The sequence below is a fragment of the Erythrolamprus reginae genome, chromosome 7 (genome assembly GCF_031021105.1).
Source record: "Erythrolamprus reginae isolate rEryReg1 chromosome 7, rEryReg1.hap1, whole genome shotgun sequence".
Lineage (NCBI taxonomy): Eukaryota > Metazoa > Chordata > Lepidosauria > Squamata > Dipsadidae > Erythrolamprus > Erythrolamprus reginae.
Window position 1 is genome coordinate 60,881,538 of NC_091956.1, and position 144,179 is coordinate 61,025,716.

Genomic DNA, 144,179 nt, shown 5'->3' on the forward strand with positions numbered 1-144,179 from the left:
TCTGGAACCAACTCCCCCCAGAGAGTAGAACTGCCCCTACTCTTCCTGCCTTCCGTAAACTCCTTAAAACCCACCTTTGTCGTCAGGCATGGGGGAACTGAAACACCTCCCCCGGGCATGTACAATTTATGCATGGTATGTTTGTGTGTGTGCTTGTTAGTAAATGGGGTTCTTTTTTTAAAACTTTTAAAAAATATTTTAAATTTATTTGGATTTGTTACGATTGTTATATTTTGCTGTGAGCCGCCCCGAGTCCGCGGAGAGGGGCAGCATATCTAAATAATAATAAATAAATAAATAAATAGTGCATAATTTTTATTAGAATTTTTAAACAAATAATAGTTGAAGCTGTCGCGGCTTGTGAGTGATTAAAGTCCGTTAAGACCTTAACCCCGCGGAGGCGATAGATAGAATCCTAGTCATTTGTTCAAAACAAGATTTCTTTATTATAAAAACAGAAAATAAAACATGTCTCGAGGGACAACATAATAAATACGTCTTCACATGATGGAGGATAGAAAAAGAGAATGGAGAACAATGAAGAAGAAGGAAGTGATATGAGATTTGGCAGGATATTACATCATAATAGGAGGATCTTAGTAAGGCACACACAGTTAACTCTTTCATTACTGAATGTCTCTGGGGCTGGCAATTTTCAGCATGACAGAAGCAATAGAATAGGATAAAATGGAACTGAAGTTTTTATTGACCAAATATGATTGGACACACAAGGAATTTGTCTTGGTATTTTTTTTTATATATATTTATTTATTTATATATTTATTTACTAACTTAATTAAATAATTAATTAATTATATGCCACCCAACTCCTGAAGGACTCTGGGTAACATACAACAGGAAAAAAAAGACATTGAGAAGACAATATAAACCAATTTAAAACCCCTTAAAAATCATACATATTGTTTGGGGCTGGATTGTTTGTATGTGTCATTGATCAAGGGCACCAGGCCTGCCCACAAAGCCAGGTCTTTAAGGCTTTCTGGAAGGCCAGTAGAGTTACGGCAGTCTGGATCTCTGGTAGTAGCTGGTTCCAGAGAGCTGGTGCGGCCACAGAGAAGGCCCTCCCCTGCAGCCCTGCCAATCGACACTGCTTAGACCAACTCTGTGGGCCCTTATTGGCTGCTGGGAGCTGTGCGGCAGAAGGCTCTCCCAAATATAGCCTGGCCCTAAGCCATGTGGGGCCTTATAGATAATAATCAACACCTTGAATTGCATCCAGAGGCTGATTGGAAGCCAGTGCAGCTCATGGAGAGTTGGTGTGAAAGCTTGCGTGGCTACATTCTGGGTTAATTGTAGGCTCTGAACACTTTTCAAGGGTAGTCCCATGTAGAGCATGTTGCAATAGTCCAACCACGAGGTGATAAGGGCATGAGTGACCGTGAGAAGAGTCTCCTGATCCAAATAGGATCGCAATTGGTGGACCGAGAAAACCTGTTCAAAGGCTACAGCTGGCTACAGCTCAGAGATGTTATTCTAGTCTTAGCTGAGAATCCAGGAGGACACCCAAACTGCAAACCTGTTCTGAGAGGGGCAACCTTTCCGCTCCCAGAACCAAGGATGGAAAGTTGGTATAGTCCTTTGGAGACAATATCCATAGCCACTGAAACTTGCAAGGGTTAAGCTTGAGCGTGTTAACTCCCATCCAGACCCTCACAGCTCTGGGCACTGGTACATCACCATTTCACTGAACTGACACGGGGTAGAGATGTACAACTGGGTGAACGGAAGAAGAAGACACTTTCATTAAAGTGAAATCAACCAAAATGGTGATTCTCTCCCAGATAAGTGAATGTTTCTATTTGCATGATCTACTGTTTTTTAATCAGCAGAAACCAGCTCAGAGATAAGAAATTGTTCCTAAGCAGACAGATTGCTAATTAAAGAGATTTATAATGTTCCCTCGATTTTTGTGGGGGATGAGTTCCGAGACCACCCGTGAAAGTCGAATTTCCACGAAGTAGAGATGCAGAAGTAAATACACTATTTTTGGCTACGAACAGTATCACAAGCCTTCCCTTAACACTTTAACCCCCTAAATTGCAATTTCCCATTCCCTTTGCAACCATTTAGATTATTACTCACCATGTTTATTTATTAAAGTTTATTTAAAAAATATTTATTAAATGCGGATGAAAGTTTGGAGATGACATATGACATCATCGAGCGGGGGAAAACATGGTATAGGGAAAAAACCGTGAATTGTTTTTTAATTAATATTTTTGAAAAAATGTGGTATAGACTTTTCGCCAAGTTCGCACCCGCGAAAATCGAGGGAACACTGCATAACCTTGTATTTGGTTTGAAAGAGCTTAAAGCATTTTTCTCTGTACCGGAACTGTAATTTATGAAGATTGAAGTGGAAGAAATAAAAGGAGTGTTATTTGTTTGAAAATTACCAGGCTGTGAAACTCTTATTATTAACAGTCAACTGATTCTAGCCTGATTCAGAGCACTATGGAACTGGTTCCTGGGGCCTAAAAGGTTGGGGGCTGCTGCCTTAGCTGGTAAGACACAGTTCCAATAAGTAATAGATGCAATGGAGCAATCCTAAAACAACTGGAACATCACTTGAATATCATTGTCATTGGCAAAATCACTGTCAGTCAATTGCAAAAAGCAACTGTACAGTACTTGGAACAGCTTATATCTAGTGCCTAGCTAAATGTCTATGGAGATTCTCAGTCATCCAGGTCATGGTTATGCCAAAGGTGCTTTCTTCAAGAGACAACTGGGCTTTCTTATTTTTCTTTGAAGACATTTCGCTTCTCATCAAGAAGCTTCTACAGCTCTCTTTCCAAGTCCTTACTGAAAACATGTTGCATAAATCATATGTTAATTAAAAGCAAGGAATAAAACTACACAAAATTTTGAATTCATTAGTAGAAAAGAAAAGGAAGTAGGAGGAGTTACTTCCTTTTCTCATATTTTATATATCTTTTAATATATAAATTACCCTAGGATCCTGTGTAGCTTTATAAGTACTATACAAATTTTTAAATAAATATTTTATTTATTTATTTTTATTTATTTATTTTGTCCAATACAAATTGAAAGTTAAGGAGAATAAAAACGTGTAGTAATAAATATCAGGGAAGGGATAGAAGAAGAGATATGAGAATAGACTACATCAATGAAGAGTAGAGGAAGGATATATGGATAGGAGAAAAGATATATAAAATATAGGAGAGACAATTGGACAGGGGATGGAATGCACACTAGTGCACTTATGCTCGCCCCTTACTGACCTCTAAGGAACCTGGAGAAGTCAACTGTGGAAAGTCTAAGGGAAAAATGTTGGGGGTTGACACCACGGAGTCTGGTAATGAGTTCCACACTTCAACAACTCGATTGCTAAAGTTATATTTTTTACCGTCAAGTTTGGAACGGTTAATATTAAGTTTGAACCTGTTGCGTGCTTTTGTGCTATTGCGGTTGAAGCTGAAGTAGTTGTTGACAGGCAGGATATTGCAGCATATGATCTTGTGGGCAATACTTAGATCATGTTTAAGGCATCGTAGTTCTAAGCTTTCTAGATCCAGGATTGTAAGTCTATTTTCGTAGGGTATTCTGCTTTGAGTGGTGGAGTGAAGGGCTCTTCTGGTGAAGTATCGTTGGACCTTTTCTAAGGTGTTGATGTCTGAAATTCGGTGTGGGTTCCAGACAGGTGAGCTGTATTCGAGGATGGGTCTGGCAAAAATTTTGTAAGCCCTGGTGAGTAGTGTAGTATATTCACCTTTGATGCCTCAAGGAAACTTTCCTCCATTTTTTGTCCACTCAGTGCTGCCAACTGACTGGCTTATCATGAAACAACAATGAGGCCCTTGCCAATCCAATATTCAGAATATATTGCAATTTCTCATGAAGACTATTTTTCACCTAATATATTTTATGTTGGTTAATGAATTTCAAAGCAACATCAGAAAATCTAGCTAGGTGGTCACTAAAAATTGATGCAAGCTTGATAGTGTCATTACCAATCAGTGACAAATAGAATAAATTTGACTACTTCCGATGCCCATCACCTAAAGAAATTTACCTAACTGAATTGGACTGGTATGATCTGTAATCTGTGCAAGATTGATCAACCGATATAATTTACCTATTCAAAAATCACTAAGATCAATTGCTAACGATTTTAAGATAGGAATTCTGAAAGAAACATAGAAACATAAAAGATTGACGACAGAAAAAGACCTCCATCTAGTCCGCCCTTATACTATTTCCTGTATTTTATCTTAGGATGCATATGTTTATCCCAGGCATGTTTAAATTCAGTTACTGTGGATTTACCACAGTAGGTTTGTTGGACGTTTGTTCCAAGCATCTACTACTCTTTCAGTAAAATAATATTTTCTCACTTTGCTTGATATCCACAGTTTAGCAATGAAAAACATCTAAATCAGATGTTCATTCCTTGCTAATTTTTAAACATTTTTCTGTATGTTATAGTGTTAATTTGGACGCTTCTAACTTTTTTTCCTAAAGCCTAATAAACATAAGCAGCTCTATGTCAACTAGCATTGAAATTCTTTAGGAAGTAGTCAGCTGAACAAAATATTGTTTAATTAATAATTGTGTTTTTAAAGTGGATTATTGCAGCAGGTTCCTTATTCTTTTTTTGTTCATTTTCTTAGTCAATAAATGTTTTTATTTACTTTACATATATGTGCCTATTCTAAGATACATGTACATTTCTGTAATCAAGATAACATTATGTCTTATATGAAAATATATTTTGTTTTCCCATTCAATTATAATTGATATGGTTTCCTGAATAACTTCATTTCTTTTTAAGACTTGATTCTTCTAAATAGCTAATGACTAGGAAATTCAACATTTTATTTTACCAAATAATAAAAAAACAATCGATATTTACTTCCTTCAGTTTTGGAAAAGAGATAAAAGCAGACACTATTTGTTATTATCATTTACGTATTTTACGGCAAAGACCCATTTCCTTAGTTCATGAACTTTTAGATTTGAGTCAACATTGAACTGAGAACATATGGTCTTCCAGATGTTGTCCTGCAGCTTTTTCAGACCCAGTCAACATAATCCAAATATCACCTGGATGCTATATGCGTGGAATAATGGAAAATGAGTATAACAATACTGGTAAAATGAATAAAATGACAATAAATCTCCTTTGTAGAAGAACTGCCAGTTCATTTCTAAGATGCATGAAGAAAATAAGAAATATGAACAAATTTCTCTGGAAAGTGAAGATCGGCTTAAAATTAGGGACATCTGGTAATTTAAGATAAAGTTAGCAGTCCCCAAAGAGCTGTTTTCTTACTTCCCTGAAAATGCCAAACAGAAAGTAATCTCCCATCATATGTCCAGTTCTAGGTCAAAGAGATTTATATAACCTTGCCTTTGACATGATTAGTCTCAGCTGGCAGCCTGCAGAATTAAATTAACCCCATATGGACCAAACAGATTAACATGATTTTTAATAAACTGCATTTTTAGCTTAAACAGTACATTTTTGTGGCGTCCATTATTGTTATTGCTGAAACTCTAAGATGATGAATTGCTTTCAATATGAATTTTAGATCATTATGCTGCTGTCAATATGTAATTAAATGATACTTTTTTCAAAAATAAGTCTGAAAAACAGATAGATTTTGAGTATATAGCAACCTATAGAGCATGCTCCCAAAATTCCTAGAAATTTTTCAACACATCTGGAGAGCAGCTTCAAGAAAGATGCAACATAGATTACCCAAAGTTTTGATTTAACTTAGTTTTTAGTTTTAATCATAGCTGACAAAATAGAACTAGACTTGACTATCTAATGGTCACCTGGACTTTTGAAGCTCAAATGTAATAGAGCTATTATGCACAAATATATGTGGAAAATCCTTCATTGAATTTCTAAGAAAATATGCTTAATAATGATGCATACTTTACCAATCTTAGTAGGGAAATTATATCATAATTATAGAAAAAAATCATTGAGGTCACCCAGCATCACTAGAGGATAAACTAGATTTGAAATAGAATCTCATTTACAGATTTGTTTTTTATTTTTATTTATTTATTTTGTCCAATACACAATGAGGGTTTTCATGGGTATATATCTACCGTGTTTCCCCGAAAGTAAGACAGTGTCTTACTTTCTTTTTACCCCCAAAAGCCCCACTACGTCTTACTTTCGGGGTATGTCTTACATTGGAAAAAAATTGAAAGGGTCCTTTCAGTGGCGCAGCAGCGAGGAGGCGAAGATTGGGGTTTCCCCTTTGCGTGGGCGGCGGGGAAGACCCAGGGAAGGTTTCTTCGGCCGCCCAGCAGCTGATCTGCTCGGCAGCGCGGCAGCAGCCCTGGCGGCGGTTCCCTCGGCAGCGCGGTGGCAGGGAGAGGCTTGCGGCCGCCGAGCAGGTGGGAGAGCTCGGCGGCAAGGCACAAAGGATTTCCCTCAGTGCACGCGTGGAGCCGCAGACGCGTGTCGGGGAAGCGTGTGTCTGGAGGGGAGGAGCTGCTCTGCGCAGTTGGGCAGCCCCACCTGCCTGCCGGAAAGGAGGCGGACGAAGGAGGGCGCAGCTCCGGCCGCTCGCCTCGGAGCCGGTCGGCCTCGCTGGCCGCTTGCAGCCGAGCCTCGGCAGGACTCAGTTGCTGGGACGAGCGCCTTCGCTGCAAGCCACCGGCCGCTCGGCTCGCTTCGGACCAGCGCCGTCCCGCGCTGCCGAAGGAACCGCCGCCAGGGCTGCTGCCGCGCTGCCGAGCAGATCAGCTGCTGGGCGGCCAAAGAAACCTTCCCTGGGTCTTCCCAACGTCATCGGGCTCCCCCCCCCCGGCAATACCTCCGTGTTTCCCCGAAAGTAAGACATATGTCTTACTTTTGGGGTACGGCTTATATTAGCCGACCCCCCTGAAACCCCCGATATGTCTTACAATCGGGGGTGTCTTACTATTGGGGAAACAGGGTATATACACATAGTAAAATACATGATGAAGGTTATAGAGGAGATACTCATAGTAAAATATATCTAAGAAATAATAGAAAAGAAGATATAGTAATAGAACATATCAATGAAAGAATAGAAGAAGAGATATAGGAATAGAAGAAAGGTATAGGAGATATAGGAGAGCAATAGGACAGGGGACGGAAGGCTCTCTAGTGCACTTGTACTCGCCCCTTACTGACCTCTTAGGAATCTGGATAGGTCAACCGTAGATAATCTAAGGGTAAATCTTTGGATGGATGAATTACTGTAACTGAAAATCAAAGATTGGTGAAGGAAAGGTAAGATTTGGAAGACAAGTAGTTAGACTAAAACAAAGAGTATGGAAAAGAATTGGATGCTGGTAGTGCAACGATTATTTGGATGGGAGCGCCAGAAAAGAGGGAGAAATTGATTTTTAGTTTGTTTATATAATAGATTCTACATCTCAGTCTATGCATTTTTGACTAATGTGTAAAAAATAGTCTAAATATCTCTCTGGATGAAGAATGTTTCAAAGGAAGGGAAAGGGCAGTAGAAAAATCACATTTGTGTGAATATCTCTGTCCCATGGGTGAGAGGCAGGGAAAAGAGTAGAAACCAAGCCCAATGTATGAGACAACCTAAGAGGAAGAATTTCAAGAGCCAGACCATAGTGAACTTTACAGGGCAAAAGGCCTTTAAATGTATACATGTATGCAAGTGTGTGAATGTGTGTCTCGGGGAGGAAGCAGTGGTGGGTTCCAAATAATTTTGCCAGTGGTTCACTTGTGCATGCATGCAACACTTCTGCACATCACAGAAGGCTTCTGAGCATGTGCAGAAGCATCCCAAATGGGTGGGCGAAGCCTCCCACTGCTGGCGCTACCAGTTCAAACTCGGAGAAACCCATTGCTGGGAGGGAGGGTAATCTTATAGATAAGACTGACAGAATAGAGGCTGACTGCTTTCAGCTGGCTACTAGGACTGCAAATAGACAATGGGTAGTTCTGGAGATACCAAAAAACCAAGACTGAAAGTAGCCAGGAAAGTGGCAGGTATGATGATTAGAGAGCGGGGTGAAAGATTGCTGTAGTGAAGGAAGAGGAAATAGATAATAAGCTGTTGCATGAAAGGCAATATTGAATTTGATTCGTCATTTCATTCATTCATTCATTCATTCATTCATCCATTCATTCGGATTTCTAGGTCACCCTTCTCCTATGCATTCAGGGTGACTTACATAAGAAAATCAGTACAATACAAAATCTGAGAAACCCAATATAATAAAACCCAACACAGTAAAAAACCTAGTCTAAAACCCCGCATAATTAAAAAGCTCCTGACTAACCTTCATTCATAATTATTCATTCATTCTGTCAGCTGGAGCATGAAGGCAATGCTTAATGGGCCCAAGTCTGCCAACAGAGATGTGTTTTTAGTGCCTTACAAAAAGCCAGAAGGGTAGGGGTGGCCCGAATTCCTGGGGGAGTTGGTTGCAAAGGGTTGGAGCCCCCAGCCTTGACCCAATGTTCTATTTACTGAAGACCTTAGACTCAAGTTTGATTTTCTTGAATGCAGATCTATATGCAATGAAAATTTCATAATTTATTATAGTGTGCTGAAGGAGAGAGCTGGCTTGCATATGTCACTGAAATTTAGTTGGATAAAGGTCAAGGGTTTCTGCTTTCTGTAATCTGCCAAAATTTGTTTCAGGAGTGGCAATCATATTCTGTTAGAATTTGGTGATGATCAAAATTGTTGCTCATCTGCAGGTGACATGATGAGAACTCCTATATGTGAAGATGAGATCTAAAAGCAAGCTGGAATTTTTGGTGCTTTGTCAAGAACAAAGATGAAACACCAAGAAAGTTTCTGTACAAACAGTAAGTGCATATTGCTGGAATTCTGTTTGTTTGTTTGTTTGTTCCTAACTAACTATATTTCTTCCAAACTAATTCATCACATTTTTCAAATATCACATCAGGACATTCATCTTGTTCCTCCCCAGCCTTGGGCTGAAATCTAAAGTTATGAATATCTGAGCATAGTGATGACACCTAACCCTAAATAAATTAATAAGCTTTCCTAGTGATTTCATGTAGATGTTATCCCATGTGGTCATCCCAATGTTCAAAGTCTTGAACTGTACACCTACAATAATAGCAATGGTATTTTTCACTCAGAAAGGAAGAGAAGTACTGCAAAACCTCAACTTTTGCAGATGGTTTAAAAGGATGCCATTATTAATGGTCAAACTACAGCCAAGAAATCTAGGAAAACCAGGGGAAGAACACACCCACACCCACATCCTGCTCGAGGTTGTCTGCAACAATAGTTAAGGTAAGTTTCCATCTTGTTTAAGAATTCCATATTGAAGGATTATCTGAATAACAATTGCCATTATTGTACGATGCATTTATTATTAGGTGTCAAGATTATTTATTTAATTTGAATACTCAAGATCTTTATAAATTAATTGGCTAGTAGTATAACAAAGCAAAGTAAATATATCTGGGAATGTAGTTGTGGAATCCTTTGGGTGAAATGTGGTCAAGATTTATGCTTCATGTATACAGATGTGCCAGTTACATAGATATAACTTCTCTAAAGGTGAGCTATGTTATTTAGATTTTCTTTCTAAAAGCTAGAAATCTATGGCATAGTTAATGACTGGTGAATGATCAACTCTTTTTTTGCAAATGTCTTGTTTTAATATTAAAGTTTTTATTTTCCTTTTTTCAAAAAATTCAGCAAAAATGGATTTAGGGAAGGTACCACGAAGGTACAAAAAGCTGTATTTGAAATATCTCACTTGCTGTCATTTCCCCTACTCTGAATAGGCCAAAGTTTAGTTTAGGTCAAAAGAAAATTGCTGATCTGGAAATAATAGCACATTCCGGAAAAGCCTCATCACACAGCTGTTCTCTATTATTGCAAAAAGGAAACAAAACAAACATTGCAAAACTATGTTAAATTAGTTTCATGTCAGTTCCTAGTATTACTGTATCTAATAATAAATTAATAAGCACAGTAAATAAATTAATAAAGCACATTAACCTCAGCGCAATCGACTTTTGTCTCAACATACTGTACATCTCATAAACAACCCCAAAAGCAGAACAACCAATTTCAACTTTAAGAAGGCCAACTATGACAACATAGACTCTGACCTCTCATCTCTTGATTGGAACACAATATTCTCCAGCTGTATCACTATAGATGACTATTACAATATATTTCTGCTCGAGATCCAAAGAGTCATAAAATTACATACACCAAAACCAAGAGAAATAAATTACCCATAAAAATAAGTAAGCTACAATCCAAAAAAAATAGGCTATGTTGCAAACTTTAAAAACCACTATAAAAATTTATGTGATCAAATAAAGACTGAATGTACCAACTATCACATCAAACAAGAAGAAAACCTCCTATGCACGAAATCTACTCATCTACTCGTCATATAAACTTTTTGAGATACAAACCCGGGGTTTAAGATTTTTTTGCCTCTTCTTCCAAACTATTTTCACCTTACAAACCCAAGCCGCCGCCACTGGGATGCCCTGCCTCTGGACTTGTGTTGCCAGCGAAGCGCCTGTTTTTACACTGCTGGGATTCCCCTGAGGCTCCTCTCATGGGAAACACCGCCTCCGAGGTCCGTGTTTTTGCGATGCTGCAGGGGAATCCCAGCAGTGCAAAAACGGGCACTTCACTGGCAACAGAAGTCCAGAGGTGGGGTTTTCCAGCGAGGGGAGCCTCAGCGAAATCGCAGCATCACAAAAATACAGAAGTCCGAAGGTGGGGTTCCGAGGACTTCTGTGTTTTTGCAATGGAATCCAGGAAGTGATCACCTTGGCGTCCTTAGCAACCTGCCAGTGTACGTGATGTCAAAGCTCCATCCCCGGAATCTCTTTGTGGGATTCCCCAGCTCCTTTTGTGCCTCCCTCCCAGCCTCCCAAACTGCTGACAGCTCCCCAGTGTTCGCCTTCCTCCGCCGCCACCGGCGTCCAGCTCCCCCTCCTCTTCTCAGCAGATGACAGTCGGGCGGTGGCTTTCGTGGTGTTCAGCACGAACGCCAAACTAAAGAACAATTTTTTTAAAAAAATCGGGTTTGGGTCCGGCATGCTGAACACCACAAAATTCTGTACGGACCCAAATTGTGCGGGTTTGGTTCGCCCAACACTATTTGTGACAATTAAGTGAAAAATGTTTAATGAGCTATCTTTGAAATAGGCTTCTGATGAATAAAACTGACTTTGATATGCTGCTCATTGGGGAGATGAATCTGGATTAGGTCATATTTGACAGGATTACACAGTAAACTCTTACTTTCCAAGACATTGATATTTCTGAAGGTCATGATTTAAATAGAAGTCATTGTTTTTCAAGTCTCCTAGGAATGTACATGCTACACAATGCATTTTCAATGCTATTTTTTTTTAAAAAAAACCTAACTGTCTCTGAATTCTTTAGTATCCTATTTACTGCTTTCTGCAAGGATTGGGATTTAACATTTGGATAGCTAAGAGGAACATAATGTTTTCATTTATGACTGAGGCAATGGTTAAAGGAATGTTTGATTCCTAATGGAATGCAGATCTAGCAGGACAAAGCAAATCAGAATATTACCAAACTGACATGAGCAACTCCTATCAAAAGGAAAATATGGTTATCTCTTCAAATAATTTTCTTCCGTACAACCTAGAAATATTCAAGATTTCTAGCTTCCATTTAAATTCATTTAAAGGAAGCGAGAAAGAGCTGAAAGTCACTGGATATATGTATATTGCCAAAAACAATTTGAATACTATTCAACTTAAAAGGCAATTGACAAAAGTAAAGCTTTATTTTACTAAACATGTAAAGAAAATAAAAAACTAGCATGAGAATGTCCATCAGCTTGGTCTGTATATTTAATGAAATAACATTACCCAGTTCTATAATTAATATATAGAATCTTTTATTGTGAAATTTCTATTGCTTCTATTACCTATACTGTATTTAGGGGGAAAGTTTATTATGATCTGGGGGGAAATATCATTAATGAAGAGAGGATGCTACTGCTTGAGCAGCAAGGCAGCAGAGCTGAAACTCCACAACTAGATATTTCTATCTATTCTATTGTGTTGCTAAAAGCTTGTAAATTACTCTATAACAGTTATGTCTAAAGAGGAGGGTATAAATGCCTCAAACAAAGTAATAATGAAAGAAAAAAGAAAAGGAAAATGAGATGAAACTGTTAATGGTGAGTATTCTGAGCAGAGACAGGTTACAAGCAGTGTGCCACAAGGGTCTGTTCTGGGTCCTATTCTTTTTAATATGTTTATGAGTGACATAGGGGAAGGTTTGGTAGGGAAGGTTTGCCTATTTTCCGATGACTCTAAAGTGTGCAATAGGGTTGATATTCCTGGAGGCATCTGTAATATGGTAAATGATTTAGCTTTACTAGATAAATGGTCAAAGCAATGGAAACTGAAGTTTAATGTTTCCAAATGTAAAATAATGCACTTGGGGAATCCTCAATCTGAGTATTGTATTGGCAGTTCTGTGTTAGCAAAAACTTCAGAAGAGAAGGATTTAGGGGTAATGATTTCTGACAGTCTCAAAATGGGTGAACAGTGCAGTCAGGTGGTAGGGAAAGCAAGTAGGATGCTTGGCTGCATAGCTAGAGGTATAACAAGCAGGAAGAGGGATCCTGCTATAAAGAGTGCTGGTGAGACCACTTTTGGAATACTGTGTTCAGTTTTGGAGACCTCACCTACAAAAAGATATTGACAAAATTGAACGGGTCCAAAGGCGGGCTACAAGAATGGTGGAAGGTCTTAAGCATAAAACGTATCAGGAAAGACTTAATGAACTCAATCTGTATATTTTGGAGGACAGAAGGAAAAGGGGGGGACATGATCGAAACATTTAAATATGTTAAAGGGTTAAATAAGGTCGAGGAGGGAAGTGTTTTTAATAGGAAAGTGAACACAAGAAAAAGGGGACACAATCTGAAGTTAGTTGGGGGAAAGATCAAAAGCAACATGAGAAAATATTATTTTACTGAAAGTGTAGTAGATCCTTGGAACAAACTTCCAGCAGATGTGGTTGGTAAATCCACAGTAACTGAATTTAAACATGCCTGGGATAAACATATATCCATCCTAAGATAAAATACAGAAAATAGTATAAGGGCAGACTAGATGGTCATGAGGTCTTTTTCTGCCGTCAGACTTCTATGTTTCTATGTTTCAAAATTCATACTATTAAAATGTGTACAGCAAGTCTGCCTTTTCCAGGAAAGACTTCAGAAATGCTTTCCTCAGAATGTGGCTTTCCACAGCATTGAGCATTGATTGGAATCTATATAGTTTGGGTGGTAGAAGAATCAAGTCAATAAACAATATTCTTTAAATCTTGGCAATTAATATTATTCAACAAAGACTCACTCTATCTGATCACTTAGAACAGGCAGATTCAATAAGCAAGCATTCTGTCCCAAAGTCACTTAAGAACCTAGTGGCAATGAAATTAATAGTAATATCAATATCAATATCAATGACAATGACAATGACAATGACAATAACAATTTATTAAATTTATATGCCGACCCTCTCTGCAGACTCGGGGCAGCTCACAACAAGAAAGTAACAATATAAAAATGTAACAAATCTAATATTTAAAAAAACATCTAAAAAACCCATCATTAAAAAACCATACAGCACAAGCATACCATGCATAAACTATATAAGCCTGGGAGAGGTATCTCAACTCCCCCATGCCTCGCGATACTGGTGGGTCTTAAGCAATTTACGAAAGACAAGGAGGGTGGGGACAGTTCTGAACTCTGGGGGCAGTTGATTCCAGAGGGCCAGGGCTGCCCCAGAGAAAGCTCTTCCCCTGAGTCCCACCAGACAACATTGTTTAGTCAACAGGACCCAGAGAAGGCCAACTCTGTGGAACCTTATCGGCCGCTGGGATTTGTGCAGCAGAAAGCAGTTCCAGAGGTATTCTGGTCTGATGCCATGTAGGGCTTTATAGGTCATTACCAACACTTTGAATTGCGTCCGGAAACTAATCGGCAGCCAGTGCAATTACTTTTATCTTTTGTACTGTCATCATGAATTTGGAATTGAAATTAATCTTAATGCAGGAAATGTAAAAATATAATTACAGTGTCAAAGTAGCTAGTTATGGGTAAAAGCATTGCAGTTGCCTCCAGCACTAGATGATATTTCTGGCCAAAGAAAGCCACATGTAGAATGCGTTGCATTAATGTTTCAGAAAAAGTGGTTAGAAAATATGGAAGGCTTACAAATGGCACATAATTGTTATTATTAAGAAAAACTTACTTGAACAGTATGCTATGCCTATGAGTTCTGAATACCATAGATTGTCAAAGGTAGAATTAGAAACGCATTGCAAACAACTTCTTTGTAATGTGATTACTGTTCCCTTTGTTCATCTACCACGTAATTTTTAACATTTGTAATTCCAAATGATCTAAGTGGAGAGAGAATTCCAACTGGGAAAATTTCAACCCAATCTCAATCAGTCTAAAATGGAAGCAATAACTAGTGATGGGCGAACCCAATGGTGTTCGGGTTCAGCAAGTTCGGACAAACTTTATGCAAAATTCGTCCGAACCCGAACCCGAACCCGAACGGGGAATCCCACCAAGAGATTCCGGGGGCGGAGCTTTGACGTCACGTATACCAGCAGGTTGCTAAGGACGCCAAGGTGATCACTTCCTGGATTCCATGGAATCCAGGAAGTGATCACCTTGGCGTCCTTAGCAACCTGCCGGTGATGTCAAGACTCCGCCCCTGGAATCTCTTTGTGGGAGGGATTCCCCAGCTCCTTCAAAGGGAGGTCTTCACGTAAAAATAAACATCATTATTTTTACGTGAAAGGACACCACAGCGGCACTGCAAGCAAAGGGTGGTTCTTTCACGTAAAAATAAACATGTTTATTTTTACGTGAAAGGACCGCCCTTTGCTTGCAGCACTTCTCCTAGTAGGACACTACATTATCTTTCTTACAGTTTGCTTGTATGGTTTAAAGAACATAAGTAATTTCTTAAACTCATGTTCTTTTGCCCTTTAAACTTCCCCTCCATTGGGGAAAATGTACAATTGCTTTGGGATGGTTTTCTTTAAAGGAGTGAACGGGAAAAGGAAGGTAAAAATATTGGCTCTTGTCATCCTTGACATACCTGAAGGTGCCTGGAGAAAGAAAGCATCATGTGTTTAAACCCTGAGCTAGGAATATTAATGCTGATGAGATAGACAAGATATTGACTCCAAACATTGGAAAGACCTCCCAAATAGCACGGTGGACTTTGTGATAAACTGACAAATAGTTTAGCTACAAGGTATGTAAATATTTGCTGCTCAAAGTGATGTCACACCAATTACAGTGTTCACAAATAAAAAGCTGTTCCAACAAAATGATGTTCGCTTCCTCTCCCATTCTCCATTTCCACCACATCAAATTGGCTTCCTCTGATCTTGCATAAATAGAAAATATCAGGAGGGAATCTTTTGCTAGACAGCCTATAATTCTGATTCTGTATAGATATTTTGTTTGCCTTCTATTTTTTTAATGTCTTGATGACAGTATCTTATGTCATTCACTTCTGTCCTATTTTTTCTTTAAGGTTGCCTTAACTCCCACGCCCATCAGAAATTAGTAACATTCATTAAATGATCAGCTAATGAGGTAGTATTAGATCCATCTTTTAAGCTCATTGCTTCTTTTTTTCTTACAGATCGTATCTATTTTTATGTATTGAATATCTAAGCCCAGCTAAAGTGAAACTGGCTGAATCTAAAGTTAGATGGCCCTAACTGGAGGGAAACTTAGAATGTTCATATTTGGGCTGGCTTTTTCTAGTATAATGCCGAGCCGGTGACTTACCACTGGCAGGATTTGCGGCAGTGCCGGGGAAATGTGGTCCCCGGTGTAGCCGCCATTTTGTTGGGCCAGGATCTCACGATATTTCGCGAGATCCTGGCCAGGCCTGGCATCGGCGCAGGCCGATGATGTTGCCGGGGGCGTGGCCTGCCAGCCCTTTTTAAAGGGCTGTGCTGGCTTGGGGCCTCCTTTTCGCCCCAGGCAACGAGCAGGCGAACATCCACCCGCCCTCCCTATCTTTCAGTGTGCTACATTTATCGCCCTTAGGGGGCCGAATAGGATTTTTTTGCGGTCTCAGCATTTTACCTGGGACCGTTTTTTCACCTATTTCACACTGCAGTGTGGGATGGATGGTTAGGGGGTGTTTCGTTATTGATTAGTTCAAATTGGCTTACCTTTGGTGATTGGGTTGGCAGGTTAGGGGTGGAAATTGGGAGGTGGTTAGCAACTGTGTGTTCTCCATTGGGCATCTTTGGGGATGATTAGCAGACTCTCTCCAAGGGCTCATGGTGGCATTAAACCGGCCTGAGCAATTGGGGAGAGGTTGCCTCTGGGTCTCGCCCATTTCAATTGCCTTTCAGGGATTGGACGGCGAGACCTCCCATATGCATTGCATGGCTGGGATCCAGGTGGGGGCGTGGTCCCCTTCACCTGGATCGGCACAGAGCTATGCCCATAGTTGCCCAGGAAGTTTATTACGTCATTTCCGCCCCAAATGTTCTTAGTTGACCTCTGCGGGTCCCATTTTAGGTTTTGAATTAAATCCAGCTCTGTGTCCGCATTGTTACTCCGCTTCTGCTGCAATGAATGGTTAAGGCCCTGTGGGCCCAGAATATAAATTACAGTGATTTTCCTGTTGTTCCTCAGCTCAGTTTGAGTCAATAAATGCTATTGTATCTATGCTGGTCTGTTCTTGCCTATTGCAGCTCCGAGTCTTCGGAGAGGGGCGGCATACAAATCTAATAAATAATAATAATAATAATAATAATAATAATAATAATAATAATAATATCTATCCAAATCCACAAACTTTAGTTATTAACTTCAATCTAAATTTGAATTTCAGATAAAATGGAAACACTATTTTTAATATATATTTATTATGTTTTATCAACAGGAATAAAATGCAAAACTAAGAAAACAAAAAACAAAAAAACTGTATAAAAAAAGAATAAAAATGACCCAAACACCAAATAAGGAAAAACACCATTGACTGAATGAAATCTTCCATACATTAAGGAAAGGAGGAAGAAAGGTGTGGCAAGGGTTGATTTACATGGCAGAAATAAAGTTGGTGTTTCAAAGCAATAATGATGTGACATGACTAGGTTTTATATATAATAATTTAATTTGCTATGACTCATTAGCACATGTTTTTTCGTTAAGAACTTTGAATCAAGGGGATTCTATCAGGAAGTGGTATTTTAATAAGGAAAAGTGGCATTTACCAGATATCTGTGTACCAAAGATCTGTGTTACTCAATTTAGCAAATATCTACAGCTATTCAACTTTTTTCATTTACTGTTTTACTTCATTTCATTTATTTCATTTATTGGATTTATATGCCGCCCCTCTCCGAAAACTCGGGGCGGCAAAGAATGAAAGTTAGCTAAAAGATTACTTAAGTTAAAAAAATTACCGTACTCCTTTTATGAAGCATTGAATGATTGATTTTAATAGGAATGCATCCATATATTGCTTCCCTCTCTCCCATCTGGAATTATAATATAATATTTTGAGATGTTACCATGGCTATCTACCAACAAGTAATGTATTTCATTGTCTTTCTGCTGTCTGATCTGTTTTGCATTTGGAATGGTTGGAGTGATGACTCTGTGACATCTGAATCATACTTGTTGAATACATTGTGTTTTCACAAACCTCTTCTTTGAACCATACTAAAGAAAGAAAAATAAGTATAATCATGTTCTGGAAACTGTTGCATTATATGGGAAAGTTATGTTGCATATGTGGGAAAATAAAACCATACCTGCATGTTTTAAATGTGCTATACAAAATTTTAATGCTGAAAATAGCAAATAGACTTAATATTTTACCTAGCAGTGACCCAGGAAAGCCAGGCATTAGTGTAATGACATTTTCCCCCCAAACATGAATGGGATGATAGAACCTCAGTTACGTTGGCCTGAAATTTGAATCTGCACCTTGCAGGTAGGCATATTTGGAATTGTAAATGCCCCATTTACTGTCACAAATAAACTGCTCTATGTAAAGTTAGCTATTTTCAAATGTCTGCAATAGCCAGCATGACACACCCCTTTCCAGAAAACTGGTGGGAATGTATTCTACCATCACTTTTCAACCAATTACAATACAATGATGACCAGAACAATCTAGAACTGAACAGTGGTGGTAGACTTTAAGAGAAACCCTTCCACCCTTCCACCTCTCACAATACTAGACAACACAGTATCAACAGTAGAGACCTTCAAATTTCTAGGTTCTATCGTATCTCAAGACCCAAAATGGTCACCTAACATCAAAAACATCATCAAAAAAGCACAACAAAGAATGTTCTTTCTGCGCCAGCTCAGGAAGCTCAAACTGCCCAAGGAGCTGCTGATACAGTTCTACAGAGAAATCATTGAGTCTGTCATCTGCACCTCTATAACTGTCTGGTTTGGTGCTGCAACCCAACAGGACCGACACAGACTTCAGAGGATAATCAGAATTGCAGAAAAAACAATTGCTGCCAACCTGCCTTCCATTGAGGACCTGTATACTGCACGAGTCAAAAAGAGGGCGGGTAAAATATTTACTGACCCCTCACATCCTGGACACAAATTGTTTCAACTCCTACCCTCAAAACGTCGCTACAGAGCACTGCACACCAAGACAACTAGACACAAGAACAGTTTTCCCCCGAACGCCATTACTCTACTAAACAAATAATTCCCTCAACACAGTCAGACGTTCTACTAAATCTGCACTTCTATTCTACTAGTTTTTCTCATCATTCCTTTCACCCATTTCCTCCCATGTTGACTGTATGACTGTAACTTGTTGCTTATATCCTAAGATTTTTATTAATATTGCTTCTTCATTGCTTATTTGACACCTATGACAATCATTAAGTGTTGTACCACATGATTCTTGACAAATGTATCCTTTTCTTTTATGTACATTGAGAGCATATGCACCAAGACAAATTTCTTGTGTGTCCAATCACACTTGGCCAATAAAAATTCTGTTCTATTCTATTCTATTCTATTCTTTGTTTATGTGTGATTTGGCTTTAGCTTCATTTTCTGGACAAATATATACACTTGAAAACAAAACATTGGATGTGACAACTTTTATTTATTTATTTTATTTATTTATTAGATTTGTATGCCGCCCCTCTCCGTAGATTCAAGGTGGCTCACAACAACAATAAAACAATTCAAGACATTACTCTTTCCAATTCATGAAATCACTGTAAATAAATCGTGTAAAGGATTAAGCCTCCTCCTCCCAATTGCAGGACAATTCTCAAAAACTGAATTGAACAGGAATAAACTTAATATGATCAAAGAATTATGAAAAGAAAGATGAAATTCAAAAATGGTCTACAACTAGTCCACGGTGGTAAGCATTGCAGGGTGGGTATAATGGGATAGAGCAGGAGAAACACAACCCAATGTAGTCTTATGAATGAAAGAGTTGGGTCATAGATAGTTGGCAAATGTTCTATTCCAAGCCCTTTCTTAGTGGTCATGTGATCTACAGCAAAAAAAATGCTTGTAAATACATGCAGAAATACACATTGTTACAAACCAGACCCAGAGATACTCAACATAGTTGGAGCCATTTTAAATAGGCATTTCTCTCTCTCCCATATCGACCATGGAATCCTTCTGCACCGACTGGAGGGGTTGGGAGTGGGAGGCACGGTTTTATGGTGGTTCACCTCCTACCTTTCTGGTTGACTGCAGTCAGTGTTAGCAGGGGGGCAGAGGTCGACTCCTAGGTCCCTTCATTGCAGGGGGGGAGGAGTCGGTACTCCTAGGTCCCAAACTGCAGGGGGGGGAGGAGTCGGTCCTCCTAGGTCCCAAACTGCAGGGGGGGAGGAGTCGGTCCCTAGGTCCTCCTAGGTCCCAAACTGCAGGGGGGGAGGAGTTTAATATCTACATGAAACCGGTGGGTGAGATCATCTAAGGGCACAGGGTGAGTTACCATCAGTATGCTGATGATACTCAGCTATATATTTCGACCTCGTGTCCACTCAGTGAAGCAGTGGAAGTGATGTGCTGGTGTCTGGAGGCTGTTAGGGTTTGGATGGGTGTTAACAGACTCAACCCCGACAAGATGGAGTGGGCCTCCCAAGGACATGTCACTATCCACCCATTACTTGGGGGGGAATTCTGATCTCCTGAGCATCATCTTCGATCCACAGCTAACTTTGGACCATCATCTTGTGGCTGTGGTGAGGGGTGTATTTGCCCAGGTTCACCTGGTGCACCAGTTGTGGCCCTATTTTGACAGGGAGTCTCTGTTCACAGTTGCTCATGTCCTTATCACTTTGAGGTTTGACTATTGCAATGGGGCTACCTCTGAAGAGTGTTCAGAAACTTCAAATCGTGCAAAATGCAGCCACAAGAGCAGTCATGGGCCTCCCTAGGCATACCCATATTTCTTCCACATTGCGCAGACTGCATTGGTTACCAATTGGTTTCCGGACACAATTCAAAGTGTTGGTAATGACCTATAAAGCCTTACATGGCATTGGGCCAGATTACATGCGGGACCACCTTCTATTGTATGAGTCCTAGTGACTGATTAGGTCCCACAGAGTTGGCGTACTCCAGTTTCTGTCAGCCAAAAAATGTCACTCGGGGGCCTTCTCTGTGGGGACCCTGGCCCTCTGGAATCCACTCCCCCTGGAGATTCACACTGCCCCCACCCTCCTTGCCTTCCATAAGAGTCTTAAGACTCACCTATGTGGCCAGGCTTGGGGCAATTAGGTCTCAGTCCCCTGGCCAATGAAATGAGATATACGCTGTATGATTGAACTGGTATGATTATTTTTAAATGTTGGATTTTTAGATTGTAATTTTAAATTTAATTAGATTTGTCGTCGTACTGTATTGTTATATGCTGTTAGCTGCCCCAAGTCCTCAGAGGCATACAAATCTAATAAATAAATAAATAACAGTGACATATTTTGTTATCAAGAAGAAATGCAAACTGCTCCTAAGGTTATTGTTGATAAACGTCCATCAGGAGATGGGCAGCTTATAAATCCAATAAAATAAAATATAATGTCTTGCATGTTTTGCTTGTCTTTTCATTATTTTCAACACAATAGAATGTTGAAAACAAATTATGCTAAAGAGGTCAGATTTTCTCTACAAACAAGAATAGAATAGGACTGAAAACTTTATGGTTACCTCTGCAAAGAGATTAGTGATAATCATATTAACCACAGGCTATATTAACTTGATGAATCATATTGTCTTGCTGTATTTCAAAAAGACAATGGCTATTTGTGCACAGCACACATGTGGCAGCCAGGGTAATAGATTGTAAAAGAAGGACTATGTTAGGAAAAAAATATTTATCTTACCAAGATTGATATTTAAAAAGAAATATTGAGTTATTATTACTAAGTGTAGTATATTGAGTCCCAAAAGGTAGATGGGGAGTGTGGGACAGAGAGAGAGAGAGAGAGAGAGAATCCCACTATGCATCATTTTGAGAGAATTAGTTGTCTGTGGGAAAGTTAGTTTGGGAGTGGCTTGGAATATTGCCAATTGTTTCATTTTAAGCTCCCCTCTTCCTTCCCTTTCATGTTTCACAGACCAGAACTATTATTAAAGAGTTGGAAAGAATCCAGAAACCATGCCCTGCATGCTTTATCTACCTTATTTTTATGAGTGCCTGTGGGATCCATGTGGAGTCCAAATATCCAAATGTGGTGTTGGAAACGGATACTTTGTTTTGCAGGAAAATTTGTATTTTTCTCTTCAAAAGTTGGGTGTAAGGATTTTGGTGGGCATCAAGGAAGGTAATTGTGCATTCGCTGACACTGGCTCAAGTGAGGAAAGGGTAGAAACAGAAACTAAAACATATCAGGTCCATGAACAGCAATGTCACATGCCAGCCTTCCCAATAGAATTATTTTTTGGCCAAGTGTGATTGGGCACAAAAGGAATTTGTCTTGGTGCATATGCTCTCAGTGTACATAAAAGAAAAGGATACATTTGTCAAGAATCATGTGGTACAACACTTAATGATTGTCATAGGGGTCAAATAAGCAATGAAGAAACAATCAATATTAATAAAAATCTTAGGATACAAGTAACAAGTTACAGTCATACAGTCCTGCGTGGGATTTAGTGTTCTCCATATTTCGGAGTACTATAATTCCCAGAATTTCATGGCTTCAATATATCAGGGGCAATGGAACAGAAGTAATTCAACTGGGAAAAACTGTGTGATTTTTAACAACAGGTTCACATGTGTTCTTTCAAGGTAACATGTTTTTTCAAGGTATTAATCCCAAAGATTAATAAACATTTTATTTATGATTTTCTCTACCTGGAAATTCACAATCTGACTAATGAATAGTGTCTTATAAACTAAAGGCTTAAACTAAGAGAAAAATAGCAGAAGTTTCCTTGAAAAAAAGGTGGAGTTAATTTGCTTTACCAATTTGCTAAGTCAGGTTATTCTGCCCTATTTGCTTAGAATACTTACATACTGATACAAGTCATTACTTGAGCCTATGAAGCAGAAATATCCCCCAACATTATCATAGCACATCATAAAAATATGAGCTTTTCTGTTGTTTTTCATTTCTAACATTATTAGAAACATAGAAACATAGAAGACTGACGGCAGAAAAAGACCTCATGGTCCATCTTATACTATTTCCTGTATTTTATCTTAGGTGGATGGATGTATACACCAGGCATGTTTAAATTCAGTTACTGCGGATTTACCAACCACGTCTGCTGGAAGTTTTTTGCAAGAATCTACTACTCTTTCAGTAAAATAATCTTTTCTCACATTGCTTCTGATCTTTCCCCCAACTAACTTTAGATTGTGCCCCCTTGTTCTTGTGTTCACTTTCCTATTAAAAACACTTCCCTCCTGAACCTTATTTAACCCATTAACATATTTAAATGTTTCGATCATGTTCCTCCTTTGCCTTCTGTCCTCCAGACTATACAGATTAAGTTCACTAAGCCTTTCCTGATACGTTTTATGCTTAAGACCTTCAACCATTTTTGTAGCCTATCTTTGGACCCGTTCAATTTTGTCAATATCTTTTTGTAGGTGAGGTCTCCAGAACTGAACACAGTATTTCAAATGTGGTCTCATCAGCGCTTTATACAGTGGGATCACAATCTCCCTCTTCCTGCTTGTTATACCTCTAGCTACCGCCTGACCATACTGTTCACCCATTTTGAGACTGTCAGAAATCACTATCCTTAAATCTTTCTCTTCTGAAATTTTTGCTAACATAGAACTTCCAATACAATACTCAGATTGAGGATTCCTTTTCCCCATGTGCATTATTTTACATTTGGAAACATTAAACTGCAATTTCCATTGCTTTGACCACTTATCTAGTAAAGCTAAATCATTTGCCACATTACAGATGCCTCCAGGAATATCAGATAGATAATTATATTATCTAATAATATAATATTAGATTTGGCAGATTTGTTTTTCTTTTCATAATAGCATCTTATGATCTTATGATTACCTTCCACCAAAAAGTAAAGGATTCTCTGTCCAGTCATGTCTGATACTCTGTTGCAGTGTTCCTGTTTGTTTCCGGGCTGGGGGATCCAGTCTGAAGACGTTTTTGTGGTCATGTGGCCAAAATGACTATTTGCCAAAGATATATGGAACACTGTTACTTTCACACCAAAGTGGTATCTATTTATCTACTCACATTTGCACACTTTTCAACTGCTAGGTGTCAAGATCTTCCATTATATTGTTAATATTCCAGACCTCATATTTTATCTGTATTTTGTGCTGCTCTTTGCTTGAGCTTTGGTACCATCTTAGCAAAGTAAAGACTAGGCTTTAATCTGAAATCAATTTTCTTTGGATATTTGATATATCATTTCCTTCTAATCATAGATTTATTATTCATAAATCCTAGCATAGCTTAAGAAGAATGATCAAAGGCACCATTGCAATAATGATAGAAGGGAATATTTGCATTTAAAGTGAGCATATAGGCCAGTAGTTGGAATGAAAACTCCATTTTTTGAAAAGATAATGCATTGTCTAGTCAAATATTTATTGATGGTGCCTACTACAATGAGACCTCTTTTTTGTGCATGCCTCAGCATGTCTGATGCTTTAATTAATGCTATTTTATTTCAACACAGAGCTCTCCAAGTTCAAGATAAACCAATATATGAAGCCAAAGAAGATATAAAGGAGTCAGCACTTAAAAGTGATGTTCTCCAGAAGGCACAAAATATGTAAAGTTTTAAATGTAAAACATTCAACCATATATACCTTCAGTTCATTGCTCAACCTTTACTTCCCCGTTTCTCCTTTCCTAAAGCCTTAAGGGTAATAAAATTGATGAAACTACTTCCGAGAGATGTTTATTGTATTTGGTACTAGTTGGTGCACGTTCATCTGTTCCTACCTTCTCTTTTCAATCAAATATATCACTTCGGTGCCAGGCTCACTCAGCTCCTACAAATGAATAAATAACACCACCAAGAGTTGGGATTTATGCTGATGGAGCAATACTTCCTCTCTTTAAACGTGGTGGGTGTGGGAATTGGCCAGCAGAAGCAGTGCAGTGATGTGACATTATCCTTGGAAAGTGAATGGCTGTTTTCTGGAAAAGCAGACTGGGTTCTTGCTAAAATAAAGATTTTATTTATTTATTTATTTATTTTATTTATTTATTACTTAGATTTGTATGCCGCCCCTCTCCGAAGACTCGGGGCGGCTCACAACACGTAGAAACAAATCATAAATAATCTGACAATTTAAAATATCAAAGATTTAAAAAAGACCCCATATACTAACAGACATACACACAAGCATACCATACATAAATTAGACATGCCCAGGGGAAGATGTTTCAGTTCCCCCATGCCTGACGGCAAAGGTGGGTTTTAAGGAGTTTACGGAAGGCAGGAAGAGTAGGGGCAGTTCTAATCTCCGGGGGGAGTTGGTTCCAGAGGGCCGGTGCCGCCACAGAGAAGGCTCTTCCCCTGGGGCCCGCCAACCGACATTGTTTAGTTGACGGGACCCGGAGAAGGCCCACTCTGTGGGACCTAATCGGTCGCTGGGATTCGTGCGGCAGGAGGCGGTCTCGGAGATATTCTGGTCCAATGCCATGAAGGGCTTTAAAGGTCATAACCAACACTTTGAATTGTGACCGGAAACTGATCAGCAGCCAATGCAGACTGTGGAGTGATGGTGAAACATGGGCATACCTGGGTAAGCCCATGACTGCTCTTGCAGCTGCATTCTGCACGATCTGAAGTTTCCGAACACTTTTCAAAGGTAGCCCCATGTAGAGATGGTATGCCTGTAACTGCAATGGGTGCAAGGCTTTGATAAGGGTAAAATCTAAGCTATTTTCTCAGATTTTAATCTTATTCCTTTAACCAGACACATATTAATAGAAGCTGTTAAGAGCCTTAAAAACATTTTCATCTGGAAGAAATAGAATTGAGAACTTAACATGTTGCAATTATAAATTAGAAAGTGGGAGATATTTTGGGAATAAACTTTAAGAACACCATGGAAAGGTTGGATATATGAGCAAATTCTCTATTGGCTCTACATGCAGTATGTCCAGTTTTCTTTACTATTATTTTGACTACTTAAAATTGAATAAAAATATGAGACTCTACTGCATGGTAGAAATAGTTAGTTTACATATCCTTTCCCCACTTTTTCCAGTCCTTTCTTATGCATAGTTTATTTGTATAGTACAATACAAGCTTTAGCATGAACAGGCGGTAAAGAGGTGAATAATGATACTCTTGAATTATGTGCCGTGTTTTCTAGTTTCACAGGAACTAGAAAACATGGCACATAACTGGCAGTTGACAGTTATTCTGCAATCTATGAACCTTAATTTTTGAGGCTAAAAGGATCTTCACCAAGGAATATGCACACCATGCTTTAATTTCACCCACATAGGTTAAATTCTATGTATAGCAATCAATTGTTAATAGTACTAAATGTAATTTTGAAAAGTCAGATCTTTAGTAAGTTGGCTTGAATGGCACAAATATAAATTCTTATAGACAGATAAATACTAGTCCAGATGCAAAAAAAGGCCTATTCTGCTACTAGGAATATCTCAGCTACCATATATTCCATGACCCCCTGGGGGGGAATTACTGATCCCCTCAGAGAGGGTCTGCAACTTGGGTGTCCTCCTCGATCCACAGCTTACATTAGAGAACCATCTTTCAGCTGTGACGAGGGGGGCTTTTGCCCAGGTTCGCTTGGTGCACCAGTTGCGGCGCCCTATCTGGACTGGGAGTCACTGCTCACAGTCACTCATGCCCTCATCACCTCAAGGTTTGACTACTGTAATGCTCTCTACATGGGCTACCTTTGAAGAGCGTTCGGAAACTTCTGATCGTGCAGAATGCAGCTGCGAAAGCAATCATGGGCTTTCCTAAATATGCCCATGTTTCACCAACACTCCGCAGTCTGCATTGGTTGCCGATCAGTTTCCGGTCACAATTCAAAGTGTTGGTTATGACCTATAAAGCCCTTTATGGCATCGGACCAGAATATCTCTGAGACTGCCTTCTGCCGCACAAATCCCAGCGACCAGTTAGGTCCCACAGAGTTGGCCTTCTCCGTGTCCCGTCAACTAAAGCTGGTTCCAACCCTCTGGAACCAGCTCCCCCCAGAGATTAGGATTACCTCCACCCTCCTTGCCTTTCGTAAACTTCTTAAAAGCCACCTCTGCCCTCAGGCATGGGGGAACTGAGATATCTTCCCTAGGCCTATACAGTTTATGTATGGTATGTTGTATGTATGTTTTTTAAATTATGGATTTTAGTTTTTAAACATTAGATTTGTATTGTACATCTAAGAGGGGCGGCATACAAATTTAATTAAATAATAATAATAATAATAATAATAATAATAATAATAATAATAATTACTGTTGCTGTCATTCTGTTGCAGATTTCTAGGAGGTGGGGAAGTATAATGCCATATCATAGAAACATAGAAACATAGAAGTCTGACGGCAGAAAAAGACCTCATGGTCCATCTAGTCTGCCCTTATACTATTTTCTGTATTTTATCTTAGGATGGATATATGTTTATCCCAGGCATGTTTAAATTCAGTTACTGTGGATTTATCTACCACGTCTGCTGGAAGTTTGTTCCAAGGATCTACTACTCTTTCAGTAAAATAATATTTTCTCATGTTGCTTTTGATCTTTCCCCCAACTAACTTCAGATCGTGTCCCCTTGTTCTTGTGTTCACTTTCCTATTAAAAACACTTCCCTCCTGGACCTTATTTAACCCTTTAATATATTTAAATGTTTCAATCATGTCCCCCCTTTTCCTTCTGTCCTCCAGACTATACAGATTGAGTTCATTAAGTCTTTCCTGATACGTTTTATGCTTAAGACCTTCCACCATTCTTGTAGCCCATCTTTGGACCCGTTCAATTTTGTCAATATCTTTTTGTAGGTGAGGTCTCCAGAACTGAACACAGTATTCCAAATGTGGTCTCACCAGCACTCTATATAGCGGGATCATAATCTCCCTCTTCCTGCTTGTTATACCTCTAGCTATGCAGCCAAGCATCCTACTTGCCTTCCCTACCGCCTGACTGCACTGTTCACCCATTTTGAGACTGTCATCCTGCTTCATTTTTGTTACACCCGAGTCTCTTAAATCTGCCCATGATCAATGTAATTGACTTTGGTTCATTACATTAAATAGGGTCAATGAGGCTGATTTGGGAAAATGTTTCCAGATTCCTCTGTGGAAGATCTCTGTCAATTTCCTAATCTGTGTATGTTGAGTTTGTAGGAACATCATCAGCCATGTCTTACAATCAGGTAGCCAAACCTATTTGTTTCCTATTGCACTCTAAAGCTCAAGTGCAACCTTCAGGAAGTGGACACGTATAACATCTGGCATGTCAGCTTCCCCAAATATGGCATTTATCTGTAGATAGTCACCCTGGCTTAATTCAGACATTTAATAAACAATTTCCTGGTGAAAACTGCACATAATTTTAAAGCTTGGGCCTGCATAAATAAATACACCAGTCTCTTTTCATATAAACACAAAGTGAGATGAGAGAGCCAGGTCACTCTCTGAACTTCCATTCTTATGTGAGCATGCTGTCAACAATCAAGCTGTATAAACAAAGGTCTGTATGTGCCTTTGCAAAAAAAAAAAATGTGTCTCTTCCGTCAGGTTCACTTCAGCAAGGGTGGAGTAGAACTGGAAACGTCTGCCTCTTGCAAGACGAAATCTGGAGGAAAGCCAAATTCCACTGGTCCTACTGCTTCGGGGTGGAAAGAGTTGTAAACCAGCAATTAGTAATCCTGCTGCTAAGAGGAAAGATTGCTGGGAAGTATAAATAGGGTCACTGTTTATGCACAAGTTAAACTAGGAAGTGATCTGATTATATTGCTGCCAAAAAAGGCATAAGGAGGAAAGAACTTGTCTTGTAAGACTCCTTGGGAAGAATCACAGGACCTTTCTGGTACGGTGGAATGTTGTTTGATTGATTGATTCCATCTGTTATGAGAAATGTATGCACACGTGAGTTTAAGTGTAAGCATAATAATCTGGACTATATCACTTAAACCCATAATTGGACAGACTATGTTACATTATTTACTAAATTCTCCCTAATCCTTAAAAAAAAAGAGTATATCCTAAACATAATAAAAAATTTAATTGAGCGTATTATGGAAAGTGAATTTTTTATATCCAAAGGTTATTCAAAAATATGATCTATAATGTGCTGTGGAGTGCTATGAATAATTTGTAGGAGAGTTTGAATTCAGTCCTTTGTAAGGATTCCATCAATACTGTATACACAAACTGTGCCTGCTAGGCAATTGGTAGTACTTGCTCATATTTCAATAAAGATAGCTTATAAAGTTTTTCCCTTGCACTGGTTAAACACTGCCTTTTGTATCAGTTGCAATTTCTAGATAGTTTTCAAGGGTAATTCCATATATGGTTCGTTGAAATAGTAACAATGGATGAACAGAAATTCTTTGATTCAATCCTACAAATATCAAGTAGCTGCGTGTGTTTAGACTGCTATATTTATTATTTATTTAGAACATTTATATAGTTGCCCATCTTTCAACAAACTGAGGGTGGCTCCCAAGCAAAGATTAAAAGATGTAGAAAATCATATTGAGTTTGTTTGTTTGTTTGTTCGTTCATTCATTCATTCATTCATTCATTCATTCATTCATTCATTTATTTATTTATTTATTTATTTATTTATATGCCGCCCCTCTCCACAGATTCGGGGCGGCTAACAACAATGATAAAAAACAACATGTAACAATGCAATTTAATAAAACAACTAAAAACCCTTATTATAAAAACCAAACATACACACAAACATACCATACATAACTTGTAATGGCCTAGGGGAAGGAATATCCTAACTCCCCCATGCCTGGCGACAAAGGTGGGTCTTGAGTAATTTGCGAAAGACAAGGAGGGTGGGAGCCGTTCTAATCTCTGGGGGGAGTTGATTCCAGAGGGCCGGGGCCGCCACAGAGAAGGCTCTTCCCCTGGGGCTCGCCAAACAACATTGTTTGGTCGACGGGACCCGGAGAAGGCCAACTCTGTGGGACCTTATCAGCCGCTGGGATTCGTGCGGTAGAAGGCAGTTCCGGATGTCTTCTGGCCCAATAAAATAATCAATTAAAATGATAAATACCAACAACAAAAACCTGGAAACAAATAAAATTTATAATGTGCAAGTATCTAATCTCCTCTCAGAGGAGAAGGGGAAAAGCCAGGTCTTCAAAGCCTTGTAGAATGGAGACCTGCCCAATATTCGAAGGCCGGAATGGTCTTGGAATAATCCAATCTTTGACTTGTCCCTTTAAGGATGGTTTGCAATTTGGAAAGTCTTCCTGGATTAACATTTCCTGCTCAATGAGCAGGAACATCTTTGGCTAGGAAGTTTTATGCAGGCTCCATGTAGTATACAGTACTAGTTATACTGTTTCTTGGATCAGGAGGCCTTTCAGACTCATTCCCTAGCCTTCTGGAATTAGTAAGTCTTAAATTGCATGCAGGAATTGGTTCCCATAGTTCTATGAACTAGAACAATGACAATACTCAAGGTTTGGCTTGTATTGTTGCCTATGAGTTTGGCTCAATTACATGGATGCATAGTATTTTAAGGTGTGCTTTCCAAATATAAATATATATTGATATTTTCTGACTGTTAATCATGCACATAGTAATATGTGGCCACACAGTCATTCAACTATTCAAAAATTGGCCAGCTTTTTAAAAATAGTATATATTTAATGGAATGCAAAATCTTGTATCTTGGGAACATCTATCACCTCTGGCATTGGCAAGAAAATCTGTTACATAAACTATTATATAATAATGAAACAAATATGTAAGGGATAAAAGAAAACTTCATTGACTGCACCAAAGAGCCTATGTTTATATTCAATTGTTTCTACATCAGCTACATCAGCTCATAAGTGTACTAGCTCAAAAGGGTGGTTCTACTCAATAATGAGCAAAGGGTCTGAATATTTATGACCATGTGATATTTCAGTTTTTCTTTTTTAATTTGCAAAAATATCTACATTTCTGTTTTTTTACTGTCAAGATGGGGTGGTGAGTGTACATTAATGAGAAATAAAATGAACTTTTTTGCTTTTACCAAATGGCTGTACTGAAACAGAGTGAAAAATTTAAAGGGGTCTGAATATTTTCCGTACTCACTATATGTTCTGTCGAGCTCTGGTAGAATCCTCCCGAAAATGCACAGTTACAATTTCAGACACACACACGTTTGAAAATTCAAAACAATGTTCTTTATACCGAAAATGCAAATAAACGAAGCACACTTTTTGTAGAGAAAAGAGCACTCGCCTCCAAACAAACTGGTAATTTGTACAAGTTCCTTATCAGTTCTGTGATACTTAGCTTGCAGCTGTGAGGCAATTCACAGTCCTTCTTCTTTCACAAAGTGAAACACACTTTGCTCTGGTTTAGTTTCAATGCAGGGAAAAATCAGCACACAAAGGTCAAAGTCAGCAAGACAGGCACGAAACACAACGATCAGATAATCCTCCACAATGGGCAAACCCACAGGCTGTTATTTATAGCAGCCTCACTAATGACCACAGCCCCACCCAACCACAGGTGGCCTCATTTTCTTTGATAATAATCTCTCAGTTGTTGCTGCCTATGCATCGCTCTCCGCATGCGTGGCTGTATCATTAACTCTTGTTCTGAATCCAAGGAGGAGCTAGATAATTGATCTCCTTAAGAGCTGTCTGCCACACTCTCCTCCTCCCTGTCATTCATGTCTTCTTGGTCAGAGGAGCCTTCACTAGCAGATTCCACCGGGAGCAAAACAGGCCTGCAGCATGTGGATGTCTCCCCCACATCCACAATCCTTGGGGCAGGAGCTGGGCCAGAGCTAACCACAACACTATACAACCCTGATACCGGAGGTTTCTATTTCATAGAGAAGTATCATTGTTTTTATTGCACTTTATGTGTTGACAAGGCATATTCATTAGGTAAAAGTAAAGTTTTCCCTATCATTCATGTTCAACTCTAGGCCTGTATATCAGACTTCAAGCCTCCATGATCTTTTGTCACCGTCTCTTGGAGTTTCGTTATTGTTTCCTGTATTATTTGAAGGGTTGATTGCATCGTTTGAAGGGTCAAATTGGTTTCCATGGGTAGCATTTCTTCTATTGTTTTCTGGGATCCCAATGAAGTTACTGTCCCCATCTGGATAGCTATCACTTTTCCCCCATCTCTAACGGTGTATATTTCTAAAAGCATCTTATATAATAAATTCATAATCCAAACACTAAATTGTATCTAAAAACAAAAGAAAGACTAACTCAATCCAAAATAAAATAGAAAGAAAAGAGAAAAGAAAAAGAAGAACAATAATTCAGAATATAATGTTTTTCAGTTTCTAATATTCTAATATTGCTTTTGACCCCATTAAGTGTTGTACCTCATGATTCTTGAAAAATCTATATTTTATTTTATTTAAAAGAAAATGTAATCTTTATTGAAGATAAATAGGGGAGGGGATACATAAAGCAAAAGGAGTATGTGAATATTAGTACAATGTATATGAATTTAGAATATACAGTTATAAAACAAAATACACGCTTACATAAGGAAAGAAAATAAGGAAGAAAAGTTAAAGAGAGAGAAAGAAAAAGAGAGAAAGGGGGAGGGAAAGAGAAGAGGAAAAATTAAAAATTAAAAAGAAGAAAGAAGAGATAAATTCATCTGTAAATTTATCAAATGTCATAAATAGCGTCAACTTATCTGTTGACCCAATTACAGCTTTTAAGATCTTTACTATCAAAATAGATGAAAGTTGAAGATTTCTAAACTTGAGTTAGAGTTTTTAAGTTTTGTCGTTTTGGATTTGTTCATCCTTTTATCAGTGATTCATAATATTATTTTATAAGTTTGGGGGGGCAGTTATTGACCCCCTCAGAGAGGGTCCGCAACTTGGGCATCCTCCTCGATCCACAGCTGACATTAGAGCACCATCTTTCGGCTGTGGCAAGGGAGGGCGTTTGCCCAGGTTCACCTGGTGCGCCAGTTGCGGTCCTATTTGGAAAGGGAGTCACTGCTCACAGTCATTCATGCCGTCATCACCTTGAGGTTCAACTACTGCAACGCTCTCTACATGCGGCTACCTTTGAAAAGTGTTCAGAAACTTCATATCGTGCAGAATGCTGCCGCGAGAGCAATCATGCCCATGTCTCACGAACACTCCTACATGGCATCAGACCAGAATACCTTCGGGACCACCTTCTGCCGCACAAATCCCAGCGACTAATTAGGTCCCACAGAGTTGGCATTCTCCAGGTCCCGTCGATAAAACAATGTTATCTGGCAGGACCCAGGGGGATAGCCTTCTCTGTGGCAGCCCCCACCCTCTGCAATCAATTCACCCTGTAGATTAGGACTGCTCTCACCCTCCTTGTCTTTCATAAACTTTAAAAAACCCACCTATATCGCCAGGCCTGGGTAAACTTATCGTATCTTATTTATTTATTAGATTTGTATGCCGCTGCTCTCTGGAGACTTGGAGTGGCTCACAACATAAAACAATACAAATCCAATGATTAAAACAATTTAAAATCCTTAATATAAAAAGCAATCATACATCATAAAAAGCAAACCATACATAAAACAGAAAACGGTCCAGGGGAATCAATTTCCCCATGCCTGACGACAGAGGTGGGTTTTAAGGAGTTTGCAAAAGGTAAGGAGGGTGGGGGCAATCCTAATCTCCAGCGAAGTTGATTCCAGAGGGTCAGGGATGCCACAGAGAAGGCTCTTCCCCTGGGTCCCGCCAGATGACATTGTTTTGTCGACGGGACCTGGAGAAGGCCAACTCTGTGGGACCTAACTGGTCGCTGTGATTCATATGGCAGAAGACGGTCTCGGAGATATTCTGGTCCGATGCCATGAAGGGCTTTATAGGTCATCATAACCAACACTTTGAATTGTGACCGGAAACTGATCAGCAACCAATGCAGACTGTGGAGTATTGGTGTAACATGGGCATACCTGGGGAAGCCCATGATTGCTCTCACAGTTGCATTCTGCACGATCTGTAGTTTCTGAACCCACTTCAAAGGTAGCCCCATGTAGAGAGCATTACAATATTCGAACCTCGAGGTGATGAGGGCATGAGTGACTGTGAACAGTGACTCCCGGTCCAGGTGGGGCCACAACTGGTGCACCAGGCGAACCTGGGCAAACGCCCCTTCGCCAGAGCTGAAAGATGGTTCTCTAATGTAAGCTGTGTGTCGAGGAGGACGCCGAAATTGTGGACCCTCTCTGAGGGGGGTCTGACATTCCCCTAGCTGTTCCATTTTATGTATGGTTGGTTTGGATTGTATGACTGTTTTTTTATAAGGGTTTATAAAATTATTTTTAATATTGTATTTGTATCTCATGTATTACTTGTTGTGAGCCACTCTGAGTCATAATAATAATAATAATAATAATAATAATAATAATAATAATACCTTTGCCAAATGAAGTTCAAACATATTGAATGAAAAGCACTAGAATTTTCCTTTTCAAAAATACCAACTGTTAAAACCAACCGTCTGATTTGCAAATAAAAAGGAAGTACACCCATTTTAGTTGAATTTTAGACATATACAATCAAGCATTTTTACATACAAAATGAATCTTGACATGGAAGTTGGCACAATCAAAAAAGCCTATAACATTTGCAGGTATCCAAAACAAACTACCATGGAATTCTCACTCCCCATTATTTAGATTAGAATTATATTTACAGTATACTATCTTTTACATTATTTTTTTAAAAAAGAACAATGAGACCAATTTAGTTAGCTGAATGAAAAGTCTATGATTTTATTGAAGAGACAGAACCAAAACAAATAATTATAAAAATGAGACATATTTTTCTTCCACAAAACAAATACTATAAGCCTATGAATTCCAACAGTAGATTTAAAGCACATATAAAATAATTCAAGAATAATTATGTCTGAGAGGTACCATTGAATCTAATAAAACTTTAATTTTTTACATTTCCAGGTCCCTGATTAATTTGTTTTCATTTTTGGTATTTCCACATTCTAGTAAAATTTTACTATTTTCTGTTATATCGAAATAGCAATATTATATTTCTTTTATACATATATCTAATTGACTGATTTCATAATTAAATGAGTGTAATGAGTTTAAAGATCTGAAAATTATATTTGACAGCGTATAGAAAGTCAGTAATTATAAATTAAAAATAAATGGCAAAAAAAAACTTAAGCAAAGATTAATGCATGTTATGATAGAATTTACACTAAGAATGGGAGAATAGATAAAGATACGATTGTATATTATTTTATGCGAACGTCAGTAATGCTTCATCAAATTTTAGTTGATTATTTATGAATTTATATTCTGTAACTTCTGAATTGAGGGTCAAGCTGTTAGTTGAGGATGAAGTCTATGAAAAATATTTCTAATGCTGAAGAATTTTATGGGTTTTAATTTCTAGTTATCTATCTATTCTGAACTTAAAATACAAATATGCTAATTGGAAAACAATTTTTGCAGCTCAAAATTTTGCAGCTCAGTGCATGGAAATGCACCATGAAGCATATTTTAGGTTAAAACTTGTATTAAAAGGGTAACAGTAAAGGTTCCCCCGTCCAGTATTTATTTATTTATTTATTTATTCATTCATTCATTCATTCATTCATTCATTCATTTATTTACAGCAATAAAAAAGAAGTCGGATATAAGCTCTAAAAAACTAACCCCAATAAAACCCATTTATATAAAAATCAATCAAATCTTATGCATGCACACTAAGGGGAAGTGGTCATCTTTGTTTCTTTGCCAAAAGAGCCAACATTGTCCGAAGACACTTTGGACACTTGTGGCCAGTGCGACTATACACTGAGATGCACAAAATGTTCTCATCTTTCTACTGAAGTGGTATCTATTTATCCACTCGCACTTTCATGCTTTCAAACTTGTAGGTGGGAAAATAATGGGAAGTCATCCCACTGGATAGAATTTGAGTTTTGAACCCAGGCTGTCAGCTTTCCAGCTCACAAACTCAGTGTCCTTAACCGCTGAACCAGCCAAACAAAAACTAAAAGAGAATAATGAGAAATAGATAGATTTGGATTTCAGAGAGTAAAGATCTGTAAGGCATCTCTTTGAAGAAACTGGAATACATTCGCTCACATGGAAGGAAATTATATTATCTGGATATATATCCATATGTCAATATTGTTGCAGCCTCTGAATTGTATTTAGAGGAAACTTCTTAAATTAATTGGGCAAACATTTTTAATGATTGGGTAGATATGAACTTCCTTCTCTCCTTCCTTCCTTCCTTCCTTCCTTCCTTCCTTCCTTCCTTCCTTCCTTCCTTCCTTCCTCCCTCCCTCCCTCCCTCCCTCCCTCCCTTCCTTCTTTTTTCTTCCTTCCTTCCTTCCTCCCTCCCTTCCTTCCTTCGTTCCTTAAAATGAAGAAAGAAGAACAGAAATGGAAACCTTTGTGGACCGATATGTGAAAATGCTGCAAGTGGACCTTCGATGTAATATATTTGTACAAACAAAAGGAAAAAAAATGATTCCATCTCAAACCCAAATTTTATGTTTTGCTCATCTGAAAAATCACTGCTGCAGAAAAGAAGAGGTGTGGGAAGAAGCTATTTCCCTATACTGCCTGTGTTTTTAATGCCTAGGGATATTAGTCCACACTCTTTTCAAGTTTGCTAATGCATTGCATATTGGAATGTAATATTGATGGTTATTTATGTCCTGAAACTCTCACCTCGTCTTCTGAAATATGTATCAAACATCTGGAATCCATATGAAACATTTACTTATTTAGTTTAATGAAAGTCTTATCATATCTGTCTGAACAAGTCAGCGGATCAGAAATAATAATTTGGTAATTCTAAGAAAAGGATAAGTAATCAATATTCTCTAACAAAACAAAATTATCATTCGAGCCATCTGATTTTTCAAGCATTATTTTGACCCATGTTAACAATAATGTTAATGGAGAATCTATAGGCTTACTTACACCCAGTCAATTCCTGGATTTTGAAGGCTATTAAATTTAGTATAGTAACATGAACCAAATGACATTAGGAATCCAATGGATAATTGTATACCCTAACAAAAAATAAATATTTTCCCTTCCGTTACAACTTTCTTCTCAGCTTCAGAAGCCTTTAGAAGGCCAATGTAGTGAAGCATAAAAAGCATAGAAATAGCAGAATCAAATTAAAAGAAACAATTAGGTTGTTAAAAATTTTAGAAAGAAATCTAGTACGAAAGTATTCTATTGTGTTTATTTTCCTCCTACACAGAACTTTAAATCTTCTTTCAAAATGTATTTGTTTAGTCATAATTTTAAATTGATGTGAATATCAAAATGTCAGATAAGAACATAAGAAGAGCCTTGCTGAATCAGGCCAACGCCCATCGAGTCCAGCATTCTGTGTCACACAGTGGCCCACCAATTGTCCATGGGCATCTTGAGCAGAAAGAGAAGGCAAGACTCTCCCTTTCCCCTGACCCCCAACAAATGGTACTCAAGGGAATCCTGACTGCCTCAACCAACATAGAGGCAGCACATGGATATCCATTTCAATAACCACCGATACACTTGGCATCCATGAATCTGTCTAATCTTGCCATGATGCTATCAAGGCTGATAGCTGTCACAACCTCTTCTGGAAGTGTATTCCATAAACCAACTGGGTGAAGAAATATTTCCCTTGATTTGTCCTCACTTTCTTACCTATGAGCTTTAGGGAGTGCCCCCTTGTCCTAGTATTGTGTGATAGAGAAAATAATTATTCTCTATCCACCTTTTCTATTCCATGCATGATTTTATACACTTCGATCAAGTCACCCCTTAAACGCCGTCTTTCAAGGCTGAAGAGACCAAGGCATTGCAACCTGGTATCATAAGGGAGGTGCTCCATTTCCTTTATCATTCTTGTTGCCCTTTTTTGCACCTTTTCCAGTTCCATTATATCCTTCTTGAGGAGCGGTGACCAGAACTGTACACAAGATGTTTAAAGACATTATACAAAATCATTTCAAATGAATTGCCAGAGTAGCCAGGATAGACATAAATGTAATAATAATAAAATAAACAATACCTAAATAAAATAAAATAATAAAAATAATAATAATAAAAATGACAAAGTTGATGATAGAACAATGGTTAATAGCAGCATTGCAATACAAATGAACAGCTTAAGGAGATGATGGAAAGGGAGGGAAAGAAGGCCAAGGAGGCAAAGACGAAATAATGTACCTACTGGACAAAAATGAGATTCATGTCAAACTATATTACTGTAAATGAAATAGAAAAGATACTAGTATTGACAGTAATTGAAACAAAGAAAATGACAACAGAAAAATAGCTTTGCTGTTGGCCATGGTCTACCTAAGCATCTCTAAAATCCTCATTCTCCCCCATGACATATTTATTTGTTTGTTTGTTTATTTATTTATTTATTTATCCAATACACAAATACATATGGAAGAGAATAGTCATGAAGTAATATATATATAAAGATAATATGAAGAATAGAGGAGAAGATATATGAAAGGAAGAAAATATATATGATATATGAGATAAAGGAAAGACAATTGGACAGGGGATGAAAGGCACACTAGTGCACTTATGTACGCCCCTTACTGGCCTCTTAGGAACCTGGAGAGGTCAATCATGGATAGTCTAAGGGAGAAATGTTGGGGGTTAGGGGTTGACACTATTGAGTCCGGTAATGAGTTCCACGCTTCGACAACTCGATTGTTAAAGTCATATTATTTACATTCAAGTTTGGAGCAGTTAATATTAAGTTTGAATCTGTTGCGTGCTCTTGTGTTGTTGTGGTTGAAGCTGAAGTAGTCATTGACTGGTAGGGCATTGCAGCATATGATCTTGTGGGCAATACTTAAATCATGTTTTAGGCGCCGTAGTTCTAAGCTATCTAGGCCCAGGATTGTTAGTCTATTTTCGTAGGGTATTCTGTTTCGAGTGGAAGAGTGAAGGGCTCTTCTGGTGAAATATCTTTGGACGTTTTCAAGGGTGTTGATGTCCGAGATGTGGTATGGGTTCCAGACAGATGAGCTGTTCAAAAAGTAAACTACTCATGCAGAGGAAGCCTAAAAGGCCATTAATTTTGTTATATAGAGACATACGTAGCACAAATATGCATGGCTATCACTGATTAATCAATCAGTGATAGCCATGGCAGCAGGGAAAAATAAGCCAGTGTCAGTGACCAGCTAACTTGCTGGGTCTCTTAAAATACAGAGCCCAGCAGCCTGCTGCCTAGTTCAGTGATTTTCAACCTTTTTTGAGCCGCGGCACATTTTTTACATTTACAAAACGATGGGGCACATTGAGGGGGGGGGGGGCTAAAAAAAGTTTGGACAAAAAAATTCTCTCTTTTCCTCCCTTTCGCTCTATTTCTCTCTCCCTCTTTCTCTCCCTTCCTCTTTTTTTCTCTCTTCCTTCTTTCCTCCTTTTTGCTCTCTTTCTCCCTCCCTCCCTCCCTCTATGTCTTTCTCTCTCCCACCTTCCCTCCCTCTCTCTCTCTTGCTTTCTTTCTCTCTTGCTCTTTCTTTCTTTCTTTCTTTCTTTCTTTCTCTCTTCTTTTTCTCTCTTGCTTTCTTTCTCTCTATTTCTCTCTTTCTTTCTTTCTTTCTTTCTTGCTCTCTCTCTTGCTTTCTTTCTCTCTTGTTCTTTCTCTTGCTTTCTTTCTCTCTCTCTCTTTCTTTCTTTCTTGCTCCCTCTCTTGCTTTTTTCTCTCTCGTTCTCTTTCTCTCTTGCTTGCTTTCTCTCTCTTGCTTGCTTTCTCTCTCGTTCTCTTTCTCTCTTGCTTGCTTTCTCTCTCTTGCTTTCTCTCTCATTCTCTTTCTCTCTTTCTCTTTCTTTCTTTCACTTGTTTTCTTTCTCTCTCTGAGCTTCGCGGCACACGTGACCATGTCTTGCGGCACACTAGTGTGCCACGGCACACTGGTTGAAAAACACTGGCCTAGTTCATTCTACTTGCGGCTAGCAATAAAGGTGCTGAAATTCTTTTTGCCTTCTGCCTCTTCTTGCTGTGCCTCTATCTGAGAAACTTGATTTAAACCAGGTTCCAATTACCCCAATTAAAAATCAAATTGCCCCACTGTGAGCATAGGCCCCATGTTGGGGACTACTGCTCTATAGTGATAAGACGTGTATTAGGTTTAGTTGCAAAGTGAAGTCAGCAGTGAAGCAAAAGTAGGTTATGGGAATTAGCTTTCCTTTCCCTATGTGTGTCCTTTCTTATATTCTTTATTACTGTCCAATGTTAGAGAAGTGGCTTGTATATTAAAAAAGAAAACATCATGGGAAAAAAGCACATCTTTTCTAAAATGTGCATATAATAGTTCAACAATTATTCATAATGGTATATGAAGAATAAAAAAGATTATAATACTGCTATAAAGAATTACCATAGCACTGTTTGATTTAAGACCCTGTTCAGTCTTCCATTAGGGCATTTAAAACTTCCTTTCCATTCTTGCCTTTTGGCTAAGATCAAGTATGTGTGGAGGTTCTCCCCCCCCCCCCCATGTGCTTTATCATGAAAGCAGACTCAGACATGATAATAGTCTTATACAGAACCTTTCCAGAGAATGGCATTTTAAATAGAGTTTTGCTTCATGGGCATCCTATTTAAGATTCATGTATTCAACCCATCTTGTAGAAATTCACCTTGGTTTTCATAGAGAATTCAATTTATTTGGGACAAATCATAATTGTCGTACTTTAGTTATTTAATTGCTTTTTATTCTTTATGAGATAAAAGCCATAATTTTTTAGATTGCCAGTAAGTAGCTCTTCTTTGAGTAGTTTGTGATAAAAAACTATGATATACATTTGTCTTCTTTTTAGATTTGGTTCAATTCAGAGTTGTCTCCAATTACGACATATTATTATTATTATTATTATTATTATTATTATTATTATTATTATTATTTAGATTTGTATGCCTCCCCTCTCCGCAGACTTGGGGCGGCTCACAACAGAAATAAAACAATATACAATAAACAAATCTAATATTTAAAAATATCTAAAACCCCATTATTTTTAAAAAAACAGACAACATAAGCATACCATACATAAAACTATATAGCCTGGGGGAGATGTCTCAATTCCCCCATGCCTGATGGCAGAGGTGGATTTTAAGGAGTTTCATTTCATTTCATATTTCATTTATTATATTTGTATGCCACCCCTCTCCGCAGATTTGGGGCGGCTCACACCCTCCTTGCGAAAGACAAGTAGGGTGGGGGCAATCCTAATCTCCAGGGGGAGCTGGTTCTAGAGGGTCGGGACTGCCACAGAGAAGGCTCTTCCCCTGGGTCCCGCCAGATGACATTGCTTAGTCGACGGGACCCGGAGAACGCCAACTCTGTGAGACCTAACCAGTCGCTGGGATTCGTGTGGCAGCAGGCGGTCATGCCTTCTCATATGTCTGAAATATCTAATTTTAGCTTAATTATTAATATTTATTAGTGAACAGTCTATATTTGTTTCATTTAGAGTGAATGATTTAGTCTTATGACCAAAAAACACCACCACAACAACAAAAACCACCAATTCTATTATCCTCACATTTTATGCTCTTATTTTTTGGGGGGAGGGGCAGGTGAGCCTATTCCCATCCAAACAGCAGCCTGCAACCACCAGCATTAGATATGATGATAGTATCCTAGTTTTGTTTTTCAGTGTGCAAAATTCAACTTCATTTCTTTAAATTATTCTTTTTAAATGTAAATCAGGATGGATCAAAGAGCTTGGTGTAAATCAAGGGACATTCCCATAGGCATGCTGTTACCATAGACATCAGGTTGCCTACTTCTGACCTACCTATATGGATACAAAAGACAACTCTGATTTGAGGATTTACAAAAATCATAAACCTGGAATGGGTTGTGTAGGGTGGATGGAATTTTGAAGAGAAGTACAGTGTTCCCTTGATTTTCGCGGGGGATGCGTTCCGAGACCGCCCGCAAAAGTCAAATTTCCGCGAAGTAGAGATGCAGAAGTAAATACACTATTTTTGGCTATGAACAGTATCACAACCCTTTCCTTAACACTTTAAACCCCTAAACTGCAATTTTTCATTCCCTTAGCAATCATTTAGATTATTACTCACCATGTTTATTTATTAAAGTTTATTTTAAAAAAAATTATTAAAGGTGGACGAAAGTTTGGCGATGACGTATGACGTCATCGGGTGGGAAAAACCGTGGTACAGGGGGAAAACAGCAAAGTATTTTCTAATTAATATTTTTGAAAAACCGTGGTATAGCCGTTTCTCGAAGTTCGAACCCGCGAAAATCGAGGGACCACTGTACACTGAAATATTTCATTTCAGCTGTGTCTAAGGGGCTGTTTTTATTTGCATCATACAAAATCCTAGATTTTGTTTTCAGTTTATGAAAGAGGGGGAAAGATCAAAAGCAACATGAGAAAATATTATTTTACTGAAAGAGTAGTAGATCCTTGGAACAAACTTCCTGCAGACGTGGTTGGTAAATCCACAGTAACTGAATTTAAACATGCCTGGGATAAACATATATCCATCCTAAGATAAAATACAGAAAATAGTATAAGGGCAGACTAGATGGACCATGAGGTCTTTTTCTGCCGTCAGACTTCTATGTTTCTATGTTTCTATGTAACTTGCTAAATATTTTACCACCCCCCTCTATGTGGTCAGCATGGTTGTTCTTTTTGGAACAGATCTATGGCATCCATTCAAGAGGGGAAGGAATAGCTTTTGCAGTAACCATGATCTGGCAATGAGAGAGCCCAGAACAGATGCCCAGAATGAATCTGTCAGTTCTGTTTTATTCAACAGTAACGAATCAGAATCTGAAATTCATTTACATTCTAAGAAGGAAATCAAACCACTCTGAGAAAGTAGCTTGCGTGCTGCTTGTTATTATTGGAATAAATACTTAAGTATTATTCGGGATGAATAATTTATATTGTGAATTATTGTGGTTGGTTACACAGTCAACCAGTTGTTTAGACTGGATTTGTCATTTCATACACCTATTGAATCCCTCCCAAGGCAAATGTTATTTGATGGGGTTAAACGTATCGTCACAAACATCAAACTGATCCAAAGCTTAGAACTACGATGCCTAAAACACGATCTAAGTATTGCCTACAAAATCATATGCTGCAACGTCCTGCCTGTCAATGACTACTTCAGCTTCAACCGCAACAACACAAGAGCACGCAACAAATTCAAACTTAACATTAATCGCTCCAAGCTTGACTGTAAAAAATATGACTTTAGCAATCGAGTTGTCGAAGCATGGAACTCATTACCGGACTCAGTAGTGTCAACCCATAACCCCCAACATTTCTCCCTTAGACTATCCACGATTGACCTCTCCAGGTTCCTAAGAGGTCAGTAAGGGGCATACATAAGTGCACTAGCCTGCCTTTCGTTCCCTGTCCAATTGTCTCTCCTTATCTCATATATCATATATCTTTTCTTCCTTTCATATATCTTCTCCTCTACTTTTATATCTTTTCTTTACATATAATACTTCGTGTCTATCCTCTTCAATATGTATTGTGTATTGGACAAAATAAAATTAACCTTGATGTTCAGTTCAAGAAAACTCCCTAATCTTATGTTCCTGGGTCTATTTGACCCGGACTGCAAATTGATCATTTTAGGTACTTATATTTGGTCTTTTTGAAAGCTTTTTTCACCTGGAAACAAGTTTGAACATTTCTGCACACAATGGAATGAACTGAACTGAAAATTGAACTGAAAAAATTAATCCTTATTGGTTTATTTTGCACATAAATGTGCCTCCCTCCCCCATGTTTGTGGATTTTTTTTAGGTTTATAAGGCCGGGGGGGGTGGCCCTTTTGTGGCAAAAATAAACCAATAAGAATCATTTTTTTCAGTTCATTTCTATTTTTCTTATGTTCAGGATTTTTCAATTTAGTATATCAAAACTTTTGGGGGAATATTCCTTAGAGATTTGTAGCCTAAAAAAAGTATAAATTGAAAAAAAAATTCAGAAAACATGGGGGGAGGGGCTTTTTGATAAAAATAAAAATATAAGCCTCAATTTTTTCAGTTCAATTTTCATATCATTATGTTCATAAATGTTCAAACTAGTTTTCCAGTTGAAAAAGTTTTCTAAAAGATCAAATTCAAGTACCTAAAAAAAAATTCTTTTTGGTCCGGTCATATACGAACAGAAACAGACTCGAAGTGATGATTTTTTTTTGCCCAGAAAAGAATTAGCCACCACCCCAAAAATATTGTTTTGATGATCAGCAATGTTAAATTGAGTAAATGAATGCATAAGATATTAAAAATATTTCGGATTTGAAGCTTGCGTAAATATAAAGTGAAAATGTTTGCAAGCAGCCAAGGGGGGGGAGCTTATATGATTGTAAACAACCAATAAGAAACATTTCTTTCAGTTCATTTATATTTTTCTTATATTCAGAAATGTTCAAACTACCAATCCCACACCAACTTTAGTAAAATTGAACACATTTTGCAAGCAAAACTATCTATAAATTGAAAAATATTTCACAAAACCGGGGGGGCACGCATTCTATCAGCAAAATAAACCAATAAGAATTACTTTTTTCATTTCAATTTTCATATCATTGTGTGCAGAAATGTTCGGACTACTTTCCAAGTGAAAAAAGTATTCAAATTGACCAAACATAAGCACTTCACATGAAGAGTATTCGGTCCGGGTCAGGGTGACCGGGGAACACAACTAGTGTGACTTTTTGTTTTTCAGCAAGAAAGAAACCCCCCACCCCCCAAAAAAAATTCTCATAGAGAGAACCCCTGAAATGATGAAAAGTCATTAAATTTCAAGTTTCAGATATGCAGGGAAAATTTTTTACAGGGACTCAAACTTGGCTTCGAGTCACATACGACCCGAACTGAACAGCAAGGTTAAATAAATAAACGAACGAACGAACGAACGAACGAACGAACGAATGAATAAATAAATAAATAAATAAATAAACCTTTTTCTGAGGGTGATTCTGTCAATTCCAATGGTGTTCAAGTGATGTTCCAGGTGATTTGAGATTGCTTTCGAGCTGTTTAACTCTTACTATTATTTGCTTTTTTCTATTCCATTCCATTCCATCCCATCCCATCCTATCCCATTCCATTCCATTCCATTCTATCATATCCTATCCTATCCCATTCCATTCCATTCTATCCTATCCTATCCTATGCCATTCCATTCCATTCCATTCAATCCTATCCTATCCTATCCTATCCCATTCCATTCCATTTTATCCTATCCTATCCCATTCCATTCCATTCCATCCTATCCTATCCTATCCCATTCTATTCCACTCCATTCTATCCTATCCTATCCCATTCCATTCCATTCCATTCCATTCCATAACATCCCATCCCATCCCATCCCATCCCATCCCATCCTATCCTATCCCATTCCATTCCATTCCATTACATCCGATCCTATCCCATCCTATCCTATCCTATCCTATCCTATCCTATCCTATCCTATCCTATCCCATTCCATTCCATAACATTCCATCCCATCCCATCCCATCCCATCCTATCCCATACCATTCCATTCCATCCCATCCTATCCCATTCCATAACATCCCACCCCACCCCATCCCATCCTATCCTATCCTATCCTATCCCATTCCATTCCATTCCATTCCATTACATCCCATCCTATCCCATCCTATCCTATCCTATCCCATTCCATTCCATAACATTCCATCCCATCCCATCCCATCCTATCCTATCCCATTCCATCCCATCCTATCCTATCCCATTCCATAACATTCCATTCCATTCCATCCCATCCCATCCCATCCTATCCTATCCTATCCCATTCCATTCCATTCCATTCCATAACATTCCACTCCATTCCATTGTCTCTAGATATTGTAGTGTCTGCTAGACTTTGCCTTGAGATGTCTTTATTCTATTCTATATTTGGTTTTACTTATAGGCCAGTTTTAATTTCTTCAGCAATCAATAAGTTCCATGATACACTAACGTCAGCGCATCATCTTCATTGTCTTTCAGATATTCTTCCAATTTCATCTTTCAGATATTCTTACATCTTCTTTTTCAATTGTATGGATGATGATGATGATGATGATAATGATGGGGATGATGAGGAAAAATAATTTAATATAACTGAAGAGCGATACTTCAGATTCAGAAAGAAAATCATAAAACCTGTAATACATGCATGTTTTTTGGAGAAAAAGACACAGAACCCAACTTGGGTGAATCTGTAGAGAAAAGAAATGCAAAGTTTTAAATTTCTTTTTTTTAAATTATTTTTTATTAATTTTTAACAAGTTTATATGCACACAACATAAAACAGTGCATAGTGAAATGTGCCCACCACCCAGACACACACACACACCCCACCACCAAATCGAGGGTGTTTCTTATATAATCCACTTGACCCAAGAGCAATATATCTATTTACATATTACAGTGGAACCCCGACATAAGAGCTGCTCTACTTAAGAGCAACTCGAGATAAGAGCTGGGAGGGGAGAGATATTTTTGTTCTACTTACAAGCCCAAATTCGAGATACAAGCGCCAAGGAGCTGTCTCCTGAAGCCAAACGCTAACTTCCGCGTTCGGCTTCAGGAGACAGCTGCGAAGCGGCGCGCGTGTTTTAAAAGGTTGCAGCCGGCCTGGGGGGCTCGGGGGGGGGGGGTGCTTGCAGCTTTCTTTCTTGCTCTTTTTCTTTCTCTCTTTTACCTTCCCTTCCTCTATTTCTTCTTTTCTTTCTCCTTCCCACCTTCTTCCCTCCCTCCCTCCTTTCACTCATTCCTCTCTTACACTCCCCTTTCATAAGTTTCCTTGCTTCCTTCCTCTGTTCCTGTCCCTTCCCTCTTTCCTTCCTTCCTTCCCACCCTCCGTCCATTCATTCACCCATTCCTCTCTTGATCGCTTAAAGCCGGTCCCTGGTGCAAAAAGGGTTGGGGACCTCTGTCCTACAGGATTGGGTGGCAGAGAAGTTGAACATATGTAAATTTAAAAGTTTAAGAAAGTTTACAAGTTAAGTGAAAGAAACTTCATTATTCATTTATATGTACATGTACATTTCTTCATTAAAAACATGTCTTTCTGCATAATTTAGACTAACTTTGTGAGTTTTTTGAGGGCTGGAACCAATTAAAATTATTTACATTAATTCCTATGGGGAAAAGTCGTTCGAGATAAGAGCTGCTCGACTTAAGAGCCCAGGTCCGGAACGAATTAAACTCGTATCTCGAGGTACCACTGTATAGAGTGATTCCAATTTATTTCTTGTAGCTTGGTCTCAGATTCTGCTCATCATATATCGTCTTATCTTGTCCCACCGTCCTATCAGTTGTCCCAATTCAGTTTCATTATCTGAATTTATCCTTTTATCCATAATTTCAAATTGAATATTTATTTATTTATTTATTTATTGGATTTGTATGCCGCCCTATCCAGAGACTCAGGGCGGCTAACAGCAACAATAAAGCAGTGTACAATAGTAGTCTGATGTTAGAAATAATTAAAAGCCCATTAATATATATATATAAAAAACCCAAACATACATACATACATACTATGCATAGAATTGTAAAGGCCTAGGGGGAAGAGGGTCTCAATTCCCCCATGCCTGACGGCAGAGGTGGGTTTTAAGCAGCTTACGAAAGGCAAGGAGGGTGGGGGCAATTCTAATCTTTGGGGGAGTTGGTTCCAGAGGGCCAGGGCCGCCACAGAGAAGGCTCTTCCCCTGGGTCCCGCCAAGCGACATTCTTTACTTGACGGGACCCGGAGAAGATCCACTCTGTGGGACCTAACTGGTCGCTGGGATTCGTGCAGCAGAAGGCGGTCCCTGAGATAATATGGTCTACCATGTACCTATACCAATTTTGCATTGTCCATTTTGTCGCATCCTTTCAACCCAAAACTATTACTGCCTGAGCGCTTTCTATTGCTGCTTTTTTATTTCTCTAAATTCTCCCATTGCATTACTTTTAACTAGTACTGCCATTTCCTTAGTGATTGTCCATTGTATATTTAGCATTCTATTGATATCCTTTAAAAACTTCTTTAATAGAAAAAATGCTAGCTTTGGATGAGAAAATAATGGAGGGAAAGAATTTTATATTCATTAATTTACTATACAAAACATAATCAGAAATAGAAAGAATATTTTTCTGTCCATAGTTCATAGAACAAAGATAAAGTTATATGAATATATCATCTAGCTTTCCAGTGAGTGTGCATTTTTACCTGTGTTTTAGGGAAGGGTGAATGGGAATTGAGTTTGATTATAATTCTGTAATTCCTTTTTAATGCTATCATTCTCTAGTTTGTTCCTTATTAGAAAATTGTAAGGGAATCTAGTCTTTGCTGATGCTAAAGAAAGGGTACAATTATACATTACACTCAGTTTCTTTTCTCTGTGTTTTGTGTCTGGTGACAATTTGTAAAATTATTGTTTTAGTTTGATGGCTGACTGGCTGATTATAGGTCTACTTACTATGTGTTTTACATGATGATGGCAAACTGCCTTTTTCCCCCAGCCTAAGTTACAGCCCTGGGATTCCCATTCAAAAGCCAAATACTTACGAATATCCTTCATTTTAATAGTGCAATGCCCGTTGTGAATTATACACTATAGATATGTCCCCTCACTCAAACCTAACAATTGAATTTTGAAGAAAATGGCAACCATTATACAGTATGTCCCATTTTTTTTCTTGCTTTGGGTATTTTAAAGTTGGCTTATTGCCATTCAAGGAATACCATAGTCTTCTGAACATCAAGTCATGCTGTCAAGAATTGTTGTACACCTTTAAACTTCCACTCTTCTAAAGTACCTCTTTAGAAAGTTGCCTGGCAATGTTGAATTTAATTAGAAGAAGATGAGATACCTAGATGACAAAATCAGATGTCAAGGTTGGGAGGATTGATGAACACCGGAAGTAATTAATTTGGAACTAATAATTTTGGGGGGCAATTATATTTGTTTTACTAATTCGATACTGTTTTTATTGTAATATGAAGGTATTTTGAAATATATTGAAAATGTTTGTATGGAGGGAAAAAAATTACCACCCACCCACCCACCCAAAAAACATGGTTTCTGCAAAGGCAAATCATGTCTTACTAACTTGTTAGAATTCTTCGAGGGTGTAAATAAACACAGAGATAAAGGGGACCCATTTGATATTGTGTATCTTGATTTTCAAAAGGCTTTTGACAAAGTCCCTCACCAAAGGCTCCTAAAAAAGCTCTTCAGTCACATAAACGTGTTCATTTTTACGTGAAAGGACCACCCCTTGCTTGCAGCGCCGCTGCGGCGTCCTTTTTCGTAAAAATAACAATGTTTATTTTTACGTGAAGACCTCCCTTTGAAGGAGCTGGGGAATCCCTCCCATGAAGAGATTCTGGGGGCGGAGCCTTGACGTCACCGGCAGGTTGCTAAGGGCGCCAAGGTGATCACTTCCTGGATTCCATGGAATCCAGGAAGTGATCACCTTGGTATCCTTAGCAACATGTCAGTGACGTCAAAGCTCCGAATGCTGAATGCAACCCCAAACTTTGCCCGAAGTTTCAAAAAATTTTGGGTTCGTGTTCGGCATACCGAACACCGCAAAATTCAGTATGGACCTGAATTGTGCAGGTTCGGTTCGCCCATCACTAATTACCATCACAGTAGTCCCATGATAATTTGGGTGCTTGGCAACCAGCATGTATTTATGATATTGCAGCATCCTGGAGTAATGTGATCACCATTTGCAACCTTCCTAGCTGGCCTCCAAGTCAATGGGGGAAAACCAGATTTGCTTAATGACCATATGATTTACTTAACTGCAGTGTTTAGTTTACCAACTATGAGAAAATAGATCCGAAAACTGAGCATATCTCACTCAACAGGCTTAGCAACTAAAATTCTGGTCCTAACTCAAGGACCACCCTATTAACCAAATAAACAAATACATTAGTTTTGAAAAGCTGTTTTTAGCGTACACTTAGCCAGAATTTTGTACTCTATTTCAAGACAGTTCCGTTTAACATGTACAGTATAGAACAAATAGCTATTTTTAACTCAGGGGTCATCTGACATGTAAATCAGTAAAAATTTATCCACATAAATTTCAGCATATTTGTTGATATAATTCTTCCATCACTTTGTAAAAAATAGCTATAGTCTGTTCATTCTGAAAAAAAAATGTAACATTATATATTATAGGCTCACATAATATGCCTCTTGGCATCAGGTTCTCTCAGTTATCCCAGACTAAAGTCACTTTCTTGCTTCATCTTAGTATGTAAAAAAAGGAATTCTGCCCTGTTTGACAACACATATGCAATATATCAGGTTAATAAATATTCTATATTTTATAAATATTCTATACATACAAAATAAACATCTATGAAAGAAAAATAGTCAGTTCTGGAATTATTTGGGGTAGATAAAGCACACAATGTATTTTTTATTTTGGTTTTCATTTCCATTAGTTATTGGATATACTGTAACCTCTCTGTATAGAAAGAAGTGGTGTTTTAAGCTTAATTTGCATCTATCATCAAAGAGGTCCCTTTTCCCATTAGCTATGTCCCATTTTTTTCTTCACTTCTTCCATTTAATTGCCAATGAGTCAGTGAAATGAATTTAAGGCAATCTTCCTTTAGTAATAAATCAGTTTTGCTGTTTTTTCACTAGTTTTGGAGGCCTTGGGAAATAAATCCTTTTAAACTAAATTTGCCACAACTCAAGTTCAAGGTTTCTTACCAATATTGGCATTTTAAATTTTCACCATAAATAGCATACATAAGCTAAAAAGGCGATAGAAAAAAATATGGCATACATATGGTTTTATAGGAATGTATTGTAATAATAAAACTAAAAGACTAAATTCAGTTTTAGCATAATAAGTTCAATTCAAAGGGTTGGTTATGACCTTTAAAGCCCTTCATGGCATTGGACCAGGGTACCTCCGGAACCACTTGCTACCGCACAAATCCCAGCGACCGATAAGGTCCCACAGAGTTGGCCTTCTCCGGGTCCCGTCGACTAAACAATGTCGTTTGGCGGGCCCCAGGGGAAGAGCCTTCTCTGTGGCGTCCCTGGCCCTCTGGAATCAACTCCCCCGGAGATTAGAACTGCCCCCACCTTTCTTGTCTTTCGTAAATTACTCAAGACCCACCTTTACTGCCAGGCATGGGGGAGTCGAGACACCTTCCCCCAGGCTTTTTATATTTATGTTTGGTATGTATGTGTTGTTTGGTTTTTTAAATATGATAGGGTTTTTATATGTTTCTTTTTAATATTAGATTTGTTCCGCCATAATATTGCCTTTACTATTGTTGTGAGCCGCCCCGAGTCTCCGGAGAGGGGCGACATACAAATCTAATAAATAATAATATTAATAATAATAATAATAATAATAATAATAATAATAATAATAATAATAATAATAATTTTAGCATAATAACTATAATTAAAAATATACCAAAAATTTAAAGTGCAAGTATTGATGTATTAATTCATTTGTAATTTATTTATAGTGATGTATTAAGTTGCATTAATGCATTACTTGAAAAGATGTACAGAAAATGTTCCTTTTTTCAGCGTTAAAATTAATGGATTAATTTGAGATTACATGATTAAAAATGAGAAAAGAAAATTACTCAGTGGCAGATAAAATAATTCACATGTAGAAAGACTGGATTTAACTTTATCAGATTGCAAATATTTTATTTATTTATTTATTTATTTATTATTTAGATTTGTATGCCGCCCCTCTCCGCAGACTCGGGGCGGCTCACAACAAAGTGAAAACAATTTACAACAAATCTAAACTACTGCTTAAAAACATTTAAATTACTGCTTAAAAATAAAATAACTGTTTTATTTTCATTTAAAATAACTAAAATTTCAATGAAAAAAACCACCTTTCATTTGGAATCCTAAAGAGATGTTTTTGCAGTTAGCAGTACCTAAATAGTCCCATATTAAATACACCCTATAAAAAAAAAAATACACACACGTGCTTAAAATATATGTGTAACTATACATGAGGAGCTCATCTAAGTTCTTTATTATTAGGGAGATTGCGCCATCTACTGTGTTACAGATTGCAGATATATGATGTTGTTCCCCCCCCCCCTTCTGTTAAGAGAAGTTTTATCTTAACACAGAGAGAAACAAGACATCATATCTCTCCAGTCTACAAAACAGTCCTTTCAACAGTTCCAAAAAGGCTCCACACCCATTTGCACCACTTAGGTGACCCTGATGACATAGGTAAATCTCCAGGAGACCTTAACAACTCTCTAAAAGAATGCAAATGACCAGCTTTTTGCAAGGACTATAAATCTGTCTATTCCCCACCCTCCAGTCAGACCTGAAGAAGCTTCTTGGCTGAGAAGTGAAATGTTTTCAAAGAAAAAGCATCTTTGGGGTATTCATTTGGTTTTAAATCATGTGTATCTAGTATTGGAAAAATTAACATTTAAGAAATCAATACCTAAGAAATATAATAATAGGAAAAGTGTACAGAAGTCACAATCCTTTCAGTAACTGTTGCACTGAATAAGGTTATCAACATGACCTTATTATGGGTTTTCATATCCTTTAGAATTATAGAACGGAATCACAACCTTCAATCATAATGATTACCTCCCCCCCCAGCTGAAAACTTTATGTAATAAACTTTTGCAATAAGTTTATGTAATATAAACTTTTGCAATATTGTATTGGCAGTTCTGTGTTAGTAAAAACTTCAGAAGAAAAGGATTTAGGGGTAGTGATTTCTGACAGTCTCAAAATGGGTAAACAGTGCAGTCAGGCAGTAGGGAAAGCAAGTAGGATGCTTGGCTGCATAGCTAGAGGTATAACAAGCAGGAAGAGAGAGATTATGATCCCGCTATACAGTGTGCTGGTGAGACCACATTTGGAATACTGTGTTCAGTTCTGGAGACCTCACCTACAAAAAGATGTTGACAAAATTGAAAGGGTCCAAAGACGGGCTACAAGAATGGTGGAAGGTCTTAAGCATAAAAAGTATCAGGAAAGGCTTAATGAACTCAATCTGTATAATCTGGAGGACAGAAGGAAAAGGGGGGACATGATCGAAACATTTAAATATGTTAAAGGGTTAAATAAGGTCCAGGAGGGAAGTGTTTTTAATAGGAAAGTGAACACAAGAACAAGGGGACGCAATCTGAAGTTAGTTGAGGGAAAGATCAAAAGCAACGTGAGAAAATATTATTTTACTGAAAGAGTAGTAGATCCTTGGAACAAACTTCCAGCAGACGTGGTGGATAAATCCACAGTAACTGAATTTAAACATGCCTGGGATAAACATATATCCATCCTAAAATAGATTACAGAAAATAGTATAAGGGCAGACTAGATCAGTGTTTTTCAACCAGTGTGCCGTGGCACACTAGTGTGCCGCGAGACATGGTCAGGTGTGCCGCGAAGCTCAGAGAGAGAGGAAGAAAACAAGAGAGAGAGAAAGAAAGAAAGAGAGAGAAGAGAGAGAAAGAGCAAGAGAGAGAGAAAGCAAGCAAGAGAGAGAGAAAGAAAACAAGAGAGAAAGCAAGCAAGAGAAAGCAAGCAAGAGAGAGAGAAAGAGAACAAGAGAGAAAGAAAGCAAGAGAAAGAGCAAGAGAGAGAGAGAAAGAGAGGGAGGGAAGGTGGGAGAGAGAAAGACATAGAGGAAAGTAGGGAGGGAGAGAGAAAGAGAGCAAAAAAGAGGAAAGAAGGAAGAGAGAAAGAAAGAGGGATGGAGAGAGAAAAAAAAGAGGGAGAGAAAGTGGGAGAGAGAAATAGAGCGAAAGGGAGGAAGAGAGAGAATTTTTTTGTTCAAACTTTTTTTAGCGCCCCCCCCCCTTCAATGTGCCCCATGGTTTTGTAAATGTAAAAAATGTGCCGCGGCTCAAAAAAGGTTGAAAATCACTGGACTAGATGGACCATGAGGTCTTTTTTTGCCATCAGACTTCTATGTTTCTATGTTTCTAATAAATGGCTGGTCAAATGGACAACAGGGAACAGATACTTCGGATGCTAATTCTTACAGCAGGGTAGAAAGAGGCAGCCAAAGAAAACATTCAGGGAACAGAAGAAGGCCAAAGTCCCACCACATAACAACTCTACCTAAAGTCATTGTTTTTCCAATACTGACAAATGGAAGATCATATGAAATATAAATTGACCTGTTTCTCATTCTCAATGGTGGTATTGGCTTTTAAACTCCTGAACTGAAGAAATTATTGAGGGACCACTCTTATTCATGCCTTCTTGCTCAATTTGTGAGATTAATAAAATAAACCTCTAAGTTGACTTTCCCATACCTTGTGGAATTCATCATTAGAAGTGTTTCTGAAAATAATTCTTCCCGAACATTTTATAATTTCCCAATAGTTTTTTCTTACCTTTTGTTCTGTCCAGCCCAGTTAATTAACAGTAATTAAGCCCCAATGAAGACTCGGAAGCCAAATCACTATGTATAATAGTCTGTTTACAAAGTAATATGCTGGAAACAATACTGAAATCAGAGGAATGTCAATTCACCTGCCAAGACTCTAGCATTATCAGCACAATTGATAATAAGTGACCAAAAGAAAGTCATAAATTCAAGCCATTAATTCTCGGGTGTACAGATACTGTACTCACAGATGTCTTTCAAGGCTAGGATTGCAGGGTTGCAGAAATATTTAAAGGGAGAAAACATTTTGGCTACTAGTTCTCTCTGTGTGTCCGATTCCTCTGATAAACACACTGGCCTATGATACCCAGATGGACCCTGTTCATTCTCCTCAAAGTCTGTGATAAAGGAGCTGGATGTGAGCCAACCACAACACCTTTTTACCTGTTTATGTTTTCCCTCTTTACTGCTTTCTCCTATAAGATATGGCCACCGATGGGAGCCCACACAAAATCAAATTTAGGAACTGAAAACAGAAAAAACAAAAAACAAAACTAGAAGTTGAAAGCAAGAGAAAACATAAGACACAGTACAGTTAATATGAAATTATTGCTGAAGCAAATTTTTGTCGATGCAAAAGGTCTTTGATATGTTTTTGTTTCTTTGGGATAGCAGTCAGCAATTAATAAGCAACCTGGTTACCTACTGAAATGTTACACTCCCATTAAAACAACTGGGATTTTTGCCATATAATTTTTCAACTTCATTCCTGCAGAGGTTGTTTGGATAATGGATTGAATAAAATAGGATTAGAAAACAGGTTTTATTATTATTATTATTATTATTGTGGTTAATCTTCCATTTGATTCACAGTCTGAGACTGAAGAAAACTTAACAGTTCAAGTCCTAACTAAGGACTTAAGAGCTGTTACAGTAACGTCTGAGTATATAGGGAGTTGTGAGTAAGGTTGGGGTTTTGTTTTTATTTTTTGGGCAAAGGCAGGATACTCAGCTCCAGTAGGTTTAAAATTTCCTTGTAACTATGCAGTCATTTGGATATTGCTCAAAAATCTCCTATTACTATTGGTTGCCGATCAGTTTCCGGTCACAATTCAAAGTGTTGGTTATGACCTATAAAGCCCTTCATGGCACCGGACCAGATTACCTCAGGGACCGCCTTCTGCTGCATGAATCCCAGCGACCAGTTAGGTCCCACAGAGTGGATCTTCTCCGGGTCCCGTCAACTAAGCAATGTCGCCTGGCGAGACCCAGGGGAAGAGCCTTCTCTGTGGCGGCCCCAGCCCTCTGGAACCAACTCCCCCCAGAGATTAGAACGGCCCCCACCCTCCTTGCCTTTCGTAAACAACTTAAAACCCACCTCTGCCACCAGGCATGGGGGAATTGAGATCCTCTTTCCCCCTAGGCCTTTACAATTCTATGCATGGTATGTATGTATGTATGCATGTATGTATGTATGTTTGGTTTTTATATTGATTTTTAATCATCAATACAAAATTACTATTGTACACTGTTTTATTGTCGCTGTTAGCCGCCCCGAGTCTCTGGAGAGGGGCGGCATACAAATCCAATAAATAAATAAATAAATAAATAAATAAATAAATAAACTATTGATCTCTTCCTCTATAGTTGCTCAACTTTAATCTGCAAATCACAATATTTTATTTTTTTCTAGCTGTTTCTCTTCAGTTCATGCTATTGCAATATCTTTTCCTCACTAGTGATTTCAGACCTGTTGTGAGCCAGATGTCTGTCTGTTTGGAAAGTACCATAGGATCTCATTTTTTAAGAATTTTCTTAATTCGATGTTTCCAGTCATTTTTGCTGCATTGGAACACAAATTTCTGACAGTCTCCAATGTTTGATTTTGGCATTATTCTTCTTCTTCTTCTTCTTCTTCTTCTTATTATTATTATTATTATTATTATTATTATTATTATTATTATTATTATTATTTTATTTATTCAACCTTTATGGCGCCCTTCTCCTTAGACTCAGGGCGGCTTACAACATGTTAGCAATAGCGCTTCTTAACAGAGCCAGCCTATTGCCCCCACAATCCAGGTCCTCATTTTACCCACCTTGGAAGGATGGAAGGCTGAGTCAACCTTGAGCCGGTGATGAGATTTGAACCACTGACTTACAGATCTACAATCAGCTTCAGTGGCCTGCAGTAGAGCACTCTACCTGCTGCGCCACCCCGGCTCATAATATTAATATTATTATTATTATTATTAATAATAATAATAATAATAATAATAATAATAATAATATTTACAGTCAGTCAGATGTTCAGACTGGGTTTGATATTTTTGTGTACCTATTGATTTCTTACCAAGGACCTGGGACAGGCAAATCTAGATGTTTGACGGTGCTATAGATATTGTCGCAGGACGGAGGTTCCCACTAAATCCACCTTTTGCAATTGACTGATGGCAAATTTTCCAATGCCTATGGCAGTGATGGAGAACCTATGGCATGAGTGCCACAGATGGCATGTGGAGCCATATCTGCTGGCACACAAACCATTGTTTTAGCTCAGCTGCAACATGCATGTGTGTGCCAGCCAGCTGATTTTTTAGCCCACACGGAAGTGGTGGGAGGGTGTTTTTTGCTTCTAGAGAGCCTCCAGGTGGTGGGGAAGGGCATTTTTACCCTCTCCCAGTTCCAAGGAAGCCGTTGGAGCCTTGGGAGGATGAAACACAAGCCTACTGGGCCCATCATAAGTTGGGAAACAGGCCATTTTCGGCCTCCAGAGGGACTCCGGGGGTGGGGGAAAGCTTTTTCACCCTCCCCAGACATTGAATTATGCTCGTGGGCACTTGCACGTGCGCAATAGCGCACATGCATGTTCTTTCAGCACCTGAGGAAAAAAGTTTCACCATCACTAGCCTATGGTGTTCAAATGGCACTCCAGTTGCTTTGGAGTTGCACCCAAAGTGCCTATTATTATTGATACTACCCTGCTTGCCTTTGCCATAGTCATTCTTTTTCTATTTGATGGGTTTTGCATTTTGTTATTTTCTCCAGTTCTTTCTTTTCTATTCTGCTATCTCTAGACTTTTTTGTCTTTCATATCGACAACTGTTATGTCCGGGGTGTTATGCAGCAGATGCCTGTCTGTCTGAATTCTGAAATCCCAGGACAATTTAACTTCTTCATTTTCTATGACATTCTCTATTTCATGGCCCCATCAGTTCTATCCTGCAGGAAAATTATATTTCTTGCAGATCTTCCAATCCACCATTGTTGCTACTTTGTCAAGCTGCTGCTTGTAGTCAACCTGTGTTGTTCTTCTTGTAGCAGTTTACCAGGTAGTCCACTGTTTTTTCAGCTTCTTTGTATAGGCAGCGGGGTGGATTCTAACTTACCTCTTTGCTGGTTCACTTCCTCCCGCGCCACATGGCTGTGTCTCATGGAAACACTTGTGCAAAGCATGCATGTGTATGCACAGTTCCAAAAAAACTGGAAAAAAGAAAAAAGAGCCCAAAACAAGAGGGTAACTGCATGCACAGTGTCAGGAAGTCAGCTTCTATGCATGTTTCTATGCATGCTCAGAAGATAATTTTTAAAAAATCATTTTTTTAAAATTTTTAAAATAAAGATGGAGGCACTCACGGACTGGCACCAATCGTGATGTTCACCAGCAGGTCACTACCAGTTCATGTGAACCTGTCCAAACCAGTCCAAATCCATGTCTGATAGGTGGCGCTTACTGTCTGTTGCTTTCTTCTCAATTATGGCTTTGTATACATTTGTCCTTAAAGCTTGGTCTTGTGCAGCCAGAATATAGTCCCTTGGTCTCTTTCTTTAACATTCCTGCTCTTCATAATTAGCAGGTATGATTTCCCTGATAATTTTTTAAAAGTACTAGCCATGTACTGGTTTGTCTTTTCAAGATTCCATTTATTGTGGTAGCTCTGGCCCAGCTCCTGCCCCAAGGAATGTGCAGGTGGATGTGGGGGAAACATCCACATGCCGCAGGCCTGTTTTTCTCCCGATGGAATCTGCCGACAAAGCCTCCTCTGACCAAGGAAGCGTGAGTGACAGAGAAGAGGGGAGTTTGGCAGACAGCCCAGGAGATCAATCATTTGTATCATCCTTGGATTCTGAACAATAATTAATGACACATCCATGCATGCGTAGAGTGATGCATAGGAGACAACAACTGAAGGATTATTACAAGAGAAAATGAGGCCACCTGTGGTTGGGTGGGGCTGCTGTAATTAGTGCTACAGATAAAAGTGCAGCCTGGTGTTTTAGCCTCATGGCAGTTTATCTGATTCATTGTTTCGTCAAGATCGTGGTTTTTGTGCTGTTCAAGATTGTGTGTGGACTCTCTGGACTTTAGAATTGGACTCAATTTCCCAGTTATTGGGTGAGCAATTGGATTGCATTTAACCTGTGCCTTGTGTGTACCAGAAAATCCCTTTGACATTTAAAAAGGGAGCTGTTTCTGTTTTTCTGTTTATAAAAACTTTTGGGTTTTCCTTTTATCGTGTGGTGTGTGTCTTCCTGGACTAATTACTCTGTAATTACGGACGGTTGAAACAGGCCGGCAGAACACCATTATGTTCTTAATTGACCTGCAACTATGTCTTCCACTGTGCCACCAATCTTTCCACAAAGTTTCTGAAGTTTCTACTGACTTCTCTTATTTCTAGACACTTGATTATTCAGTCATATAGACAATAGGTGATGCATATCTACAATGGCTTTTCACTGCAAAAATGAATATATTTAGATATATAATAGAATAAAATGAGAAACCAAAAATGCATAAAGTTGCAAAGATAATCCCCACTGCATTTTGGAAGTATGTGAATGAAAATGAAACATGAAAATTTCGTGATTAATTGGCTTCCATCTGGTATAAGCACTAATGTTATATTGCTGAAAGTGATGGGGATTATAATTTAATATCTCTTAAAAGCTCCTTGCTGGAGAAAGCTAGAAAACATACAATCTACAATCAGCAAATTTGGAAGATTTACAAAAGTAAGAAAGCAGTTTGGTAAATTAAGAACCATTCTTAATTTACACCTAAAAGGAGCTTGAGTAATAATTATCACTTTCATAAATTCAGATAATCAGGATCTGTTAACTTGTTTCCAAATAGAAGCATTCTAATTATAAGAATGTTGAATGTAATTAAGCATTTTACACAGTATCAAGTAGTGCTAGGCAACAGAAGAGAAATGTATCAATATATGGTTAATTATCATATTAACAATGTTTAATTTTAATTAAATACAAATGCAAGTGAACTCAAATTCATTTCTTCCTGGCTCCATCAATAGCTTTTTAGAAACTGATGCTATTTAAATATTTTGGCCCAGAAATAATTGTGCTTTCATGATCTGATTAGAAAATTCCAGTAAACAAGATATTTTCTATAACATTTCCAGATGTTTTTTGCTATTTCCTTCCTTCCTTTGTCTCCCTCTCCTTCCACTTGACTGCTTCTTAATCCATGCTTTAAATAAAAGTATGGAAAAGATAAATAATTGAAATAGCAATAATGATTGATTGATTGATTGATTGATTGATTGATTGGATTTGTATGCTGCCTCTCTCCGTAGACTCAGGGCGGCTAACAACAGTAATAAAAAAGCATCATATAAATCCAATATTAAAACAACTAAAAAACCCTTATTGTAAAACCAAACATCCCTACAAACAAACATAACATGCATAAATTGTAAAGGCCTAGGGGGAAAGAGTATCTCAATCCCCCCATGCCTGATGGCAGAGGTGGGTTTTAAGGAGCTTACAAACGGCAAGGAGGATGGGGGCAATTCTAATTTCCGGGAGGGCCGGGGCCGCCACAGAGAAGGCTTTTCCCCTGGGCCCCACCAAACGACATTGTTTTGTTGACGGGACCCGGAGAAGGCCCACTCTGTGGGACCTAACCGGTCACTGGGATTCATGCAGCAGAAGGGGGTCTCATAGATATCCTGGTCCAGTGCCATGAAGGGCTTTATAGGTGATGACCAACACTTTGAATTGTGCCCGGAAACTGATCGGCAACCAATGCAGACTGCGGAGTGTTGGTGTTACATGGGCATGTATTTCAAACTAAGTTGTAGTTCATTTATTTATTTTAAGATTTTTCTAGGGAAGTAGTCCCTTGCAGAGCAATACTTTGTATTGTCTTTAATACAATGCTCTGAGAAATTCTTTGCAGGAAAAGGAGAAAAACCAATATTCTAATATACTTCTTCTTATTGGCTATTGTGAACTACTTAACGGAGGTTTGTGGCAACACTTTTATTTTCCTGTGGTAATAGTGGTAAACTCCCACATCCTTGGAAAAGAGGAACCACATTCATATGCAGATGGTTTTAAATAGTATTCTGAAGGCATCAACCACAATCCATCAGGCAAAATCAATAATTCTCCTTCAACATGAAGGGCATGGTTTTCAAATCCACGTGTATCAAATGTGTGTTTCCTGAACTATTGACATTTGATATTGCAAGGGATCTTAGTTGATGCACATGACTAGATTGGAATTTGTGTGATAATTCAAAATGTAAGCATTTAAGAATTGTAAACAGTTGAGTAGAAAGGCCTTTATGCAAAACTAGACACTTACCATAGTTTGAGAATCACCTTCTGGCTAAAATATTTTTATGCAGCTCAAGAGGATTATATTTCTCATTGTGGTGAGAGTTTAGATGGTGTGGTTTACAATTTAAAGGAAGAGGGGAAAAAACTAATGTTGTCTAAAGACAACATAAAAAGCTTATTTTCTTTAAAGATAATTATCATCCATGTTTATAGTGATTAAACTACAAAGGTTAATAATCAACAACACACACAAAAATGCCAGAAGGCAACACCTGAATTGGATGTGTGTGTTTAATAGCAGTTATGCTTCTTAGGTTACTTTTCGTTCTCTTGTTGGTGAACAGTGGTTTAGTTCACTATATGGTTTTCATCCAAATTTCATCTGAGATGGAAGATTTCTTCCCCATTGCATGGCAATTTTTTTGGACTTTGATCTATTGTTTGTATATCAACCCTTTGAAAGTGAGTTACAGTGTATTGTGTTTGGCAGCTGTTTCTTTTATAATTCTAACAATGCCAGCATCTAATAATTTTATATTGATTGCATTAAGAGTTTCAGCCTAAAACTAGACTTTCAGTTATACTGAATATATTGAATTTGTACAGCAAACTAGAAACTAAATTTATGACTTCTATTTAATGTCCTTTAAATGTCCTGGCTACTGTATTGTAAATGTTTTGCCAGCTTTGGAAGAGCAATCCCAAAGGACAAAAGACCAAATTAATAAATAAATACTGTGCTTCCTCTCCTAAGACTCAAAGTGAAACAAAAATTCTAACTGGTTCCTTGTTCTTTGATTTTCTTAGGTTTCCTCCCATTATCTGGATGATTGGTCAGCTGACTTGTTTTAGAATCAGAACCTCTTGAAATAGAATTCTTCCATTCCTCAATCTTAATTTGTCCCAAATATAAATCAATTAAAATAAATTATTCCATTCTTAATTTCAAATATCAAGACAAAATCTATTCCAAATGGCTATATATTTTTAAATATATATTAAATATATTTTAAATGAACCTAGATCCAAAGCTGGTTATTTTTTAATCAGGATGTTAGGCATCTATGAGCAAGGGCCTATTTATGAATTTGAAATCCAAATTTCAAATTATTCTTCAAATCCTCCTCTTTTTGGCCAGAAGGTTTTATTTTAATTTAGCAAATTTATATGGTTGCTCACCTTAACCAAACAAAGATATAAATATGCATAATATAAAATAAAATCCACCCCCCACTAATTAAAAGCATGGCTGAAGCAACCCTAACCCTAACTAACATTCTAAAAAACACACACCGCACACCATATTCCATTAAATTCTGGCTTCAGTGCTTTGCATAAGATAACCATAGAGAGCTGTCAGTCAATCTATTAATAATCAATCAATCAATCAATCAGTAGCTGAGTCTGCAATCACCCACCCTTTCAGGTGCCTAACGTCCCCTGTCCAATTACCTTTCCTTTTCTCATATATCCTATATATTCTCTCCCTCTCATCCACTCCTCTTCTTTTTTACTTACTATACCTATATATACTGCTTAATGTTTATCTCATTCCATATGTATTGTATATTGGACAAAGAATAAATAAATAAATAAATAAATAAATAAATAAATAAATAAATAAATAAATAAATAAATAAATAAATAAATAAATAAATAAATAAATAAATAAATAAATAAATAAATAAATAAATAAATAAATAAATAAATAAATATTGCCTTCCTGAGTTACAAAATAAAATAAAAATCATACCCTGTGTTTTTGTGCTTGCCATAGGAACAAATCACTAAAATTTCAAAGTTGTAATGCAACTATGCCCTAGGGATCCTTTATAAAATGAAAATAGTCTGTAGCTAAAACCTGGAAAGTGCGATAAAGCAAATTCCATTTCAAGGGAGTACAGATTGCCTTTTCAAGCACAAGGCAGTGATACATTTCGGTTTCTAAGACGGCACTAAACAGCCATTTTTCACACAGATACCATACCAGTGAAAGGAGAAATATTGTATAGAGATTACTCAAAACCTCAGGCAGCAGTTTTCTTGTCAGGGTTTTTCAGAAGCGGTTTGCCATTGTCTTCTTTCTAGGGTAAAATAGAATGTTTGGCCCAACGTAACCTAATTGACTTTGTACCTACGGAGGGACTGTAATTCAGGGTCTTTTATTTATTTATTTATTGGATTTGTATGCCACCCCTCTCCGGAGACTCGGGGCAGCTAACAGCAATAATAAGACAGCGCATAACAGTAATCCAATCCTAAAAACAATTAAAACCCATTATAATAATAAAAAAAACCCAAACATACATACAGACATACCAGGCATAAAATTGTAAAGGCCTAGGGGGAAAGGGTATCTCAATTTGCCCATGCTTGGTGGCAGAGGTGGGTTTTAAAGAGCTTATGAAAGGCAAGGAGGGTGGGGGCAATTCTAATCTCTGGGGGGGAGTTGGTTCCAGAAGGCCGGGGCCGCCACAGAGAAGGCTCTTCCTCTGGGTCCCACCAAGCGGCATTGTTTTGTGGACGGGACCCGGAGAAGACCCACTCTGTGGGACCTAACTGGTCGCTGGGATTCGTGCAGCAGAAGGCGGTCCCTGAGATAATCTGGTCCCATGCTATAGCTTTTAGGAGTGTTTAGCCTGATGCCTTAACTACTATACCACTCTGCTTCTAGTAATTTATTTTTAACTCATATAAAAGTTGTTCTTCATAGAAAGTGTGATTCTCAACAGGTGAGTATCAAGTGAATTAAGACCAGGTTTAATTAAAATAAATGGACCTACAGAAAATAGCTTAAAACCTATTTTAGAACATTCTTTTTAGTACCCTCCTGGAAGTAATTTTTTCTGAACTGAATGGAATTTAACCAACTTTTAAGAGACAGTGGCTGGCCCAAACTCACCACTAAGCTCTGAGCAAAGTTTAAACATGAGCTTGTCAGGTTGAAGTCCCAGGCTTTAATGACAGTGGTACCTCTACCTACAAACGCCTCTACTTACGAACTTTTTTAGATAAGAACCTTCAGATATGTAACCTTATTATAGTCTGAGCAAAGTTTAAACATGAGCTTGTTACGTTGAAGTCCCAGGCTTTAATGACAGTGGTACCTCTACCTACAAACGCCTCTACTTACGAACTTTTTTAGATAAGAACCTTCAGATATGTAACCTTATTATAGTCTGAGCAAAGTTTAAACATGAGCTTTTTACGTTGAAGTCCCAGGCTTTAATGACAGTGGTACCTCTACCTACAAACGCCTCTACTTACGAACTTTTTTAGATAAGAACCTTCAGATATGTAACCTTATTATAGTCTGAGCAAAGTTTAAACATGAGCTTGTTACGTTGAAGTCCCAGGCTTTAATGACAGTGGTACCTCTACCTACAAACGCCTCTACTTACGAACTTTTTTAGATAAGAACCTTCAGATATGTAACCTTATTGCAGAAGAGACGGAGTAACGACTCGGACACCAGAGCTGGATTTAAACTTGGGTCATTTTTATTATAATAAATTTGCATAATTTATTAATTAAATTAGCATGAATTAGCATAAATTTGCATAAATCAACATACTCAACTATGACCCGGAAACAGTGGACCTGCAGGGTCAAACAAACACTTCCGGGGCGGAAATGACGTAAAAGGTCAACATTCCTGGGCAACTAAGGGCGTAGTCGATGCTGGTCCAGGTGAGGGACCTCTCCCTCACCTGAGACCCTGCCATGCACTCGCATGAGGGGGGTCCCGCCGGCTCACCCCTACCCTGGGACTTCAATAGCGGGACCCAAAGACAGGTTCCTCCCAAGTGCGCAGGTAGCACCCACCATGGGCTTGGAGAGAACCTGTCAATCATCCCCAAAGATGCCCAAGGGAGAACGCGCAGTTGCTGAACCACCACCCAGATTTCCGCCCCTAACCTGCCACGGAGCGGGGGTCAGATCTCTATCTTGGCCCCCCGACTCCCCCCTCTATCTGCGCCAGCTCACGCAGAGACCGCTGCAGGTCCTGTAAGAAAATGGCGTTCCCCTGTTCTGACAGGTGAACGCCATCGGCCCGGTAAAGCCACGGCCGATCTACGGTGATGAGGGGGTGGGCCACTACAACCCCACCTAATTCCCTGACTGTTTTTCCCACGGCCTTATTCACCCTACGCCTAACCCGGTGGATGGCCCTAAGGGAAATGGCGTCCCTCCAAACGATCCTTGGAAGGATCTCTGACCACACCACTTGCGTGGTGGGCCATACCGTGCGAAGCCACCGCAGGTCTTCGCGCGCTTGGATGATCAGTGGGAGACCACCAAGCAGGCACAGGTCATTGCCACCGAGGTGCAAGACCAGCCATCTGGGTGCGGCTATGGGTTGCCGACCACCCAGTCCCATCTGGGCGCGACCCTGGGTAGCCGCCCACCCAGCAGCGCCGGGTACCGCCCGAGAAGGCTGAGTACCCAGCAACGACGGTGGGAGCCCCTCCCACCGCATACCCCTCCGGCCCATCCAAACAACATTGACCCACCGTCCCAACGACAGCTGGGTCCTAATGGCGCTTCTGGCTGCTGAGCGGCCGGCCCAGAAGACCATGCTGTGGCCACACAGCAGCGCCGTCGGTTTCTGCCTGGACTGGGAACCTGGAAGAGGACACACACAGAGAGGTTACCTAGCCTAAACCCTGCCCAGAATCCTCAGCGGGCCTAACATAACCCAAATATGCCGCTGACCGCCAGCGGCCGATCTCCTGAATCCGTTGGGCCGGGAAACCAGAAAGTGCCGCGCTAGTGGCGGCGCCGATACGGAACGAATGCGTTCCGTAGCCGGCGGGATCCATGCCTACCTGAGACATAGCCTTAGACACTATCGCCCAGAATTGATACCGGGTCAGGGGGGTGCCATCCTGGTGTACAAAAAGGTACCCACGCCCTGACCCGCGCAAGCCGCAAAAACACTGTAAAGCAGCCACCGGGCAAACAGACTGATCGGTGGCTGCGCTAAGTTCAAGTCTAACCCCTCTGTGTAACTGATCTGTCTTGGAGTGTCTCACCAAAAGGGAGACACCCCCCTGTCTAAAGGTCAGATCAGCGAGCTGGAAAGCGCGGAGCGACAAGTCAGACTGCGAGGAGGCCATTGCCTCGCTGACCCTAAGGGCCCCAAAAAACATAACACAAGTCGCTGCCCTAAAAAGACGGGCCTCGTACTGAGAGGCACACAGACTGTCAAATGTGTGATTAATCAAAGACAGCTGCTGAACCGTCAGGGCCTGACGAGCGTCAGGAGGGAACCCCTGTCGCTCCCGCACCCAGCCTTCCAGCATCCGCCGGATGCGAAAATCACCTGAGACATCACTAAACCCCCCCGCCTTGGACAGAAAGGCGAGGCCGGCTAACCTAGACCTGATAGTCCTGACTGAAAGGCCACGCCCCTTCAGCAGGACACAGAATTCAGCTAGGTGCGCAACCGGGACAGGCCAGCTATGGGGGTAACCCCTACCCTGCCTGAAATCCCCAAACTCCTTACCTGCACGCTGGTAAGCTCGCAGGGTGCCAGGAGCTACAGATAAGGCGATCGCCCGGGAGGCCTCGTCCCTCCAACTCTCGGGAGCCCGCCCAGGCTCCACAGGTGGGCTGGAAATACCTCTGGCGACTCTCGGGCCCACGGGGCCAGGGTCCGAAACCTGGACAACTGACCACGGGACAAGGCGTCAGCCACCCCGTTATCTAGCCCCGGGACGTGCCTAGCCAAAAACAAGGCGTTTAGAGACAAGGACCTGTGCACAAAATGGCGGACAAGCCGCATTACCCTGTCACTCCTTGAGGACAGGGCATTCACAACATGGACAACCGCTAGATTGTCACACCAAAAATGCACAGTCTTGTCCCTAAACTGCTCTCCCCAGAGCTCTAAGGCCACTACCAAGGGGAAAAGCTCCAAAAAGGTCAAGTCCTTAACCAAGGAACAGGCACTCCATTCCGGAGGCCATGCCGACCAGCACCACTGGTCACCTAACACTACCCCGAAACCGCAAGTCCCTGCGGCGTCGGAACACAGCTGCAGCTCCGCTTCCAAAAGAAGCTCCTGCCGCCAAAAAGACAACCCGTTAAAATGTTCCAAATACTCCCGCCACACGCAGAGGTCAGCCCTGACCCCGGCGCATAAGCGGGTACGATGGTGGGGCAAACGTAGCCCCTTCATCGCATCATACAACCGGCGAGAAAAAGCCCTACCAGGCACCACTACCCGACAGGCGAAATTAAGGATCCCGGCCAACTCCTGGAGCTGCCGAAGAGTAACCTTCCTGCAGCCCAAGACCGCCTCAATCTTGGTCCTAATTTTTATCAACTTGTCCAGGGGCAATCTGGAAGATTGCTCCTCCGAATCCAATTCAATACCGAGGAAGGTAATCCTGGTGGCAGGGCCTTCGGTCTTCTCGGGGGCCAAAGGCACCCCCAATTGAGCACAAAGGGCTTCGAAGTCCCGCATCAAAGCAAAGCATTGCTCCGATTGCGCAGGCCCGGCCATCAAGAAATCATCAAGGTAATGAACGACCGAACCCAGGCCACTACGCCTCCTGAGCACCCACTCCAAGAAGGTACTAAAGCTCTCAAAAAGGGAGCAGGAAACAGAACAGCCCATAGGCAATGCCCTGTCCACATAAAACCCACCCTCGAAATGGAAGCCCAGAAGCTCGAAGTCGCCTGGGTGAATGGGGAGGAGCCGGAATGCCGACTTAATGTCGCATTTACCCATAAGGGCTCCTACCCCACACTCCCTAACCATGGCCACGGCCGCATCAAAGGATGCGTACCGGACTGAACAAAGCTCATCAGGAATGAAGTCATTCACTGACTCCCCTTTTGGAAAAGACAAATGGTGAATCAACCGAAATTCACCACTCGCCTTTTTGGGGACCACCCCCAGGGGGGACACTCTAAGATTCGAAAAGGGCGGCTCCGGGAAAGGCCCAAGGACCCTGCCCTCGGCAACCTCCTTTCGAATCTTAGCCCGAACAATGTCTTTATGTCCGACAACCGACCTGAGGTTGTCCGACATGAAAGCCTTCCTAACACCCACATAAGGGATCCTGAATCCCTCGGAGAAGCCCCTCAAGAGCAGCTCGGCTCTCGGGCGAGGGTGGTAGTCGACCAACCAACCCTCGAGCACAGACACATTAATTGGGCTGGGCCCCTTTTCCCCCAGCTGGTGGGGGAGGTTTTCCTGGACCCCCGCCCTTCTTCTCCGCCCCTTTCTTGGGGCGGGGACAGACTGAAGCTGCATGGGACCCCCCACAATTCCCGCAGGCATGCTTGTACTTACAAAAGGGGCGAAAACACGCCCCTTTTGCAGCAAACTCATGACAAGCGGGCGAGGCCCCCTTGCCAGCCACACCAGGAGTCGCCTTGGCTGGTGAAGCCGCGCCAGGCTCCTCCTCCATGAAGTGCCCACTATCCGTACGCTCACACCCCTCCTTTCCAGACATATGCGTGGCCCGGAACCACAGGTCCGGAACCACCATATCCCATGGCAAGTTAGGCTCTACCGCCATCCTCATACGGAAACCCTTATCATAATGGTGCCATATGGTGCCCTTATATTCGAAGTGGGCCCTAGCAATCAAATCTATATACTTAAACATGGCAGAGGCCATAGCCGGCTGCCTTTGAATCACCACAGACCCATAAGTAAGAAAAGCATACAGCCAGGAGCTGAAGCATTTCGTTACTTTGGTCTTCTTTGTTTTCTCCCCCGGGACAATCTCTTTCTCCTGCTTAGGAACCTCTCGGTTCAAAAGCGAAAAAAGATCCACGTATTCCCCCCGCCATATAGCCTCCTTCACCGAAGGGTGAAGGTGGCACCCTAAAGGGGTGGACGGCAACCTGCACGGGATAGCCCCTGCTTTAATGCAAGCGAACGGGTCCCATACCGAGTTGGCCGCCACACCAAAAACTCCCGCACCGTGGGGGTAGGGCAAGACGGGGAGCGGGGGCATGACAGCAGGGGCCGGGGGAACCCACCCCCCTGCCCCAGGCACCGCAGGTATCCCCGTAGGACCTGTCCCGGGCAGCGGAGCAGGGCCGGCCGCCGGCGGCCCCGACGGAGGAACCGGCTGTGCCCAGACCTGCCCGCAGGTGCCCGTGGAGGACCCCAAAAAACTGGACCCGCTCCCAACCCCCGCCGGGGGAAAACCCGGGGTGGGGGAAGGAAGAAAGGACAGTGGTGTAGTGTGTGGTGCAGCCTCACCTGCCCCGTACGGGGTTGATGTCATCCACGGGGGGCCCATTGTTGCAGGGCCCGGGAAAGCCGCCATCGGCCCCGCCGGGGCCTGTCGTCCAACCGGAGCCATCTGCCCAGCCTGGGCCGCCGCAGGATCTCTCCCCAACGCCGCAGGAACTTGATCAAGGGACCCTCCGGAGCCCGCACCGCTTCTCCACTGCTCGAGCTTGTCGAGCCTCTCCAACACCCTGGCCCAAGACATGGCAGGAGAAAGAACAGGTTGAGGGGCAGGAGGTAACGAAACCACCCCCCCTTGCTCAGGGACCACCCCCGTAGGCCCCTCCCTGCTGGCCCGAGCCCGGGCAGAAGGCCTAAGGGCCCTCCTGGGACGCGCAGCCGGCGGAGCCGTAGGGGCAGTGGCAGGCCTCTTTTTTGGGGCCATCCCAACTTCTAATCCTAGGATGCAGGGAGCAACCTACACTACTGCCTGGGATTGAACTCCCCACTGACTGAGTGGCAAGCAAAGGTCCCCCACCACTGGGCCCCACTTAGCCAATTACTGGAAGGGGAGAAGCCCTTGACAACCCTTAGGCCCCTTCCCTTAGGCGCCACAGAGAAATCCTCCCTCCACAGGTAGGCCTGAAAGGCCTGAAATCCGGCCTCCACCAAACCGCCCCCCACCGCGCCCTCCTCCCGGCCGGGAGGAGGTTACCAGTCCCCCTCGGGCCCGAGGGGGATCCTCTGGAAGGAAGCTCCACGAGTCCTGAGGCTTGGAGCCTCAATCAGCAGGTTCGGTGAAGAGACAAAGAAAACTCTTTTCGCTCCCTCGGGCGGCCACAAAATGGCGGCCACGACACGAGGGCCACCTAAAATGGCGTCGGAGCAGCACTCAGCCGAGTGTCTGCTCTTCAGCTAGGTCCGGGCGAAAAGGCTTTCTTCCCGGCCTGCTGCCCTTAAATAGGGCCAGCAGGCCCCGCCCGGACCCACGTCATGCCCGGCCACGTGGGCTGAGCATTCTCGGCCGAAATCTCGCCTCGCGAGATTTCGGCCGAAAACAAGATGGCGGCCGCCTTCTGAAGGGTCCGAGTCTGCCCGGCCCTTCAGCAACAGCGCCGTGGGGCCGGTAAGTCAGCCGGCGATATTATAGTCTGAGCAAAGTTTAAACATGAGCTTGTTACGTTGAAGTCCCAGGCTTTAATGACAGTGGTACCTCTACCTACAAACGCCTCTACTTACGAACTTTTTTAGATAAGAACCTTCAGATATGTAACATTATTATAGTCTGAGCAAAGTTTAAACATGAGCTTGTTACGTTGAAGTCCCAGGCTTTAATGACAGTGGTACCTCTACCTACAAACGCCTCTACTTACGAACTTTTTTAGATAAGAACCGGGGGTTCAAGATTTTTTTTGCCTCTTCTCAAGAACCATTTTCCACTTACAAACCTGAGCATCTGAAACTGTAACCGGAAAAGGCAGGGAAAAGCCTCCGTGGGGCCTCTCTAGGAAACTCCTCGAAGGAAACAGGGCCTCCACTCTCTCTGTGGTTTCCCTAATTGCACACATTATTTGCTTTTACATTGATTCCCGTGGAAAAATTGCTTCTTTGTACAAATTTTTCTACTTAAAAATACATTTGTAAGTAGAGATACCACTGTACTACATTCCTTTGTTGTTCTTTTTAGATTTGTCTCCCCCCACCTTTCTGCATTTCCTATTTCAAATAAGACATGGGAACTTCTTTAAATCTCAGTCAGGCACAATCCCTGCTTCTTCTCCAACTGTTGACTATTTTAATATCCAGATCATAAAGAAGCCCTCTGCAATGCTTCTGTTTCATAACAGTCATCAGATTGTTGCTCTGTTTCCTGACTCATGAGCAGGCAAAGTAAAATTATAAGCCTGCTGCTACAGGGAACAGGGAAAAATTCCCACCCATTTCAGAGAGAGGAAGGTGCATGCAAACATTTTTTTTACAAGTATCCCTCATTCACCAGCCTTTCTCGGCAGCCCTGGGCTCATTCACAAGCTTGTTCACAAATCACCTGTAAATGACAGCAGACAATGAGAATCACATAAATCACCAGCAGACAGGAAAGGGAAAGAAAGAATTTGCCACCACCACAAAAAGTAATCCTGGAGCACCTACAGGTGTTTGAACTGAAAGTCAGATACATTTCAGAATGAAATATAGAAACATAGAAACATAGAAGACTGACGGCAGAAAAAGACCTCATGGTCCATCTAGTCTGCCCTTATACTATTTCCTGTATTTTATCTTACAATGTTTATATGTTTATCCCAGGCATGTTTAAATTCGGTTACTGTGGATTTACCGACCACGTCTGTTGGAAGTTTGTTCCAAGGATCTACTACTCTTTCAGTAAAATAATATTTTCTCATGTTGCCCTTGATCTTTCCCCCAACTAACCTCAGATTGTGTCCCCTTGTTCTTGTGTTCACTTTCCTATTAAAAACACTTCCCTCCTGAACCCTATTTAACCCTTTGACATATTTAAATGTTTCGATCATGTCCCCCCTTTTCCTTCTGTCCTCCAGACTATACAGATTGAGTTCATGAAGTCTTTCCTGATATGTTTTATGCTTAAGACCTTCTACCATTCTTGTAGCCCGTCTTTGGACCCGTTCAATTTTGTCAATATCTTTTTGTAGGTGAGGTATATAATATAAATATAAATATAATTTACAACATTATTAAAAGCATATAAGTCTGCGGAGAAGGGCGGCATGCAAATCCAATAAATAAATAAATAAAATAAACATAAGTAGTATTATGTTGGATCGTTCCATTGTTTAACTTAATTCAGATATGTCACCTTATCATAGTCTGGTCACCTAGCTATGTTTTAGAAGCTCATGGACCTGGATTGCAGGGAAATAGCATTATTCCTCTGTAACATCTAAGTAAACAGCAAATGGCCAAAAAAAGCAAAAATAGCATAAATTGCTAAATAGATAAATTGGTGTCTGGGAGGAAATATCTGGAACATTACTTGTACATCTTTGGCACTGACAAAATCACACCAGTCAATTGCAAAAGGCAATTGGGACAGCTTACATCCTTGATGTTACCATTAATAGTTACAGCATTTATTTACATATTTTGGTTGCAAACCAATTGCAGATGTTCTAGGCTTTCAGCATTTACTGACTGTCTTAGGGAGGATACTAAATACATGGAACTTGTTATGAAACAAGTTGTCCAATTTACTAAAGGAATACTGATCAATAATTTAGAGCAGGAATAGGTAACTACTGATATCCTACAAATAATTGAAATGCAACTTAAAGAATGTCACACCAAAGGATCTTCCTAGAGTTCTAGAAGTTGCCATTCAACATCACTGTCTATTTAGAACAGGGATGCCAAACTCAAGGCCCGCAGGCCGGCTCTAACCCACGGGGTAATTAAATCTGACCCAATACCACACTGTGGGCGCGGCTTATGCATTTTCTTTCAACATCTTTCAGTGCAAATTGGGTACTCTGGGGTGGAGCTCCATTTTCGCTACCCCATTGCGTCATCCCCACTCCCAGTCCAGGCAGCAGCCCACCCCTGGTTCCATTGCCCTGTAAATTGTGAATGGCAGTCAAGCAATCATGCAGGTCATTCTGAAGATAGGCTGGGAATATTCTCATCTCTTCTATAAGCCCTGCCTCCCAACTGCAAACAACTACATAACTACATAACCAGATAAAAACATCTACTTCTTGTGGAGCTAGCTCAAGCCACTAGGAAAAGAACTAGCAGAAACAGTTGATGGGAAACAGTTATATGGGGAACAGTTATATGGGGAAACATTTATATGGGGAATAATTTTTCCTTCTAGTCTAATCCAGATCTCCCTTCAAATAGGATGTTAAGTTGGATTGCACTTATCTACATGCTTCCTTCTCTCCTAAAGAAGCTATGACAAACTACTTTATATTGTAATCTGTAATATGGCCATTTATGTATCAGTCATAAGTGGAAATAACATACCGTATTTTCCGGCGTATAAGACGACTTTTTAACCCCTGAAAATCTTTTCCAAAGTGGGGGGTCGTCTTATAGGCCGGATACTGCGCCCATTCCACAGCCGCGGGCGGGAGGAGGCCGGGAGCGGGATGGGGGGGGGGAGCGGACCCGTGCTCACTTTCGGATCCGGGGACTGCAGGTGGCTATGGTGCCGAAAGGAAAAAGCGCTGCTGTTGCTGCTGTCGCTGCCGCCTGAGGCGGCGGCACTCGAATCTGGCGTGGTGGAAAATCTGGAGGCAGGCAAAGATTTTCCACCACGCCAGATTCGAGTGCCGCCGCCTCAGGCGGCAGCGACAGCAGCAACAGCAGCGAGTTGATGAAGCCGGCGAGGGAGCTCCGGAATCGGTTGGCGCTCGCCCGACGCCTTGTTTTTTTATTTCCCCCTTTGGTTTCTCTTCACAGGCGGGAGTTCGGGAGGCAAGGGAGCGCTCGAGGAGACAGCGTCTTGCGGCATCGCTCAGCAACTTCTTTTTCCTTTCGGCGCCATAGCCATCCGCAGTCCCCGGAGCCGAAAGTGAGCGCGGGTCCGCTCCGCCCGCCCGGTTTGCAAGCAGCGGAGATCCCGGGCTGCTTGGCCGAGCGGGGCTTCCATTCAGGACGGGGGCAGGAGGGAGGGAGGGAAGGGAAACGCAGCCCTTTGCCTCAACCCGCCGGCTCCGGGGACTGCGGGTGGCTATGGCGCCAAAAGGAAAAAGAAGTTGCTGAGCGTCCCTTCGTCGTAAACCCGACGGGAGGCGATGCCGCAAGACGCTGTCTCCTTGAGCGCTCCCTTGCCTCCCGAACTCCCGCCTGTGAAGAGAAACCAAAGGGGGAAGTAAAAAAACAAGGCGTCGGGCGAGCGCCAACCGATTCCGGAGCTCCCTCGCCGGCTTCATCAACGCGCTGCTGTTGCTGCTGTCGCTGCCGCCTGAGGCGGCGGCACTCGAATCTGGCGGATAGCTGGCGAGGCGCCGGCTAGAGGGCTGGACGCCGCCGCTCCCGCCGGGAGGAACTGCGGGGTGGAACGCCACTCCCGGCGGCAGGAACTGCGGGGGGTAGCCGGCGTAACGAGCCCTTGCCGCAGCTATCCGCCGCTTCTTCTCCGCCTCGCCTCCGCTACTCCCGCCGCCGCCTTTGCCTCTTGCCCGGCTGGGAGAGCAAAGGCGGTGGCAGGAGTAGCGGAGGCGAGGCGGAGAAGAAAGAAGCGGCGGATAGCTGCGGAAGGGCTCGTTAGCCGGAGCGTACGCCAGCTACCCCCCGCAGTTCCTGCCGCTGGGAAGCAGCCCCTTTACATTAGCGGTGGCTGCAACGGCACTGGCGATGCGGCCGCTAGCCGCTCCGAGCGGTGTGGGAACGCCCACCCCTCTCACAGTCCGGTCCCGGGCTGACAGTAAAGGGGCTGCTTCCCATCCTCCTGCCAGCTTGCTCAGAAGGAAACCTTCTGAGAAGGAGGATGGGAAGCAGCCCCTTTACTGTCAGCCCGGGACCGGACTGTGAGAGGGGTGGGCGTTCCCACAGCGCTCGGAACGGCTAGCGGCCGGATCGCCAGCGCCGCTGTAGCCACCGTTGTCGGAGGAGCCTCAGAAAGAAAATAAGAGAGAACAAGAGAGAGGGAGAGAGGTGATTCTTGAAGCATATGGTAAAAAGCACCCAAATAATAAGAAACCCCCCCCAGCCCACACCTGTGTTTGAAAAGAATAAAAGAGAAAAAAACCCCAGCCCTCAACTGGTTTTGGAAATGGTTCGAGTGTGTATATATATATACACACACACACACACACACACGTAAGGGGGGGAGAGAGACAGGGATGGAAAAAGAGGAGAAGTGAGAGGGAGAAGGAATGAGGGAAAAAGGGAGGAAGAGAGAGAAATGAGAAACATGAGAGAGAAAAGGGGGAAAGACAGGAGAAGAACCCAGAAATGAGACAGTGGTATAAATTTGAGGAGGGATGATTGATGATTGACTGTATTTATAAGGGGATGTTACATGGGATTGTATATATGAGGGGGTTATTTGTGTGTGTGTGTGTGTGTGTGTGTGTGTGTGTGTGTATGTATGTATGTATGTATGTATGTATGTATGTATGTATGTATTTATTTATTTATTAGATTTGTGTAATTTTGGTTGGTGGTGTGCCCCAGGATTTTGTAAATGTAAAAAATGTGCCGCGGCTCAAAAAAGGTTGAAAATCACTGCTCTAGCAGGTGGTAAATCAGCACTCCTTTTAACTGACAAGGGACCCATTTCCCAGACTTTCATAATTTCCCCAGGTATTTTTGTACCTACTTGACCAACATTATTAGTGGTTGCAAAATTGAATGTTAAACTGGATGCATTTATTTCTGCCTGTTTGTATTTGTTCTTATGTTTAACCATTGAAAATGTACTTTTCCTCCAAAAAGAATCATCTTTCCATATTTCTTAGGCAACATTTTAAAATAACTTTAAAAGCTGAGGTCATATTATTCACCCTGCTCTGTATCATAGCACACTGCACAGTACTGAAAATTGGCAGGGTCACTAATTAAACCCGACAAGTTAAAATCTGTTTAAGTGACATTGCAAGAGGATAAAGACAGAAAGTGCAGAAAGAGGAAAAAATGGATGGGCTGTTTGGATTGCCATATCATGATATCACATACAGATTCTCATTCCATAATAGATTCTCACATAGGTGTCAGCATGCTTCATGTTAGACTGAAAGATACCTGCAGAATAGATGGTAGGAGAAAGAAAAATAGCCAGGTTCACCTTTTTGTGTTGACAAATTATGATGAGTTATAATAATAAACTTAATTGTGGTGAGGAGAAATATGAGAGGCAGACAAGACAGATAGACAGAGACATATGGAGAGATAGACAGAAGAGTGCTCCCACTTGGCTCTCTCTCTCTAAATAATTCATTCATAATTTTAACAATAAGATCTTCATCATTAGTAATTAAAATATTGTGTTATCATGTTCAGAAATGATTTTTTTCTCAATGCAAGTACATCATAGACCTAGACTCAGTCAGGTCTATGATGTACAGCAGAGGGGTAGTCTTATACGGCGAGTATATCTCAAATTCTATATTTTAACTGGAAAAGTTAGGGGGTCGTCTTATACGCCCAGTCGTCTTATACGCCGGAAAATACGGTACTTGCATACGCTTTTTTATATACATGTGCATAAATGTAAAAATCACTGTCATGATATAAATAGAAATTCAGTACAATCGTTCATAATTAGATTAGTTAACAACTGTCATATATGAACTCAGTCACTGATCCATTTATTAATTGTTGCTACACATTTTCAAGAAATACATTGGTCAGCATTATTGTTCTTTATTTTTAAACTAAGTATAGATTGGATGGCTTTTGATGCACAACAGCATTATCAATTAGGACAACATTCAGATATTAATTTAATTTATTTTAATTACCAATGCTGCCTGTCTTGCTGAAGTGGCTCACAAAACATGTTATTCTTTAGTTCCCACAATGTTCATTCTGGATGAGAATTAGAGGTTCCCTAACTGAAGGTTCAAAATTGGTGAATGTTGCTGTAAACAGCAATTAAGCTATCAAGTTATTGCTATTTTTATTTAAGGTACTCTTTTTTTCTCCGTTTTGTTGCTAAATGTAGCAGAAAACTAAAGACAGTACATTATTGCCATCTAGTGGAATTTAGGTTTTGAGTATCTATGAAACGTTTTTGTCTGCTATTGTTAATTTATATTGATTAATTTCTTTGTTTTAATCATTTCTTTTAATTCAGTAAAGCAAAATCTAAATTAGAAAGAGATACCATAACATAAACAAATAAGAAAATTATCTTTAGGGTACTAGAATTGCAACTTTAGATGAAAAATTCAGTAAATTTCTGCAAATTTTCATTTAAAAAAGATGGTTTTTTAAAAAATATAAAAAGTATTCTTTAATAAGATCTGAAAATGAACACTGTTTAAATTGCAGTAAGGCAGGATCTCTTTGTTTCAATTTGTTTTATTTTTCAAATATTTTACACAAATAGCAGCCACAGCAAACAATACGATTATCTAAGTGAGTTTTAATTTTGAGCTCCAATAGTCAGAGTTTAATAGTCTGGGCAGGACTGATGATTTCTTCTTAATATTATAAAATATAATCTGTATTATTTCTTAATTTAGATCACTCTTTTTTCCAGTCAGTTTATGTGAAGGTCCTCCCTTCATTATATTCCTTAGAAAACAGTAGATTGGGCTGAAATAGTAAACTCAGTCACCAGTAAGTTTCAACAGTTGAAGGAAGAATCTGTGTCTCCCCAGTCCTAGTTTATTACCTTGACAAGTATACCACAGTGGATCTTTTGTCATGCAGCCTGCTGTCAGTACAGTGCAGGCATATGACACACTGTCTTTGAGAAAGTCATCCTTATCATTGTTGTGATTCAGCCTGAGGCTGCTCAGGGACCGGCTGCGTCTCTGCTGGATCGAGGCCGGGAGGAGGACAGTGAACAGGAGGGGGAGGACCAGGCAGACGGGGGAGAGGAAAGTCAGGAAGAGGATGAGGGGGAGCAGCCTGAGAGCCCCGGGGGGGGGGGCTCTCCCCAGCCAGTAGCCTGGCCTCATTGGATGAGGAAGCACAGGCTATAATTGACATGAGACAGCGACGTGCAGCTCAGAGACGGGACCAATTAGAAAGGTATTGGCATCACTGAATTGGCAACAGCTGGGTTTGGGTGTGGTTCTCCTCAGCAGGGTTTAAAAGGCAGGCAAGCCTTTTCAGCCATGTGGAGCGTTATCAACTGGAAGTTCTGTGACCCTGCTTTGCTTCTCAGCGTCTCTGATCTTGGCTTGTGGCCTAGAAGACTGGAAGACTTGGGGGAGGCGTATGTTTGTTATCTCCAGCGTCGTTTTTGACAGCAAGAGTCCTGTTTTACTTCATGGCCTTCGTGAAACATCTTTGAAGTTTCAGCGTGTTCCTGTTTGTAAGGACATTTTCTGTTACCTGTGTTTGCTTTGAATTCTATAAACTGCCTTTGATTTTTACCAGTGTGTCTGGATTCTCTTTTTGGGTTGGTGTTTGCCTCTGGAGGGACCCAGACAGAACAATCATATTCAGATTTCCTTGATCACAGAATGGTTTCTTGTCACTTAGGGATAGAAAAACATGTTTTGTTTTCAAGTATTCCAGAGGACAACCTCTTAAATATTTTATTGCCTGTTCAATTTCATAGAATATTTTGAACCTGAGATGTTGTGGTTAGCTCTGGCCCAGCTCCTGCCCCAAGGAATGTGCAGGTGGATGTGGAGGAAACATCCACATGCCGCAGGCCTGTTTTGCTCCCGATGGAATCTGCCAACGAAGCCTCCTCTGACCAAGGAAGCGTGAGTGACAGGGAAGAGGGGAGTTTGGCAGACAGCCCAGGAGGAAATCAATCATCTGTATCATCCCTGGATTCTGAACAAGAATTAATGACATCCACGCATGCGTAGAGTGATGCATAGGAGACAACAACTGAAGGATTATTACAAGAGAAAATGAGGCCACCTGGGGTTGCGTGGGGCTGCTGTAATTAGTGCTACAGATAAAAGTAACCTGTGCCTTGTGTGTACCAGAAAATCCCTTTGACATTGAAAACGGGAGCTGTTTCTATTTTCTGTTTATAAAAACTTTTGCGTTTTCCTTTTATCGTGTGGTGTGTGTCTTCCTGGACTAATTACCCTGTAATTATGGGTGGTTGAAACACACCGGCAGAACAAAGAGGCATGGATCTGCTTATTTTACTTGAAGCATTTTTGCCTTGCCTTTGACAGAACATTTATAAAGTTTTTGTATTCTGAGTTGCAGCAGATAAGTGCAACAAACAATTTCTGTACTGTCTATCCCCTATTACAGAAAGAAAATGTACAGCTTAACATCCTTCTGCTGATTGCATATCACAGTCTACTAAATAAATACTATAAATCAATAGAAATATTCAAATGCTCTTGTTGCTCAACAATTTTCAGAAGTGAGATTTCTTTCCCAGTCTTTCTTCATCACAGGTAAATGCACATTCTTTAATGTTATGTATCTGTGAGTGCATGTGTGTGTCTTTTCTGACTTTTCAGCCAGGGATAATCCCTTAAAAGATGCCATACTAAAATGAAATCCACCAGGCCAGAAACATTTGCATATTCTAAGAGAAAAAAATGATATGAAAAAAAATCATAGTTCCCTAAAACATTCTGCCCTTTGGAGGAAGCAGATTATATCTGTGAATGACTGGGACTACTTGGGATTTTTATAGAAAGAACAAAATAAAAAGCATTCTTTTGTATCCCTACCATGATTTGAACCCCCATATGGAATCCTATTAGTGATGGGCGAACCCAACGGTGTTCTGGTTCGGCAAGTTCAGACGAACTTTACGCAAAATTCAGCCGAACCCGAACCGAACCCAAACCCGGACCAGAACAGGGTATCCCACCAAGAGATTCTGGGGGAGGAGCTTTGATGTCACGTATACCGGCAGGTTGCTAGGGACGCCAAGGTGATCACTTCCTGGATTCAATGGAATCCAGGAAGTGATCACCTTGGCGTCCTTAGTAACCTGCCAGTGATGTCAAGTCTCCGCCCCCAGAATCTCTACGTGGGAGAGATTCCCCAGCTCCTTCAAAGGGAGGTCTTCACGTAAAAATAAACATTGTTATTTTTACGAAAAAGAATGCCGCAGCAGCACTGCAAGCAAAGGGCGGTCCTTTCATGTAAAAATAAACATCTTTATTTTTATTTTTACGTGAAGACCTCCCTTTGAAGGATCTGGGGAATCCCTCCCACGAAGACATTCCGGGGGCGGAGCTTTGACGTCACCGGTGGGTTGCTAAGGACGCCAATGTGATCACTTCCTGGATTCCATAGAATCCAGGAAGTGATCACTTTGGCATCCTTAGCAACCTGCCAGTGACGTCAAAGCTCCGAACGCTGAACGCGACCCCGAACTTTGCCCGAAGTTTTAAAAAATTTCGGGTTCATGTTCGGCATACAAAATTCGGTACAGACCCAAATTGTGCGGGTTCGGTTCGCCCATCACTAAATCCTATCTCATGTTTGCAACTAAAGGCCAGTTGTCCGATTTCTAATTTCCTCAAAATACTCAAACATGGCACCTGCCTGATGATGTCCTCATAATCCCAAGGCAATACATTCTGTATATATTATGTAGGACATTATATTTTGCCTGCTTTATCATAATGGCATAATGTTAGGAAAAAAATCATTTTCATTTATTGTTTTTGTGCATGGTCGATATACTTTCTTTATTATAGTTTATAACAGTAAATGCTTAATTTGCAAGCAAAAGTTAATGCTGTTGTCGAATTTGAATGTTTCAATATTTCAAGTAATAAATATTTCAAAAAAATGAGGGAGAAAAAAAATGTTTTATTTGATTTAATTGCAATTTACTGCAGAATTCAGTTTCTATTGCCTGAGAAGTTCCACATATCCTACATGCAGATTACTTGAGGCATAAATCTTAAACCTATGAAAATCAAAATGAAAAACAGGGCTATTGAATAGCTATTAATTAGAATGTTCAAAATATTGTTTTGCTTTTTTTGTCTTTAATAATTTTCTATTGTCTTCAACAGTTTCGCTTTTGTTAGAATGGATTTAGCTATCACTAGATGACTCTCTTGTTTGCCTTTTATGCTTAGCTAAGCTTTTGATTTTACTTTTGGGTTTTTAACAATTATTTAATTTCCCTATCTAATTGTTATAAAGATTATAACATGAACCATAGTAGAGATGGGTAGCGAGCGGGCCTGTAATGCAAGAATATCCTGTGATCAGCTTGTCACTAAATATTTTGCTCTTCTATTCTGATGATATAACACGAGTAAATGTAGCCCTTGTAACATTCTTTCCTACAGTACAGTTTATGTTTCACGAAATAGGTGCACAGCTGATGCTCAGTTGGCATGAAGGATCCCATTAAAGCTGTTCCAAAATGTGGGTGTTGATAACCATACATATTTTATACCATATGTGCATGGTGTCATCTGGTCCTAGCAGCTGCCCGTAGTGTTCAACAGTTGTTCACATATAACACTGAATTGGCCACTTATTTGGTTACCTTTGATCATATGATTACTATGGTCAATAGAAATATATATGATAATGCATACATATAGAAAGGATGTGTGTGTGTTTGTGTGTTGGATTGGGTTAATAGGTTTGGCCCTAGTTCCATCTGTGGGTATTTTACTGTATTATCTTTGTGCACAACTGGAACCAGAGAAACCACCTTTCATCTGTTAAATTGATGAACATTCAGAGTGTGAGGATACTTTTGGTCCCTCTTCTGCACAGAATGTTTCAATAATCCCTTCCGGCATAGTCAGGAAGGAATCTCATACAGCCAAGGAGATTTGTGTAAACATAGCTAGTCCTCCAATATACAGTTTGCAAATAGACAGTAATGTTTTGGAATAAGTTTTTTTCCTGCACAGACTGGAGCAGTGATGCTAGAATGGGGTTAGCAGCTGAACACCCAAAAGTTACAATTAATCTATGAAAGTTATTTTTTTTAAAAAAAAGTTTCTAAAATTGAGTATTGGAATTGCTAAAAAAAATTGAAATACAAGCAGGAAAAAACAATAATAAAAGATATATTTTACAGAATTTTTAAAAAGAATGAAGATTTCCAATTCCAATCACTACTAAAATAAGAAAAAATGCAATTTCAGTCTGATTCAAGATTATGAATAAACCATGCTTAATTTATAACAGTGCCCAACCATGCTTATTTTACATCACAATATTAGGTGTGGTGCCTGGCCACAAAACTTACGGTTGTTTACTGTTGTCCTTTCTGTTTTTATTTCTGATTTCCTCCTCCCGTCCATACTCTTTTGCTTAAAAAAAAATGAATCCAGGAAACTATAGAGCCAGTGATGGCAAACCTATGGCATGGGTGCCACAGGTGGCATGCAGAGCCATCTCTGGTGGCACTTGAGCCATTGCCCTAGCTCAGCTCCAACGTGCAAGTGTGTACCGGCCAGCTGATTTTTGGCTGGCACAGATGTTCCGGAGGGCATTTTTGGCTTTCAGAGAGCCTCCGGGGGGCAGGGGAGAATGTTTTTACCCTCCCCCAGCTCCAGGGAAGCCTTTGGAGCCTGGGGAGTGTGAAATTTGAGCCTACTGGACCCACCAGAAGTTGGGAAACAGGCCGTTTCTGGCCTCCAGAAAGCCTCCAAGGTGCAGGGGAAGCTTTTTTCACCCTCCTCAGGCATTGAATTATGAGTGTGGGCACACGTGCATGCGTGATAGCATGCACTCATGCTATCACGCATGAGTGCATGCTATTGACCAATCACCCTGTCATTGATACCTGACAAGATCCTTCCTTTTTTTAAGGAAAGATAATAAGCAATAGATCTGAAAACACTTAGAGACTATCAAAGCAGTTACTAAAAGCCAGCATAGGTATGTCAAAAACAGATCTTGCCAAATAAGAATTATTAAATTCTTTGACAAAGTGACTGAATTAGTATACCAGCAAAATGTTGTGGACATTGGACTTCAGTAAGGCATTTGACAAAGTAGGTCACAGTCTACTTCTTGGTAAGATAGAAGAATATAGAACAAACAGAATTACCACCAGATGGATCCATAAATGGCTGACCAAGTCATTGAATATATAAACCTCAATAGAACTAATGGAGGGAAGTATGCAGTAAATACTGTAAGGTTATCTTAATCCCAATACTCTTCAACATTATTATAAATGATTTTTTGGAATAAAGGTTACAAGGGATAGAAGGGAAATTCATTATGTTTTCAGACAACTACTTAAATATGAACTAGCAGTATGCTACAGTTCCCAGAAAAGCCAATGTGATCCTAGATTGCATTAACAGAGCGATAGTATCAAGGTCACATAAAGTGTTAGCAACTTTGGTAAGACCGCAATTGGAATATTGCATCCAGATTTGGTCATCACAATGCAAAAGACATATTATTTCTCTCACTTTCATTCTTGAGGAAGCTCATTCTATTCATGTGCTCAACCTGTAGATGCAGATTTTTAGCCAGAGTTTCTCAAAAAAGTCTTTGCAGTTGACAAGAAAAAAATCTTATTCGCTTGTTAGAATTTAATATAAAATATTTTTGTCAACTGCAAAAGTGCTATGGACTGAAGCCAGCAAAGTTCATTTCGAGAAGGTTGAAAATTCACACTACTAACATTTTATCATGGGGGAAAGGGGGATTAAGTTTCTGTAATAATTTCAGCTGCTACTTATCTCCAGTGAAAGGGATACTGAAAGCTACAAAGAGAAAGATCCATGAATTCATGCATGAAATGCACTCAGAAAAAGAAGAAACACCTTTATTTCATTTTTTTATTTCTTGTCATGTGGTAGCAAAGAGATAATGTACCCTGGTCTAAAGGGCATATTTCTAAGGAATTATCTCAATATGGCCATACCATCAATGGATAGTCCTATCATTGTGATTCCAGGACTAAGTTCTAAATCAGTCATAATGGAAAATGTAGTAAGTACTATTCTACTCCCTTTTGATCAAGGTTGAAGAAGAAGAATAAAGTTTCAGTTGGATTTATCTCAAAGTTATGACTTGACTCAGGTCCATTGAAAGAGCACACAACAGATTTAAACTTAATATTAACCGCTCCAAACTTGACTGTAAAAAATATGACTTCAGTAACCGAGTTGTCGAAGCGTGGAACTCATTACCGAACTCCACAGTGTCATCCCCAAACCCCCAACACTTTACCCTTAGATTATCTACGGTTGACCTATCCAGATTCCTAAGAGGTCAGTAAGGGGCAAGTACAAGTGCACTAGAGTGCCTTCCGTCCCCTGTCCTATTGCTCTCCTATATCTCCTATTCCTTTCTTCTATTCCTACATCTCTTCTTCTGTTCTTTCATTGATATGTTCTATTACTATATCTTCTTTTCTATTATTTATTAGATATATTTTACTATGAGTACCTCCTCTATAACCTTCATCATGTATTTTACTATATGTATATAGATATATACCCACTAAAACCCTCATTGTGTATTGGACAAAATAAATAAATAAATAAAATAAAATAAATCTAATTTACAACCCCATTTGAATTTGGTAGTAAATAAAATATCCAAATATCCATCTGGCTTCAAAAAGTTCCAATTATAATATAAATACTTGATGCAATAAAGTTCATTGTTGCTGTGCAACTTTGTAAAAATATTATTGTTAAGTTCCTCTACTGGAAAGGCAGGAGACAGTTTAGTGACTTGAGCTCTTTATTGATCATAGCGAGCAAACATCAGCAAGGTCCTACTATAGGCAGTGGTTTAAACAAGGAACTCTTTAACTCAGGAGTCAATCAGATTTTACCTGCTTGAGTTCCTGGTCAGACTGGATTGAAAACTTTCCAGCTTCTCAAGACATAACAAGTATTTTGTTTAAGTGCACTTAAAAGCAGTTTTAATCCTTGCCAATAATTATGTAATGCTCTAAGATTATGTCTTCAACAGAGTATAGCCCAAAATCTGGAACAGCTGCAGATTTTTTATGTTTATTTATTGAACATGCAGGAGGTTATGAACTGCTAATTAATTTTTTCTTGAAAGTTAGCATCAACTCATTTTCCTGGGATCTAAGCCACATTTCAAACAGAAGTGAAGACGTTTGAATAGGCTTTAACTGCTATGAAGCCAAAACTAATATTTGAAGCAATTGCATTGATTCAAATCAAAATGTTCAATTGAAATTGTTCAAGCAGCACAGTGATATTGATTCACGCTACTTATTCATTGCAACAGAATATGACATTCAATTGCTAAATATACAAATACATGGTACTTTATGTTTACAAAGCTGCATGTACAGCCACAACTCTGACTGGTCACAGCTGCTATATAAACACTCCCTTTCTTTGACATGTTTGTCCCAAATTGATAACCTCCAGATGAGTGTGGTTTGAATGAGCAAACAGAGAAATTTGGCAAAAGAAGTCAAAGAGAGGCATTTTGTTGCTTTTTAAAATGGTGCCAGTGGCTCTTGTGACTTGTGAACTATATTTGTTTTCCTTCCTGAAAATTGCAAGAACAATAACCACCTCAAATATAGGCTGGTCATCATCTTAGAAGAGAACGTGAACAGCTAAAAGTCAAACTATTTCCCTTCCCTCCTATAGTAGAAAAGATAAGAAATTCTTGGAATGGCCACAGAAAACACACCAAGGAAGGCAATGACACTAAGAGCAATGGTACTAAGAAGGTCAGGTGGCATGACAGATCTAGAAGAATCCTATTTATTTTTCTTTGAAACGTCAGGGTACATTTCAGGTGCTCCATATTCATAATATTTTGAGTCACTAGATAAAAAGTATCACAAACTTTGGAAATGATAAAGAAATTTAAAAACGTTTTTCAAAGAGAAACATTTCTAGACGCTCTTAGAGGAAACAAGTGAAACATTTCAGTTGGGGTTCAGACCAGTATAGTACAGAGTCAATTTTGGTTGTACTGTACTTATGATATTTGGTGGATGTAGGATGAAGTGTTCCTTATGTCTTGTATCTCTTGGTGGATTCTTTATATTGTCAACCATCCTTTTGGACCAGTGCAGAAATTGGAAATACTGTTGATCACCTATAAAGCCATTCCTAGCATAGGATCTGATTATTATTATGATTATTATTATTATTATTATTATTATTATTATTATTATTATTTATTAGATTTGTATGCTGCCCCTCTCCGTAGACTCGGGGCGGCTTACAGCAATGATAAAAACAATATATAATGACAAATGTAATAGTTAGAATCTAAAATAACAATAATACATTTAAAAAGTCTAAAAAACAAGAGTCAATTTAGCTGCAGATCCACCTAGCTCCCATAGTTTCTGCCCATCCCATATATACAGAATGGGTGTGATCCAGGTCTTCTCAATTATACTTTGTCATTTTATGGAAGAGAGAAAACACTTTTTCTGGGATAGCCCTTGTCCTCTGGAATAGTCCTCGGAGAAGGGTGGCATATAAATCTGATTAATAAATAAAAAATAAATAAATATCTTATTCGCAGGGATACCCCTGTATTCCAGTTTGGATTTAATCAAACAACTGGTTTTTGCTTGTTTGTTTATTTGCTTACTTGCTTATTTAAAGAAAAAAGTTTGCTTTTATCCCGGTTCTTACATGGTTTGGTTTTGCTTTAATTATTCTTGGAATGGTTAGTTATGGGACATCTAATGTAGCAGAATCTAACCCCAGAAAATCCCAAGTCTACTATATTTCATCTCTTTAATGCCATAATCAATCCTGTAGGTGTGTTGGAGAAAAAGCTCTGCAGAAACTTCATTTCCATGGAGTCTTATAAAACATTGATCAGAGCATCTTCCCATTATTATCAGGTGTTAGAAAACCACGAACACTTAGTTGTATTGTTTTAGCATTTCCTTTCTCCTATAACTTTTCCTTTAATTCTGCTTTTTGTTTTTAAGACTTTTTCAAAGTGGTTTATTCTTATTATTTATTCATTATTTTCAAAATAATGAATATTTTAATATTGAATCTTCTAGAAGATAAGATCTCTTCAGAATTACTTAATTTTGAAGATACAGCTAGGTTACTATTGATTTGGGCAAATGCATCTTCTAGCAACATCATATTCTACATAATATTTTAAATAGTATACACTCTTTTCCATTTAAGTCCAATCAGCACAATCTTTATTATAGCTTTCTCTGTCAATTGCTTGGAAATGAGCCAATTTGATAAAATGAGATTTAAATTGGAGCCAAGGGAGTATATTTAACACTAATTGGGATGAAATAAATCTAGAGTGATATAAATGTCATTTTTTTAAAAAAAAAATGCTGCATAGTTAGTTACTCACTGCCATATGTAGTTGCAGCACTTAGATTCAGTACAGTATTAGTAATTAATATTGAATCTGCTGACAACATACAAAGGCAGTAGAGATAATAAATTCCAAGCCCTGATCAGCACAAGACTTAAAATGCAAATTGCCACCACAGTCTTAATAAAAGGCTGTACAAGGAAGAATAGACTATTGTGTCCTTAATATTGTCTATTGTTGAGCGTTGATAAATTTAGTGCTTACTGACAAAAAATGCCTAAAATAAAATCAGAATTTGGCTATGTCTTCTCCCTAATGTAACAGGACATGCATATTATAGAAGATCTTGACAGAAATATGCAAGATCTATACAAAACTGTTTTATAAATATTCAAAACAATAAGATAACATTTGGCAGCAGCTCCTGCAAATACTTTTTGACTCCCTGGAGTATTATAACTGGGAAAGGTACAACACAGTCAGATTTTCAAAATGGTCAAAAATGGCCAATCTTATTAAAAGTAGCTTTAGCCTTTCAGTGGAGTTGATTTCTTGGTCTAGTGAGATTGATATGAATCTTGTAAATCTTGTATCTTGTAAAAGCCTTATTCTTTTTCATGAGAAACTGATTGTTTAATCTTTGTCAGTAGATATGGTTTCCAATCTTCAGGCTCTTTACTGTCTATGAGCACCCTGCTGCAATTTTATTACAATACCAGAAAGTGAATTTATTATTAATTTGCAAAATGCCATAATGCAATATAACATAACATTTATTTCAGCCAGCAACAATACAACAGCCTGCACCACATCAATATTTTTGCATTCTCATGGGAGTTTGCCAGAGGTAATTTGGAAAAGCTCAAGACCAGGGGTAGGCAAAGTTAGCTCTTCTATGATTTGTAGACTTCAACTCCTAGAATTCCTGAGCCAATCATGCTAGCTCAGGAATTCTGGGAGTTGAAGTCCACATGTCATAGAAGAGCCAACTTTGCCAACCCTGCTCAAGACCAATTTGTGACCTACGGAATGAACGGTTTAAGGCAGGCATCTCCAACCTTAAATCTTAAAGTTGCCAAGTTTTAAGACCTCTGCTCTTTGCTGTGCTTAATTCCCATTGCAGATCTGCCTCACCTATGCTGGCTGAGGAACTCTGGGAGTTGAAGACCACAAGTCTTAAAGTTACCAAGGTCGGAGACCCCTGGTTTAAGGCAAGTTGATCAGTAGAGTTTCCCATGTATTGCCCCAAACTAAACTTAGTTATAAGTTTACCAAAAGAAGGAGTTACATAACATTGAATGATTTTTTTTTCTGACAACTATTAAAACTCCATGCAAACAGAAGTTCCTTTAATTAATCTACAAGGCTCCTTACAATCTATGAAATTTAGGCAAAGTCATTGTAGAATGCATAAAAACATTATATTTTAAATGATTTGCTAAAGATGTGGGATGGAATTATGTGGCTCTGACTAACCACTTTGGACAACGCGTTGCTGAGGAACAAAGAAATGAATTGGGGACAGAAAGCACCTCAGGAAATATGTAAGGAATATTCTAAATTTTTGTGGTAATAGATGGCCAACTTAAAGAGTTGAAGTATGGAATAAAATGCAAGAGAAAGAGGTTTTACAGCATTTTTTCCTTATAGTCTCCTTGGAATCCAGTGATGGACAACAGATGCTAATTGGCGCAGTCAAGAGATCTGTCACCTGGCAAGAAATAGAAAAAGGAGAGATTTAGATTTATTCTGTTAGTGGACAGCATATAACCAGATGCTGCACTAAAACTTCAAACCTATGACTGAGCTATGAAATTCCACACCTGAGGATCACAGGCCAGATAGCAAGAACAGAACTTTTAGGACTTCAAATGCCAGGAAATTTTGCGGGCCCTTCTCACAAGAGCTCCAAAGTGAGACCTTAAGACAATTTAGGAGAACTCAGCTGAAAACAAACAACTGCAATTCTATCCTGATGGCCTTTATTAAGGCCATACGGACTTGATTCTATGCCTGGACTTGGGGCCTGAGTAAATGCAGGGGCCCAGTACTTGGTTAATGATTTTATGGTTACTTTTATTGTTTCTTTGTATTTTTTTTTTGCAATGCATTAAATTGTTTTTATTTTAATTCTGTTTTCTGCCAAGAATTACTTGTTGAGGTAGGTGACCATATAAATTGAATAAAAATATAAATAGATAGACAGGCTGGCAGGCAGACAGACAGACAGATGATGACAGGCAGGCAGGCAAGCAGGCAGGCCTCTTTTTGTTAAGATTCAGGCCAGAAGACTCGAGTCTCTTTGTAGGTTTAGGGATGACTGCTAATTTTATTGATACAATGGAAATGTTTACTGGCTCATATGCTCAAAAGCATCTGATGTTTAGTGACGGTAGAGATGCTATGAGAAGATCCAGTGTTTCAGTATGTAGGTTGATTATCAATATCTGCCAAGAAAGTGGAATGCCTGTCTGGTTGATATGACTAAGCAAACCTACTTATTTAATCAATTTAAGGAAATGATTATTTACTCAACTTTTGTTTATCTAAGTTAATTAAAACTGTTCTGTTTGTCTAAAGTAAAAAGTTAATTAGATATTCTTCTGTTTAGTTAGCAATCACACCTTGAGATGATCTCTCTGTATACTACATGTTATGTATTAACCATTTATTCATTGTAACTAAATTAGTAAAGTTAATCTTTTAAAAATATAAACACAAGTCTGGGAGTTGTCAAGTTTCTTCCGAACTTGGACAAGCTTTGCTCAAGAAATCATGTCTCTGTGTCTATGAGTTCTACATCAGTAGATTAGCCCTTTGCAGCTAACACTACAAAACTGCACAATTTTTTTACCACGCCATGCCATTGCTTCTTTGCAAGAATATAATGTCTTGAAAACTGAGTGGTTGCATTTGCCTTTCCACCATGGGTCTGGTTGTCCTGTCATTTGAAATCAGGGGCCCAGATTCTGGTTAAGATAAATTAACCTATATAATAGTTGGCCATCCTGAAATAACATCTGAATGACACTTTAAAAAGAGGGTTTATTCATCCTTGAATTTTTCAATATCCTTGCCTTCTTTTTTATTCCTACAAGAAAAGTGGGAGCTATTGAGACTGTACATGACTTTATTATATATCTATTTTGTTACCACAGATTGACATGGACATTTCTGCACACTCTCTCTCTATACTGAATAATATTTCTTTTAAGTGAATAGGGAACATTGGAAGCAACACAACATCGCATTTCAAGGGAAAAAATAACATGCAAATCAAGCAGATGCTCACAAAGAGTTTAGCAGATCTGAAACTGTTCCTTTACATATAAATCATTGCAAATGAATGACTAGAGTATAGTTTGTATTTCATAAGTAACAGTGAGGTCTTGGAAACTATTCATACTCAAAATGGTAACAGCTGCAGTGAATTTCTCCTGACATACTATTATTCCATAGTTTAAAATTTGTTGTAAAGCAGAAAAAAAGAAAAAAGTCATAAAAGAGTTGATAAGTGCTAACTAAAAGGCCATCTTTCCTAAAGTGAAATTATTTCAGGCATATTGAATTACAACTCTTTGAATTCAAAACAGACAAGCTGTTGCAGTTTGAGAATTGTAGAAGGCACTGTGCAACATATTTGGAGAGCATTATGTTAGGGAAGATTGTTAAAGGTCTTGTTCCTGGAAAGGAATAATCTGTTTTTATAAGATGTATTTATTTATGATTTTTATACTACTTTTATGATTGTTAGTATTCTGAAGGAAATGTATAATATATAATTATAATCATATACAGTGTTCCCTCGATTTTCACGGGTTCAAACTTTGCGAAAAGTCTTTACCACGGTTTTTCAAAAATATCAATTAAAAAATACTTTGCGGGTTTTTTCCCTATACCACGGTTTTTCCCACCCGATGACGTCATATATTATCGCCAAACTTTCGTCCGCCTTTAATAAATATTTTTTTTAATAAACTTTAATAAATAAACATGGTGAGTAATAATCTAAAAGGTTGCTAAGGGAATGGGAAATTGTAATTTAGGGGTTTAAAGTGTTCAGGGAAGGCTTGTTCATAGCCAAAAATATTGTATTTACTTCCGCATCTCTACTTCGCAGAAATTTGACTTTCGCGGGCGGTCTCGGAACGCATGCCCCGCGAAAATTGAGGGAACACTGTAATTATATACAGTGGTACCTCGGTTTTCGAACGCTTCCTTTCTCGTACATTTCGGATACCGAACAAAATTTTCTGCAAAAATTTGCTTCAGTATCCGAACAAAAATTTGTATACTGAACAGAAAATTTTGTTTTCTATCCGAAATGTAAGATCTGAGGGACGAGGTGAGAGGGAATGGGAGTCGGAACGCCCCTCCTGGCCGCCCTCTTAATAGCCTTCCAGTCTCTACCTTGTAACTTCTCTACGCAGCAGGAAGGGTAGGGCTGGCTACAATACCGGCAGCTTCGTGGGAGCTACTTTCCTCAGCGTTCAGTCGGTTACCTACAAGCAGCTGCACCAATTTTTTTTCCCCCGGCGGTGGCGGCTCCGTCGGCTTCCCTTCGAGGAGCAACAGCAGCGTCAGGAACATCACGTGAAGGGAAGCCGCCGGAGCCGCCACGGGGAAAGAAAAAGTTGGTGCAACTGCCTGGAGGTAACCAACTGAACCGCGCGACATTCCCGACGCTGCTGCTGCGACATTTGCTCCAACATTATCACAGCTGTGGGGTCTGCAGCCTCTGGAAGGTCCCCAGGCACTAACTCTCCCTCACTCTCACTTTTTGATTCCTCTGATAAGCACCCTGGCCTATGGTACCTAGACCAACCCAGTTCATTGTGCTCAAAGTTCATGATCAAAGGAGCCAGATACGATCCAACCAGAACACTATGTATTTGCTACTATCTCTTTTGTCAACTTTTGTTTTCTCAAGTCCATTGGAACAGTTTCCTACTGAAAAAAAGATTAAGTAAAAGCTGAAAATGCCAGATTTTGTATTACATGTTACTATTCTACTATCTTCTCCTTGTTTTGCTACTGAAATAGCAAAGAAGCTCTATTTTATCTTTAACTTGTTTGCAACCTCTTCCGTGCTCCAGCTTTTCCAATTACTTTTTCCTGCAAATAAAATCTATTTACTGGTATATCTCCTTGGTGATAACATACTCTGTTTCTTAGATTCAGATATCCATGATCTGATGCTTTCGTCAAGTTATTGAAAGCATCATCACACAGTCACGGTACAAGTGTCATTCATTTTGTACCTGTGTATAAAGTCACAGTGCAAACATATGAAAAAGAAAAGAAAAACAAATAGCATGTGTTATGCTGATGCAACACTTCTTTTATCGTTCATTCATCTTGATCCTTCCTGAATGTGCTTCTGCAAAGAAGAGGAAAACAAATATTAGAACAAAAAATTCAATTTCTGTTGGAATAAAATAATGCATGTGAATGTGCCTAAATTGCAATTGTAAAGTAGATGGCTTATCTTTAAATGGCTATTTGTTCTATTTAAAAGAATAGATGAATTTAGAACACATAGTTCAATGGAAAGTGTGAGATTACCATGGACTTAATCAATTTTAAAATGATGGCATCTGGGATTGTAATTTTCCCTCCATCCCATTGCTGTTTTATTTTGAATCTCAACTACATTCATATAAGAAAATCATATCTGTAGATTGAAGATATACAAGGTTCTTTTTTCATTTTGCCCCCTTTCAAGATATTCTAGAAGATATTCCAGAAATATGTTCTCATTCTGTTGAATCAATCAGTATAAACCTGAATCAGTTTATACTGGTAAAGTAGAGCAACAAGATACAAGGGAGAATTTAGATTTTTTTTTTAATGATAATGGAATTTGCTTTGAATAATTAAGATTGAATAATAATTAAAACACATGAAAATATTTTTGTGGTGTGAATGAAATCCCAAGGATGAGCTATTTTGCAGCAGCTACCTAGTTTAGGCTTTCAGTAACAGTAGGTGTTAGCAATCATATTCCTTAAGAGCAAGCTAAACCTATTTTTGGTTTATGACATCTAGTTTGGTTTTGGTCTTCTTGTAATTCCAATATTTTCCAACTAAACCATATGCAAACAGCATACAATTCAGCAATCAGATTTTTGCTCTGAATATCAGAAATGAATAGTTCTTCAATAATTCAATTATAATTCAGTACTAATTGAACATAATCCTTATTCTTATTTGGAATAATAATTTGGAATATCAGTATTTATAGGAAGAAAATTATTTTATTGCTTTGAAAGTTAAACATCAAGAACCAGAAATTTGAAATTATTCCTATTATATTGAAATTACTAAAAGAGGTTTTTAGGAAGATTATGGAATGTGCAAAATTAGATATGATGACGAGACGGCTAAATAATCAAGCTGAAACAGAATTTTATAAAACTTGGCAGAAAGTTTATAATTAGTGGAACACAAAAAAGATTCTTAAAGATATTAAAATAAAGTATTGAATAGTTAAAATTCACTAGATTGAATATATTATATAGCGTTACTCGATAGATAAGTTTATTTCTTCAAATTGACTAATTATTTTAATTACAATTATATAATTGTTGGAAAGTATTGAAAAGTTAAGATTTTTATGTTACTATAGATTATATAGAGATATTTCATTGATAAGTTTACCTTTCTGTATTCATCTAAACTAGAATTAGTTTTTTTTCTGTATTAAGAAGACTTCTATACTTAGCGGAGCAATTGTAGCTCCTTTTTGTGTTAAATGTTGTATGTCTTGTCTTATCCTACATTTTAAAAAATTAATAAAAAAGAATTTTTTTAAAAAAGAAATTACTTGGGGATCTGCTGAATAATCAAGATAATTCCAGTTGCTTTTCATTAAGAAAAAAACGGATCACTTTCTGTTCTAATTTATTGTCTCTCACATTGGCTCACTGTCAGACAGTGAAACAAATTCTTAGGAATTTTTTTTTTGAGATTTAGGTAGCATAATTGTTGCATACTCTAATTGAAATTATTTTAATTATATTAAAATTCAAGGGTTTTTTCAATGTATATACATTGAGATTTCAGATGGGTATCTTTATGTCTAACATTGCACAGCTGGGTGTGTGGAGTAAATAGATAATAAAAAGGTAAGTTTGTTGTACAGGCTTGTCTGTATGTTGAACCTGTGGTTTATTTAGAAGTCAGGAATGTAGCACAACCAGACTACTGATGTACCAAAATATAAGACCTACTGCTTCTAGCATTTTATATTTGTATAAGAGGAATTCCTTCATCCTTTGTGTTTCCAAACTTACAAGATGTTAGAAAATCCCACTAAAAACATAGGAAATAATGTTTGTCTTGGAATGTTCTTCACTGAAACCATGAAATACACATAGGGTTTGCACTGTTTTAAATATTAGTATTCCTTGGCATATTAAAAATGTGTTATTAGTTAAAACAGACTTCCTCAACTGAAAAAAATATGTTATTACCAAATCTAAGTATTAGTGCATTTGCAAACCAACTTTAAGTATTCCAAGTATTCTATTCTAAAACAATATTCATTCTTTTTATCCCAACAACAACTTATAGGTTAGGATAATTTAAGAAAACAAATCCTTTTTAGGAATTTATATAATTAAACTTTGCACAGAATATTGATATCAACCGGAAAATACCTCTGCAGATGGAAGATTCTCCTGAAATGTTGAAAATTTATGTTGCATGTAATGGAGGTAAAATGGTATTATAATCTTTTATTTATTTGAGATGGTGGGTTTCTGTTTAACGAGCTTCATTTTTATTTGCTATTTTAAAATAAAGAAAATATATAATTCAGAAAGATTTATATGATTCAATTTGTGTACATTTTTAATAATTTAGGTTTAGAAAGATTTATATGATTTCCAGTAAGAAGATGAAGAAGGTAGGAATTGTGATGAACTGTCCTCATTCAGAGTATTGGTGTGGGTGTATGGAACAAATGTTATAAGCAGCGGTGGGCTACGAGCCAGAACCCTAAATTACACTTGCCGCCGCGGCTCGTAAGTGGAGACTTCGTCGGCAGATTCTACTGGGAGCAAAACAGGCCTGCGGCATGTGGATGTCTCCCCCACATCCACCTCCACATTCCTTGGGTCAGGAGCTAGGCCAGAGCTAACCACAACAGGTGTCAGTCCAAGGATACTTATAACCAGCAGTGGGCTACAAGCCATAACTCTAAATTGTGCTCGCCCCCGCGGCTTATACCTTCTTGTGAAGCCAGTGCGATTTTGCTGCTGCACTTGTGGAGGTAGCAAAATCGCGCACGGAGCCGCAGGTCGCCCATGTTTTGGTGAAGGTTTTTTGCTTCCATGCATGCCAAAACACGAGCCCACTTGCAGCTCTGTGCCCAATTTTGCTACCTCTACAGGTGCAGGAACAAAATTGCGCTGACCCCGCAAGAAGGTATGAGCCGCAGCGGCGAGTGCAATTTAGCGTTATGGCTCGTAGCCCACTACTGGTTATAAGTATCCTTGGACTGACACCTGTTGTGGTGAGCTCTGCCCCAGCTCCTGCCCCAAGGAATGTGGAGGTGGAGGTGGGGGAGACATCCACATGCCGCAGGCCTGTTTTGCTCCCAGTAGAATTTGACGACGAAGTCTCCTCTGACCAAGGAAGTGTGAGTGACAGGGAAGAGGGGAGTTTGGCAGACAGCCCAGGAGGAGATCAGGCATCTGTATCACCCCTGGATTCTGAACAAGAATTAATGACACATCCCCGCATGTGTAGAGTGATGCATAGGAGACAACAACTGAAGGATTATTACAAGAGAAAATAAGGCCACCTGTGGTTGGGTGGGGCTGCTGTAATTAGTGCTACAGATAAAAGTGCAGCCTGGTGTTTTAACCTCATGGTAGTTTATCTGATTCATTGTTTCGTCAAGATCGTGGTTTTTGCTGTTCAGGATTGTGTGTGTGGACTCTCTGGACTTTAGAATTGGACTCAATTTCCCAGTTATTGGGTGAGCAATTGGACTGCATTTAACCTGTGCCTTGTGCGTACCAGACAATCCCTTTGACATTTAAAAAGGGAGCTGTTTCTGTTTTTCTGTTTATAAAAACTTTTGGGTTTTCCTTTTATCATGTGGTGTGTGTCTTCCTGGACTAATTACCCTGTAATTACGGGCGGTTGAGACACGCCGTCAGAACAGCACCAATCAGGTTCAGCATTAAACCTGAACCTGGTTTTGGGAAACTTGAGCACACTGGTTGCATTGGCCACACCTGCTGTCTGTTGCATCTTGAGAAACTGCCCTGTTGCTGCCTCTCTGCCTGTTGCCATTTGCCTGTTTCTTGTGTTTCCTACTGGGTTTGCTATTTGCTACTTGTTTTGTTGTCATGTTTACAGATTTGTGGTTCCAAATCTGTGGCTAGAAAGTGTGTTGGAAGACAAATTGCCCTATGTTGGCTTCTTGTTGCAAATTTTGCAACCATACATGTAGACTCACAGATTTAACAACGTTTTGTGCTCTGCAGTTTCCCCCCCCTGCTGGAGACATCACTATCCCCTCTCCTGTCTGCAGCCTTTTTACTTTAGCCATCTCTTTTGTTGCTGTAAATCTTTTCCCTTGCAGGTTTTTGATGGAGGGAATGAATTTTATCTATTTGTGCATTGAGGATTCCCCCACTGTAGTCTGGAGAAGAGAAGAGCATTGGTAGGGCTGGGGGTGGTAACAGCAGCAGGGAAGTATTCCAATGAGTATTGGGAATGTTGTGAATATATTTGTGGGTGAAGTTGGAAGGTGGTTATTAGGTATCTGGACAGCACTAAGATATAGTGAAACTTTATTTTTATTTATTTTATTTATTCATTTGTCCAATACACAAATGCATAGGAAGAAAAATAGACATGTAGTAATATATATAAGGGTAAATGTGAACTTAGAGGAGAGGATATATGAAAGAAAGAAAATCTATATGATAAGTGAGAGAAAGGAAAGACAATTGGACAGGGGACGAAAGGCACACCAGTGCACTTATGTATGCTCCTTACTGGCCTCTTAGGAACCTGGAGAGGTCAATCGTGGAGAGTCTAAGGGAGAAATGTTGGGGGCTAGGGGTTGACAATACTGAGTCCAGTAATGAGTTCCATGCTTCGATAACTCGATTGTTGAAATCATATTTTTTACAGTCAAGTTTGGAGCGGTTCGTATTAAGTTTTAATCTGTTGCGTGCTATTGTGTTGTTGCGGTTGAAGCTGAAGTAGTCATTGACGGGTAGGACGTTGCAGCATATGATCTTGTGGGCAATACTCAAATCGTGTTTTAGGCGCCGTAGTTCTAGGCTTTCTAGACCCAAGATTGTTAGTCTATTTTCGTAGGATATTCTGTTTCGAGTGGAGGAGTGGAGGGCTCTTCTGGTGAAATATCTTTGGACATTTTCAAGGGTGTTGATGTCTGAGATGTGGTATGGGTTCCAGACAGATGAGCAATAGTCTAGGATGGGTCTGGCAAAAGTTTTGTAAGCTCTTGTGAGTAGTGTGAGACTGCCTGAGCAGAAGCTGCGTAGGATCACTGAAGTGCTTCAGAGTATCTGGCTTTATTTCTCTTAGATGAATGGAAATGGGGACATAGGTGATAGTGTTGACTTTTGTGGGGGCCATGCCAAAATATTTATGGTCATTGGCACTGGGAGATATTGTGGGAGACAAGGACAGAACCCTGTTTCGGAATATGGGGCCATTATCTTATACTAGTTTCATACTCCAGCTCCCGTGTTCAGTCAGCAGAACTTTAGGGACCCTAGATATCAGCTATTGTGTCAGGCCTGGAAACCATCCTGGGCCTCTTCATACCTGCCACTTTTAGTATTGTGGAAAACTGGGAGGGATAGTGTGAGTGGAAAGATATAGTGAAAATAATATTCCTTTTTTCTTTAGTTTTTTTTAAATAGTTTATTTATTAATACAAAAAGGGAAGGGAAGTATAAACAGAAAGAAAAAAGGGTAAGGGGAAAGGATACAAAATCAAGGAGTTTGGGAAAGTGGTATTACATAGTAATACATAAAGTTCTTTGTATCAATGTTGTAATTCTCAAACTATGTAAATAAAAAGTATCCTTATTGTTACCATTTATAACGTATATTATATTTGTAAATCTTACATTTAATTTCCAATTAAATTCCAATATCTAATACTTATATACATATGTATGTATGTATGTATGTATGTATGTATGTATGTATGTATATAAAAGATAAATAAAGATGATTTATGAAAGAGAAAAGTGAAAGAGTCCATGATACTCTGGAGGGTGCGCCTGGGAGGCATCTCTGATTTGGACGGCACATTGATTGGACAATGTGAAGGACATGTGGGTTCTGGCCAGGGGCTTGAATTTTCTTTTGGGTGTTGAAAACCAGAAGCTTTCAGATTCGGGTTTTTACAGATGTGTGAATATGACATCTCTAATAAAATGGAACTTTGAGGAAATCTGGAGGGAAGTGTTTTCAATAGGAAAGTGAACACAAGAAATAGGGGGCACAATCTGAGGTTAGTTGGGAGAAAGATCAGAAGCAACGTGAGAAAATATTATGTTACTGAAGGAGTAGTAGATGCTTGGAACAAACTTCTAGCAGACGTGGTTGGTAAATCCACAGTAACTAGATTTAAACATGCCTGGGATAAACATATATGTATCCTAAGATAAAACACAGGAAACATTATAAGGGCAGACTAGATGGACCATAAGGTTTTTTCCAGCCATCAATCTTCTATGTTTCTATGTTTCTAAATCTATGCCTTGGAGTTTTCTTTTGCTGGGGGTGTTGTTTGGAATCATGACATGTCACTTTTGAATTCCAGGTTGGTTCATAATAAACCATTCTCCATATTCAATCTCATTGTTTGCCCAGGTTCGCCTGGTGCACCAGTTGCGGCCCTATCTGGACCGGGACTCACTGCTCACAGTCACTCATGCCCTCATCACCTCGAGGTTTGACTACTGTAACGCTCTCTACATGGGGCTACTTTTGAAAAGTGTTCGGAAACTTCAGATCGTGCAGAATGCAGCTGCGAGAGCAATCATGGGCTTTCCTAGGTATGCCCATGTTACACCAACACTCCGCAGTCTGCATTGGTTGCCGATCAGTTTCCAGTCACAATTCAAAGTGTTGGTTATGACCTATAAAGCCCTTCATGGCATCGGACCAGAATATCTACGAGACCGCCTTCTGCCGCATGAATCCCAGCGACCAATTAGGTCCCACAGAGTTGGCCTTCTCCGGGTCCTGTCAACTAAACAATTCCATTTGGTGGGACTCAGGGGAAGAGCCTTCTCTGTGGCGGCCCCGACCCTCTGGAACCAGCTCCCCCCAGAGATTAGAACTGCCCCCACCCTCCTCGCCTTTCGTAAACTCCTTAAAACCCACCTTTGCCGTCAGGCATGGGGGAATTGAAACATCTCCCCCGGGCCTATACAGTTATGTATGGTATGCTTGTATGTATGTTCGTTTTTAATAATGGGGTTTTTAGTGTTTCTTTTAAATTATTAGATTTGTTATATATTGTTTATTATTGCTGTGAGCTGCCCCGAGTCTACGGAGAGGGACGGCATACAAATCTAATAAATAAATGAATGAATGAATGAATGAATGAATGAATGAATGAATAGATAGATAGATGGACAGACAGACAGACAAACAAACAAACAAACAAACAAATAAATAAATAAATAAATAAATTGTTAACGAGAGGCTGGACCTGGCATGCATTACCGAGACATGGCTGGTTCCTCTGCTATGATTTGTTTATTCTTTCCAAATATTTTCTTTTTTTTTTCCTCTAAAGAAGAGAAAAATACAGAAAAATTCTAACGGTTGGGATTGGAGATTGTTGTGTCCTCTTAATTATATAGTATCAAGTGCACTGTTATTTATGATGCAATTATCTTTATGCTGCAGTATTAAATGTTTGTAAACTCCTTGGATTCCCACACTTGACTTAAATTCAAAGGGAATGTATTGTTGAAAAACTACAAGGTATGCAGGACATCAAAGGACACATCTGTTTGATGTAGCTTTAAGTAAAGCATCCCCAAATCAAAAAATAAACTGCCTCTCAAACATCTAACAGTGGAACAGAGCAGCTGGGCTGTTTCACACAGATAACTAAAACAGATTCTGTGAAGATCAGTAACTGATGGGAACCACTGAGGTGGAATGAAGTAACTCTGCATTTCCCTATTTGTGGTTTTATTCAGTTCAAAAAGCATGAACAGCCAAGAGGTTTCAAAGTCAAATAAAATTGTACACAGGAAATAATCCAAAGCTATATCAGTCCAAAACACTACCTTCCTCCCCACCCCTCAAATTTTAAAGATTATCTAAGACACCCTGAAAATATAGTAGATGTAATTAAGCTATTTTCATTGGGGAGAAAAAAACGTGGGTGGAATTGAAGAAGGGTTTTCAAATAACATTAATTTATAATATGAAATACAACATTATACCTTTGAAAAGTGTTCGGAAACTTCAGATCGTGCAGAATGCAGCTGCGAGAGCAATCATGGGCTTCCCAAGGTATGCCCATGTTACACCAACACTCCGCAGTCTGCATTGGTTGCCGATCAAATTCCGGTCACAATTCAAAGTGTTGGTTATGACCCATAAAGCCCTTCATGGCATCGGACCAGAATATCTCTGGGACCGCCTTCTGCCGCATGAATCCCAGTGACCAGTTAGGTCCCACAGAGTTGGCCTTCTCCAGGTCCCGTCGACTAAACAATGTCGTTTGGCGGGTCCCAGGGGAAGAGCCTTCTCTGTGGCGGCCCCGACCCTCTGGAACCGGCTCCCCCCTGAGATTAGAACAGCTCCCACCCTCCTTGCTTTTTGTAAACTCCTTAAAAATCAACCTCTGCCGTCAGGCATGGGGGCACTGAGATAACTTCCCCAGGCCTATATTGTTTATGTATGATATGTTGTATGCATGTTTTTTAAAATTATGGGTTTTTAGTTTTAATTATTAGATTTGTATTGTACATTGTTTTTCTATTACTGGGGGAACTAAGATACACTTTCCCCCTAGGCCTTCACAATTTTATGTATGGTATGTTTGTATGTATGATTGGTTTTTATATAATGGGTTTTTAACTGTTTTTTTAGTATTGGATTTTGTTGTACTGTTTTACTGCTGTTGTTAGCCACCCCGAGTCTGTGGAGAGGGGTGGCATACAAATCCAATTAATAATAATAATAATAATAATAATAATAATAATAATAATAATAATACTGCTGTGAGCCACCCCGAGTCTACGGAGAGGGGCGGCATACAAATTTAATAAATAAATTAAATAAATAAATTATCAACTAACAGTGACAATGGTATGTTGGGAAAGGATTATGTAGGATTTAATTTGGCTAGCAACAGGTAGATTCAGACCAGAAGTGGGTTTCAGCAGGTTCTGACTAGTTCTGGCGAGCCGGTAGCAGACATTTTGAGTATTTTGGAGAACTGGTAAATACCATCTCTGACTGGCCCCCAACCCTATCTATTCTCTGCCTCCCGAATTCCAGCTGATCAGGAGGAAATGGGGATTTTGCAGTAACATTCCCATGGAGTGGGTGACAATGGAGATTTTACAGTACCCTTCCCCTACTTTCCCCATCAAGCCACGCCCACCAAGCCATACCTACAGAACCAGTAGTAAAAAAGAAATGAATCACACCACTGGTTCAGACCCTCCATTTAATCTTAAGAGCAATGCGAGTGAGTTTGGTTCATTCATTAACTTTATGCGCAGTCAGGCTAATCTAAACCAGATATGAAAAGAGAATTTGAGAACCCTATGCAGCAAAAGAATTCATCATTTTTTTCTCACTCAACATAACAGGATAATTTATTTAAAATTCTAAATATATCCATTAGCTATTTATAGGGCAATTTTCATGGTTACATATAATAACAGTACAAAATTAAACTCACTATTTTCATAGTATGTTTGAACTGCTAGATAGTCACTGTTAGTAATCAATTTGGCTTGCAATTAAAATTTGGCTCTCCCCTTAGCATGTGTTGGAACTTGGGCCAACTCTCGGGCTTTGAGATACAGTGGAACCCCGACATAAGAGCTGCTCTACTTAAGAGCAACTCGAGATAAGAGCTGGGAGGGGAAAGATATTTTTGTTCTACTTACAAGCCCAAATTCGAGATACAAGCGCCAAGGAGCTGTCTCCTGAAGCCAAACGCTAACTTCCGTGTTCGGCTTCAGGAGACAGCTGCGAAGCGGCGCGCGTGTTTTAAAAGGTTGCAGCCGGCCTGGGGGGCTCGGGGGGGGTGCTTGCAGCTTTCTTTCTTGCTCTTTTTCTTTCTCTCTTTTACCTTCCCTTCCTCTATTTCTTCTTTTCTTTCTCCTTCCCACCTTCTTCCCTCCCTCCCTCCCTCCTTTCACTCATTCCTCTCTTACTCTCCCCTTTCATAAGTTTCCTTGCTTCCTTCCTCTGTTCCTGTCCCTTCCCCCTTTCTTTCTTTCTTTCTTTCTTTCTTTCTTTCTTTCTTTCTTTCTTTCTTTCTTTCTTGCTCTTTTTCTTTCTCTCTTTTACCTTCCCTTCCTCTATTTCTTCTTTTCTTTCTCCTTCCCACCTTCTTCCCTCCCTCCCTCCCTTCACTCATTCCTCTCTTACTCTCCCCTTTCATAAGTTTCCTTGCTTCCTTCCTCTGTTCCTGTCCCTTCCCTCTTTCCTTCCTTCCTTCCCACCCTCCGTCCATTCATTCACCCATTCCTCTCTTGATCGCTTAAAGCCGGTCCCTGGTGCAAAAAGGGTTGGGGACCTCTGTCCTACAGGATTGGGTGGCAGAGAAGTTGAACATATGTAAATTTAAAAGTTTAAGAAAGTTTACAAGTTAAGTGAAAGAAACTTCATTATTCATTTATATGTACATGTACATTTATTCATTAAAAACATGTCTTTCTGCATAATTTAGACTAACTTTGTGAGTTTTTTGAGGGCTGGAACCAATTAAAATTATTTACATTAATTCCTATGGGGAAAAGTCGTTCGAGATAAGAGCTGCTCGACTTAAGAGCCCAGGTCCGGAACGAATTAAACTCGTATCTCGAGGTACCACTGTATTTCATGCAGTGACTGTACATTTTCACAGACAAAATAATTAGAATCCACAGATTTAAAAGCGTTCTAGTTCCTCAACATCTGTAAATAGATACTTTTGCAAACGCAACGTAGAATAAGGCTGATTTTCCTTTGAACTGAAAAAAGGTGCTTTTGAAAACATAAGTGCTGTATATTTAGTGAAACAATATCATTTTATCCTTTTGCATTTTATTACACAAACAAAAAAAAATCACACATCTGATTTTCTTTCAAGCTATGCACAAATATTATTGTAAATAATAGAGTTCCTATATATAAAGTTTGAATGCACTTATGCTATAATTTTAACTAAAATATGGACAGGAAAATAGCATGCTTAAATGAAACATATACATTCCCAGAATATCATGATCCCAAATTATCATTTTTCATATGATTGAAGTTAAATGAATCAGGCAAAATAATAATGCAAAGCATTATTTGCAATGCAAATAATCTAAGTGCACTGATTAAATGTAATTATTGCAGCGCTTCCCCTTCTTTCTTCATGGTTGTTTCCAGTCTTTAGGCTTAGATCTACATATAAAATAAAATAATCATGGAACTAACCGTGAACTAACAGATGATCTCACATTGAAGTTTAATGCAATGATTTGTCCCCTATCAACAAAGACTGGAAACAACCATGAAGAAAGAAGGGGAAGCACTGTATATAACACAGAACTGCCAATACAATTATGATTTCTTTGGGATAATGTTAACAAGAAACAAATTCATCACTTTCAATAATTAGGCTTAGATCTACATATAAAATAATGCAATAATGCAATAATGAATAATGCAATAATGAATAATAAAATAATGAATAGTAATAAAATAATGCAATAATGAATAATGCAATAATGAATAATAAAATAATGAATAATAAAATAATGCAATAATGAAGTTTAATGCAATGATTTGTCCCCTATCAACAAAGACTGGAAACAACCATGAAGAAAGAAGGGGAAGCACTGTATATAACACAGAACTGCCAATACAATTATGATTTCTTTGGGATAATGTTAACAAGAAACAAATTCATCACTTTCAATAATTAGGCTTAGATCTACATATAAAATAAAATAATCATGGAACTAACCGTGAACTAACAGGTGATCCTGAACTAACAGATGATCTCACTTAGAAGTTTAATGCAATGATTTGTCCCCTATCAACAATTATTGAAAGTGATGAATTTGTTTCTTGTTAACATTATCCCAAAGAAATCATAATTGTATTGGCAGTTCTGTGTTAGCAAAAACTTCAGAAGAAAAGGATTTAGGGGTAGTGATTTCTGACAGTCTCAAAATGGGTGAACAATGCAGTCAGGCGATAGGGAAAGCAAGTGGGATGCTTGGCTGCATAGCTAGAGGTATAACAAGCAGGAAGAGGGAGATTGTGATCCCGCTATATAGAGTGCTGGCGAGACCACATTTGGAATACTGTGTTCAGTTCTGGAGACCTCACCTACAAAAAGATATTGACAAAATTGAACGGGTCCAAAGACGGGCTACAAGAATGGTGGAAGGTCTTAAGCATAAAACGTATCAGGAAAGACTTAATGAACTCAATCTGTTTAGTCTGGAGGACAGAAGGAAAAGGGGAGACATGATCGAAACATTTAAGTATGTTAAAGGGTTAAATAAGGTCCAGGAGGGAAGTGTTTTTAATAGGAAAGTGAACACAAGAACAAGGGAACACAATCTGAAGTTAGTCGGAAGAAAGATCAAAAGCAACATGAGAAAATATTATTTTACTGAAAGAGTAGTAGATCCTTGGAACAAACTTCCAGCAGACGTGGTTGATAAATCCACAGTAACTGAATTTAAACATGCCTGGGATAAACATAGATCCATCCTAAGATAAAATACAGAAAATAGTATAAGGGCAGACTAGATAGATCATGAGGTCTTTTTCTGCCACCAGTCTTCTATGTTTCTATGTTTCCATAACTTTAGTCACATAGAAGAGTTCATTTGACCATTTCATAGAGTCACTACACTGCAAATTTAAGGCTGTCTGGCAACTGGCAACGGCATAGGAAATATTTTTGCCACCAGAGGGCAGATTGAATCTGCAAAACTTCAAACCTTGATAAGTCTCTGTTCAGCTTTTGGCAACTGACCTTGCCAGTTGGGCTTGCTGACCAACCAGGATTTTCATTATGCATACAAAATTAGATGAGGAAGAGTACATGTTTTGCTACTTATGTGCAAAATTGCCACATTTTCAGGAACAAGGCTATTAGAAATATCAAAGACTGCTACAATGTTTCAAATGCTTGATGATCCTTATCTCCTTGGGCATGCGGTATATCAATCGAGCATTGCCTGAATAGAATATGAAATACATGGTTGAAAAATAGATTATGTTGTCTATCTTCATGGCTGCAATTGACAACCATAGCTGGTAGTCAGTATATGAGGACACTTGTTTTTTAATCTACATGTTTATGTAGGAGATATGTGCATTATAAATAACAGAAAACAGGCAGCCTCACAAATGAACAATTTGACTTATTTTTGTACAATTAAAAAACCCACAGAACTTTCTTTTCCAATTTCATTTAAAGGTCTTCATTGTCGTTTGTTAACATGAATATTAACTCTGCAATCTTGCACACACCAGGCATTTCATGTGAAGCAGTCTTTTGGCAGGCAACCAATCATCTGGATATTTTAGAGACTGGCAGGATTCCAGAAGTGTCTTTTCCAATCATTTATTCTTTTTAAAAATATGTTCCCTGAAGCAGTTGCTTAAGATTTAGCTAGATTCCTTCATGTGACCTTTGATTTTCTTTAAAATGTTTACCCTTCACATAAATGAGTTTTATAACAACAACAACGAAGTCACAACAGCAAAACTTAGGAAGGACAAAGTAGGGATAGCCGAGGAAATAACCCCTAAGTCAGAATTTGTATAGATGAGCGTCATATCTTTAGTCTGTCCTTTGCTAGCTTTTTCCCCCAGACATATTGTATATCATTTCTCCCACTCGGCAACACCTAGCACTCTCCCAAAATGTTATTTTGCATTTTTTTTCAACTGTTCTTATTCAATCTAACAAAGAGAAATTGATTTGGATGGTGTAGGGTGGGGTAAAGTTGGGAATTCTTGTACTAAACGTACTTACGAGTGGGTGAGAGATGTGAGAGCATCCATTTTTTCATTAGACCACAATTTCTCAGTACTGTGTCCTCTCTCTCATTTCCCACACTTAAATTACATCCCCAGGGAAGGTCCATGGAGGGTCCATCTCCTGTGGGTTTCTTTCAGATCAGAAAAAGTCAGCAGAAAAGCTACAGAACCAAGGAGAGACCAAACAAGTCAGTCAGTGAGTCAGTTAAATAAATAAGTGAAATTATCCTGTGTGACCAAAAGGCAACTTCTTTTTAAAATCTTAAAATAGACCTTTTGTTTCATATTAGCAATGATCAAAGTATGCTTTTAATGCCACAACATGCATGGAATGGATTTCTCAGTGTAACCCTATGCGTATTTCATCAGAGTTAACCTAATTTTTTTCCTGGGAATAAAGAACAACTCTACATACTTGCGGCTTTTAAGTACAGAGGTCCCTCTACCTAAGAACTCCTCTACTTAAGACCTTTTCTAGATAAGAACCAGGTGTTCAAGATTTTTTTGCCTCTTCTCAAGAACCATTTTCTACTTACAAACCCAAGCCTCCGAAACTGTAACTGGAAAAGGCAGGGAGAAGCCTCCGTGGGGCCTCTCTAGGAATCTCCTGGGATGAAACAGGGCCGGAAAAGGCAGGGAAAAGCCTCTAAGGAGCCTCCTGGGAGGAAACAGGGCCTCAACCCTCCCCAATCACACACATTATTTGCTTTTACACTGATTCCTATGGGAAAAAATGCTTCTTCTTACAAACTTTTCTACTTAAGAAGAACCTGGTCACATAACAAATTACGTTCGTAAGTAGAGGTACCACTGTGTACTTTTAATGCCACAAAATGAATGCATGGAGTGGATTTCTCAGCCTAACCCTATGCGTAATTCATCAGAATTAACTTCTGTTGTAACCTAATTTTTTTTTCCTGGGAATAAAAAACAACTCTACTTGGGGCTTTTAAGTACAGATTTCATCTTGCTGTTAGTTATAGTTTTATCTGGTTAATTTTTTAAAATAGCGCCGGCGGACATACCCGCCGGCGCCTTTTGCAGCAAGGGCTCGGGGAGACCTTGCTGCAAGGGCTCGGGGAGACCGCCATGTTGTTTTTGGCCGAAGTCTCGCGAGATCGCGAGACTTCGGCCGATGATCAGGCCACAGTGGCCTGATCAGTGACGTGTCCGGGCGGGGCCTGCCAGCCCTATATAAGGGCGTGCAGGCCCGTGCTCAGCCTTTTCGCCCGGACGCTTCATTCGAGCAGACACCCACCCGCCCTCCCTATTTTGCAGTGTGCTATTATGGGTCGCCCTAGGGGGCCGAATGGGAATTTTTGGCGGTCTGGCTGTTTAGACGGACCGTTTTTTCGCCTATTCCACACTGTGGAGAAGGATAAGCGGTTAGGGGGTGCTTGCACCTGTTAGGCTAATTGGCTTACCTTTGGTCATTTGGGTAGGCAGGTTAGGGGCGGAAAACTGGGGGGTGGTTTAGCAACTGCGTGTTCTCCGTTGGGCATCCTTGGGGATGATTGACAGGTTCTATCCAAGCTTGTGGTGTTGACAACCTGAGCAGTTTGGGGGGAACCTGTCTTTGGGTCCCGCACATTTAATTCCCCTGTTAGGAGTTAGCCGGCGGGACCTCCCACATGCAAGTGCATGGCAGGGTCTCAGGTGAGGGAGGGGTCCCTCACCTGGACTAGCATGGAGCTATGCCCATATGTTGCCCAGGAAGTTTATGCTACGTCATTTTCCGCCCCGGAAGCATTTGTTTGACCCTGCAGGTCCATTGTTAGGGCCATAGTTAGTTATGTTTATTATGCTAATTTATTTAAATAAATTACGCAAATTTATTCTAATAAAAATGACCCAGTTTTAAATCCAGCTCTTGTGTCCGTGTCGTTACTCCGTCTCTTCTGCAAAATGGCAGCAGAACTACAAAAGGCAAATTGTATTCTTCACATTTTTTGTTTCTTCCTGCAAGCAAGCATATGCCCAAGAATGTTATAATAATTCAGTATCCTGTGAACTGTTAAACAGCCATAGACACACAGCAAAGCAGAAATCCTTTGGCTGCCAAAACACATTCATTAAATGAACAAAATGGCAGGTTTAATTTCATTCTTTGTTGGCACAGTATACCATTTCAGAAGCTCAATATTTCCTTCTGTAAACAAGAAGCTGCACAACTCCTGAATAATACTGAAGTTTATAGTCTGTGTTCATGTCTTACAAATACACTAATGAACAAATGGCACTCTTACAAATGTCTAGGGCTAATAAATGTTATTAAACTTTAACTCTCCAAGCCCATTAAAATAAAGACAACAAATGATAATTGACTTTAGGTACATATTAAACAAGACGAAGTTGTTGTAATTATAGATCTACTTCTGTGGGTTTAATGATTCCTTCCTGAAATCTAGAGAGGGTTGTGGTTCTAAGATGCTGCTTGGTTTCAGAAAAGGCCAATAAACATAAGAATTTGGTGCAATGAATTTCATTCATTGAGAATGAAAATCTGCAAGACCTGTCAATGCATTGTCTCTTTTAGGAAACAAAAGTTCATTTTGAAGATAAATCCTGCTGATTTTATCCATTTTTTTCCTCACCAATTGTTCTGTCGGGCTCTCTGGTAGACTCCTCCCAAAAATTCACAGGTACAAATTTCAGACACACACACGTTTGAAAATTCAACACAATGTTCTTTATAATGAAAATTCACTTAAACTAAGCCCTCTTTTGATATAGCAAAGAGCACTGGTCTCCAAACAAACTGGTAATTTGTACAAGCCCCTTATCAGTTCTGAGATACTTAGCTTGCAGCTGTGAGGTAATTCACAGTCCTTCTTTCACACAGTGAAACACACTTTGCTCTGCTTTAGTTTCAAAGCAGGGAAAAATCAGCGCACAAAAAGTCAAAGTCAGTAAAGCAGTCACGAAACACAAAGATCAGATAATCATCCACAATGGCCAAACCCACAGGCTGCTATTTATAGCAGCCTCACTAATTACCACAGCCCCACCCAACCACAGGTGGCCTCATTTTATTTGATAATAATCTCTCAGTTGTTGTTACCTATGCATCGCTCTCCGCATGCGTGGCTGTATCATTAACTCTTGTTCTGAATCCAAGGAGGAGCTAGATAATTGATCTCCTTCTGAGCTGTCTACCCCATTCTCCTCCTCCCTGTCACTCATGTCTTCTTGGTCAGAGGAGCCTTCATCAGCAGATTCCACCAGGGGAATGATATGAGAACAGTTGCTATTATCCAGTGAAGGGCTACCAAAATTTTTACTACCAAACCATGAGCGTGGCTTATGCAGGATGCCCTGCATTTTCTTTCAATATTTTTCAGTGCAAATTGGGTGCTCTGGGGTGGAGCTACATTTTAGCTACCCCATAGCGTTCCCCCCCATATTATCTTAATCTGTGGCTTTCTGTTCCATTTTCCACTTGAATCTACAGAATCCGTATAGTTCCAGGTGACATACCATACTGATATTACCCAGGTCTGCCCTTGTTTAACTTTATGAGATTAGTAAAGGTCAGATATTTTACTACAAGTATGTTATTCATTGCATGCAATTCAGTATTTCAGAGATGAATGGGGTGGAAGTGCTCATTTATCAAGAGTTTCTATTCATTGAATGCATTTTAAAAAGTTATGTCCTTGGTTGTTTCTCAAACATATATAATCCTTAAATAACAGTAATGTCCATGTTTATTCAAAGGTAGAAAAGAATTGCTCTAGTATTTATAGTGATTTTTTTTTCAAATTTATTAACAGGATCAAATAACAATTCAATGAATAAATCCATTTAATAAATCCAACGTAACCTAAAGTATGACCAGACATGTACATAGGCAATTATCAATTATGATGATTGATAATGATGATGACAGCACCTTCTTTGCTCAAGTGCTATCCAAATTCAATAATATTCATGATGCAATCTGGGTCACTGGAACCAGAGATTTTGCCTTCCAAACTTTCAGACCTCTTGCTGGAGCCCATCTTCAGGGAGCTTCTCTCTAACAATATTTCCTGAAGATAGGTTCCAGCATGAGTCCAAAAGCTCAGAAGAAGGAGAAAAAAACCTGGTTACAACGATCAACCCAGATTGAATTCTGCAACATTATACTGGGGTATCTATATCTATATCTATATCTATATCTATATCTATATCTATATCTATATCTATATCTATATCTATATCTATATCTATATCTCTAATCCTGTGTTTGTGTTTGTGTTTGTGTTTGTGTTTGTTTATGTTTATGTTTATGTTTATGTTTATGTTTATGTTTATGTTTATGTTTATGTTTATGTTTATGTTTATGTTTATGTTTATGTTTATGTTTATGTTTATGTTTATGTTTATGTTTATGTTTATGTTTATGTTTATGTTTATGTTTATGTTTATGTTTATGTTTATGTTTATGTTTATGTTTATGTTTATGTTTATGTTTATGTTTATGTTTATGTTTATGTTTATGTTTATGTTTATGTTTATGTTTATGTTTATGTTTATGTTTATGTTTATGTTTATGTTTATGTTTATGTTTATGTTTATGTTTATGTTTATGTTTATGTTTATGTTTATGTTTATGTTTATGTTTATGTTTATGTTTATGTTTATGTTTATGTTTATGTTTATGTTGTAGGTCTTCATGTATTTGGGTCTTTTCCCATGTCAGGGAAAATCTACGAAAACATGTATATGTGTATATGTATGTGTATGTGTATGTATATGTATATGTATATGTATATATGTGAGAATATTCATGATGATCAAATAATCTAACTCAAGAGAATCTTAACATAAGTGTTTGTAATACATCATTAAACTTTAGCAAAACAAGAGGCCATTTATTAAAATATAGTAAATCATTCATACATAATATAGTGCTTGAAAAAATATTTTAAAAAATCACTCATAAAAATATAGAGCTTATTATTAATTGCAGAACATTTTAGTGAGATATAATTCTTCAAAACCATTGTGTATTTGTAAAGTGACTTTATAGGTTTGATTTTAAATACGAGCTAAATGTTGCATATCAATGAATCAGAAATTAATTTAAACAAGTGTGTGTGTTTTTTTAAAAAACCCCACAAGTCTCATTATTTCACCTTCACATAGAAACATTCTAAGGTTCTGATTTATTAAAGCTTGAAGAAAATCAGAGGAAAAACAGAAATCATTTGGTTAAACCTCCTAACAAGCTTAGCTGAAAACAAACAACAGCATTTAGCACACTGAACATTAAAATTGGCATGTAAATTATCACTGACAATGGAGCAGCAGTAACCTTTGAAAAATCTTGTAAAAAGAAACAGTAAAGAAAGGCTGCTTTATACTATGTTTTTATGTTCAATTATAAACGAATTTTGCCCACCAAGCTGTTTTTTTGGCAACTTGCATTTTTTCACATGGGGGCCTATGCTATGTTCTCATGAAAGCCTCATGGGAATTAAGAGACAGCTGTGAGTAAACTGCATCAAGAGTCACTGCTATATTTATTTTACTAATTTAAAGCTTTACATGTGATATTATGAGCGGATCATTTTCCCACAGAAGAAGGGGGAAGAAGTCAAAACTCCTTATCTCTAAAAAAGATGAACTCTCACTTTCAGAAGAATCAAAAGACTGAATGTGCATAAGCTTTATTAATATCGAGGATTTTAATTGTACAATAGAATTTTCCATGGAAAGAAGTGGTCTAGTTTCCAGAATAGAAAAGAATAGAATTTTATTGGTTTAGGTTTATGGTTTAGGTTTATTGGATTTATATGCCGCCCCTCTCCGCAAACTCGGGGCGGCTCACAACAATAATAAAAAACAGTACAGTACACAATACCAAATCCAATGCCCACCCATCCAGATTCCAATTGAAATTAATAATCTCATAAAAAAACAGTATATATAAAAAACAGGCACACAGTCAGTCAATCAACAAAACAACATGGGCAAGGGGGAGGTGTTTTAGTTCCCCCATGCCTGACGGCAAAGGTGGGTCTTAAGGAGTTTACGAAAGGCAGGGAGGGTGGGGGCAATCCTAATCTCAGGGGGGAGCTGGTTCCAGAGGGTCGGGGCCCCCACAGAGAAGGCTCTTCCCCTGGGTCCCGCCAGACGACATTGTTTAGTCGACGGGACCCGGAGAAGGCCAACTCTGTGGGACCTAACCGGTCGCTGGGATTCGTGCGGCAGGAGGCGGTCCCGAAGATATTCTGGTCCGGTGCCATGAAGGGCTTTATAGGTCATAACCAACACTTTGAATTGTGACCGGAAACTGATCGGCAGCCAATGCAGACTGCGGAGTGTTGGAGTGATATGGGCATACTTGGAGAAGCCCATAATTGCTCTCGCAGCTGCATTCTGCACGATCTGAAGTTTCCGAACACTTTTCAAAGGTAGCCCCATGTAGAGAGCGTTACAGTAGTCGAGCCTCGAGGTGATGAGGGCATGAGTGACTGTGAGCAATGACTCCCGGTCCAAATAGGGCCGCAACTGGCGCACCAGGCGAACCTGGGCAAACGCCCCCCTCGCCACAGCTGAAAGGTGTTTTTCTAATGTGAGCTGTGGATCGAGGAGGACGCCCAAGTTGCGGACCCTCTCTGAGGGGGTCAATAATTCCCCCCCCAGGGTAATGGACGGACAGATAGAATTGTCCTTGGGAGGCAAGACCCACAGCCACTCCGTCTTGTCTGGGTTGAGTTTGAGTTTGTTGACACCCATCCAGGCCCCAACAGCCTCCAGGCACCGGCACATCACTTCTACTGCTTCGTTGACTGGACATGGGGTGGAGATGTACAACTGGGTATCATCGGCATATTGATGATACCTCACCCCATGCCCTTGGATGATCTCACCCAACGGTTTCATGTAGATATTAAATAGCAGGGGGGAGAGGACCGACCCCTGAGGCACCCCACAAGGGAGAAACCTCGGGGTCGACCTCTGACCCCCCACTAACACCGACTGCGACCGACCGGAGAGGTAGGAGGAGAACCACTGAAGAACAGTGCCTCCCACTCCCAACCCCTCCAGCCGGCGCAGAAGGATACCATGGTCGATGGTATCGAAAGCCGCTGAGAGGTCAAGGAGCACCAGGACAGAGGACAAGCCCCTGTCCCGGGCCCGCCAGAGATCATCCATCAACGCGACCAAAGCAGTTTCCGTGCTGTAGCCGGGCCTGAATCCAGACTGCTGAGGACCTAGATAATCGGCTTCATCCAAGGACCGCTGGAGTTGAAGTGCCACCACCTTCTCGACAACCTTCCCCATGAAGGGAAGGTTGGAGACTGGACGGTAGTTATTAAGCACGGCTGGGTCCAGGGAAGGCTTCTTGAGGAGGGGGCGCACAACCGCCTCCTTATAAAGTGGCGGAAAGGACCCCCTCCCCAAGGAGGCGTTGACAATCTCCTGGACCCAGCTCCGTGTCACCCCTCGACTGGCCGAAACCAGCCAAGAGGGACACGGATCCAGTAAACAGGTGGCGGAACTCACAGCTCCAATGGCCTTGTCCACTTCATCAGGTGTCACCAAGTCAAACTCCCCCCAGACAGATGGACAAAGACGTTTAGCCCCAGTCACCTCGACTGACTCATTGTCAGTCGACTCTGTTTCACAATTGGAGTCGAGGTCTGCTCGGATCCGGGCGATTTTATCAGCAAAAAACGTGTTAAAATCCTCGGCACTACTCTGCAAGGGCTCCCCAACTCCCCTCTGATTAAGAAGGGAGCGGGTTACCCTAAACAGAGCGGCCGGGCGGGATTCCGCTGATGCAATCAAGGCGGCATGATACGCGCATCTTGCCGCCTTGAGCGCCACTTTGTAAGTCTTAATATGAGCTCTTACAAGTGTTCGATCGGATTCGGACTTACTCTTCCTCCATCGCTTCTCCAGACGTCTCTTCTGGCGCTTCAACACCCGGAGCTCCTCGTTGAACCATGGAGCTCTACGGGGTCTAGTGCCGCGGAGAGGTCGCAACGGCGCAATCCGGTCAAGAGCCTCCCCTGCAGCCTTGTTCCAGGCCTCAGCAAGAGACTCTGCCGAACTGTGGACAAGTGTATCTGGAATAACCCCAAGCGCCATCTGGAAGCCTTCTGGATCCATCAGGCGTCTGGGGCGGAACCTCCTAATTGGTTCCGCCTCCCTGCGGGGAAGGATTGGAGCCAGGAAGTTAAGCCGCAGTAGGAAATGATCTGACCACGACAAAGGCAGCACTTCTAAGCCCCTTAATCTCAGATCATTACTCAGTTGCTCAGAGAGGAATATCATATCGGGTGCGTGCCCACCCTCGTGAGTCGGACCCTGAACTACTTGAGTCAGGTCCATGGCTGTCATGGTGGCCATGAACTCCTGTGCCAGTCCAGAGGAACCGCCGAGCGACGGCAGATTGAAGTCCCCCAGGACGATAAGTCCGGGGAACTCCACCGCCAGCCCGGCCACCTCCTCGAGCAGCACAGGCAGGGCTGTTGACACGCAGCTGGGAGGCAGGTACGTGAGTAACAAGCCCACCTGAACCCCTAAGTCCAACTTCACCAGGAGGGACTCGCAACCCGCAACCTCTGGAGCAATGAGCCTACGCAGGCCAAGACTCTCCCTGGCTATAATAGCCACTCCTCCCCCCCTTCCCTGGGGTCGAGGTTGGTGCCATACCCGAAACCCAGCTGGGCAAATTTCAGAGAGAGGAACTCCTCCCTCCGGGCCCAGCCAGGTTTCGGTCACACAAGCCAGGTCGGCCTCCTCATCCAGGATCAGATCCCGGATGAGGAGAGCTTTATTTACCACCGACCTGGCATTGAGTAGCAACAACTTGAGCCCAGGGCCAGAATTACACTCATCACCAGTGCTTTGAGTTAAGCTCATGGAGCCTGAAGAAGGGATCGCTACTAAGCAGCGATTCCTCCTTCCCCTGGAACGGCTAGCTCCATGGCTTCCGCCATACCTGCCTCTCCCCAGCAAGACTGGGATATTTTGACCCTCTGCCACCCCAGAGATAAGTGTCCCCTCCCCTCCTGCCCCTCCAGCGTCAGGTGTGCCAAAAATTCCATTCATGTCATATTCATTCATTCCATACATATTATAATCCCTCCCACCCACTCCATTCCATCTATCACTCCCCTCCCATTCATTTTCATTCACAGTATTCCATTCATTCCAATAATTACTAAAATAGTCCCATTCATTCATGCCATCACTACCATCCTCCCATCCACTTAAAAATCCCCACAATAATTTAATTAAAAAGAGTTAATATAAAACTAATAGTTCATATTATTAAAATATTAATTATTAAAAATATAGATAAATATAAGTAATAAAAATAAATATATAGGTAGAAGATATTTCAACTGGTCAGTTAATTAATCAATTAAGCCAAGTTCATATAGATATCATCCAGTCTAAAAAGGTGAGTCTGAGGGATGTATGATGTTATTAGTAGGACAAACAGTCCTGAGTATAAACTCTGTCCTCTGTCGTCCCAGGTTTTCTCTTTGCCACTGTCGTTGTTATCAGCTTTCTCACCTCCACGACACCCCCGGTCTCTCATGGGTCGCCCCAAATGTCTACCAGTACCTCTGCTGTTATTTGAGAGGTATCTCTGGCCAAGTATGATTGGACACACAAGGAATTTGTCTTGGTACATATGCTCTCAGCGTACATAAAATAAAATATACATTTGTCAAGAATCATGTGGTACAACACTTAATGATTGTCATGGGGTCAAATAAGCAATGAAGAAGCAATATTAATAAAAATCTTAGGATATAAGCAACAAGTTACAGTCATACAGTCAACATGGGAGGAAATGGGTGATAGGAATGATGAGAAAAATTAGTAGAAGTGCAGATTTAGTAGAAAGTCTGACAGTGTTGAGGGAATTATTTGTTTAGTAGAGTGATGGTGTTCGGAAAAAAAACTGTTCTTGTGCCTAGTTGTCTTGGTGTGCAGTGCTCTGTAGCGATGTTTTGAGGGTAGGAGTTGAAACAATTTGTGTCCAGGATGTGAGGGGTCAGTAAATATTTTCCCCGCCCTCTTTTTGACTCGTGCAGTATACAGGTCCTCAATGGAAGGCAGGTTGGCAGCAATTGTTTTTTTCTGCAGTTCTGATTATCCTCTGAAGTCTGTGTCAGTCCTGTTGGGTTGCAGCACCAAACCAGATAGTTATAGAGGTGCAGATGACAGACTCAATGATGTATCAGCAGCTCCTTGGGCAGTTTGAGCTTCCTGAGCTGGCGCAGAAAGAACATTCTTTGTTGTGCTTTTTTGATGATGTTTTTGATGTTAGGTGACCATTTTAGGTCTTGAGATATGATAGAACCTAGAAATTTGAAGGTCTCTACTGTTAATACTGTGTTGTCTAGTATTGTGAGAGGTGGAAGGGTGGAAGGGTTTCTCTTAAAGTCTACCACATACTATTGCAATGCTTTGCAAAATTTTCGAAGAGCCATATGTATTTTGTGTCTTCTTCTCAAGGGACCAGTTTAATCTTAAAATGCTTATAAATACTGTATCTCTGAAGATGGAACCACGCTTTGGTATGAAAAATGAATTGTGTAGAGAGGTACATGTGGAACATTAATGGAAGGAAAATCATAGAGTTTGTGACAAACAAAATCATTACTGATTACTCAGATTCTCTCTACTAGTATGAGCCCAATAGGATTTCATATACAATAATTTATTTACTTACAGGGTTTTCAAATGTAGCGTACCTTCTGTTGGGTTTTCCATATGTAGAATATTTTACACTGTTATATTTTCAGATTTGATCTTGGTAGATGGTACATGGAAATAAAGATAAAGAAACTTTCTTAATCAGGCAAATCATTGTTACATGAATCTGACGATGATGATGATGATGATGATGATGATAATAATAATAATAATAATAATAATAATAATAATAATAATAATAATTGTTCTGTCGAGCTCTCTGGTAGAATCCTCCCAAAAATGCACAGATACAATTTCAGACACACACACGTTTGAAAATTCAAAACAATGTTCTTTATACCGAAAAATGCAAATAAACAGAGCACTCTTTTTGTATAGCAAAGAGCACTTGTCTCCAAACAAACTGGTAATTTGTACAAGTCCCTTATCAGTTCTGTGATACTTAGCTTGCAGCTGTGAGGCAATTCACAGTCCTTATTCTTTCACAAAGTGAAACACACTTTGCCCTGGTTTAGTTTCAAAGCCCGGAAAAATCAGCACACAAATGTCAAAGTCAGCAAAGCAGGCACGAAACACAACAATCAGATAATCCTCCACAATGGCCAAACCCACAGGCTGCTATTTATAGCAGTCTCACTAATTACCACAGCCCCACCCAATCACAGGTGGCCTCATTTTCTTTGATAATAATCTCTCAGTTGTTTTTGCCTATGCATCGCTCTCTGCATGCGTGGCTGTATCATTAGCTCTTGTTCTGAATCCAAGGAGGAGCTATATAATTGATCTCCTTCTGAGCTGTCTGCCCCATTCCCCTCCTCCCTGTCACTCATGTCTTCTTGGTCAGAGGAGCCTTCATCAGCAGATTCCACTGGGGGCAAAACAGGCCTGCAGCATGTGGATGTCTCCCCCACATCCACAGTCCTTGGGGCAGGAGCAGGGCCAGAGATAACCACAACAAATAATATATTAGATTTGTATGCCGCCCCTCTCCGTAGACTCGTAGCGGCTTTCATGATATTGGTTTCATGTGTGGAACAATTATATCAAATGTCTAGCAGTCAAAAAAATGAATTGTGGCTGTTGGGAAGGGGCTAGAATCTCCTGATTCAACATGGTAAAATTCAGAATAGCTTAATGTGGAAATAGGATTCTAATTGTTATTAATTATGAATTAAGAAACAACCTCATTGGAGGTAGATAGTTTGATAGATGGTTCAATAATAGATTATCTACATACAGTATCTAGTAGAAAAGATCTACTAGATCATGCACAGGCCCCACCCATCCAAGCTCCATAAAGGCAAAAAATCATCATGATACATCATGATATGTCACATGACACAATTGAGTTTGACACCTGTGTTCTAGATAGAAGTGGGAAACATATACGGTATTTCTCAAGGTAATTTATTTATTTATTTTATTTATTTATTCAATTTTTATGCCGCCCTTCTCCTTAGACTCAGGGCAGCTTACAACATGTTAGCAATAGCACTTTTTAACAGAGCCAGCCTATTGCCCCCTCAATCCGGGTCCTCATTTTACCCACCTCAGAAGGATGGAAGGCTGAGTCAACCTTGAGATGGTGATGAGATTTGAACCGCTGACCTTCAGATCTACAGTCAGCTTCAGTGGCCTGCAGTACAGCACTCTACCTGCTGCGCCACCCCGGCTCTGATTCAATTATTCAACTTCATCATACCTGGGCATTTGTTAGGGATTAAGGCTAAGTCCTCACTTCTGCTGTAAACCACTGCTGGGACCACTCAGACTCTTTTGTAGATTTCAATCAATTACCAAGAATATTAAAAGGGATAGTTCTGATAATTAAATGAATAAAATACAGGATTGTATGCTAATACAAAGCTAACTTATGATATCTTGATAGTTGCAGCACTGAACAAAACTTCTTCCAGGTTAACACAACACAAGAGCACGCAACAGATTCAAACTTAATATTAACCGTTCCAAACTTGACTGTAAAAAATATGACTTTAACAATCGAGTTGTCGAAGCGTGGAACTCATTACCGGACTCAATAGTGTCAACCCCTAACCCCCAACATTTCTCCCTTAGACTCTCCACGATTGACCTTTCCAGGTTCCTAAGAGGTCAGTAAGGGGCGTACATAAGTGCACTAGTGTGCCTTTCGTCCCCTGTCCAATTGTCTTTCCTTTATCTCATATATCATATATATTTTCTTCCTTTCATATATCTTCTCCTCTATTTTTACATATTATCTTTTTATATATTACTTCATGTCTATTCTCTTCCATATGTATTGTGTATTGGACAAATGAATAAATAAAATAAAATAAAATAATGTGTGGAAACTCACAAGATTAGAAGTTGTATACTGCTTCAGCACTAGTGACAGGACAGCATTTTCTATTTCATTGAGGATAGCAGCTATTTTAAGGCTGTTGTAAGGCAAACTGCATGACACACAAACAGTTATGACCTTCAGTGCTTCCTTACATTTTATTAGAATCACTCATCAAAAATATTAGTCATATAGGATATTACACAATATGTGAATGATGCTATAACGTTTAATAATTTAAAATGAAATTAGATAGTATATAGAGGACAGATTTATCAAGCAGCATTAATCATAATTATATTCATAATCATAAGGGCCAGGGCTGGCACTACGGTTAGAGCGAAGCACTGCAGGCTACTTCAGCTAACTGCTAGTTGTAGTTCAACAGTTCAGATCTCACCATTGTCTCAAGGTTGACCCAGCCTTCCCAGGTGAGTAAAATGGGGGCAATGTGCTGATTCTGTAAACCGCTTAGAGAAGGCTTAGAGAAGGCTGTAAAGCACTAAGAAGAGGTATATAAGTCTAAATGCTATTGCTATAATAGCTGGATGAAAATTAAGATTTAAAGGGAGGTGGTGACAATGTTTTCCTCGAATTTTGTGTCTGCCTGCTATTTGAAGCAGAATGCTGTATACATTTTCATTTATTTTTTTCTGTTTTTTTGACAAGACATGACAGCACCATAAATACAATCACAAACCAAGAAAACTATGCATCTCTGAATTGATGCCAGATTTCTTCATCACTCAGTTATCTGCATCAACAATATTATTTTGGAGTAAGATGGAGTATAGGAGTATTTTACCTAAGGGGGTGTCAAAAACAACCACCAGCTGTTCGTTCGGTTTTATTGCTTACAGTTCCTGATTAGTATATCTGATTTTCTAATTCTGACACAGAAGTTGCTTGCCAGCATACTTCTGTTTTCATGTTTGGAGCTCCCAAAACATCTGCTATATTGTTTTCTATTTATGTGCCAGCTCGACCTTGTTGTAGGTAGTGGCTGATAACAGGTTTGCTCCTGATAGTTTTTTCTCAGCTTAGCATTTCACAATTATAAAATCACAAGATTTTGTAGAAGTCTATAAAATAAGATATATCCAAGGATTGTGTATTTTTCTCTAATCTGTTATCAAGTTGTCATGATTACTATTTTAAAAAAAAAGATCAGTTCCTTATTATCCAGGAATGATGCTTATATATAATGATACAGTATTAGAAAATATATGATAACCCATGTATTGCCTATATAGTATATTATTTTTAAAAATGTTTCCTCATAGGAAAATGAAGAAGTAGGAGGCAGATCTATATATTGTATTCCTACCTTTGATGTTCCTGACTTAATGAACCATAAAGTGACTTCTTTAACATTTAAATTATTTGATTTTTTTTCCTGAGCAGTATAAAACTGAACAGTTTTCCTTTGATTATTTTATTCCTTATATTTTATTCCTTGTAATCAATTATGTTTTGATTCTGACTTCTGATTACAAGCAATAACAAATGATTGCAATCCTTGTGCCTTGATTAAAGTGAACCAAAATAATTTTCCCATCCACTTCATAGGAATAAATGCTAATTTTATACTACTGCAAAAAGGAGTAATGTTCCTTTGAATTCTTAGTTCTTTATTATGTTCTAACTAAGAAAGATTGTTGGTGATTTATATTTAAGCATCTTAGATGAAGTGCATTGTATTACCCTTCTTGCAAGGTGAACCACAATTGTTTTAATAATGTTGTTTGTTCAATAATCCAATTTATTAACAGTTCAATAATCCAATATATTAACAGTTTGGTCCTGAGCTGGTTTTACTGTTGAACTGAAATAAATGAATATTTATTTTATTAAGCATTCTTGTTTAGGGTGGTCTTCTGATTGTTTCATTGCTTTTTGCTTTCTCTAGAAAGAAACCAAGAGCCTGCCTTCTAATTTATCATATTTTTTTGGACTATAAGACATACCAGACTACAAGATGCACATAGATTTAGAAGAAGAAAACAAGAAAAACATGTTTTTGGCCTCCCGAGTCCTCTGCGCATCACATTTTTTCTCAAAACATGCCCATTTTTGGCCTGCAGAGTACTTCTGGATTTGAAAGAAGAAAACAAGGAAAAATACTTTTTGGCTTCTGTATGTCACATTTTTGCCCTACCAAGTCCCCAGAAGCAATCTGCTGGCCAAAAACAGGCCAGCAAATTGCGTATTCTGTTTTTTTGCCAAAATTGAAGCCATTTTTGGTCTGTAGAGCCAGGGAGCAACTAGGGGCTAACGAGGCTGAAAATGTGTGTGCAGAAGGCTTGTTAGTCCAAAAAGGTGTAAATTTTTGGGGAAAAACAGGTTACGCGGACCTCTGCAGAGTGCTTCTGGGAGCCACGAAGGGCAAAAATGTGATGTGCAGAAGGTTCAGGAGCCACATTTTATTTATTTATCTATCTATCTATCTATCTATCTATCTATCTATCTATCTATCTATCTATCTATCTATCTATCTATCTATCTATCTATTTATTGGATTTGTATGCCGCCCCTCTCCGGAGACTCGGGGCGGCTAACAGCAACAATAAAGCAGTGTACAATAGTAGTCTGATGTTAGAAATAATTAAAAGCCCATTAATATAAAAAAAACCCCAAACATACATGCATACATACCATGCATAGAATTGTAAAGGCCTAGGGGGAAGAGGGTCTCAATTCCCCCATGCCTGACGGCAGAGGTGGGTTTTAAGCAGCTTACGAAAGGCAAGGAGGGTGGGGGCAATTCTAATCTCTGGGGGGAGTTGGTTCCAGAGGGCCGGGGCCGCCACAGAGAAGGCTCTTCCCCTGGGTCCCGCCAAGCGACATTCTTTAGTTGACGGGACCCGGAGAAGATCCACTCTGTGGGACCTAACTGGTCGCTGGGATTCGTGCAGCAGAAGGCGGTCCCTGAGATAATCTGGTCCGGTGCCATGAAAGATGAATTCATCTTTTGAAAGATGAATGCAATAAAATTTCATTTTAATGTTTTCTGACTAGAATTAAACTATTCTATTCTATTCTATTCTATTCTTACCCTTGAAACCTTGTGAGGACCCGACAGTCTCCTTGATTGATCATATACACATTTCCAACTTCTCTTTCTGTTTCTATAATATTTTCAGTAAAAAAAAAAATTTGAGGATCAAAATCAAAATAATACTGTGCAGGTTTCACAATGCTAATGCTTTTGATACTAAAGTTCTGCAGCCCTTCTTTGCCTTTGCACTGGAAGGAAATTACCTGCCACCAGCTCTCCAATCTGCATTACTTTGAAGCCCAAGGTCAGACTCTTGAAATACATCGTTTTATGAGATGAGTTCATCTGAGCTTGCAAAAATAACCTAAAGACCTTTTTCACGAGGTTGATTGCAGTTCCCTGTGTGTGGAAATATAAAAGTGATTTACAGAAGAAGCTTCAGTGTGGTCTTGATAATGATAATGATAAGGATGCATTTGGTCATATTTCTTCCTGTGAGCTAAAGTTTTTTGCCCTGTTGAAAACAAGCAGCCAACACAGACAAGGGTGATTTGGTGGCAAAGGCATACATCCACAACCTGCTAAGCAGACGTGAAAGGGGTTTTGGAAAGCATCATAAATGTTAAAGACTTGCTGATGTCCTCAGAAAATAACAGTAGGTCAATAATTGAAAATGTAGCATTCTCAATCTGCTTTGTTCTGCTGTCTCCAGGCAAACAAGCTTATCCACATGCTTGCTGTTTTTTTTACAAGGCTTGTCAAGTTCTTCTATTTCTTTGTCTATTGTAACATTCACCTTCTTTTGTTACTGGTCTGTGTATAGCTACTGTATTCATGGCACAATATTTACATTCAACCTATTTCAGCTCTGAGAGCCACATGCTTTTATTGTTTGTCTGATTAAAGAAAGGAAATTGCAGCTTCCAGGAAATCTTAGTGAATAGAGAAAGGAAAACAAGGAATGTTTATGTTTTCCATAACATTCCTTCTTAGCAGAGATTTCTTGACTCATCTAAAATAGAACTCTTTTCTCAGGAGGCCTAAACTCTCTATCCACTTTCTTTCCTTTTCCGTCTCTCCCCCTCCTCTCAAATGACATGTCATGCTTTTAGACTCCTTGAAAAATAAATAAATTGCTACCCAAATAGACAGGAAGTACTACTGAATAGTAAGAATCCCTATGCTAGTTTGGTTTTCTGAACCAAAAACCCCCCCAGATATGTCAAATCTTTATTAAATCTTTATTTATTTTTTGTTTTTTGTTTTTTGTTTTTTGTTTTTTGTTTTTTGTTTTTTGTTTTTTGTTTTTTGTTTTTTGTTTTTTGTTTTTTGTTTTTTGTTTTTTGTTTTTTGTTTTTTGTTTTTTATTTTTTATTTTTTATTTTTTATTTTTTATTTTTTATTTTTTATTTTTTTTGTTTATTTATTTTTTTGTTTATTTATTTATTTATTTATTTATCTATCTATCTATCTATCTATCTATCTATCTATCCATCTATCTATCTATCTATCTATCTATTTATTTATTTATTTATTAGATTTGTATGCCACCCCTCTCCATAGACTCGGGGCGGCTCACAACACAATAGAACAGTTCATGACAAATCTAATAATTTACAATTTAAAATATTTTTAAAAAAACCATTATTAAAAAGATATACATACAAACATACCATACATAAATTATATAGGCCCAGGGGAAATATCTCAGTTCCCCCATGCCTGATGACAAAGGTGGGTTTTGAGAAGTTTACGAAAGGCAAGGAGGGTAGGGGGGAGCTGGGTCCAGAGAGTCGGGGCCGCCACAGAGAAGGCTCTTCCCCTGGGGCCCGCCAATCGACATTGTTTAGTTGACGGGACCCGGAGAAGGCCCACTCTGTGGGACCTAATCGGTCACTGGGATTCGTGCAGCAGAAGGCGGTCTCGGAGTTAGTATGTACCTGCCTTTTGTTTTTGCTAAGCAGTAAATCAGAATAAGGACACTCTATAAGCAATTTATAATAACTGAATGAACCACAGTAAATATGTGCCTATTTTATAGTTAGTTTGGGTTTTTATTTAGGTTAATTTAATTTAAATCAGATACCCAAATCACTGTGACACACTGTATATCCATACCAATGTTTCTTCATCTTTCTCAACAATTTTAAGATGTATTGATTTCAACTCCCAGTATTCCTCAGACAACTCAATCTTGGCAATTCTACTATGTGTGGATTTTAATGCCAAAAATTCCCCAACCAGCATCATTGGGATATTCCGGGAGTCAAGGCCCAAATATTTTAAAGTTGCCAAGATTGAGAAATACTTTTCCACACTGTACTCATTTCACAATACATTTACAAAAATGGATCAGGGGTCAGAAGAAATGATTTAGCTTTAATTTTTTACCTATAAAATGAAGCAACAAATATCTGCATGCAATGGACTTCTCTCAGTTCCTAAACTAACAAAAAAAGTTCCTCAGTCATTCATGATCCCAGTAAAATAATAATTAATTAATCCCAGTAAATAATAATTAATTAATCCCAGTAAAATAATAATTAATTAATCACAGTACCTATGATCCCAGTAAAATAATAATTAATTAATCCCAATTAATTAATGTAATCCCAGTAAAATAATAACTAATTAATCCCAGCAGCTACTCTTAAAAAACTAAGTTCTAGTTGAATGGTGTGGCTGTTTATGCTGATGTAGCATGAACATTATCTTAACCTGAAATACCTTGGTCTCATATCCCAGCATGGCACATAGATATCTATGTTTGTTAGAGGTGTTTGTTTATTGACATGTCAATGTTAATTGTGAAATATCTAGTCAACTTTTCATAGGAAATTATTTTTTTTAGGATATTATGTTATGTTGTCATTATCCAGACCCTATACATGTTGTTTGAATATCAGCTGTGTATTTATGCAGGTTTGGCATGAATATGTACATATAGGCCTTGTAATTCAAGACAATAATCTGTAAAAATATGCCAGCCTAGCCTTGCTCTGTATTTAGATTACAAATGCAGTATGTTAGGTGGGAATTCTGGTAATTGTAATTAAACATTGGCAATCTTTATATTATATACACTAAAATGTATTGGGCTAAAACTATTTTGTGCACAATTATTTAACAATTTTGTCTTGGTAATTTAAAAAAATTAAATAATAAATTAGACCTCATTATTAGTGATGGGCGAACCAAACCCGCACAATTCGGGTCCGTACCAAATTTTGCGGTGTTCGGTATGCTGAACACAAACCTGAAATTTTTTGAAACTTCGGGCAAAGTTCAGGGTTGTGTTCAGCGTTCGGAGCTTTGACGTCACTGGCAGGTTGCTAAGGACGCCAAGGTGATCACTTCCTGGATTCCATGGAATCCAGGAAGTGATCACCTTGGCATCCTTAGCAACCTGCTGATATACGTGACGTCAAAGCTCCGCCCCCAGAATCTCTTGTTGGGATTCCCTGTTAGGGTTCGGGTTTGGGTCCAGTTTGGGTTCGGATGAATTTTGCGTAAAGTTCGTCCGAACTTGCGGAACCCGAACACCGTTGGGTTCACCCATCACTACTCATTACCTAGCCTTGCTCACAAATTGAAGAGTGTGCACAAAATAGTTGAAATAGTTGAAATTAGTACACTAAGATTAATTTAAAAAGCAAAAAGTTAACATTTATATTTTCTGAAACCTAAACACTCTTATTTAAAGAACTGAGTTTCCCTATGCTCTTTTTCACATTAAAAAAAAAAGCACCTTGTACAGAGATGACTTTTTGGAGTTTTACCCATTTCCTTTTAGATACAATGAATAAGGCTTTCTGGAATGCTATCCATTTTTTCTACAAATGTTACTTCCTGTGTTAAGCAGAGTATTTCCCAAAGAACTTGATTGTGGGGGTGGATGGGAAGAACAACAGCCAAGGACTGTTTATTGAATATCTCAGCAGAAACCTGACAGTTTAAGAGCCTTAAGAACTGAATCAATTTCACAGCTGAAAGTGAAAAGGAATCTTGCACTTGAAACTACTGATTGCACATTTCTCTGTAAGCTGCAGCAGTAATTCTAGATCAATGTAACCTAATACTTGTAAAGTTACAAACCCACATAAACTTTTGGCTTTTTGTTGTGCAAAATGGTCTGCAGTTGAGGGGCCAAGGAAAATGGTTTCATTAGTAGTATAAAGGAAACATTTGTTACGGTCATCAGGCTTGTGGGAGAATTGGGACTTGATATGCCTTTGAAATGGGACTCAAAGTAAAACACAAGAATTCTGCAATGGATAAAGGCTTCACAGTCTAAACTCAGATTTATTTCTACAGTATATTAAAACCTTTATCTCACATTGTTGTTTTGTGTGTGTTCTGATGCAATCTACAAATCTCATTTTTGCATTCAGTATAATAATAATAATAATTAATAATAATAATTTATTGGACTTGTATGCCGCCCCTCTCCGAAGACTCGGGGCGGCTCACAACAATAATAAAACAATATAGCAGTAAAACAAATCCAATATTAAAAAACATATATAAAACCCCAGCAATTAAAACCATACAGCACATACATACCAAACATAAAATATAAAAGCCTAGGGGAGGATGTCTTAGTTCCCCCATGCCTGGCGATATAGGTGGGTCTTAAGTAATTTGCGAAAGACCAGGAGGGTGGGGGCTGTTCTAATCTCTGGGGGGAGTTGATTCCAGAGGGCTGGGGCCGCCACAAAGAAGGCTCTTCCCCTGGGGACCGCCAAACGTATCTGTTTCCCAGGTGACATAGTTCTTTTATTTGGAACAATTTTATCCAAACCAGTATTCACCTACCTTGTTCAAACGAAAAAGATGTTTTTACTATATCACTGTCCAGGTTTGCATGATTGAATTAATTATTGATTGCTTATGCTTCCAAATAGATTGAAATGATAAATGATGCAAGCTGAGCTATTTACTATTATCAACTCTTCTTTTTAGTTCCACCTGTTTTTTATGCCTTATATCCTTGCAATCTGTAGCTAACTTGATTTTTCCCACCTGTGCCTGACTGATGCCCTTTAAATGGTGTTCATGTTAACTATCTTTCATGATCACAAAAGCTGCCATATGACAAGTCATCATTGAGAAGCTGATGCATAAATTTCCAAGCAGCAAGGGGATAACAAGACTTTTATTAAGGCAATTCATCATCTTTAAGTCCTGCACTCATATGTAACTGGATGGAATCTATCATTCTATTTCCTCTTCAATTCTGCAGTCTTTTACATTTAAATTGTTAGACATATTCAAAGCTTCAGGTCAACTGAGTCTCCTTCTGAATGGAAAATCCACATCAAATTGTATTTCAGAAATCAACTTTGGTTGAATGCTTTTGAAACAATTTGACAATTTTAATGACATTTGAAGGTGAAAGTGGTCCTTTTGCTAATTTATGAGCCAGGGTGGCACAGCAGGTTGAGTGCTGTACTGCAGGCCACTGAAGCTGACTGTAGATCTGGAGGTCAGCGGTTCAAATCTCATCACCGGCTCAAGGTTGACTCAGCCTTCCATCCTTACAAGGTGGGTAAAATGGGGACCCGGATTGTGGGGGCAATAGGCTGGCTCTGTTAAAAAGTGCTATTGCTAACATGTTGTAAGCTGCCCTGAGTCTAAGGAGAAGGGCGGCATAAAAATCAAGTAAGTAAGTAAGTAAGTAAGTAAGTAAGTAAGTAAGTAAGTAAGTAAGTAAGTAAGTAAGTAATCAAATTGAATCTGATTCCAATTGACTTGATCAAAATCATTAATTCAAATTTATCTGATATATGATAATCACAAAGTCAGATTCAATAGATTATTCTGAAGCAATCAGAAGTTATTAAGCAACCATTTTGACTACTGCACTGTTCTCTACATGGGGCTACCTCTGAAGACTGTTCGGAAACTTCAAATTGTACAGAATGCAGCCACGCGAGCGGTCATGGGTCCAGATACACCCATGTTTCTCCAACACTCTGTGGACTGTACTGGTTGCCATTTGGTTTCAGGACACAATTCAAAGTGTTGGTGATAACCTACATGGCATAGGACCAGATTACTTACAGGATGGCCTTCTGCCGCATGAATCCCAGTGACTGTCCCACAGAGTCAGCCTTCTCCAGGTCCCGTCGGCCAGACAATGTTGTCTGGCAGGGCCTAGGGGAAGAGACTTCTCTGTGATGGCCCTGGCCCTCTGGCACCAGCTCCCTCCAGAAATTTGCACTGCCCCTAGCCTTTCGCAAGAGTCTTAAGACTCATTTTTGTCACCAGGCATGGGGCAATTAGATCAAGCTCCCTCCCCCTGGTTTATAAAATATGATGTGTGGTTGTGAATGAATTGGCTGACTGATTTGAATATATATGGGATTTTAGTAGTAATTTTTAATTAATTAGATTTGTTGTTTTATTGTTTTTGTATCTTGTGAGCTGCCCCGAATCTTCGGAGAAGGGCAACATACAAATCTAATAATAATAATAATAATAATAATAATAATAATAATAATAATAATAATAATAATAATAATAATAATAATAATAATAATAATAATAATAATTATTATTATTATTATTATTATTATTATTATTATTATTATTATTATTATTATTATTATTATTTTATAATGACATAAGATTATGTATTACTACTGTATCCAATTCTGGATCAGGGAACAAATACCGTATTTACTTTAAAAATTGTTGCAACAATTATTGTGATATAAATCACGTCCTGTGTGCATGAGTATGTAAAATACTGATATTAATTTATATCCAAAAAGTTGCTTTTATTATTAGTTAACAGTCTTTAAAACTATCAGAAAATGCTTTGAGAGCTAGTAGTATCCTGTTTCCCCCCCAAATAAGACATCTCCTGATAATAAATTCAATCAGGTTTTTGAAAAAAAGAGATAGGATCTTATTTTCAGGGAAACATAGTAGTCCCTTAGAAACTACATCTAAATAACACAAAATCTCAACAGCTTGAATCAAAGAGATTAGTCGGATCTTCCCAGTCTGAGGATAAAAAGTAGTTATTCCCTGGGGGATTGTATGCAATAATTCCTCCACATGTTTTCACTTCTAAAATCCTGGGAATGACAGAGAAGTGAAGAATTAGAAGCTAATCAGGGATTAGAAACAGGATGTGCAAGACAATATTGGAAGGAAGAAACTGAAACATCTGTCACCTAAGACCAGCTGTGGATAAAATTGATGTTCAACAAGGGTGTGGTTGGTTGTAAAGTATAGAAATGATGGCATAATCTCTGGTTATGGCTAGACTGCAATCGGGAGAGGTATACCAAGAACAAAATGAAATAAATTAACAGATTTTCTGTATGACATTTGAAACGATTGGCAGTAGACCCGAGGCAGACTTTGTGCAGTTATGTTCTGTCAATCAACAACCAGCTTTCTGTTATAAAGGACACAATCCACTAAGATAAAGTTTAAAAAAGCAATGTTTATGTTTAGATTGTCTTTATTTTGATTCTAGATTCCCTGTGGATAAGACTGAGCTTAGTTTTTATTGTTTATAAGACTATATTCCTCTCAGGCTTTGTAATTCACTCAATGAAGTCTCAATTGTATTTTTAAATACCGCCTGTGGCCTATCCCGTACATGCATCCATAACTGCCTTTCTTTTTAATGTATTTATATATTTATTTGGTGGAAAGTGCCATTGTGTTGAAATGTGTATGGATTGAAAGGTTTCAAATCAATCTATAACTTTTGAGTGAGTACAGTGATCCCCCGAGTTTCGCGCTCTCGATCATTGCTAATCGCTATATCGCGATTTTTCCACCCGGAAGTAAAAACACCATCTGCGCATGCGCGCCCCTTTTTTCTATGGCCACGCATGCGTAGATGGTGGAGTTTGCGTTCCCTGGGCAGATCAGCTGCTGGGCGGCTTCCCTGGGTCTTCCCCCTCTTGCTGGCGGGAGGGCGAGCGGCGGGCATCAGCGAGGAGCCGGGGTTTCCCCTTTGTGTGGGCGGCCAGTAAGACCCCAGCGCCGCTTCCCAGCTGAGTCCCGAAGCCAAACGCGGAAGTTCGCCTTTGCCGTCTGGCTTCAGGACTCAGCTGGGAAGTGGCGCGAGCGAACGGCGTGGGCGGGCGAAGGGCGGGTGAGCGGCAGCAAGGAGTTTGCGTGGGCGGTGGGGAAACCCCGGCGCCGCTTCCCAGCTGAGTCCCGAAGCCAAACGCGGAAGTTCGCCTTTGCCGTCTGGCTTCAGGACTCAGCTGCTGCAAGCGAGCAGCCAGGCGGGTGGGCGAACGGGCAAGCGGCAAGCGATCTTGGGGTTTCCCCGTTGCCCAGGCAAAGAGGAAACCCCAAGATCGCTTGCCGCTTGCCCGTTCGCCCGCCCGGCTGCTCGCTTGCAGCGCCGCAGCAGCGAGGAGCCGGGCGGGCGAACGGGCAAGCGGCAAGCGATCTTGGGGTTTCCCCGTTGCCTGGGCAACGGGGAAACCCCATCTTCGGCTCCTCGCTGCTGCCGCGCTGCGGAGCAGATCAGCTGTTGGGCGGCCGAAGGGGTCTTCCCCGCCGCCCACACGCAAACTCCACCATCTGCGCATGTGCGGCCATGGAAAACAGGACGCGCATGCGCAGATGGTGTTTTTACTTCCGTGCCGCTACATCGCGAGTTTACGATTATCGCAAGGGGTCTTGGAACGGAACCCTCGCGATAATCGGGGGATCACTGTAGTTGCAAAAGAAGGGTGAATATGTGGTTTGGGCTATATTCCTCCACGTGCTTTTTTCTATTTAAATGTGACCTTCAAAATTTAATTGGGGTCCATGAGTGTTAGTCTGGCTTTTCTTTTATTTCCACTCAACTTTTTCATTTCTAAGGCATATGTAGTATATGCAGCTAATTTATGCTGCACTTAGAGCGTGTTAGAACATCTTGGAACTGAAATTTATATACAGGATAAGGAATGGTTGGCAAGTAATTTTCTACCCGCATATGTATAAATGATCTATAAATGTCTCCTTCCTAATAAATTCAATCCTAGTTTATGCTTACTTAGTGATGACTTGTTGATACAGGTGCTTTTTCTTTCTTGTGAATCATTAAAGTGTTATCATTATGCTAGTCTGTTTTATGAGCATAGCATTGGTTTAAGGAAAAAATTGAGTAGCAGCTACAGTTATATTGATTCCACAGTTGTATTGAATCTTCCTTTATTCTCATTTATTCTACAAAGAAATATATTTTAAATAGAATATCATCTATTTTCAAACTGGAGTAACTGTAGTTTTTCATATTGCAATTGCTTCTCTAGCATTTCTATATTAAAAGTTGTTTACAAATGGAGGGGATGATGATGCTATCTGATCAATGAAGTCTGATTCTCAGCTATTCTATGGACCAGCTCTCTCTACATTTGGAATCTTGTATGGCTTTCATTGTTTTATGCTGTGGCTGCTGTAGGCTTTGATGGTTTGAGATTTGGTAGGCCTGTTTCCTTTTACTTCTAATCGTTCTGAGCATAACTGTATTTTCCTGTGAGTTTGATCTCATGGCCAAAATAGGTAAGATGGAGTTTTGTCATTTTTCTTTCCAGTGATGTTTGGTTTATACACTCACTTGTTATTTGTCACTTTTGCTGTCCAAGAGATGTTCAGGAGCCTTCTCTAACACTACAGCAGAAACAAGTCAATTTTCCTCGTGTTTAGTTTTTTCATTTCAATTTCACAACTTTAGATAGGTATGGGAATACAATAGTGTGGATTAATCTTCATTTAGTTGCCATGTTGATGTCCTTGCTTTTCCATTCTTGATTCATGTTCATCATTGTTGTATGACCTAGAAAACTTTATGCTTTATGGTTGGTCTGCGTTCTCTGCTTTGATGAATTTGCAATCCTAGGAAAAGCAATTTTTACATGATTTATTCCGTTTACTGTTGATTGTTACTTTGACCTTCCTATTCCTCGTAGTAATCATAAACTTGATGTTTATGAAGAAGCCAAATTTCTTGTTTTCTTGTTTAATCTTTTAATCAGATTGTTCTGGTACAAATAAACTTTTCCCAGTCAGATAACTCAGCACAATAAGGTACCACAGATCATTTTATTACAGGAATTCTCACAATAACTCACAGTTATGATGCGATTCTTCTGCAGTATAATCTTTCCCATTGTGCAGGTAAAAAGAGGTTGAATTGACCCAGGCTCTAGGTGTAGCTGGCTGGGTTAGTGAGTGAAAACAAAGACCCTCTGGAATGTTGTCTCCAATTACACCTCATCCCTAGTCAGAGCCAAGAGGAATACACAAATGTGGTCATATGTAAAACTATATTTCCCGGAGTGCAATTTCACTACATTCCACCAAATGCAATATCTTAAAGAGACATGCCTAAATACAGTCCAACTATCTCTGTCTCTGGGGACAGCACACAGATATTCCAGGCCTCCTTTCTTTTCTCAGAGGATAGTTGTGTCATCACCATATAGAAAATTGTTGATGTTCCTTCTTCTAATCTTTACTCCAATTCTATGAGTTCCAGTTTCTTCGTAATGACTTTGACACACAGGTTGAAAAAGAAAAGTGGAGGAATGAAGCCTTGCCATACTCCTTGCCATGCTTCTATCTTGAACCAATCAATGTTTCCATAAAGTGTTTGCGTTGTGAATTCTTGATTTATATACAGCAAATGCATCAACTTGACCACATGGGTTGGCACTCCCAGGTCTTTTAGAGGTCTCCACAGTTTTTCATGATTGACACAATCAAAGACTTTCTTGTAGTCATTAAAGCAGATGTAGATTTTTCCTATCAGCTAGCATAGATTTTGCAATATGGTCACAACTGTCACAACCCCTTCTGAAGCCATCTTGAGCATCTGGTAATTCCCTTTTGATGGTCAGCGCCAGACTTTGTTGTATAATCCTATGGAAAATCTTGCTTGCGTGAGGGACGAGGACAATTTAGGCAGTAATTGAAATAATCCTTGGAGTCACCTTTTTCTTAGCAGTGGAATGAACACTAATTCTTTTCAAAAATTTTGACCATGTGTTTGTTTTGTAAATTTTCTGTCTTGAAAATGTCCAAAGATACTTCACCAGTAGAGCCCTTCATTCCTCCACTCAAAATAGAATACCCTACAAGACTAGACTTTCAATCCTGGGCCTAGAAAGCCTAGAACTAAGACACCTTAAACAAGATCTAAGTATTGCCCACAAGATCATATGCTGCAACGTCCTGCCTGTCGGCGGCTACTTCAGCTTCAACCACAACAACACAAGAGCCCACAACAGATTTAAACTTAATATTAACCGCTCCAAACTTGACTGTAAAAAATATGACTTCAGTAACTGAGTTGTCGAAGCGTGGAACTCATTACCGGACTCCATAGTGTCATCCCCAAACCCCCAACACTTTACCCTTAGATTATCTACTGTTGACCTATCCAGATTCCTAAGAGGTCAGTAAGGGGCGAGTACAAGTGCACTAGAGTGCCTTCCGTCCCCTGTCCTATTGCTCTCCTATATCTCCTATACCTTTCTTCTATTCCTATATCTCTTCTTCTATTCTTTCATTGATATGTTCTATTACTATATCTTCTTTTCTATTCTTTCATAGATATATTTTACTATGAGTATCTCCTCTATAACTTTCATCATGTATTTTACTATGTGTAGATATATATATATATATATATATATATATATACTAAAACTCTCATTGTGTATTGGACAAAATAAATAAATAAATAAGCAAGCAAGCAAACAAACAAACAAGCAAGCAAGCAAACAAACAAACAAATAAAGTCTGTGATGGTATGAGTGGTATGGATCTTAGTAATCCTGTGGGGTTCACTTGGGACCTGGTTGTTGGCAATTGTTGTTTGGCAATGGCTTCTTCCTGAAAAAGATGCCTGGTTTTATTTCCATTTCCTTATACTGAAAAGGGCAGGCCTCTTTATTGCTGCATACAACTCATATGGATATTCTCCCCTTCTGTTCTTGACATCTTGTTGCTCAGTCAGTTTTTTTCCTTGCTTGTTTTTGATGATGCTTTTATGAGCAGTAAATGGTGATTCAAATACTTTTGGCTTGCACAAATCTTCTTAGTTGTTTGCAAAGCTGGTCCCAGTCTTTCTTTGATGCTTTTTCAAAATCTGCATTCAGGTTCCTTGTTTCTTTCTGTTTACTCAGCTACTCTGATGGTTTCATCTGAGTGCTACTTGCACTTAATCTCTGGCTTTTCTGTGGTATGTGTTCAATTGTTATTTTAACGATGATTGATCAAATGTCTTGTCAGTTTGTCTCTGCTCACCAATGTCTAATAACTCAGACTTATTTTTCATCTCAACTGTATATGAAGAAGGGAATTTGGTAATGTCAAATAAGCTCTTTTTGATGCTGCATAATTTGACAATGACCTTAGCCACCAGAAGTTCATGACCTGAATAGCAACTGGCACCTGTATATGTTTTGAGAGCTAGGACTGAGCTGGATCGTCTATAGCTACATAGAAGATATTTGATGCGATTATGGTACAGTTTAGGGATGAGGACCAAATGTGTAAGCAATGCTTCACTGTTTGAACAATTTTCATGATTCAAACTAGCTGTTCATCGCAAAATTGAACCAAACAATCGCCTGCATTATTTTTCTCCCCAAGTCCAAAGCTGCCACTGTGTCTTGCTTCTGCTTGGCTGCCAACATTTGCATTGAAATCACCCAATATATAAGCAATGTAAGGACTTGTTTCAATTTTTTTAATGCTGACATAGTAGCCTTCACTGCATCAGTTGTTGAAGCATAGACTTGAACATCTGTGATTTTGAGTGACTTGGCACAGATTTGGATGGTCAGAATTTAATCATTAACCACAAAGAAGCTTTCTACTGCTTGGACAAATTTCTTGCTTGTGATAAATGCCGTTTCTTTTGTTTTCCTGTTGTCATACATTGAGCATAAGATAATGAATTCCCAGACTGGAAATGGCCATTATCTAGCCATCTAGATCAGTGTTTCCCAACCTTGGCAACTTGAAGATATCTGGACTTCAACTCCCAGAATTCCCCAGCCAGCATTTGCTGGCTGGGGAATTCTGGGAGTTGAAGTCCAAATATCTTCAAGTTGCCAAGGTTGGGAAACACTGATCTAGATAATCAACTGACACCAAAGAAGTTGATTTGCATCCCCATTTGATAATATCTGATTTATTTTGACTCATTTCTTGAATATCCAGGGTTCTATCTAATGTGTTTTTATGCAGCACACACTCTTTGTTTTCATCAACAGCTGCATCAGTTGGTGCTTGGAAGGAAAGCTACATATTTGATTGCTTAACTAATTCCTTAAGTACTATTATAAACTATTTTCCTTTGTAAACTGTTTTTATACTCTAGATTTCCATAGATTTCCAAAACAAAATGTATACCTTATTCCAAGTGGTTTGACTCGTACATGGACCTACACTTAGGCAAGAAAAACAAAATGCACAAGTACAGTATATGTGGTACCTTGCTCAATAGAAACATAGAAACATAGAAAACTGACGGCAGAAAAAGACCTCATGGTCCATCTAGTCTGCCCTTATACTATTTTTTGTATTTTATTTTAGGATGGATCTATGTTTATCCCAGGCATGTTTAAATTCAGTTACTGTGGATTTACCAACCACATCTACTGGAAGTTTGTTCCAAGGATCTACTACTCTTTCAGTAAAATAATATTTTCTCATGCTGCTTTTGATCTTTCCCCCAACTAACTTCAGATTGTGTCCCCTTGTTCTTGTGTTCACTTTCCTATTAAAAACACTTCCCTCCTGAACCTTATTTAACCCTTTGACATATTTAAATGTTTCGATCATGTCCCCCCTTTTCCTTCTGTCCTCCAGACTATACAGATTGAGTTCATTAAGTCTTTCCTGATATGTTTTATGCTTAAGACCTTCCACCATTCTTGTAGCCCGTTTTTGGACCCGTTCAATTTTGTCAATATCTTTTTGTAGGTGAGGTCTCCAGAACTGAACACAATATTCCAAATGTGGTATACTAAGTAGCTTAGAAGTAATAGTAGCAACTGTGAGAATGATCTTGGAGTCCTAGTGGACAACCATTTAAATATGAGCCAGCAGTGTGCAGAAGCTGCCAAAAAAAAAAGGCCAACACAGTTCTAGGCTGCATAAACAGAGGGATAGAATCAAGATCACTTTAAGTATTAATACCATTTTATAATGCCTTGGGAAGGCCACACTAGGAACACTGCATTCTGTTTGGGTCGCTGTGATGTAAAAAAGATGTAGTGACTCTAGAAAGAGTGCAAAGAAGAGCAACAATGATGATTAGTGGACCGAAAGCATACGAACAATTGTTGCAGGAACTGGGTATGTCTAGTTTAATGAAAAGAAGGACTAGGAGTGACATGATAGCAGTGTTCCAATATCTCGGGGCCTGTCGCAAAGAAGAGGGAGTCAAGCTATTCTCCAAAGCACCTGAGGGTAGGACAAGAAGCAATGGGTGGAAACTAATCAACAAGAGAAGTAGCTTAGAAGTAAGGAGAAATTTCCTGACAGAACAATTAATCAGTGGAACAACTTGCTTCCAGAAGTTGTGAAAGCTCCAACACTGGAAGTTTTAAAGAAGATGTTGTATAACCATTTGTCTGAAGTAGTGTAGAGTTTCCTGCCTAAGGAGGGGTTTGGACTAGAAGACCTCAAAGTCCCTTCCAATTCTGTAATTCTAGTCTATTCAATAAAGGAAACAAATCAATAGTTACACATCTGAAATGGATAGACATGGGCTGTCTGGATTGTGAGGACAGTGACAATTTCCCAATGTATAAAAGAGACAGCTGAGAACTTCTATAGTATGGAGGCAATCAACAAGACAACAGCAACTTAAGTTAGTCAAATAACAATAGAGCATTATGCCTCCTTTGCACCTAAGGCTAGCCATCTTAAGTATTTTCCATCAGTATGATTTCCTATAAGGACAAGGAATACAATCAATTCATAGCAAGTAATCTGGATAACATTTTATACTGTATATCCTATAAATGCTTAGAGTGAGCAATTTTGTAAAGATAAAAATCATAGAAGGTTAATGTTCTGTTGGGCTCTCTGGTAGACTCCTTCCAAAAATTCACAGGTACAAATTTCAGACACATGTTTGAAAATTCAAAACAATGTTCTTTATCATGCAAATTCACTTAAACTAAGCCCTCTTTTGGTATAGCAAAGAGCACTGGTCTCCAAACAAACTGGTAATTTGTACAAGTCCCTTATCAGTTCTGTGATACTTAGCTTGCAGCTGTGAGGCAATTCACAGTCCTTATTCTTTCACAAAGTGAAACACACTTTACTCTGGTTTAGTTTCAAAGCGGGGAAAAATCAGCACACAAAAGGTCAAAGTCAGTAAAGCAGTCACAAAACACAATGATCAGATAATCCTCCACAATGGCCACAGGCTGCTATTTATAGCAGCCTCACTAATGACCACAGCCCCACCTAACCACAGGTGACCTCATTTTCTTTGATAATAATCTCTCAGTTGTTGTTGCCTATGCATCGCTCTCCGCATGCGTGGCTGTATCATTAACTGTTGTTCTGAATCCAAGGAGGAGCTAGATAATTGATCTCCTTCGGAGCTGTCTGCCACACAATCCTCCTCCCTGTCACTCATGTCTTCTTGGTCAGAGGAGCCTTCATCAGCAGATTCCACCGGGGGGGCAAAACAGGCCTGCAGCATGTGGATGTCTCCCCCACATCCACAGTCCTTGGGGCAGGAGCTGGGCCAGAGCTAACCACAACAGTTAATGGTACAATATTTAATTTGGTTAGTATCTCCTTTGTTAATCCTATTAAGTAGGCTACTTCTTTGCTTTGTTTTAGGAATTAAATCAGCAGAATTTGTATGCCTTCCCCAGAGGATTAAATGTCCTTTTTTCAATTATACACTTTTTATGCATTAAACATATCTAAATATCTAAGTAAGCACAAAATAGAGACTTGATATATTTTACTAAATGAACAAAACTAACACATAAATCAAACTAATATCAACAAAATGAATCTGGGAATGAATGCAGAAAATCCTGTTCATTTTGCATCACTTTCTTGCCCAGTGTTAATCTTGACCTTCAAAAAAAATCATCACGGCCCCAAAGCATGCAAAAGATTTCTTACGTTGCAAATAATGAGCAAGGCTTCTATTGTTTAATCAAGTAAATAAATAAATAGAGAGTGCTGGTCATTACTATTTTATGAAGCAGGGTTACGATATTGAGCAATGCCCTGCATTTATCAGCTATTTTATCTGACCTTTGGTGCAGAAGATGAATGCATGAAAGCTGAAGATAAGGTTTATTGCATGGATGTGTTCCCCTGCCACTTAATATCTCTTGTTTTGCACAAGGGAAGAACTTGTGAATAGAATGCTGCGATATATTCATAACTATGAAGATAACGTTTGCTGCATATTTCTTAGGATTGTTACTTTTTTTGATGTTTTTCTCATCTGCTTAGAATGAAAAAAGTCATATTTGATGTCTGTGTTGTTGTTACTACTGTGATAACAACCACTTAGCAGGATCCCCATTATATGCACAATAGCTTAATTCTGGAGGGTTGGATTCAGGATTTTATGTTTTGTACTCTACAAAAGCATAACTAACTGCCACAGAAGATATCTGATTACAAAGTTACAGGCTTATTTTCCACATCTACCAAAACAATAAATTTCCACTAGAATTTAAGCATGAACAGTTTTCGCTTTGTTCAGTTTTATACATGACGTGCCTTTTTCATTGCTACCACCTGTTTTGCCATTTATTGTTGTAAGGAATATTCTTCTGGATTCAGTCAAGTGGGGAAGAGATACTGGATTCATGGAAATTTATTGGAAAGAAGGTTTAATGGAGGGCAGGAGGACATGGCATAGCTCCTGAACTGAAAATGTGGATCACATGCTTCCAAATGTTGGGTGAAGAGAAAAAAGGTAGGAGATGATGAGAGTTCCTTGTTTTATGCCCTCTCTCGAGCCCCGCCCTGGGCGTCTCCTGCTCTTGTGCAAAAAATGCAATCTGATTGGCTGTCAGACTACCATGGCATTGGACCAGAATATCTCCGGGACCGCCTTCTGCTGCATGAATCCCAGCGGCCGATTAGGTCCCACAGAGTTGGCCTTCTCTGGGTCCTGTTGACTAAACAGTGTCATTTGGTGGGTCCCAGGGGAAGAGCCTTCTCTGTGGTGGCCCCGACCCTCTGGAACCAGCTCCCCCCTGAGATTAGAACTGCCCCCACCCTCCTTGCCTTTCGTAAACTCCTTAAAACCCACCTCTGTCGCCAGGCATGGGGGAACTGAGATAACTTCCCCAGGCCTATACTGTTTATGTATGGTATGTTGTGTGCATGTTTTTTAAATTATGGGTTTTTAGCTTCTTAATTATTGGATTTGTATTATATATTGTTTTCTGTTGCTGTGAGCCGCCCCGAGTCTGCGGAGAGGGGCGGCATACAAATTTAATAAATAAATAAATAAATAAATGGAGCCATGCAGGAACAACTTGTAGGCTGTGTTTTTGAGTTCAAGCATGGCTGAACCTTGCTGGGTGATGGTGTAATGAAAGTGCTTTGGGCAATTCCTAATATAGCTGTCTGAAGAAGGTAGATCTTTGTTATGTAGAATAGACTGGCTAGGCTATTAACAAAGCTGGGGGAGGATGAGTGAGCTGTGCCATTCCTTGATAGCACATTTACAAAGTAGGGGCTACTAAGAGTGAGTTTTTTCTGCCTAAAGACATGCTTATGGGGATATTCTATATTAGTGAGAGTGAACCTATGGCATGGGTGCCACAGGTGGCACGTGGAGCCATATTTTATTTATTTATATTTATTTATTTTGTCCAATACACAATGAAGGTTTTAGTGGGTATATATCTATATACACATAGTAAAATACATGATGAAGGTTATAGAGGAGATACTCCTAGTAAAATATATCTAAGAAATAATAGAAAAGAAGGTATAGTAATAGAACATATCAATGAAAGAATAGAAGAAGAGATATAGGAATAGAAGAAAGGTATAGGAGATATAGGAGAGCAATAGGACAGGGGACAGAAGGCACTCTACTGTACTTGTACTCGCCCCTTACTGACCTCTTAGGAATCTACAAGAATGGTGGAAGGTCTTAAGCATAAAACATATCAGGAAAGACTTAATGAACTCAATCTGTATAGTCTGGAGGACAGAAGAAAAAGGGGGGACATGATCGAAACATTAAAATATATTAAAGGGTTAAATAAGGTCCAGGAGGGAAGTGTTTTTAATAGGAAAATGAACACAAGAACAAGGGGACACAATCTGAAATTAGTTGGGGGAAAGATGAAAAGCAACATGAGAAAATATTATTTTACTGAAAGAGTAGTAGATCCTTGGAACAAACTTCCAGCAGACGTGGTAGATAAATCCACAGTAACTGAATCTAAACATGCCTGGGATTAACATATATCCATCCTAAGATAAAATACAGAAAATAGTATAAGGGCAGACTAGATGGACCATGAGGTCTTTTTCTGCCGTCAGACTTCTATGTTTCTATGTTTCTATCTGGATAGGTCAATCGTAGATATCTGCTGGCACATTAACTGTTGCCCTAGCTCAGCTACGACGTGCATGTGTGTGCCGGCCAGATGATTTTTGGCTCGCACAGAGGCTCTGGGATGGCATTTCTGGCTTTCAGAGAGCCTCTGGGGAAATAGGGAGTATGTTTTAAACCCTCCCCTGCCCCCAGGGAAGGCTTTGGAGCCTGGGGAGGGCAAAACACGAGCCTACTGGGCTTAACAGAAGTTGGGAAACGGGCTGTTTCCAGTCTCCAGAGGGCTTCCAGGGGGATTGGGGAAGCTGTTTTCGCCCTCCCCAGGCATTGAATTATGAGTGTGGGCACTCGTGCATATGTGATAGTGTGCACCCAAACTTTTTCAGTACGTGAGAAAAAAAAGGTTCTCCATCACTGTTCTATATAATATTCTACCTTTTAAATATTTCCTAGGATATTTCATTTTTTTTCTAAGGATGTGTGTGTGCTAACTTCCCACATTATGCACTAGATTATTATGGTAGCCTGAACTGAAATGTCATTAAATACTGATAATATCAGTATTTCGTAATAATAATAATTCAGATAGAATTGTTTCATATGATCAGGTCATATAACCTTTTCCATTATAATTTATCTCACAGGAACTTTAATTACTATTCCTTTTTTCCAGGAAAAATTATCTTCTATAGTTGGAAGAAGTTTCTTCTAATGCAGTTGGTGACTGAAAATATGAGAGTTGGTGACTGAAAATATGAGAGCCATTTCTGACAGCAGTTTCTATATATTCTGATATCAATGGGATTCCCTCCCCCCAAATCCCCATGTAACTTTTTTATAAATGGTATCTTAAGCAAAACACAATCATGACAAATGCTAAAACTTACATGAGGTTAACATAATGTAAAGGCAGCAATTATATATTTATATCCTGACATTGATGCAAATGCATGAACTGTAGCTTGATGATGTCATAATGTATGTATGTGGCTACCTTTGAAGAGTGTTTGGGAACTTCAGATCATGCAGAATGTAGCTGCAAGAGCAATCATGGGCTTTCCCAGATATGCCCATGTCACATCAACACTCTGCAGTCTGCATTGGTTGCCAATCAGTTTTAGGTCACAATTCAAAGTGTTGGTTATGATCTATAAAGCCCTCGTGGCATTGGACCAGAATACCTTAGGGACCGCCTTCTGCCGCTCGAATACGAGTGACCTATTAGGTCCCACAGAATTGGCCTTCTCCAAGTCCCATCGACAAAACAATACTGTCTGGTGGGACCCAGGGGAAGAGCCTTCTCTGTGGCGGCCCTGGCCATCTGGAATCAACTCCCCCCCAGAGATCAGGACTGCCCTCACCCTCTTTGCCTTTCGCAAACTCCTAAAAACCCACCTCTGCCGCCAGGCATGGGGAAATTGATTTCCCTCGGCTGTTCCATTTTATGTATGGTTTGTTTGGGATGTATGATTGCTTTTATATCAAGGGTTTTAACTGTTCTGTTTTTAATCATTGGATTTGTATTGTGTATTATTGTTGTGAGCTGCTCCGAATCTTCGGAAAGAGGCGGCATACAAATTTAATAAATATTATTATTATTATTATTATTATTATTATTATTATTATTAGAATTATAATACATTATTATTATTATTATTATTATTATTATTATTATTATTATTATTATTATTATTATTATTATCTCTGCCCAGCTTTGACTTGACGTTCTTCCTGGAATGCCTCTGAAGTAACATATCACATTATATTGCATTTTATCATATTCTTCACATGGTACTTAAGATATATAAAAATAATTATTTTTAGAGAGAATTACATAGAAATATTTTTAAATTAAGAAGACAGTGGAAAAAAGTTGGCTGGCTATACAAAATAGAAGTCAGTTCTCTGAAAAACTGAATGAAAATAGCTCTTTTGCATTGCATGAAGTACTATGTCATATTTCTCAGTTTTTGGAATAAGTTCGCATGATAAACCATTCTGAGGGCTAAATATTTCTGAAGGAAAATTTGCTTACATTTCAATCTCTCATCATCATCAGCTTTTCCTTCAGTTTGTCACACTGAAGGAAACACAGAAAAATCAGTTCACAAAGATTTTCTCGACCAAACAAATGGACTAAACTGAATATTATTTATTTATTTTTATTTTATTTATTTATTTTGTCCAATACACAATGAGGGTTTTAGTGGGTATATATCTATATACACATAGTAAAATACATGATGAAGGTTATAGAGGAGATACTCATAGTAAAATACATCTAAGAAATAATAGAAAAGAAGATATAGTAATAGAACATATCAATGAAAGAATAGAAGAAGAGATATAGGAATAGAAGAAAGGTATAGGAGATATAGGAGAGCAAAAGGGCAGGGGACGGAAGGCACTCTAGTGCACTTGTACTCGCCCCATACTGACTTCTTAGGAATCCGGATATATCAACCATAGATAATCTAAGGGTAAAATGTTGGGGGTTTGGGGGTGACACTATGGAGTCCGGTAATGAGTTCCACGCTTCGACAACTCGGTTACTGAAGTCATATTTTTTACAGTCAATTTTGGAACGGTTAATATTAAGTTTAAATCTGTTGTGTGCTCTTGTGTTGTTGTGGTTGAAGGTGATGTAGTCGCCGACAGGCAGGACGTTGCAGCATATGATCTTGTGGGCAATACTTAGATCTTGTTTAAGGCATCTTAGTTCTAAACTTTCTAGGCCCAGGATTGAAAGTCTAGTCTTGTAGGGTATTCTATTTTGAGTGGAGGAGTGAAGGGCTCTTCTGGTGAAGTATCTTTTATTACTCATATAGCTGTCTCTAATACAGGCTAAAAGGGCTGACAGGGTTTAACTTGCTTTCTTGAAAAGTATTTTGAGGGGCTGTAAAACTCGTAATTTGTACTACATGCAGGAAGCAGAAAGTAAAATGGTAATTTCGTACCTATTTAACATTTTGCATACAAGAAGGAATCCTGAATTGGTGTGACAATGGCATCCTGCAGTGTTTGCAAACGTGTGGCAAAGGAAGATTAAGGGGTGAAAATACCTTGGAGGCTTTCTTTGAACAAGCCTTTTTGCATAAGCCCAGTGGCGATTATTGGCTAAAATAAACTAAATTCATAAGTCAGAGACATTGGTCCTCTTAAGATCTTAGGGAAAAATGTTTTCTCTTTCTTTATAAAGGAACTGTCCACTTCCCTACATAATTCAGTATTTTTAACCACAAGTTCATGTTGGATTTCCTTTTCCCATATCTTACTCCCTCTTACTTTAGGATGCAAGTTGGAGAGAACAGAAATTGCAAAATTGCAGATAGGGTGCTCTTCAAAGGAAAAGGAAAAAAACTGCCCAAGATAAAGAGGCCAGTAGATTAATTGGGGGCTATAACTTCCCCACACGCTAATCTTCCAAGGAGTGGGAGGAAAGAATGTGAGTCAATTGCAGCTGAACAATGATTCCTCTCATCCAGGCATTTAGCCTGTGAACAAATTGAAAAGGGCCCCACACTTTTAGAACCACCAAGAAATACCCATCTTTTTTTATTGATATGTTTTATGAGGCATCTTCAATGAAAGATATTGCACGAATCTCTGTACCCAAAAGAAGAATGTGATGTCATACCACTATCTCATTAAAACATTTCT